We start from the raw sequence: 144,179 nt of genomic DNA on the forward strand, positions 1-144,179 counted from the left end.
GGAAAGGGGATTGCAGTTACGACATAAGGAACAAATCTGATATCATCTGTATAACGAATATTCCATAACGGTCAACCAACTCGTAATATTTACGAAGTGATGATAGCAACTTCACCATTTTTTAGAAATGAAAAGGTCACAATTGGGAAGCTGAAATCATCTCTCTTGTTGTAAAGTTTTGTTTTCAACCGACCCTCATAGTCAATTTCTAGATATAAGTCGTAATCAAATGGCACAGTCAAAAGCTCAAACGAATGGATAACAACTGTCATATTCCTGACTTGGTTCAGGCATTTTCTTATGTAGAAAATGATGGATTGAACCTGGTTTTATAGCGCTAAACCTTTCACTTATACGACAGTCGCATCAAAATCCGTGATATTACAACGACGCGTGAACAAAATAGACATAATAAATAAAAGTAAAAATATGGGCACAGCAGTCATCGCTATGTTGCAATCTCAAAACAAACAATCATTTAGGCAGCAACCATTTGATTTTCTGATGGGGGGGGGGGGGCTATGGTTTTTTTTTCTGGACAAATTTCGAAGTCGAAAACAATTTTTTTCTTTCAATTTTAGCATTACATATAGCATGTATAGTGGCAGCTGAGGGTGAAACAAACATTTTTTTTTCTCAGAATCAAAAACAAATTATTTTTTTCTCCAAAAACTGGAAACAAACTTTTTTTTCCAAAAAAAACCATAGCCCCCCCCCCCCCCCCCCCCCCAGAAAATCAAATGGTTGCTGCCTTACCAAAAAAGCATAAAAGCATCTATCAAATTATAAAATACATTCATTGCTTCGCGTGTCTGACGTCAGAAAATGTATACGTCACATAGAAAGAAATTTTGTCGTTCAATGTTTATTCAAAACAATTATAATTTCACATAGGGAATGGTGGTATATAGGGTTAAAAAAACAAAAGTTATGTTAGAATTAATTTCAGAAATATACCAAGATTTAAAATTGTCAAGCAGTTCTTTAGAATTTTAAGAATCCACATATGATTAATACCATTACGCGAGTAAAATAATTTTGTCGCTCAAAGTATTTTCAAATTTCTAATAGAACAATAACCTAATGACATATAATAGAACAATAACATACTGACGGGATCTTTTAAAGTACAGAGTCATATTATAAGAACCAAATAAACAAAACAAAAAAAAGTCACATAAACAAAACACACCAGCAAAAATGAAATATAATACATACACATTGACGGAATGTATTAGTACCGAGCCACGTCAAATGGATATCACAGAGAACAATTCAAACAGTAAAAGTAATATTAATAATAGAAAAAAAAACAAATGAATGAACAATATAACACGTTGTTAAGATGATAAGAAACGTCAGTATGCAGAATCTATAGACCAAGACCATCATGTATTATTTGTTAAGTTGATACGGAATATTTATCATCAAGGTCTTGGTTTCTTCCGATGAACTTTTTTAGAAAAAGGACGAGATGTTCTTTGACATACCACTGGTTCATCAACTTTCTGCTCAGACACTGGTGACGTTTTACAAAGTCTGAGTACAAGCTGCAAGTTCTTGAATATCAAATAAGTTGGGAAATGTATATCCCATGTGCAGGTGAAGTTGGTATATTGCTGCTAAGGTGGGGGAAATTTATAATTTCAAAATTAAAATCGTCTCGTTTGTCATATATTCTGGTACTGAGATGACTGTGTATGTCAAATTCGAGATATAAGTATAAAAATGCGGCGGAGGATGCCGTGTCTGTTGTTTCTTTAATGTCTAGTTCTGGGGGATATATTAATCGAAAAAACCTGATTGTTAATGGAAAGGACATCATCAATAATATATCTGAAAGTGAAATTAAATAATCTGGCTTCTTTGATCTTCTTGTTTTTGACAAGTGTCTGAAGGAACTCCGATTCATATGAAAATAAAAAGAGGTCGACAAGGACAGGCGCGCAGTTCGTTCTCATAGGAATGCCGACAATTTGTTGAAAAATTCAACAAATACGTGGTCGATAAGAAACTCCAGCATACTGATCACTTGTTGTTCTGTGTAGCATGGTTTACCCTTTTGTTCACTATTAACAAAATATGCATTATGATATCCCAAAGTAATAAATTTATAGCGTATGCTACCATGTTTATGTTGAAAGGCATTGTTGATTATTTCTTTCAGGTGATTTTTCAATTTCATATAGGGAATGGTGGTATACAGGGTTGAAAAATCAAAAGTTTTGATAGAACTAATTTCAGAAAAGACCGAGATTAAATATTATCTAGAAAATTTTTAGAATTTTTAAAAATCCACATATGGTTAATACCACTACGCGAGTAAAAAGTTCCAAAATATTTCTGAAGACCCTCTTTCACTGAGAACAGAATTTTAGTCAATCTAATGGACAATTCTTTAGTGGAAGATGCAACTGAGCCGGCAATACTAGTATACCGTTGTTTGTACGAAATTTTGTGAAGCTTAGGTATCCAATACAAACAAGGTAAGTCCTCCGATTTGGTGTTCAATGTAATGTTCATTGAAGCCACGAAGGACTTATGATTTGCTAATATCTCATCCTTGTCAAATGATATGTCTTTATGTGTGGGATTACCTGAGTGCTCATTTATTCCTTATTCTTTTATAAGACATTCGTTGTAACACAATTTACATACAAAGACAATATTATTTGAAGCAAGTTCAATTGATGACTTCAACTTTACCATTTTGAACCCTCTGTTTCAATAATCTTCCTTGTAAGCAATTATATCCTTTTATTGCGGTAATCGTAGAATAAAATGCAAGCAATTGGGACGGTACAATTAAGTATCGTATTAAGTGGGAGCTATATACTCCAAATGCAGACAATGCTGAAATGTTGCTACGAAAAAATAGAAAGTTCAGATACCTGCATCTCCTCCGTCATAAAGTTTGGCTTGTACCTGACCCACATTATCAAATTTCTATATAATAATAGTGAAGTCAGAATATAACTGACTAGTAACTGTATGACTATCTGTGATATCCCTTATTTCAAATTCAAAGGGATATATCCGATCCCCAGGGTAAACAAACTTTGAATTTAATTTTATTAAGTTCAATGGAAGGACATAAACTAAAGGTGAACGCCCGTTTGTTTCCTTTATCTCTCGAAGCTCCAGGAATTCGACAAACGTACAGTTGGTTCCCATAGGAATGCCGATTGTTTGTTGATACAAACTCGTATTCCAAACATTAATATATGTTGATAGAAATTCAAGTGTCTTCATGCATGAAGTCCATAGACTTTTTTATTTGAATTAATTTGGTTTTACAACCTATGACTTTTTCCTTCCAAAACAAAATATGTGTATCTACTTTGCCCTTTCTTTTTTATTGAATCAAAGTTCAACTAATTTTTTCAGAATGAGGAATAGTTGTTTTACTGAAAGAGAAGACGCCTTTTTATGCTATTTCACGAAATGAGGGACTTTTTTTTTGTACTACTTAGTATAACAGATGTTTAGAATTTGTTTTTATTCCGTTGACATTTGTAATCATGTTGATTTATTATAGCATGAACATTTTTACTTTGTGTTGCTATTTTTCTATGCATTATTAACTTTAACGTTTATCAAGCTTTTAAACTCCGAGTCACTAAAAATAATTAACAAAAATTGTAGCATTGATGAAATCAAGATACGAAATGTTATAAAACAAGTAATTAATTTGTTTTCACGTATATTTCCCCTTGATGATCATATATTTTATATTTAATTTCATTCCGATTAAAAATCATATTTTATGTGTTAAACAAGATCAACATTAGAATTAGAGCTAATTTTCTAATGCTTGTAGGGTAAAACTTTGGTTGGCTTCAGCATGCTTTCTTTGTATAAACGTTTACCAAAGTTTTGCAATAAAGGCTAAAATCTTCAAACAATATATAAAGGCATAGTTAAACCTGCATAAATTATATTTACATTTGATTGGAAGTAACATTCCAATTACAATTGTACAATATACAAACAAAGCAAGCAAACTTATCAAAGTCTTGCTCTACATGCATTAGGAAATTAGCTCTAAAAAGGTTCAACACACGCAAATATGACGAATCATCATAGCATATGTTTATGTAGAAGACTCGAATGTAAAGGTATAAGAAATCATAACATATAACATATAATACATTGCAGCTAGAAAAACATGTATGGAGAGTTGTTTCATTGACACTCATACCACATCTTCTTTTTTTCTATATATGCTGGGTTTCTTTACCATAATATCTTAAAGAACATTATTTAATGTCAAATGGTGTTGCCTTCTAAAATAGCGTTTAGCATATTATAATAGTATAGGCTTTACAAATAGCATAATCATTTACAACTTTAACGAACATTATAAATTCAATCTGAAACATTGTGTTTGTACGCGTAAAGTTCTCCATCTTAAAAATATTTGTGGACACCTCGAATTCATGTTTGCTTCAAAATCTTTTTATGGTATCTTGTCTTTGCGTGTAAAGGATTGAAATTGTAAATGAGTTATAATAATATGCCGGTGAAAACAAATGTTCTGTCACCCTTTAGCGTGCACTCCCTGTGTCCTTATATGTGTCGTCTGTTCCTAGTGGTTTTGAAGATTTAGAGAGTTTTGGTCTCGTGCATTCCTGATGGGTTTATTTTTCAACAAACACGTGTCGTGTGCAACCATACCTTTATTTAGAATTGAGATTTCTCGGCTACATTTTTTAAATTTTCATATTCATTATCAACTAAATTAAATATTTATTATTTTGTAGTTTTATTCTTATGGGCGGAAAAGAAGTGACAAAAATATAAATTAATTTCAGTTCAAGTTGCAATTTATAAATACGCAAAAATATAAGTGGTCCTTTTTTTACATTTTCAGGTATCCCCTTAATCCCACTTATTCCTTTTGATCAACCTCAAAATTATATTTTATTAATAAAACGTAACGTTATCTAAAGATAATTTGCAGCCCCAAATGGATTATAATTGTTCATAAATTTTCTGGTTTTTCTTCAAACCTCGCTGATGAAGGTGAATTTTAATTGTCCTTTTATCAGTGTATTACATGCTAATAATGCCAAAGCTTAAGTGTTACACGGTTCCTTGAAAGTGGAAAAAAACCTACTGATGACACATGCTTACAATCTCCCATGCAGAGTTATCGGTCCTTGTTCTCTCTCAACCCCATTGATTTATTGCCCTTAAAAGTTGTTTTTTACATTTTTGTTAAAGTCTAATTACTTTTTAAAAAATCTTCTCCTCTGAAACTAACTGACCAAATACTTTAAAACTTTAATGGAATATTCCTTGTGATATCTAGTTAAGAAAGCAAGGACCGATAACTCACTCTACATGGCTGCATGTTAGATTGATTGATTGGTTGATTGATATTTGGTGTTTTAACGCCACTTTTAAGCACCGCAATTAGGCTATTTCGTGGCAGCCAGTTTTTATTGGTGGAGGAAGCCGGACTGCCCGAAGAAAACCACTGACCCTCGATAGCAAAACTGACAATCCTAACCAGTTAAGATTGGAGTCCAGTGCACCCACACGAGTGGGGTTAGAACTCACAACCTCAGAGTTGACTGGCTAGTGATTACAGTAGGAACTACTTAGACCACTCGGCCACCGAGGCCCCAATGGGATATTGACGTTCTTACTGTGATGTTATGTAAAAGTACATTAGAGAACAAAACAATGAAAGGCTGTTTGTTACCTATATCAATATAATATTTTCATGGTATTAATTATATTTTCTTTAATTTTTAAATTTCATCAATAGAATACGTTAGAATTATGAGAAATGGTAAAATAGTAGTGTTTTGTTTAAATATAATCGTTTTAAAATCACAATGCCAAGACGGTTATATGTTTTACTAGAAAAGATAACCAAAAAAAAGAAAAAAAGATTAACACGCAATTCAAAATGTTTTAATTGATGTAAAAGTAAGGTAAAGGAAAAGGGGTGGAGGGTAATTAGTTTAAATGAAAAAAGTATTTTTCATTAACTTTATTATTAGAGAACACATGTAAAATTTTAAAATTGAAAATCCTCAAATTTATAACAGTTGATGCATGCTAAATATGAGATGCCTATCTGGTGGAAGGACTTTGTCTCTATCCTTTTAGAGTTTAGACACTGTAAGTATCTGGTTCTTTGGATTTTTAATTTACTGATTTCATATTAAGAATAATTTATTCCACTTAGAAATGCTCGAAAGTTCCATTATAATATTATATATGCTTTCTCTAAGTTATACCACAACACATGGAATGCGTAATGTTAAGGAATAACAAAACACTACTATATGTACTGTTATGTTTTTTCCAGAACATGTGTCATGCTATTCATAATGTTATTCAGTACTTGTGTCTTGTAAACTGTAATGTTATTCCAGATCACTGTTTTGCGAACTGTGATATTATTCCAGAACCCTATCATGCGTACTGTGATGTTATTCATGAACACGTGTCATGCGAACTGTCATGTTATTCCAGAACACTGTCATGCGTACTGTAATGTTATTCCAGAACACGTGTCATGCGCACTGTAATATAATGTTAGTCAGTAAACTCGTGTCTTGAGAACTGTCATGTTATTTCAGAACACTGTCATGCCGGTACTGTATTATTATTTCAGAACACGATAAATGCTTACTTTAATGATATTCAGTACTCGTGAATTGCACATTTTTGCGTTATTCTAGAATGACTGGAATGTGCAATGTTATGTTATTCAAGAACACATGGCATGCGTATTGCAATGATATTACATGCAGAACACTGTCATGCGTACTGTAATGTTATTCCAGAACACGTGTTATGCGTATTGTGATGGCATTTCAGAACACCTGTCATGTATACGGTAATATTATTCCAGAACATGTTTCATGCGTACAATAATGGTATACAATAATCACAATAATGCGCACTTTAATGTTATTCCAGAACATATTTCATGCGTACAATAATGATATAAAATGATCGCAATAATGCGCACTTTAATGTTATTCCAGAACATGTTTCGTGCGTACCATAATGGTATTCAATAATCGCAATACTTCCCACTTTAATGTTATTCCAGAACATATTTCATGCGTACAATAATGGTATACAATAATCGCAATAATGTGCACTTTAATGTTATTCCAGAACATATTTCATGTGTACAATAATGGTATACAATACTCGCAATAATGCGCACTCTAATGTTATTCCAGAACATATTTCATGCGTACAATAATATTATACAATAATATTATACAATAATCGTAACATTGAGCACTTTAATGTTATTCCAGAACGTGTTTCATGCGTACAATAATGGTATACAATAATCGCAATAATGCGCACTTTAATGTTATTACAGAACATATTTCATGTGTACAATAATGGTATACAATAATCGCAATAATGCGCACTTTAAGGTTATTCCAGAACATATTTCATGCGTACAATAATGGTATACTATAATCGCAATAATGCGCACTTTAATGTTATTACAGAACATGTTTCATGCGTACAATAATGGTATACAATAATCGTAACAATGAGCACTTTAATGTTATTCCAGAACATATTTTATTCGTACAATAATGGTATACAATAATCGCAATAATGCGCACTTTAATGTTATTACAGAACATATTTCATGTGTACAATAATGGTATACAATAATCGCAATAATGCGCACTTTAAGGTTATTCCAGAACATATTTCATGCGTACAATAATGATATAAAATAATCGCAATAATGCGCACTTTAATGCTATTCCAGAACATGTTTCATTCGTACAATAATGGTATACAATAATCGCAATACTGCGCACTTCAATGTTTTTCCAGAACATATTTCATGCGTACAATAATGGTATACAATAATCGCAATTATGTGCACTTTAATGTTATTCCAGAACATATTTCATGTGTACAATAATGGTATACAATACTCGCAATAATGCGCACTCTAATGTTATTCCAGAACATATTTCATGCGTACAATAATATTATACAATAATATTATACAATAATCGTAACATTGAGCACTTTAATGTTATTCCAGAACGTGTTTCATGCGTACAATAATGGTATACAATAATCGCAATAATGCGCACTTTAATGTTATTACAGAACATATTTCATGTGTACAATAATGGTATACAATAATCGCAATAATGCGCACTTTAAGGTTATTCCAGAACATATTTCATGCGTACAATAATGGTATACTATAATCGCAATAATGCGCACTTTAATGTTATTACAGAACATGTTTCATGCGTACAATAATGGTATACAATAATCGTAACAATGAGCACTTTAATGTTATTCCAGAACATATTTTATTCGTACAATAATGGTATACAATAATCGCAATAATGCGCACTTTAATGTTATTACAGAACATATTTCATGTGTACAATAATGGTATACAATAATCGCAATAATGCGCACTTTAAGGTTATTCCAGAACATATTTCATGCGTACAATAATGGTATACAATATAATCGCAATAATGCGCACTTTAATGTTATTACAGAACATGTTTCATGCGTACAATAATGGTATACAATAATCGTAACAATGAGCACTTTAATGTTATTCCAGAACATATTTTATGCGTACAATAATGGTATACAATAATCGCAATAATGAGCATTTTAATGTTATTCCAGAACATGTTTCATTCGTACAATAATGGTATACAATAATCGCAATAATGCGCACTCTAATGTTATTCCAGAACACGTGCCATATGTATTGTAGTGTAAATCCAAAAATGTTATGCGACCTGTGTTCGGTAGAATACGTTGATAATATTTTTCCTGGTATTCTGATGGTTGGCTATTATTTTCAGAGGATATCACACTCACAGTAGCTATATCTTTTGGCTCTTTCATGTTGTAAAAAAAACTATTGTTGGGCTTGACAGACAGTGCACTATTTATTTCACTTTTGAAATTGAAGTGAATCTTTGACTATAAATGTATTTTAACGTCTAAATAAAAAAAAATCTACTTTACATCTAGATTTCAACAGTTTAAGCCCTTGAGTTATTGTTTATGTGGCTTTGTTAATTTCATAAACAAGTTTTTCACTTGATATTTATTGCAGATAATTCAATTTTTATTACCATTTGAGTTCTGTTTTAAAGGTTCGGTTTTAACTATTTCGAAAAGTTTGAGATAACGCACAAAGGGAAATAATTCAATGAAATTTACAATGAAAAATATTTTTTGTATCTTTTAAATCGTAACGATTTTAATTTATTTAAAAAATAACATGATGGTATGTTGTAAGAAAATTTATTGCACGGAGTTGCCTTGCGTCGTATCGACATCAAAGCTATTTCAAACCGTGCCGAAGTAGGTAAAGCACGGTGGTAATATCTGATAAAATTATATCAGGCTTAAAAAGTCTTTCATGCTAAGTCAAAATCCACATGAAAATACATATTTCAGTCATAAATTTGTCGGTAAAATATCAATCAAATTTAGAACAGACTTAAAGAGCCCATAAGATAAATCTTTGCAGACTGTTTCGTATCCTATTGGCTCCGCTGGTATCCCAAAGAGAAAAGATCCGAATGATTAGGTAACAGTAAATCAGTTAAATAGCTCGTCAGTTAATGTTTTACACGTGAAATTTATTTAACTTTATTGCAAAGATTACATTAATATGAACACAAAACAATGTAAAAGCTCTGTTATGTGTTCTATAGCACATAAGTCGGCTGGAGAAGTGCGTGCCTTTACAGATGCATATATAGATTAGCAATTTATGTAATGTTCAGACACCCACACCTCTTGTGAATTTAATTTCTTGAAATTTTACTTAATGTTGTTACACCTAGTGCACAAAAATCTTAATTATCATTTGTTTTCAACTAATATATAAAATTATGTATCATTTAAGTAAATAATCTTAGATTTCGAATTTTAGAAAAAGTATGTTGGTGTTTGAAAAAAAAATCGTCATTAAAGCGCAATAAATACAAGGAGACCTCAGACAATTTCCTCTATAATGTCTTAAATGAAGATCTTTTCCTGCTGATTATTTTTGCCAATTTTAAAAGTTTCTATCTATCTAGTATATTTTTGACAATATGAACTTATTTGTAGCATTTGTTTTGCTGATCATTTTTACAAATGTATGTTTCTCTGTATCTATTATTAAGATAAAAGGCAAAAATGAAAATAAAAATGGTAAAATTTAACTCAACAGTGCCAGGCGGAATCATTGGCCATATTCTTTAATAGATAAACCAATAATGATATTTGCCAAGTTTTGTTAAATTTGACCTAGACTAGTGGTTTCAGAGGAGAATATTTTTGTAAAAGTTAACAGACGAACAGGACGGACGTCGACGACTACCAAAGAACGCCAAGAGATGGGAAAAGCTCACCTGTCCCAATAAAAAAATGTATTATTTGGGTCTCAAACTGGAAGAAAAGAAATCTAGAATCTGCTTTAATTTTGGTAAATAACCTTTCATGAGCTAGTATGAGTCTTATATGAAAAGAAAAATGTTTAGGGGGTAAATATTTTTCCCTTTTTTGTAAAGGGAAAAACAAAGAGTACGAACATCTGTCAAAAATTCCTAAGCCTGAACTAAATACATCGTCATACAATGCTCGAGTGCGTATATTTCTTTCTCAGGGTTTTCACCTCACATACGTTAGCAGACTTAAGCGCGGTGGCCGAAGTTCTAATATGCGGTAAAAATATCGGCGAAATTAGTGTACAAAATTCAATAGTAATATATTGATGAAGTTTTGAATAATATATAAAAGATTTTATCGTAAAATTTAGCCATTCAAGTACCAGTATACAAAACATACATAGATATAGGAAGATGTGGTGTGAGTGCCAATGAGACACTTGAACTCTCCATCCTAATAACAATTTAAAAAAGTAAACCATTATAGGTCAATGTACGGCCTTCAACACGGAGCCTTGGCTCACACCGAACAACAAGCTATAACTTTTTTTTTTAAATTGAAGTTGCTTTTTACTTTAATCTTTTTTTATAAATCATAAATACAAATAATAACTCTTCCTCCAAAATTTAGTCCCGTAATATTTGCACTATTTAGACTGGTCCTCTCCCTTGCAACATACGGGTATCACAAAGCCAAACACATTAAAGGCGGGGAACCAGTCTATGCACTATTTGAACTTCATGGGTAACCATGTGGGTAAAGCATTTTCTGTTAACTCTTCAGATTAAGTAGAAACTAATCATTAGCTATAGGCATTATATTATTCAACATTCAACATAATTATATAGTATACTATCATATGTCAGAAAGTCAATCCATCTTATACAATTTATTCCAAGTAAATACTCCAAATACATATGTATGGCAGGTTTTATAGGAAGTATCTATTGTGTTAATGTTCAGGTCAATGTTGCTTTGAGTGTTCCGTTATTTACTCCCACATGAGAGACCACATAACACTGTCAACAATAGAAATATGCAGGAAAAAACACTAAAAGTGCCAAAAAACAACTTTTTGACATGAACATTTTCATAGTTATTTTGTCGATTATGAAGTTAATCTTGTATTGTATTCATGTTGTTTACACGTGTATTTGAAAGCCTTGTGCCCGTGAAACTGTTCAGATGTCGATCTTTACTTTTTGTCTAAGAATTATGTTCTGAGAATTGCATCTTCCAATTCAAATAGCTGTTTTCTAGCCAAAAATGAAAGAAACCATAACAAGCGAACCCACATTACAAGACAAACAAACAAATAATAATACACAAAACACAACATAGAAAACTAAATATTGAGCAACACGAACCCCACCAAACACTGGGGTGATCTTATGTTCTCCAGTAGAATAGCCGAGATACTGATCCTCATGTGGCACCCGTCAGGTTGATGTTAGTCAAACCCGGTAATAAATCTTTTTGGTAGGTCACATTCCTGGAAAAGGGACTTGATTGTAGTTAACTTAAGGAAAGTAGCCGTTATTATCAGTGAAATATACAATATGAGAGGCTCTAAATGTCACGAAGTAATAACTTGTAAAACATTAAGATATGACCGATATATTTTGTACGTCAACAATTCACAATGATCTTGACTTTGAGCAAACACATGAAAATATGGGACGGATAAGTCATTTTTGTTTTTGTTTTATCTTGTAATTTGTTATAATATCCAAATACTAGTATTTGAAAGTAACATGCAGAGGTTCAAATAAACTAAGATATTATACACAGCTACTTTTGCATATGTCCTTTGTAAGACTATAAATTTGAAGTACTGAAAACGTATCGAAATAGTGTAGTAGCATTATTTCATAGTACTGGATTTGTACTTCAAGTTTAAAGTAACACTTTTGATCTTTTGATTTTTATTACATTTTCGGTTAAACATTTTTCGCAGACAGGTTCTTTTATATTGTTACATTTTCGGTTAAGCATTTTTCGCAGACAGGTTCTTTTATATTATTACACTTTCAGTAAAATTTTTCATCAAGTTGGTGCTAAATATTTATTTTACTTTCATAGTACTACTATACGGAGGTACAAAAGGGGAGTTCAAATTTGGAGTAAAAATCTAGTACTGTAAAATTATGGTACTAAAATATAGTAAAAAAGTTTGAAAATACAAAATCACATCTATATACATTTTAATTGAACTTAAAGTACTAAAAACGTACACATGCAAAACACTGTATATGCTGATATAAAATTATTTAATAATCATAATAGATTTCAGAATCGACGACAAGATCAAGTACATTAAGCAACATACTTCAACATTGCAATATGTTTTAAAGTATTATGAGATAGATAGATAAGAGCAATAATTTATCTGTGTTGGAGGTACGTACTTATAAATCGACATTTTAATCATCAATTCCATTAGAAATCATCTTATAACAAGTACAAGCTCTTACAGTTGTCAGCGAATCATAATATGTATTAACATATTTCAATGTTTTGTAAGGGTTATTGTATGTAATTTTGGACCTTTTTGACATTAGTATTATTGTATAGTGAAATATGTTTATACTTATCTATAATAATTATCAAGTCTTCTTGTTCATATTTTTATCTTCTTCTGTGTAATTTTTTTTCTTTCATTTGTTGACTCTTTGACATCATTAAAATAACAATTATTAATGTGTCTCATATTTGTCCCAGCATATATTTTACACGTGTAATTATGATCTTTTAATTATTTTCTTATTATCATACAATATTATCAAATATGTTTATACTTATCTATTGTTGAGTCTCTTGTTTTCCTTTTTTATTTTCCTCTTGTAATTCTTTTTTTTATTTGTTGACTTTTTGACATTATTATAATTGCATAATATTATTATGTCTCATATTTGTCCTTTCTCATATTTTCCACGTGTAATTCTGATCTTTTGATTATTTACTTATTATCATAGAATATTATCAAATATGTTTATACTTATTTCTTTTTATTAGTCTTCTTTTTTTCTTTTTCTTTTTATATTTGTCGTCTTGCAATAGTTGACCTTTTGATAAAATTATCATTATATATCATAATTATGTCTCATTTTTGTCCTTTCTTATATTTTCCATGTGTAATCCGAATCTTTAATCATTTTCTTGTATTATAATAGAACATTATGAAATATGTTTATACTTGTCTCTTATTCAAACTCTCCTTTTTCCTTTTTTATATTCATCTTCTTGTAATAGTTATTATCATAATTATATTTTTATCATGTCTCATATTATTCTTACTTATATTTTCCACATGTAATACTGGGGTGGTGTTCTCGAAGCAATCTTAGGATTAGGACGTGTCCTAAGACCATCTTATGACAAGTCTTTGTCCTAAGTCGTGTTCTCGAAGCTCTCTTAAAGAAACGAGTGACCGGTGAAAAATAATGTTCTTCCAATTCTTGAACCAAATGCATACAAACATCATAAACTTAGTCTTCTGTGTACGAATTTATCATTTTTTTCGTGTAAATTTCGTATAACCGTCATTTTTTTTCAATCGGTCTGTGTTGTTGTGAAAATATGGCAGGTAATTAAAGTTCGTGTTTTGAAGCCGAAGTTTAACGATTGTCACCTGTTTGTCAACAATCGACAAAACATCAACAAAAAAGCATGGAAATTGAGCACGTGTTTAACATGTAAATTCAGATAATAGTTTATTTTAAGGACATCCATGCGTATTGCGATCACCGGATTTTTACGAGATGGGTCACACTGAGGTCACTTTGCATCGGGGGAATTGCTTCCTAGAAGGAAGCAATTAAAATAAAGTAAACTTCTTCTAAATATGAATAAATTAAAGAATTTTCTTCAGAAAAAAGTATATGTACATAAGTTTTATAATGAAAACTATCCAATGAGATAAAAAAAAACATATGTATTATTTTTTTTAATTTGAGGTTTCTTATGACTTTGACTTAGTATATATCACATTTTTCGTCCTAACTTTAGGACACCTAATTAGGTGTCTTAAGATCATCATATCTTCATCCTAACTTTGTGCATGCTTTTTACTCATATTTTTACGTGAAGATGAACGGAGAAAGAGACGCACCATCGGTTATTAACTCGTTTAAAGAAATTGTGCATGATTTTAAACTTTGAACTTCGTGATGACGCTACGAATTCAATATTCTCATTTCAAAACAAATTATTTGACAGTTTATATCTAGGTCCTATTTTGATATTTTTTTATAATTACATTTGAAATCATGCATTTCATTAAATACTTGTTATTACAAAATTTTGTAAACAATTTAATCATAAATTGGTTTCGTCCCTTATAAATGTTTTATCAAACAATTACTTTTAACTATACACATGGAAAAAAGTATTGCAACACCTTGATTTTTTAAAACTTGAAAAATCAGCCTCTTTGTTTGGATGAAATATAATAAAATATGTGTATAACATTATTGAAACATAGTTTATGATAACATTGGCATTGAAACGAACAAAAAATGTTTGGAAAAAAAAATGATTTATATAACCACAATTTTAATAACAAAATGAAGTGTTTTTTTAACAAAAAAATGCATTTTACAACTTTTACTGTAGTCAAACTTTACAATGTCAGACATTTCAAAATTAATCTTCAGATGACTGTTCACATCATGGTTGATCGTTATACGCCACAGAATTAGTACTTTGTGCGCAGCCTCCATTCAAACGGATAACCGCATCTAAACGTCTTCTGATTCCTGCCATAAATCGACTAATTTGTTGCTAAGGTAGCAGCAACCATTTCTGATAAAGGGCATTGTTTATTTCATGATGTGTTTGAACTGGGGTGTCCTTTCGCGCACTTTCCGCCCAATAGTGTCCCAAATATGCTCGATGGTGTTCAAATCCGGGCTTCGATCGGGCCAAGGAAGATGAACCGAATTCCATTTGAACATTGGATCTTCCTCCACGATGCTAATTTCCAACTTTGGCGAGCTCTGCACTACATTGGATACGGAAAACTGTGTGTCTGTTCGTTAGCAAAGGTCTCCGAAATGGTCTTATCACACGATAACCAGTAGCGATAAGTCGATCTCGAACAGTTCTTGTTAAAAGGCTCCTGTATGGTCACCACTCTCTTTTTAGGATTGTCTTGTATGCAATGGGTTTCTTTCTGACCAACCTTCATTATGCTTGATTTTCCCTAGCAAATGGTATAGGGGGTCTTCATTAACTCGAAAGGTCTTTAACAGCGTTTACTGCCTGATTTTTATTCTCAAAACGACTTATAGTGGAATGGTGATGACCAACAATACGTGCATGCAGTTGTTACAGCGACATCCCTGCTTCTCTTATGCTGATAATCTGCCTTCTTGCTGCAGTTAAGAGTTGTCAAGGACCCATTACAAGGTGTCAATCACATAACTTTAAAAACTTGGTTATTTAAAGTGTTGAAAACAATGAGGATAAAAACATATGTTTTGCTGTTTACGGGTACAGTAGCTGCATGCGCAGATAAAAACTTATCGAGTCGACATTTATTGATTAAACTCAGGTGATACTTAAATAATGTTTAACTAGTTCTATTTTACCAAATTATATCACAAAAAAATAAAGAGTTTTTTTTTAATTTCAATATCAATTTGGTGTTTCAATACTTTTTTCCATGTGTATATTTAGGATTTCGCACATAGGATATGTTTAGGACGTCCTAACATAAGATGCATTTGAGATAGCTTCGAGACGCAACTTAAGAGTGTCCTAAGTCGATCCTATGTCCATCCTAAAATCGGTCTTATCTATGACTTACGACGAATCTTAGGATACTTTCGAGAACACCACCCTTGATCTTTTAATTATTTTAGTCTTATTACAATAGGACATTATGAAATATGTTTATACTTATTAATAATAAAGTACATATTTTCTTTTCCCTTTTTATATTTTCTTCATTCTTTTGTTTGCTTTCATGTTTTGTGTATTTATTTGTTTATTCATTACTTGACCACATTTTTGTCCCTGTAATTCCAAAGTAGGACAATGATGCAGCAGAACAACACAAGAACACACTACACTTAAGAATTGCATGCTTCTTTTTGTAACTTCATTGGGGTGTAAAAGCGTTGACCGAAGTACATTTTGTATGAAGCGCGGAAGCGCTTCATATTAAAAAGGTGCGCACGGTCAACGCTTTTACAACCCTATGAAGTTACAAAAAGAAGCATTCAATACTTATAATTACATTTTTTAGCAATGATATTGAAAACACGAATTTAATTATTGTTTTATTTAATTCACCTGTGCACTTTATTGTGGGACCACGTGTTAAATTATCATGAATGAAAAGTTTTATTGAGCAATGCAATTGCTTACGGAATAGCACGTGATGTGCAGTTATCCAATCAGAATAAAGTATCATAATGGAACATACATCTAATGTAATTATAAAACAATAAACAAAAGCACATATGAAAAACAGCAATAAACGACAACCACGCAATTGAATGCATGGTCCTGACTTTGGAAATGCACATTTAGAATGTGGTGGGGTTCAACCAGTTTTTTGGGCGCAAAATCCTTCCCTAGGATAGTGGTGTATCAGTACAATATAAGGTTACATAAGAACAAGCTTTCAAGATATCATACCCTGTCGTATATTTTTTTTTTTTTTGTAAATTTACAACAACAGCTGCCACGATTGTTAGTAAGTTGCTTCCTTAAAAATGCTTAAATAAGCATTTTTATCGTACACTGTGAAAAATATCGAAATGGGAAATCAGTTTTGATTTAATCAACAACCTTATTTTAGTTCTCGTCCTAATTTCTCGATCTGATATAGTTATAATTAAATTTATCAAGCTTGAAATATATGCTGGTCGGGTCCAGCGTCTTATCATTACCATTCCCTACATTGAAGATGCCCCTCTTCATCCAAGTAATTTGACGGTTAGAATTTCATGTCCTGTATTATCATCCTGAACATGCATGATATATTTTGCTACTGGACGTTAAGCAATTAGCAATAAGTAATAAAGCGATGATTTCAAGTTCAAAAGATTTTCGCCTGATTTTCCCCCCTTTATATTTTTACATAAAGTCGGCAGGGGCTAAAGGGAGATAATTGGTTTATAATTTGAATTTCTTCTCTGGAATCACAAAATATCAAAATATTGTCTTAAGGCTAAAAGTAGTATACACTATCCTCAAGACAATGAAACTGTTATAATTATATACTAAATGAATCAAATGATTAACGAGCAATATGAGAAGTAGCCGACACCTTTTTATTAAAATAAAAACGGGCTTCAAATAATAAACTAAATTTCATTCAGTACAACAAATTCTAATTATCTTTTTAAATATCTCGAGAAAATCTTGCATTAATCAAAATGCAAAACATAAACAAACAAAATATAATCGTCTAAACTGGAAACAGTAAAGCACAAGCTAATGATAAACATACCCAAAACAGTCGTACTAACAATAATGTTTATATGTCCCCTGCACAACGAGTAAATTGCGGGGGACATCTAAATACTATGCGTCCGTTCGCTCGTATACATGTGCGTCTGTCTGTCTGTCCGGTCTTGTTAATACTCTCACGTGTACAACACTTGCCAATTTTTTTTTTATAAAATAATTTCATAGGCTTCTATGAGCAATGTATCAGACAAGTTCAAATCAGTACCGAACAAATATTTTCAAAAGGGCCCTTTGGAAATATTAATTAAAAGTAAAATTGCATTGATAGTGTTCTCATGTGTGCAATTTTTGTCAGACTTTTATCAAACGTTTATATTAGCAATTTATTAGACAAATTAAAAATCATTGCCGATCATCATTTTAAAAGAGATCTGTCCTTGGAAATATGAGTTTTATAGGAAATTGCATTGTATTTGATCTCAAGCCTTCATTTCTCTAAGATGTTGGTAAAAAGTTTTAAAGAACATGGATAGATACAATATTTGCAATGCATGCGGGGGACATTGGAACTAGGTTCTCTTATTGATATTAAAGTTCGATGTCAAAGTTTACAATCATATACATGTATCAACAAACTAAAAAAGCAAAGATAATTGAAACTAAAAGCAAATGAATAAAAAAACTGATTTTAGAAAAATGGGGAAGGGTGCTAAACAAAGTTTCCGGCCATAATGTTGACATGACTAATGAAAAGGGAGGTAAGTTTAAAATTATGCCCGTTTTTCCTCTCCATAAACACAATATATTTTTATTGTTTTACAACTAAAAAGATTTAGTTTGTTCCTAGGATTATAAATCGGCGAAAATTTATGTTATAAATAAATCAAAATCGCTAACGAGCAATATTCAGAAAATTGAATACCTTTCTATCAAAATAACTGCAGGTTTTTAATTACTCATCACGCCATAGTGTCTATACAACAATTTTATATATCTTTTTAAATCTCTCGAGTAACATTGCATTGACCAATGCAAAATATAATCAATCATACATGTATCAGCAGTAATAAAGTACATCAGTGTCTTAGATTTTTTTCATCACTGAAGGTTTGTTGCACTGTATAGTATATCATCCGTATATAAAATTGAGAATGGAAACGTGGAATGTGTCAAAGAGACAACAACCCAACCAAAGAGCAGAAAAGAGCCGAAGGCCACCAATGGGTCTTTAATACAGAGAGGCATGCTTCAGCTGGCCCCTAAAGCAAAAATGTGAACTAGTTAATTGAAAATGGACTCCGAAATAAATAAATGAACGACTAGTATCTATTATGGAAAGACAGGAAATACTACATATTCAGATTTTTCGATTAGCACCATCTATATACAGTCACAAGTATCAAGCTTTTTATACATTATTTAACAGTTTAAAATATTGAAACACAATTTACATACAAAATGCTGCAGTCATTTTAAACAAATAAGGGCTTAACAGGTCGATCTTATAGTATTGTTTTAGAAAATAAGAATTGGTTGTATAAATATTCCAACGAATGCCAAAAAAAATATCCGGATCCAAGCAAGAGTTAAGTTTTTTGATTCTTTGAAACGAAATTTTAGTACATATTTACAATATGTTATGTTGACCCTTCCAGAGTAGCTGCTAATATCTCGGTTTCATAATAGGGTTTGTGTTGCTCCATTTTATATGTTGTCAATAATGGACTTTTCGTCGTTTTTTCGTTTGGTCATGTTGTTGTCTTATGAATTTCGGTCTGTGCGTCCGTCCGTCCGTCTGTCCCGCTTCAGATTAAAGTTTTTGGTCAAGGTAGTTTTTGATAAAGTTGAAGACAAAACGACGTGAAACTAAGTACACATGTTCCCTATGATATGATCTTGATAATTGTAATGCCAAATTAGAGTTTTGGTCCCAATTTTATGGTCCACTGAACATAGAAAATGATTGTGCGAGTAGGGCATCCATGTACATTCTTGTTGATTGTCTTCTCTCCTTATTGTGTGCATTTATTAATTCAATTTTTGAAGAATGGACATTCAAAATGTGAAATGCATTATTGCTGTTTCAGGAAATCTGCATACAGACATATTGCAATACTAGTCCAAGTCAGTCGCGGTATTTGCATTAATAAAAACGTAATTTCTGAATTACAGTAATCTGAAAACATTTTTTTTTGTTACCAATATCGAAAAATGTTGTACAAGATTAAAGAAGAAATGCAAAACAAAGTCAAGTTAAAGATCTCACCTTGTGTGTTGCATCAGAACAATTTCATCTAGAAGGGTAAATTTTACTGCTTTAAAACATGTTGAATGATTCTAGTGAATCCAAGATGCAAATATCCTGTCCAAAAATACGAATTGCAGTTGAAGATCTATTTGAACAAAAAAGTCCTGCTTGCTTACGTAACGCCCTGTATCCCATTGAACTGAGATATTTGTGCTTTTCTGGATCTACCATTATGAAGAACGACCACAGACGAATAATTGAAAGCAAAGGATGTATAAGAACCGAAACAGTTGGAGAGCTATACATGTATAACCAAAAAAGACATAAAACGATAGCCAAATCCATCCAAGGCCAACTTTGCTTGAGAGAGACGAAACCTAGTTTCTTTAAAATTTCAAAATTCATAAACAGACAATTTTTAAAAGCTTTGTTATAAATCATGTCAGTACCGAAGTACTTTGTACCGAGCTGATGATACTCTGGCGGACTTGTCACACCAACTGCAATCATAGCCCCATGGCGACAAAAAAAAAAATAAAACACTTTATGAATTTTAAGTTCCAAATAGCTTTTCTGTATTAACCTTCATCACGAACGCCCAAAGCAGAATATTTACCTCCTGAAAATAACCTCTTTCTTTTACTAGAAAAAATAACAGCTCTTCTTTCTCGTATTTCATGTAAGCCAAAAAAAAAATCACTAAAGAGTTTGAACAACATGTATTTTTATAATGTTCCTTTATACAAAGATTTGTTTAAAACAGTACACCACGAAACTGCCAGCAGTGAAAAAGGGGCATTCAACAACAATCAATTAATAATTTAAACTCTTAATAAAATGATGTCAGTCTGAATGAGCATTTAATATTTGCCACTGGAAGCTAAGACAGTCTCAATAACATGTCAGGTTGAATGAACATTTGAAATTAGCCACTGGAAGTTAAGAAACTCCAAATTACATGTTCAATGTTAGTCTGAATGTGTTTTTGATATTTGCCACTAGAAATTAAGACACTCTCAATTAAATGAATTCAGTCTGAATGCGCATTTGATATTTTCCGCTGGAAGTTAAGACATTATCAATAACATATTGACAGTCTGAAAGTGAATTTGATATTTGCTACAAGAAGTAATGACACTCCAATCATAAATTGTCAGTCTGAGTGTGCATGTAATATTTGCAACTAAAGAGAATCTTGATGAAAAGTTGTTGGCCCAAATTGGCATTTGATGTCAGTCAAGAAATTTTCAATAACATGTTGTAGTCTGAATGTGCATTTTTAGAATATTTGCCACTGAAGTAAAGAAACTCTTTATAGCAGGTTGTAAGTCTGAATGAGCTTTTCATTTTTGTCAATGGAGGTTAAGACATTATCAATAATATGTTGTCAGTCTTGAAAGTACATTTGATATTTGCCACTAGAAGTAAAGACACTCCAATAACATGTCGTCAGTGTGAATGGGCATGTACTTTTTGCCACTGGAATGCAATATATTATTATTAACATGTGGTCAGTATGAATGTGCTTCTGATATTTGCCACTGAAAGTTGACATTCTTAATAACATTTTTCTCTCTAATGTATGTTATATTTGCCATTGGAAGTTAGACACTCCCAATACCATGTTATTAGTGTGAATGGGCATGTTATTTTTGCCACTGGAAGCTAAACATTATCAAAACATGTAATAAGTCTAAATGGGCATGTTATATTTGCCACTGGAAATTAATACATTATTAATACAGATCATTCAAATATTTCACCTTCGAGTTTTAGAATTAACTCTTGATCTGATTAAATAAACTCATCATAGATATCAGGATTAAAATTTTATATTTACGCCAGACGAACATTTCGTCTACATAAGACTCATCAGTGACGTTCGAATCAAAAAATGTTTAAAAGTCCAAATAAAGAACAAAGTTGAAGAGCATTGAGGACCAAAATTCCTAAAAGTTTTACCAAATACAGCTAAAGTAATCTATTCCTGAAGTAGAAAAGCCTTAGTTTTTCAATATGAACACATCAATGTACAGCAGTGACAAATGGCTGTAGATCAACTAAAACATGACACATTTTGTTATTTACCGGAATTTTTTTTTTTTCAAACTGGTTTATGCATTGATTGCCACAAAGTTGTGGCATGTGGCAAAGTGGCAATAGTTTAACAAACATACAAACAAATGAAACTTTATTTCATATAATCATCAAACAATTTTCACTGAGTAGCAACTACATCATTTCAAAACAATAAATTGTACATTATCAATAACAATCAGGGTTAAGTTATGAAGGAACATTAGTGACGTCATGGCTATGCTACAAAAATTTGTAAAACAATTTGATTAAATATATAAGCTTTATCTCAAATTCATATTACAGTTTGGATGATTAAATGAAAAATGGCATACCCAAATACCATAGTACATTAGTTATTGACTTGCATATGAAAATGTGCATGTTTTCTGTTGGTCTGTAGGTTTTTTAGTTGTTGTTTTTTTTTTGTGTCTGGTGGCAACTAATAAAAATGAAGAACTCTTCTCAAATCATCTATACTACTAAAGGCAGAGACCATTTTTATTGAGCTGAGTCTCATCTGAAACCATACAAAGTCATATTTGTGATATGACGTATACTTTAGTGGTTTTTTTTCCTTCCTAATTTTGTCTTTGAAACAATCTTTTTTCCACAGAAAACGTCAATTTTTGAGAAAATAACTGAATTCGGAGACTGTTATCAATCTGTATCTTCTAGACCCATGCTCAGACAACTTGCTGCCCATGAAATTAAAAAAAAAATATCCTTGTTTCAACCCTTGCAGTGATTTCTTATGCATCTTGTAGTAATATTTATAAAGGAAAGAGTCCTCATTGCAGTAAGAAATTCAAAAAAAAGAAAATCAATACTTATTAATCCATTAAAAACCATTGACTTTTTTGGCATCAGTTGCACTTATGCATTTGTGCTTTTGAGGGTGACTGCAATGTTGTATAGCACACAATTTCCAGTATATATCTGATTACTGAAAAGTATCAATAAAATAATAAGCCTTTTACAGGTAGCACCTGCCTCATATTATAAAATTAAAATCATAAAAATCAATTCAAACATTATTTGATTATATCATAATATGAACCAAACTTAACAAAAACATTTTTTAAAATTAATACAGAATTATGTTTAATTAATTATGTAACAAAACTATAGACATTTCAATTATTGACAAAAATGTGCATATACATTAACATAGTACAAATGTAATAATTCCCTGATGTATAAAAATATATTTGCATATATAAATACTATTATCTTATTCTTGCAACCATTCAAGTGTATATATTATTATTTTTTTAATTATTAGTGAGAAATGAAGCTGTAACTGTTAAATGTTAAATTATAGATTTTAAGTTGGTTTGTACAAATTCAAATAACCACCCAAAGCTCAACTAACAAGCCTACCCTCCCATTCATAAATACTAGTATGAAGAATATGTATTTTTTTCCTTTTATTTGTATACTGACTGTACCAGTTTGCAGATTTTCAACATGGTAGCCCCTAGTGCAGATATCATTTGTGACAGACTATTTTGTTAAATAAATCTAATAAAGTGTGCTGCACACCTGGCAAGCTGAACCAATAATAATAGGGTGTTTTTGTTTTTTATGTACTAGCTTAAGTGTTGTTGATTAAGGATTCTTTACATTGTGTTTGGTTGAGGAACGAAAAAAACATAAAAAATATTAATTTACTTTTTGTTGGGTTGAGGAATCATTGAGAACATAAAAAATATTAATTTCTCTTCTCACAATTAAACATGCTTCCACTTCTCATTAAACCAATAATAAAAAAAACGTATTTTGATAATGCATATAGACCACTTTCGAGTAATGTCCTTCACCGGAAAAGTTTGTGCCTTTATGACATTATGTACCAGATAGAGGGGTCAGTCATCATCATCACCAGTATGCCTGCACTGTTATAGTACATCAAGCGTCTTTGTGATCGGCATTATGCAGGATTAAGTAGAAATAATGTTTGTTTCGTAGGTACTTCTAAAATCATAATTCCCTAATGACAACAGTGCTGCATATCAAATATAAGAATTCAATTTGAGGAATGATTCATGCAAAATAGCATCATATTTTTTCTACTGCTCACCGCTCGCTCAACATGGGAAGTAATTGACGATGCTCCTAATTCACAAATGATGTTCACTAAAACCAAAGTTTTTTTTACAGAAATGAAACGAACTCGAAACTGGTCTATTAAAGTTTTAAAAAAGAACACAATTAACAGTATAAAAATATAAATATAGTAAGTAAAACTTTCATCTATTCAACTATGTTGATAATGCAACCTCTCTAAAAAGAGGTAGAAAGTTGTTCGTAGACTTGAATATTTGAATGATAATTATCTTCTATATGCCTTCATCTTAATACCAGTCTGTGACCTCATAACCAATGTTTCATATTTCTCCACCTTGTGGGTAGGGTCTAATTCTAATGAGAATCTGCAAATATAAAAATATCATTCTCTAATTTTTGAGTTTTTTTCAAATTTCTTGATCGGTGTGAGAGAAATATTTATCCTCGCTAGTGAAATATCTGTTCTCTGCAAATGATTGGTCGAAATTTAATTATGATGTCGTATTTTTTTAGTTTCTTCTGAGTTTCCTATTGTGATGTCATTAAACTAAAGGCTCTCAAGAGCCTGTGTCGCTCACCTTGGTCTATGTGCATATTAACAATAAACACAGATAAATTCATGAAAAAAGTTTTGGTGATGGTGATGTGTTTGTAGATCTTTCTTTACTGAATATTCTTGTTGCTACAATTATCTCTATCTATAATGAACTTGGCCCAGTAATTACAGTGGAAAATATTTCCTAAAAATTTACAAAAATTAACAAAAATTTATGAAAATTGTTAACAATTGACTATAAAGAGCAATAACTCCTTAAGGGGTCAATTGACAATTTTGGTCTTGTTGACTTATTTGTAGATCTTATTTTGCTGAACATTATTGCTGTTTACAGTTTATCTCTATCTATAATAATATTCAAGATAACCAAAATCTGCAAATTTTCCTTAAAATTACTAATTCGGGGGCAGCAACCCAACAACAGGTTGTCCGATTTGTCTGAAAATTTCAGGGCAGATAGATCTTGACCTGATAATTAATTTAATTCCGTCAGATTTGCTCTAAATGCTTTGGTTTCAGAGATATAAGTCAAAATCTACATTTCACCACTATGTTCTATTTTTAGCCATGGCAGCCATCTTGGTTGGTTGGCCGGGTCACGCCACACATTTTTTAAACTAGATACCCAAAAGATGATTGTGGCCAAGTTTGGATTAATTTGGCCCAGTAGTTTCAGAGGAGAAGATTTTTGTAATAGATTACTAAGATTTACGAAAAATGGTTAAAAATTGACTATAAAGGGCAATAACTCCTAAAGGGGTCAACTGACCATTTCGGTCATGTTGACTTATTTGTAAATCTTACTTTTTTGAACATTATTGCTGTTTACAGTTTATCTCTATCTGTAATAACATTCAAGATAATAACCAAAAACAGCAAAATTTCCTTAAAATTACCAATTCAGGGGCAGCAACCCAATAACCGGTTGTCCGATTCATCTGAAAATTTCAGGGCAGAGAGATCTTGACCTGATAAACAATTTTATCCCATGTCAGATTTGCTCTAAATGCTTTTGGATTTTGAGTTATAACCCAAAAACTGCATTTTACCACTATGTTCTATTTTTAGCCATGGCAGCCATCTTGGTTGGTTGGCGGGGTCACGCCACACATTAAACTAGATACCCCAATGATGATTGTGGCCAAGTTTGGTTAAATTTGGCCTAGTAGTTTCAGAGGAGAAGATTTTTGTAAAAGTTAATGACGACGGACGACGACGACGGACACCGGACGCCAAGTGATGGGGAAAAGCTCACTTGGCCCTTTGGGCCAGGTGAGCTAAAAAGGCAACCATGCCTGATGATGTCACATATAAAGATCACAACTGTCTACAAATCTTTGAAAAAGGAAGAATAAAAATCATTAAAGAAACATATTCCAATACTATAACTCCTATGTTACCATATTTCTCCACCCTTAACAGTTAAATTTTAATTATTTAAAAAGCTTGGCAAGCCTCCCTATTTGAACATTAAAACTTAACTTTCTCAAATGGAGAAATATTGTAAAACACTTGCTGCAGTGTTGGAATCTATATCTCTCTTCTTAAAATACCAAAATTTAAAACTACATCCTATAAATGACTTTGCTCTATATATATATATATATATATATATATATATATATATATATATATATATATATATATATATATATATATATATATATATTGTTTAAAAGAAGACCAGGATGAAAGACAATAATTTTTGCAGTGTTGAGATCTTTCTTACAACAATTTCAGTAGTTGAAAACATAATCTCTCTTCAGTGTTAAGTATTTTAATTCCATAAGTCTGAACAATAACTCCTGTATTAAAATTACATATAAATTCTTCAAATAAATTTCAATTAATTTTTAATCATAATTAATTATGGCGTATATTTGGTATTTTTCAAGAAAAACAATGTTACCAATGATTCCTGCAAATAACATTTAAAATTCTTCAAATAAATTACAATTACTTATTATACTCATAAGCAATTATGGCGTATATTTTGTATTTTTTAAGATAAAACAGCCAGATACCACAATGGTATAAGGTGGTCCGGTACAATGTTAAGATGCATCTAGAAATTAGTGTTATGGTATGGTTAAGTATTGGAGGCACGTTAATATGAACATTACAATAAGTGGACACTTCTCACAGTTCAGCACATGACGATAAATATAAGTTGTTGGTACTTGTAATGTGCAAAAGGGAGATAATCAAACATTTATCCCGTTCATTTCAAGATAACATTGTTGTATGTCATTCTTTACGATCTATTTATTCAAATTATCTCCCATCAGTAGTTAAATATTTCTAAAATTAATAATCAGTTAAGCAATAGCGGTACTCATTTTTAATTTGAAGCACATCGTTATAATTTTATCACTTGCAAATCATTGCTATCTACAAAACAACTTAGTATTTTACAATTAAAGGGGCAGGATTTTACAAGTCTGAACATCTGTATATCATATATTTCTACTTTATTACCTTATAAATTATAAAAATGTGCCTGATTTATGTTCAGATATCGTCAGATTTAACCATAAGAATTCAACGTAATGTTCTATAAATTTGTAAACACCTTTTTTTAACACATTTTTTTCTCAGTTATTTGGCAAGGTTTACTAGTGCATTTAGTTAAAAACCTGATTTTTTTTTAACTTAAACAAAGTATCTAAAATGCAGAGACCAAAACATATTGTTGACTAACCTTCTAAATATTTTGGCAAGAACTGTTTTCATTTCATGTAGAGCAAACTGTTGTCCAATACAGTTTCTGAAAAAGAAAAAGAAAAAAAACGTAAAGCAATAATCATTTGTTAAAAAGAAGTACTGTGTTCCTCAGCTGGTATAACAAGATTGAATGCCTTGCCATGCCAGAACAAAGGGACAAATCTCAACAAGCACTAGGCTATTTTCTATAACGAGTTGCAATTGAATAACTTCGTGGTTTACTTACCAAAAAGATAAACCCATATAATTTTTTAAGGGGTCAAAAGGATTTGAAAATCAATTTTATCAAATATTGAGTACATGTAAACATTGTTTTTACGAGTGACAATCATTTTAAAAAAAACAAATGTGGCATAAAAAGTGTAAACTAGAGGCTCTCAAGAGCCTGTGTCGCTCACCTGTTACCTTATTTACTGATGTCAGCCATCTTGGTTGGTAGGTGGGGTCATTAGACACTTTTTTAAAATAGATACCCTAGAAATGATTGTGGCCAAGTTTGTTCAATTTGGCCTATAGTTTTAGAAAAGAACATTTTTTTACAAGTTACAAAAATGACGAAAAGTTGTTCAATATTGACTATAAGGGACAATAACTCCTTAAGGGGTTCTCTGACAATTTTGGTCATTCTGACTTATTTGTAGATCTTACTTTGCTGAACATTATTGCTGTTTACAATTTATCTCTATCTATGATAGTATTCAAGATAAGAACCAAAAACTGCAAAATTTCCTTAAAATTACCAACAACGGGTTGTAGTATTCATCAGAAAATTTGTGAGGGGATAGATCTTATTCTGATGGACATTTAAATCTTGAAAAATTTGTCCTAAATGTCTTAGTTTCAAAGATATAAAGCAAAAACTGCATTTTTCCACTATGTTCTAATTTTAGCCATGCCGGCCATTCTGTTTGGTAGGCAGGGTCATCGGACATATTTTTTAAACTATATATCACAATTATGATTGTGGCCAAGTAAGTTCAAATTTGGCCCAGTAGTTTCAGAGAAGAAGACTTTTGTACAAGTTACAAAAAATGACGATAAAGTTGTTAAAATTGACTATAAAGGGCAATTACTCCTTAAGGGGTTGACTGACAATTTTGGTCATGTTGACTTATTTGTAGGTCTAATTTTGCTGAACATTATTGCTGTTTACAGTTTATCTCTATCTTTAATATTATTCAAGATAATTACCAAAAACTGCAAAATTTCCTTAAAATTACCAATTCAGGTGCAGCAACCCAACAACAGGTTGTCCGATTCGTCTGAAAATTTCAGGGCAGATAGATCTTGACCTGATCAACAATTTAACCCCCATGACAGATTTGCTCTAAATGCTTTGGTTTTAAAGATATAAGCCAAAATATACATTTTACCCCTGTGTTCTATTTTTAGCCATGACGGCCATCTTGGTTTGATGGCCAGGTCATCGGACACATTTTTTAAACTATATACTCCAAAGATGATTGTGGCCAAGTTTGGTTAATTTGGCACAGTAGTTTCAGAGGAGAAGATTTTTGTAAAAGTTTACGGACGACGGACACCGGACGACGGACGACAAGTGATGAGAAAAGCTCACTTGACCTTTCAGGTCAGGTGAGCTAAAAAGTGAAAAAAACAAGTGTCACATATTTAATTCAATAGAATACATGATTAAATCAACTTTAAATCCAAAACTCAGGCAAATGAATTTAGTCCCTGACTTTTTTTTTTAAATTGTCTCATAATGGACCTTATATTCAAGAAGCAAAAGCTATACAAGGAATGTAACTTATAAAAGCATTTGAGGTTCTATGGTTGCTTTCTAAAAATCAGATATGCAATTAATACAAGTTCAAGCATTTGAAGGTTTCAAGTTGGTTCAACTAAATACTGTAAAAGCAGAAATTTTCGTGGAGGATTTAATTTCGTTTATTTCGTGGAAAGAATATATCCACGAAATTAAAACCCCCACGAAAATTTAACTTCCATATAAAACCACTTCCAGTTTAAGGAAACCACGAAATTAAATCCCCATGAAATCTTACAGAGAGACATAACCACGAAATTTTAACCCCACGAAAATTAATGTTTCTACAGTACCCATCTTTTACCTGAGACAAGGAGTCTAAGAACTATACAAAGACCGTATATTCCCTGACTTTTCATTTACACCGAAAGACTTATGATTTTTATACCATTTTTACACCACCCAGAGTAAAATGTACATTTCCTGATAAACTTAAATATTTGAAGACCATTTTCATTTGAAGTCAATCTTAAAATGTTCTCCAAATGCTGTTATTAATTACTTAAGCTGTAAGCGATGGTAACCTCAAAATCCTTGAAGCCACCATAAAATGATTTATGGATTAATACATAATAAATTTGTGGGTTAATAAGTTGTAACTGGTGTTAAAATGTTATATAAAACACATTTATATGCCATACTTCAAACTAATTTTCAACTTTTGATGAGCAAAGGTGTAAAAAATAGCAAATATTTCTTGTTGAAAACACACTTTGTTGAAGAATTGTAGAAAATAAAAGAATTAAAACCAAGCATGCCATATGTTTTAAAGTATTAAAATTGTGAAGATATGTTAGTTATAAAATTTAAGTAGTTTAAACAACTGGTACCTAATTTGTCTAATTTTATTACCCGAAAGCAATTCCAACTTAATTAACTGCTAAAAAGTTATGATTTGTCAGGTGCAAGCTCTATTAAAAGGTTAAAAGATACATTTTGCTTAAGCTGAAAAGAGATACACCATATTCTATACTGTAAATTCAGAAATTATTGAGATGTTTTCATAGCTGCGAAAAATGCCACAGAATTGAAATCGCAATAATTTAAACTTGCAAATTGAAATTTAAAATGATTTTTTATAAGTTTTAAACATGATTTTTCTCATTAAATGTATTGGAGATCTAAAGTGACAAAATCACAATAATAAAGTGGGTGTCATTGGGGTCTAAGCGTGACGCGGGATTGCCGATTTTTTGTAAGTGTGACACGTGAAAGTCAAATTATTGTGTCGGGAAAACGGGAAATGAGGTCTAGCAGGACCCGGGAAATGACAAAAAAAATGAGAATTGCTTACGTACATAGTGTAAGCGGGATACGGGAATCTGACAAAACAGTAAGCGGGATCCGGGATCAGAACCCCCACCCCCCAATGAGACCCCTAATAAATGCACGTAATTCTGTCAGGAGTAACCTCTATCAAAAGGTTAAAAGATACGTTTTGCTTAAGCTGAAAGGAAATACAGCATATTGTAAATTCAGAAATTATTGAGTGGCTTTTATTATAGGGAATAATGTGACTTGGTTAGTATCACAATAATAAGAACTCACATTCTGATACATAAAAAGTATATCGGAATGAAAAATAATTAGATTTTCCTAAATTGGCAATGATTAATTACCCATTTTCACTCAAAAAAATCATTAAGGAAGCTGGCTTGTCATCTTTAAGATTTTCTGTCATATTTTCAGAATCCTCTGGTTTTATCCATTTGAATGCCTTGAACAAATTTGCCCGATAACCCCCATTTTTCTCTTTGTAAATCTTTTACATGTATAATGATAAGCCATCTGTAAAAGTCTTATAAAATTTTAATTACTTTTTAACAGTTTTTGAGAACTTCAACTTGTCAATGATAAAGCTATGAAAAGTCAAGAGAGAATATTTTCCTGCCAAAATTTCAATGGCTTATATTTCGAAAACAAGCACGGTGACCTATGTATTTTTTTGCCCTTTGGACACCTTTATTAATCCCCTAACTATATTAACTAGTGTTTTGAAAAGTTAATTACTTTGAAACTGAGAAGCGAACTCCCTTAATAAGGGCTCACTCTGAATTTACAGTATTCTATGATGCTTAGAAACACACACATACATATAGGTAATGACATTCTTGTCAAAAAATCTGTTAATATACCATATAGCGGGTTATTTTAGCGGGTGTAAAATTTCGCGATTTTCATTGAATAAAGTATAGGAAATATTTTTGCGGTTATTATTTTGACGGATTCGAAACTTTTATCAACTCCTTTGCATGTGCCATTAAAATTGGCAGAATTTATTTTGGCGATTTTGTTCTATTCGCAAAAATAACGAAAATATGCGAAAATAACCCACTATACGGTACTTTGTCATTGAATATTTATTATCTGAGGGGAACTTTAATAGATGACCTAGTAGTCTTAATTGTTCGTCTGCAGTGACCAATAGCCTGTCAACTATAAAGTTGTGAGTTTAAACCCTGTTCATGGCCAGGTGTGTTTGACTAAAATCTTTATTGACAAGATTGACAAGTTTCTACCTAAGATTGGTTGTCCACTTCTGCTGCAACCACTTATATAAACAAGAATGTTTCCCAAATACACGAATGCCCCATCCGCACTATCATTTTCTATGTTCAGTGAACCGTGAAAATGGGATAAAATCTCCAATTTGGCATTAAAATTAGAAAGATCATATCAAACAGAACATGTGTACTAACTTTCAAGTTGATAGGACTTCAGGGGCATACAAATGGCAAAAATAGCCAAGGTAGCTTAAAGTGGTGTTAAACACCAGCAATCTATCTATAATCTGTACCAACAAAAACAATCTATCTTTAATCTGTACCAACAAAAACAATCTATCTTTAATCTGTACCAACAAAAACAATCTATCTTTAATCTGTACCTACAAAAACAATCTATCTTTAATCTGTACCAACAAAAACAATCTATCTTTAATCTGTACCAACAAAAACAATCTATCTTTAATCTGTACCTACAAAAACAATCTATCTTTAATCTGTACCTACAAAAACAATCTATCTTTAATCTGTACCAACAAAAACAATCTATCTTTAATCTGTACCAACAAAAACAATCTATCTTTAATCTGTACCAACAAAAACAATCTATCTGTAATCTGTACCAACAAAAACAATCTATCTGTAATCTGTACCAACAAAAACAATCTATCTTTAATCTGCACCAACAAAAACAATCTATCTTTAATCTGCACCAACAAAAACAATCTATCTTTAATCTGTACCAACAAAAACAATCTATCTTTAATCTGTACCAACAAAAACAATCTATCTATAATCTGCACCAACAAAAACAATCTATCTTTAATCTGTACCAACAAAAACAATCTATCTATAATCTGTACCAACAAAAACAATCTATCTATAATCTGTACCAACAGAAACAACAATCTATCTTTAATCTGTACCAACAAAAACAATCTATCTTTAATCTGTACCAACAAAAACAATCTATCTTTAATCTGTACCAACAAAAACAATCTATCTTTAATCTGTACCAACAAAAACAATCAATCTATCTTTAATCTGTACCTACAAAAACAATCTATCTATAATCTGTACCTACAAAAACAATCTATCTATAATCTGTACCAACAAAAACAATCTATCTATAATCTGTACCAACAAAAACAATCTATCTTTAATCTGTACCAACAAAAACAATCTATCTTTAATCTGTACCAACAAAACAATCTATCTATAATCTGTACCAACAAAAACAATCTATCTATAATCTGTACCAACAAAAACAATCTATCTTTAATCTGCACCAACAAAAACAATCTATCTTTAATCTGTACCAACAAAAACAATCTATCTATAATCTGTACCAACAAAAACAATCTATCTTTAATCTGTACCAACAGAAACAATCTATCTATAATCTGCACCAACAGAAACAATCTATCTATAATCTGTACCAACAAAAACAATCTATCTATAATCTGTACCAACAAAAACAATCTATCTTTAATCTGTACCAACAAAAACAATCTATCTATAATCCGTACCAACAAAAACAATCTATCTATAATCTGTACCAACAAAAACAATCTATCTTTAATCTGCACCAACAAAAACAATCTATCTTTAATCTTTACCAACAAAAAGGTCAATGAAACTCTTTTAAAAAAGTATCTTCTGTATGCTTCTAGTGGTAAAGTATATCTCTTGTCTTTAATTGCATTGGTAACCTCTTGCTTGTATGTTAATAAATGTATTACTTTTATTAAGATATTGTGGATGTTTTTGACCGAAAAAAACATATAATTCATGCAATTCATGCAATTCTAAACAATGTAAATATGTTGGTGTATTAAAGCATCCTACATAAAACATCTCTACATTGAAGAGACAACAACCTTACCAAAAAGCCTGCATTAAATAAACCTCTAACAAGTAACTTTACAAAAACTAAAAAAAAAAAAAAAAAAAAAAGGAAAGCAGATATAGGGCATACAAATATCAATGAGACAGCAATCCCATGACTATAAAATGACATTGTTAAATTTAATAAGACCGTCAATTGCTTATATATAAACATTAATGACAGGATCTGACATTGAGTTTTTTTTTTTAGTTTTATATTGAATGCAAGAAGTTGAAAGACCTAAAAAAAAATTTATAAGACTGATTTAAAAAATGTTAGTTATACTATCTAACATTTTAATGAATAGTGACCATTTGAACAATTTGAAATACTTTTTTTTTCAAAATGAAAAGGACTCAAATATTGGCCTACCATTACCCTCACCTTTGTAATTAAAATCTCAGTACTCAAATGTCAATGCTTTGATATGACCATGACCCATCAACACTTGTACACAGGAGTGCAAACATCTGGCTGCATATTCCTAATGTTGTTTAAAACAATAATGTGAAACTAAATCATTTTTAATGTATCCTATATACAGTGGCAGGTGTTTGTATTTTGAGATTTATATCCATTTAAGATTAAACTATTTTAAATTCAAACCTTTTCCAATTGTTATGTTATGGTGAGAAAATTTCAACAGGATTTGTGGCTAACCAAAAATAAAGAATTTAGATTTTGAAATTAATTTTATATGCAGTATTTCTCCAAAAATATGTTTCATTCTGTAATTTGCAAAGTTATACATGGAGATTATAAATTTTGTGATTTTTTTGGCCTTACCAGTATTTGGGGTTTAATTTTCATGCTTTTCTAGTCCCTATTTTCTGATCTCTCCCTAGAGATTTGTTAATGCAAGGGAACATTTTTGCAATTTAATCTTAATAACGAAAAATAGCAAACATAAATCCACCTTGAAAATTTCCATCTGTATCAAAGATTGTACACCATTTTAACAATCCTTGACCCTAATAGATCCTTCTGTTTTATAGGTTCAACACTGCACAGTTAACGACCTGCTTTACATCAAGAATCCATGGGTCAGGCTCTAAACCTTTGAGTTGACAGGCTATGGAGCTCTGTAGTAGATGAACTATTTTTATCACCTGACAGACACAGCCCCCCTTTTTTGGTAATTTTTGAAAATAAATATACAAATGTTACCTTGGACCTGCTGAGAATGGTATAAAGGCATATGCATCTCTTTTCTCTACATTCTCTGGTGAAAATCTTTCTGGTATATAGTCCTGAAAAATTTGATGTAAAATACTTTGTAAAATGGACAAAATATTATCTAAGCTAGTGTCATGTCTTTGTCTTTTTTTCTTAGTATTAGCTGCCTCTAATAGATACACCCCTCTTTTCAGGGTAATATAGTCTAAAAGTCTTTTTAAGTAAGTAGCACTCCGTAAATAAATATACAGTTGATAAATTTTAAAATAAACTTAAGTTTCTTAAAATGTCAGAGTGATAATTGTCAACAGTCTAACATGTACATATCTTGATAATTCACTATTACTTTTTTTATTGCTATCCATTTATTACCATAGAACACAGTAAAACATTAATTGAAATTGAGAATGGAAATGGGGAGTGTGTCAAAGAGACAACAGTCTGAACAAAGAGCAGACAACAGTACAAGGCCACCAATGTGCAAATGTGACTAAGAAAACATCTTTTTATTATTTAAATGTACTGGTTAATAATTTCGACTATTAAAAATGAAAAGTACTTTACTTCTAAGTTAATATTTCAGGGTGCAACTCAGTCCAAAGTGAAAACATTGTGCATTACATGGTAAATGAATGTCTGTACACATATGTTGTAAGGGAGGTAACTCAAACATTCTATGTGTTAAATATTATTTTTTTCCCAAAAAATGAAGTTAACTAATAAATTCATGCTTTCATATGTTAAAATATAATGGACACCACCATGAGATGTCTGAGCCTAAATTATTTTCCAATTTTGTCCTCGAATGTGACATACCAATAAAACTTGACTTGTACTTACATGAGCATGATGAGCAACATATAGTAACAAGTGTCCCATTTGAAAGAGCATCTGCTTGCCATTCCCGAGAAACTGGGGTCACCTCTGGTGTTTGGTGGGGTTTGTGTTGATCAATCTTTACTTTTTTATGTTGTTTTTGTTTGTCTTTTGGTCATTTTCTTTTGCTTTTTGCCATGGCATTGTTTGTTTTTGATAATGCCTTTAGTATAATGTTAGCTATTTTTTACCATGTCAAAGTAAAATTGAGAATTTGTTTTCAAGTTCTAATTTTATGAATTATTTTTACTTACCAGTCAAGGAATATACATAAGGATTATCTCCCTTACAACGTTCTCATAACTCGCAACACCTGGATGATTTCAAACATCTATCTAACATTGATCATCCGGGTGAAGGCCTCCTCAGTTTATCGGCGGGAACAAAATATTCCCTATACCGAAAATTATTTATAACTGGGGAGGTGGTGGGAGCCTTGACTGGTAAGTAAAAATAATTCATAAAATTAGAACTTGAAAACAAATTCTCAATTTTATATCATATATATTTTTACTTACCAGTCAAGGAATATACATAAGGATTACTACTGATTTCAAAGCAGTCTGAACCTTAGGAGGAGTGTTATAAATAAATTATCTCACCTGAAGAGACTTTCTACAACACATCTAATAACAGAAAAACTTCTCTGTGATTCTTTGTCATTTCAACTTCATCATAAGTTCAAATGCAGTTCATAGTTAAAAACATATAAAATACTTCCACCATTTAAAATGCTTCCACAAATAACATTTTAATGAATAACCAAAAACATGCTGTGCAACTCGCCGAAAATATCAACTTAGTCTATTTTCTGTAACACATTTACATCTAATTCACGCAAATAAAATCTACTAAAAGTAGATTCTGAACTCCAATCTGCAGATTCTAAGATCGAATTGATAGATGCTCCTTTAAAGAATGCCCAAGTCGGACCAATAGCTCTTGTAGAATGTGCATGTATTTTCCCTTTCCCTGAAGATTCAGAGTCAGAATAAGCCTGTTTAATAATCTGAACAATCCAATGTGAAATTGTCTGAGAGGTAACTGGCTTGTGAGGTTCACATAAAGCTAAAAATAATTTCCCTCTTTGGTCCTGCTGTAATTTTTTTCGCAACGGTTTTGTTTTATCTAAATATTGTAACAAACTTTTCCGTGGATCTAAAGAGGTATTCTCAGTGTATGTAGGTACGAAAATTTTTGCTCCAAAATGTTTCTCCCTATCCTGTTTGGCTAGGCCATGTCTTATAAACGTAATTCCTTTAGTCTGTATTCTCATGGAGCCTTCATCCGTTCTTAGTGCCTGCAGATCGCTACATCTCCTGAAAGTAGTAATGGCAGTTAAGAATACAGTTTTTAAAGTCAAATCTTTTAAACTCATTTGTTCAACATTGTCAAAAGGACTATTTTCTAACATTCTTAATACTATGTGCAAATCCCATTCAGGTAATAGTTTTGCAACTGGAGGTCTTGTATTGAAAACACCTTTAATCAATCTAATTATTTTAGGATGTTGTCCAATTTGGAAATTATCTATAGGAGGTAATACTGTGGACAACATTGAGCGATATCCTGCAATCGTTCTGTATTGCAAACCACTATCAAATAAATATGATAAAAAATCAGCTATCTGACTTAAAGATATTTTATAGGGATCAATTTTCCTTGTACTACACCAGCTATTGAACCTTTTGAATTTTGAGCAGTAATCTTTTTGAGTCCCTTTCCGCCATGAGGCGGAGAGTAACTCTCTAACCCCTTTAGAAAAGCCTTCTGTTGTAAACCGTTCGTTGATAGAAGCCATGCAGTCAAATTGAAAACTTGTGGATTGGGATGATAAATCCGAGTTTTCGGTTGACATAACAATTCCGGAATAACTGGTATCCTGATGGGAACTGCTATCAATAATTGAAGCAGCTCCAGGTACCAATGTCTCCGTGGCCATTGGGGAGCTATCAACAAAATCTGACACTGGTACTGCCTCATATATTGCAAGACTTTTGGGATCAGACAGATTGGGGGATAAGCATAGGCATACATTCTCTCCCATGAAATTGTCAAAGCATCCAGAGCTAAAGCTTTCTGATGTGGGATCCATGAACAAAAAATTTCTGTCTGACGATTGTCTATTGAGGCAAATAAATCTATGAGAGGAGTCCCCCAAATTTGAAATAGATTTTGAACCACCAGTTTGTTCAGAGACCATTCCGTGTGTTGAATTTTGGTTCGACTGAGTTGGTCTGCTAAAATGTTCAATTTTCCCGTTATATGAGCAGCCTTCAATCGAATATTGTTTTGAATTGCTAGATTCCATAAATCCCATGTTTGGTAGCAAAGAGTGGGCGATTTCGTCCCCCCTTGTTTGTTTATATATTGGACCACTGTGGTATTGTCCGATCTTATCAGAACATATTGACCTTTCAACTGATTTAGGAAGTGTTTCAGCGTTAAAAACACTGCTTCCAATTCTAGGGAATTTATATGTTTCTTGCTCTGCATTTCTGACCATTCCCCTTGAAAAATTTGATTGTTCATAAAACCCCCATACCCGGTTTTGGAAGCATCTGTCGTTATTGTGACAGAAGTCTGAGCCAGTTGAAAATATTGGCCTCTCAGCGTGTTTGCTGAATTTTTCCACCAACTGAGATGTGATTTCAGATGTGGTGTAACTGGGATCTTTATGGACAGATCCTGACAACTTGGTCTCCAAAATGAGAGAAGATGTAGTTGAATAGGTCTCATGAACAAGCGTGCATTCGGAATTAACTCTATGCAAGATGCCATTATGCCTAGTAATTGTAGGAAGTGAAATGCTGACACTGCATTCCCTGATGAAAGAATTAATATTGCCATATTCAGTTTGTCTATTCTTTCCTGAGTTGGGCAAACAAGTCCCTTGTCCAAATGAAACTGCCCCCCTAGGTATATCAAGTTTTGAGTTGGTACTAGACTTGACTTTTCTCTGTTGATAAGAAAACCTAGTGACATTAGGAGATCGAGACATTTCTTCCGATCTTGATATAATTGATCCTTGTTTTGATTGACTACTAACCAGTCGTCTAGATAGACTGCTAGTCTGACATTTTGAGTTCTCAGAAAAGCCGCTACTACCGAAACCATTTTTGTAAAGACTCTCGGAGCAGAAGTTGGTCCGAAACAAAGAACTTTCCACTGATAACACTGGTTCTGAACAGAAAATCTGAGAAATTTGCGATGTTTCTGAAATATTGGAATGTGTAAATAAGCATCGCTTAGATCTAGAGAAATGGCCCAATCTCCTATTTTTACTAGATTTAATACTTTTGTGAGAGTGTCCATTTTGAAATGTATTTTCTTGAGATACCTGTTGAGGGGTCTGAGATTTATTACTGGTCTCATTGTCCCATTCTTTTTGGGGACTAGAAAAAATGTACTGTAGAAACCTGTTGCTGCATCTTGCTGGCGAACAGGTTCTATAGCGTCTTTTTCTATAAGAGTATTTATTTCTTGGATTAAAATATCCGAGTCTTTTAAAGACACAGAGGTTTTCCGTATGCCTGTCCAAAATGGCATTTCTAGAAACTCTAGTTTGTAACCCTCTGTTATTACTGACAAGACCCATTGATCGTCTGTTATTTTTTCCCAATTGTCCCGAAAAAATCTTAGACGACCCCCAACTGGTATCTCGGCCTGATTCTGATAACTTATTACCTTCAACTCTGAGTCAGCTACTGTTTTTCTTTGGGATCCGAAAAGAATTCCAATTGCCACCTGCTTTCTTTTCTTTATCCTTTTTCCCAAAGTCATCAGCTTTATTGTCTTTCTGGAACTTCCTGGGAACAGATCTCACAGAAGATTTGTTATAATTAAAACCTGAGCGTTTATCAGCTGAATTAGCATTGTTATAATTAACATGAGTAGAACTATTATTAGAACTATATCTAGGAGCTTTATTTTGCCAATCTTGACGCACCTGAGTTGATTCAAACTTTCTCTTATTATTGTTTTTATACTCTGGTAAGAGATCGTCTAGTTGCTCACGTTGTTCTTTACGTTTCTCAAGTTTGTCTTCCAAACCTTTACCAAATACACCCTCATTCGAAAGAGGTAAATACAACACTTTAGCCTGTATATCTTTCAAGTTATTTAAACCAGACTCAGTAGCTGCAGCTTTCCTGCGTATCATATGGTTAAACGCCCCTGTGCGTCCTACCTGATCAAGAGACTTTGTCGAAATTGCAAACAAGTCCTTCACCATTTGACAAGTTTCATCACTTACATTTTCATTCTCAACTCTCTCTAATAAGGTTCCTAATGTTTGTTGCATATACAACACTGATATAATACCCATACGTGAAGCCACCTGCCCTTGATAGGCTAGATTTTCTATCTGTTTTAAAGGTTGAGTAACCAATTGCTTGTGTTTGTCCCATGACTTAACACTATTTGTACCATGAACAGTTCTTATCATTGGTTCTAATAAATCATCCAAACTGGGTACTTGTAAAAAGCTTTTAGATTTATCATTAACCGGAAAACAACTACGGTATTCATCTTTAAAAGCAGTAAGTTTCTCTGGATTTTTAGTTCTCCAGGAACGTTCTAGAATTCTAACCTGCGCTTCATCAATGATCAAGCCACCTGAATTATCAGAAGATTCTGAAGGAATATCTTCCTTGAAAAGCTTAGACAATAAATTTAAATTATCTTACTGCTTGTCTACAGTTTTATTGTTATTATTATCAATGTTACTTGTTTGTCTCTGATTTGACTGACTTTCAACATTGTTATTAAATATAGTAGGTTGAGTTTGTAGATATTGGCTAAATCTTTCAACATTTCTAGATTTATTGCCAGCCTGAGAATAAACACTAACAGGACTACCAAGGCCACGAGAATATTCATCCTCTGATGAACATAGACCAAGTAAATCAGCCTTTTCACGACTGTCTATATGAAGAGAAATTTCTGACCTATTGTCAAAATCAATATTTCTAATAATTCTAGGACTTCCCAAGTCCTCATCAAGATTTGCATTCAAAGAAATTACCGGTCTACGCTCCCCTGTACTTGGGACGTTATCCGAACTTTGTTCTCTCTGCGTGGCTAAACCACCAGATTGAGAATTCTCTGCAACAGTCGAACTACCTGTAGTAGCACATGACTTGTTCAAAACTGCAAATAGCATATCTATTTTCTTATCAAACCTGTCCTCCATGCTGGTTAACTTATTCTCAAGTTCAGCCGTCTTTGACACACGTTTCTTTTTCTTTGAAGAAGAGTCTTTTGTTGTCCTCGCCATTTTTTTCACGAGAAAATCACCCGTTGGCGTTTCACCTGCACTATCTGAATCTAAATTTTCAGCATTTGCGTCAGCAAGTGAGTGTCTATACTCTTCCGCCATCGTCCAATATGAACGGACGATAATATCAAACGTACATAAATAAAAATTTCAACGACGAGACTATAGTAGGAAGTCTCAAAGTGAGAACGTCTTATTTTGTTGCCGCCGAAAGATAAACTGAGGAGGCCTTCACCCGGATGATCAATGTTAGATAGATGTTTGAAATCATCCAGGTGTTGCGAGTTATGAGAACGTTGTAAGGGAGATAATCCTTATGTATATTCCTTGACTGGTAAGTAAAAATATATATGATATAAAATCAAATGTCTTACAAAAGTTTTATAACCATTTATATTTTTCTGACAGATTTTTGAAATTGGCCTCAATTTTTTAATCTACTTTTTGAGACCTTCCTCATAACAATTTTTTTTTCTTCATCTAGCAAGAAACAAAATCAGGATGTAAGCAACTTTAGGGCACTATACTACCTTCAACAATGAGAAGAAGAAAAATTAATACCATATAGTAAGCTATAACAGACCATTGCATGACAAAATCCAACTAGTCTGTGATCTACAGAAGTTTCAAGCACTAACCAAAACCTACCATAGAGTTTGGCCAGATGGGTGGATTATGGTGACAATTATATAACATAATACTGATCTGTGTCCCTGCAGGAACCTTTCTTACCAAAACCTACCATAGAGTTTGGCCAGACGAGTGGATTATGGTGACAATTATATAACATAATACTGATTTGTGTCCCTGCAGGTGCTTCATGTCCATCTAACTCCATCGGTTCTGTCAATTCTCTCTGGATAAAAGGTACAGGGGTGTGTAACCTCATGGCTTCCTTCAAGCACATAGTAGTGTATTGCAGCTTTGGTAGGTCTTCCCTGTAAATAAATTAACAAATTGTCCATAACTTGTTGTGAATTTGCTAGCACTTGTCATTTTTGCCAAATTGTGAAATAAAATTTCAAAATTACTTTAGAGTATGTCTGATAATTTTTTTATGAATATTAGATTTATCGAATACAGTTAGAGAAAAAAACTATAAAATTCAACAAATTCTAATTGCATACAGATCTCATAAGAATCCAAACTTTGGTAAAATAATGAAAGTTCCCCTTTACTAGAAGATTTTATGTTCACCATATAAGACCTATTGTAGTGACATCAGCAATTCTGCATTTCAGTGCTTGATATTTTTCATGACTAAGTCTTGTCAGAGGGGGCATTAAGAGTTACCATTGTCCATTCAAAATTTAGTTTCGGATCTCTAACTTTAGTTTGCCTCAACCAATTATTATGAAACTTATACACAAGGCTAATCAAGGAGGGGCATCATCTGTCCCATGAACGCATTTTACATTTATTCATGTCTTATCCTTTAACTAATCCAGATAATTATATCCCAAAATAGTTAATGTTATATATTGACTTAAGTTGTCTCATTGCCAATCATACTACATCTTCTTTTTTTACGTCTAAATAATTAGCTGGAAATGCCCATTTTAACTAACCATAGAATTTCATCTGAATCCCTTCCCTTTAGAACCTCATCTACTTCAGCCTGTAATTTCTTCTGTATCTCTGGATGTTCTGCCAGGGAATATAAGGCCCATGACAGAGCACTAGCTGTTGTGTCATGCCCTGTTTCAAAGAATGATATTAGATGATACATGCTGTATAGAAATATAAATAGATTCAAATGGAATAAAGACTCTCTCAAATAAGTGCAATCAACTTTAAAAATAAAGAAAAATGAAATCTGCTTTATAATCTAAAATTATACTATCTACTAAGGATGAAATAGCCTGATGCAAACTTTTAGTTGGCACAAGCTATTTCTGTTACATAAATAAATTTTAAAAACTTTCACATTCTTTTCTGTGGATTGGTAAAAAATATGTTCTTTCTGTGGGTGTGCTTTGAAGAGAAGCAACAAATACAGTTTTAATGTTTTTGGAATGACTGTGACATGGATCAGAAACAATGCCTCTAACACACCGTGTTACCATGAGATGATCATGATGATTAAGGTGGAATACAACACTTTCACTAAAATTAATTTGGCTCGTTTAATTTTCATAAAATTTTGTCAAAGTATTTACTTTGACACTTTAACGAAAAAATAAAATTTAAAAAATTTTGAACCAACCGTTTTGTCAGAAAATTTACACTGGTTATATAGCAATTTGACAACCACCAATTTTGATCATTGAGAAGCTTAATATTCCTTTTACAACACAATGTAATTAAAACGTTTAGCTAACTTTACAGAATTATCTCCCTGTAGTGTTAGGTACCACCTTAATAGAACAAAGATATCTTCCTGACCCAATGCAAAGTAAATATCAATACAAATATAAGTACTGAATAAACTTAGAATCAGTTTTGTTTATTGCAATGCTTGCTGATAAAAATATCCTTGTTTGATTTCAAAATTACAAATATTTCAATTCTTGAATATTTAAAAAAATAGTATAGCAAGTAACAACCATCAAAGTTTTTACTGATTACATTTTTTAAGCTGATTACTGTAAATAAAAGTTAACTTTAACCATAAAATGAATAGATACTTCTATGTTTAATTTTTAAACTAAAACCTGTATTAGATAAACCTTGAGAGAGTTAGCCTGAAAGGGTGTACCGGTATTTCTAATGCAATTATTTTGTATCAATGGTTCTGATTGGATGACAGTTAGCGTAAAATTCTCTATCTCCTTGTCTGTAACTAAGGAAGCCGACATTTTGAATTGCTGAATGTATTGACATGTAATTTCTACAATAATAAGCCAAAAAACTCACTTGTTGTAGCTAAAAATCTTCTTTTTATCAAATTTTTTTACATAGTGAAGCGGCACAAAAGCCAGCAAAGGCCCGGTGTTTATGTTTGACGCCGGAAGCATACCTATGACGTCACCTAGTGTAGGGACCAAATAAGATAACATATTTTCGCGGAATTTTCTTTAATGAAGATTTTACACTAAAATAATGATTGAAATTTAATTATGAACTTGTTTTGCATTATAATAGAGATAACTGTATTGTATTTGAAGCTTTGCAGACGTCCATCGGTAATTTTACTGTCGCAAATACCCATTTACCTGTCTCCGCTCCGCGTTGCCAGGTAAACTAAATTTGTGACAGTAAAACTACCGATGGACGTTCTTAAAGTTTCAAATACAATACAGTTATCTCTTAACTAATTTACACCAAGATATTCTGTCAATGCAGAACAATATATAGAGAATATCATATGGCTTTTTCAATATCCCATCCGTATCAACCCGAGAGCTCTTGGGATTATATTGGTTGAGGGTTGATGTGGTGTGTGATATTGAAAAGCCATATCATATACACTTTATTATATACATATACCTCAAGTAGATGTTTTTTATGTAACATGACGTCATACAGATAAGGAGGTTTGAAATGACGCCATACAGATTGTAGGTTTGACATGACGTCATACAGATTATGGATTTGATAAATGCTTTGCAACAGTGACTGCAAACAATGACGTGATGTCATACAGATTAAAGGTGTGATAAAGCTTTTGCAACCATGCTGATATCGATATCATCACGGGTGGCTGATACAGCACGCTTGCCATTGATTGTATTACACATACAATTTATCTGTATTTACTACTAAGTATATAATAAATTCTAATAATTTAGCTAGTTTATTATATGTTACTGATTGATATTGAAAAGCATGATAAATATAGAATATTCAATTTCAATCAACGTCCAAATTTTAAAATAATACCTTCAAACAGAAATGTATCAGCTTCATTTCTGATTTCTAAATCTGTCAATCCTTGATTATTTTCATCTCTAGCTGATAAAAGTATGTCCAAAAAATCTAAGCTCTTCTTCTGAGAATATCCTTTAGCTTCTTTTTTCTGAAAAAAAAAGATAAAAAGTTCATGACATTGTTCATATATTAGTTGGTGTTGACCGTAACTTTCATCAATCTTGGCTTTTTCTTATATTGCCGGAAAAAAATAAGACAGCCCTGACAAAAACACTGACTTTCGGCGGTAAAATGACATTATTTGTTAATTAAAATCGAAAAACAAAATGGCGTGGGTTCAAGCTCATAGTTGACAGACTGAAGATGACATACTTTAACCAGTGGACCACCAACAATCTCTAGAATTTGCTATTGATAAACATGTATAAACAACAGGCAAATCACAATTAAATATTATAGAATTGTAAACAATTATCACCTTTGTTAACATATAAAATTTGGTAATCCTTAGCAAATACAAATGTCGATTCAGGTTTCACAATTTAAAATGAACGCAGGAATCTGTATACCAGGGAGCAATAACACAAGACCACAAAACAGTGGGTGAGTAAAATTTAGATCTGAGTCCCATGGTGCATAATTCCTTCTTGTGGATATGATTTAAATTCCGTTGAACAAAGTATAGCTGTGTCTCAGGATTCAGTTCCATCTACAGATTTCAGATCAGGATGCAGGTACATTGTAGTGATTGTAATTACTCAAAGTGTAGTTAGTTATTTTTCAGTACCAGAGTAAACAAACATTTTGATATTTTTCTAGCCTATGAATCTTTATTTAGTTCCATATTTTTCGTATAATGAATCATTTCTAATCTAGATTAAGAATAACAAAATCATTTCTTTTTAAAGGAGTAGGTTCAGTAAGACCCCTTTTTGGCCCCAAAATATAGCAGTTTTACAAAATTGTTAAAATGTAAACCTTTAGTTATTTATTGGACAGTAAAATGCTTCTGCTACATAAATATGGGCTGTTTTTGACAATACAATGCACATATATCTTGTACTAGCACCATTAAGTCATACTAAATTTCTGAAATCCTCATAATTCTAGCATTTTAGTTAAATTTTAGACGGTTTTCGTGTAAAACGAAAGTGGCCGCATTCGTGTTCATCCTTAATATTGAAATGTAAGTTGTATTTTATGATAATACATAACATATATAAAGGTTGAGGATTAACACGGATGCGGCCACTTTCATTTTTACCAAAAACCATCTGAAAAGTGACATTTTTCGGCATATTAGGTAGATTTTTCATATTTGAGCTTGAATCGGATCGTTTTTAATGACTAAATCTGTTAAAATCTTTCACATACACTTATTAATTCAAATAAAATAGACACTTAAGTGTTTAAAAAGTGGTCAAAATCTTTCGTCAGATAAACCTGAAATTTGAGGCCAAAATTGGTCCTTACCAGACCTACTCCTTTCATTTCCACAGTAAATAATTAAGACATACCTAGGCCTTTCTTCGGCTGTATTCACTACAGATCAGAGAATCAGAAACAGTAAACTAACTTTCAAAAATAAAATTAAGTTTATTTTGGAAATATTTTTGCAGTAATTTTAAGACATACTTGCTATTTATAGGAATGAAATACATACTATAGCTTTTCTTCTTTTTGATATTATATCCTCTGCCACTTTATGAACAAAGTCACAATGTTTCTTAAACTTTCTACCATCTGTGGTCAACAGATATATAAGGTCATTGTGTAACCATGGTTTCCTGCAATAAGATAGAATATTTATTAATCATCATCTCTACTTTGTCATCCAGACTAGACTGCCTTTAATTTATCACTTTGACTTTAACAAAAATCAAAATGAGGTACTGGGTACTGTTAATTCAGAAATTATTTTAAAGTTTTTATTAATGCTACAAATGCCATTTCATTTGATGAGTATAAAATTTTGATATCTGATACAAATATCTGTATGCAGCTTTTCCTGAAAGCACAATGATTTATATTATCGCTATTTTGTGCATTTTTTCTTTGATCTTTTTTTGTGATAATTTTTCATATCATGCTACTCGCTACTTAACAACTAAGCAGGCACGTGACGTTGATAACGAAATTGACATGAAATTGACAACGTCATCATAGGTAAAATAGCAATAAACAGATTATCATTGGTCATCTCAACTCGATTGCCTTCCTTGCATTCGCTGTCCCGGCTCAAGCGAGAAATAAATCTCGTTGAGATGATCAATGATAATCTATAACTATATTTTTTTCATTCTTCAAAAATTACGATTATTTCTGAATTTTTAGTATCTAATATGAGTTGCACTGTTGATTATTTACTGGATATAAAATAAATTGAAACAAAGTCACAAAGGATGATTGATGTAAGTATGGTCCATATTTTGATGTAAGAAATAAGAAATATTCTACAAGTACTTACAAAAATCTTTCTGTGACCAGTTCTACAAGTTCATGTACAGCTACAACATAAGGATGGTTTTCCCTGTAATGTAACAAGTGTAAAGAAAACAACATTGTAATAGATAATAAAAGTAAAAGGTACAACAGTAAAATTATGGATGATAAAAGCAATCACTGATCTGTCATCAAAACCCAGTTCTCAAAATAACAAAAAAAAAAACCCATTAAAATTGGACATGCTATTGATTTATTCTTATTCATGGGATACCAATTTTTATGGATTTCCTTATTACAGGTGAACCACAAATCTAAATGTTCAACAAAGTACACATTTGATTTTGAGTTGAATACAGACTTTAACAAAACCACAAAAGAAGATGCAAGTTTTCCTCAATCCAAGAAAATCGGTTTCCAAGAAAAATAAATGAATCAATAGTACAATAACTACTGATGAAGTTTCTAACTTGAGAGAAGCACGCGAAAATGTTACAGAATAAAAAAAAAATTGAGATCTCAATCATCCGCCTTCTGCTTAATCTCAATCAGTAAATTAACAAACTTAATTCCATTTATTTCATATTTTAACACTGAAACATATTTCAAATTTTACTGCTCATTTTTTGCTTAAAGAATGTTATACATTATAAAATCTCAAAAAAAATCATTGCTGACATAAATATTTGTTATAAATTACAAATTAAAATGCATCCAATACTCAGTAACGCTATCTTGTTAATGCTTAGAAATCAAGCCAACGTACACCAACCAAAAAATATTGGTAACATATTCTGCTTAAATCATAAAGATCTATAAAGATGTTACCCTCTAAACAGATAACAATAATGATATAAAAATAAAGCAGTCTTCACAAGAGACCAAATGATTCATAAATTAACAACTATAGGCCTTCAACAATGAGCAAAGCCCATACTGCATAGTCAGTTGTTAAAGACCGCAAAATGACAAATGTAAAACAATTCAGTGTTTTTATCTTGCTACGTGGTATAAACATTACCCTATTATAACTCACCCTGTAGTCTGACAATCAATTTCATAAGCAAAAGCTGACTGAAGCATGGTATCTAATGTAAACATACTGATGTTGGAAAACACCTCAAATATCTCACCAGTCTCAGCATAATTCTCAAGTTTTGTCTGAAATACAAAAATGATTATCAGTACAGCAGATATGGTAACCCTTCCAGCGAACCTAACATCACTCTCAAATTGGTTGTTTATATGGAATAAAACTTAATTAAGATATTAAATTTTGTGTTTGCTGTTCACATATATCTGTTTTGTGTCCATTAAACGGTATTGCACCTTTTAATTTGTTTCAATTGTGTATAACCTTATGTTCTGAGCTTCTTATTTCCCTTGTATAACATAACATACATGGCACAGATGCCATACAGTCACATTACTGTTTGAAGTTCTTGTAATATCTTTCAGATTTCTCTTTTTATAGGTATATTCTAATTGGATTTAAGAGTTTAAAACACGGGTAAACTTCTGTTGCCTTTTTATACAGCAGTTTCTATTTGGTACCAATAATGTATGTATGGCATATATTTCTAGACAAACAGAGTTTCAATAGTTGAAGAATTTGATTTTTGTTATATCTTGGTTGATGTTGCTATATTTATTACTTTGCCAATTTTTCAGTTCTTGAATATACATGACCTAATTTAACAATATTAGCATAAAATGTATTCCCATAATTCTGAAGCTCTTTTTTTATGGAATATTTGGTCAATATAGTATTCTTTTTAATATGCATAATATGTCAGCAATAACACATATATGATAACAAAAAAATGGAAATCTAATTTTTTAAATACCAGCAATATATCTGATGTCTTGTTCATTATCAATTGGTAATTTTTAAGAACATCAAAGTGGAAAGCTGGTGTAAGCAGACGACGATTCCTCTTCCATTTGCCTCCATTAGCAACCAATAACCCTGTCCCAATCCATGGCTCTATCAGTCTGTAAGCATTATGGGACTTTGGCTCTGTAAACATATATGACAAAATAAAAGTTACTATCATAGTCCAATATAAAGGATTTAGAGTAAATTGTGTTTATTAATTTAGAACTTAAAAAAACATATGGTATTTTTTGTTAATTACTTTACTTAACAAACATAAACAGGCATCTGTGATTGCATGCTTGCTGTCACCTTGACGTTTGACCCCAATATTTTTGTTCATGCATCACATGATCCCTAACTGCAATTGGTAACAGGTAAATCATTTTTATTCAAGGACAGAACTTTTACCAATACCATATCTTTTGCTGATGTGTGTTGTTAATATGTTAAAGTGTTTCATGAGTAACATTGATTGAATTATTGTTTGTCCAGTGGCAAATATTACATGCATGTATACATGGTATAAGCAAGAACAAATGATCAATAAATATAATAAATAAAGGAAGTTAACACTGCTAGATGTTGTTGTCTTTTTATAGTTTGTAATTAACACGATAAGGTTGTAAAAGTATGGGTTTGGGTAGACAGTGGAAAAAGGCAGTGAAATTGGACAGCCACTGGGAATTTATTCACTGGAAGGATTGAAACATACCTGATGATTTCAAGACAATTTTGGTAGTTTCTGGATGGTAGACAAATAGCATTGGCAAAAAGGGTCCTAACCAACCACGAGTCACTTTTGGAAATAATCTAGTCTCTTCTCTCTGGAACTTGAGCCCTTCATCGTTAATACCTGGGAACTATAAACAGATAGTAAATTTAGTAATATTTACCCGAGGATTTTAGAACTAATTTAGTTGTATCAGGATGATATATACAGATCAGTGGAATAAATGGTCCAAGCCAAAATCTAGATGCCCATGGAAATTCTGCCACCCATTCTTTAGTCCACTGCAAACCTGCCTCGTTTGGACCTGGATACTAAAATATTTAAATTTAAGCTCAATAGAATATATATGTGCATGTACTTAATGTTTGTACGACATACATGTAGTTGAATCAAATAATTATTCAGGCACATGTTCAGTTGAATATGGTGACAATTTACTATAAACTTGTACTATCATTGGAAAAGAAAAAAAATGACTTCAGATGATTTTAACATGTTCATGAGAATCATGTTTACAATCGCAATTTTAATCATCCATATTGTAAGTTTGTTCTTTTTCATCGATTGGTTTAAAGTCCAGTGGCCAATTTTTCATGCACTATTGAATGAGAACATGTTGATAAAATATGAGCTGTGCTAGGCTGACACACATGTGATGAACAAAATTATTATCGTACTAGTTTACAAGGTTACAGCTGGCAGGAAGACATATCACTCTACTAGGACAAATATAGAATTCTGACTCCACGACCAACAAGACTTGCTATCAATCATTGATTCCAAATGCTTGTCAAAAGAGAAGAAAATACTAATTTTCAAGTCTTTGATCTAATCATGCTAATCAGGTCATGGAACAAACCAAAATCTCACAGTAAACCAGACAGACAATCCATTGGCATGTTGATGTGGTATCCTATGAGGTACAATGTATACCAATGTTTGGTATGAAGTATTTTCAGGGTGTACTTTTTTAGTACATGTACAGCATATTTAGTGTTGGTTTGTTCATCTTGTTCATCTTTCAAATTTACAAGTAAATTGATTAATGAAGAGGTTGGAGATTGCTGTTTTAGAAAAACATCTCTCTATTTAAGAAAGATACACATGATATACATTGATATATGATTATCTCTGTTAAATTCATTTATAATCTTTCATCAATATTCTTAAGAACAATATGTTGCCCATGAAATAATTTTTGTTCAACTTTCTCTGAAGATTGTACTGATCATGATGCTGCTGATATCTCTTCAATTTTGTGGTTTTGTAGGTAATTTTTAATAATTTAAGAGGTAATGGTGTGACAAAAAACATCCTCACAAAATTAAATCCCATATTCCACTTAAGGGTATACAATAGTTTTGATCAAATATTGAAATTTTGCTGAAAATTTGCATATCAGCTATTTTTTGCCTGATTAAATCAAATATGTAATAAAAAATATACCTGAAGTTCATGTGCTACTTTTTGAGTAAAATGAGGTCTAAATTTTATATATTTGCTCAAAAGGATTTGTGAACGTATTTTTCCTTTGACAGAAATACATAACTTTTTTGTTTTAAAAGATAAACACAAGCTGTTTTTTGTCAAATTATCTTATATAAACATCCTTTAAATTTGTGCAATTTGTTTTTTTCAAGTCACTCATATTTATCAAATGTTCACAAATGTAGAAAAAAACATAATTTTTTGCTGTATATTTATCAAATTTAAAATAATTGCACTATTGACGAAAATTGGCACACCCAATCTTCTTACGTAATCAAACCAAATGGTATTTTAAAAAAGAGGGGTCCATGCGTCAACTCGTTTTCAAGTTAAATAAGTTTGAATGATAAAAATCAGTCAAAAACAGAATCTTTTCCCGATATGTCATAGTTTGACGTCGCAAAAATAACAATTTACATTACCTCCCCTGTAACTGAATCGTATGCCCTTAAATAATGTGTCCTTTCCCACATCAAGATATAATTAAATTCTAAATTCTGTACGATTTAAATTGCTATTCCAGAATTCTTGCAAAATAAAATGGCTCAATTCCCATGTCTTTACAAAGGTCCTTCATTTGTTACGCAGCGGAGGTAACTTACGCCAGGAACATATATATTAGATATACTGTTCCCAGCTTACGCCCCTCTGCCTAGTGTAAAAATGCTAAAGACTAGGAATAAGTATAAATTAATGTATAGATATAGGTATCTGATCAGAAAAATCATTGCAATGGCAAATTTTCATCAAGTTTATTACTACTTAATAAGTTACAAACTTCTTTCAGGTTTCCCCAAATCAAATGAGCCGGTCTTCCTGGAAAACTTTCTATCATTTTGTTTCTTTTTGATGTCCACAAAAACCATTCTGAAAACTTAGTAGCCAAGTAGTAAATAGAAAACAAAATGACGGATGACACTATCAACGTGAAAACTATCGCCATTTTGACTGTCAATTAATAGTTTGGGTCATCAATCCATTTCTTTCTAATCTGCTATCAACAGTGATCAAAAAGTAAACAAACAGCACATGAGTGCTTTCGGATAGCTCAGGAACGAGGAGTTCCGATCACCACTTCCGGTCATTTTGTAAACACATGAAAGAATAAAAATTAGGGCCTCGAAAACCAGAAAATGCCGTTAAAATGTAGATGAATTGATAAAAAACGAGAAGACAAATGGAATTTATGGTATGAGATCAGTAAAGTATAACAGACGGTACACGTTTTTTTTTTCAGTTCAATAAATAATATTCAAACAGGAAAAAGTTCTAAAAAGAGACAAAATGCACACAAAACATGGATTTCTACTGTTTTAGTCACTTCGGCTCATAGTCAAATCGGCACCAGTCATAGTCAGTTCTGCACCTAGTCAAATTGGGACCTAGTTAATTCGGTACCTGTAGTTGTATTTTTGTTGTGTACAGGGAGTGGTTCTGGATATCATACAGTGTATGGGGTACTTCAAATAAAACTCCAGACAGAAAAACGATTAACAATCATATATATGTAAGACTCAGATCGACGTCCAGTCTCTAATCAATGTCCATTCCTCAAATCGACGTCCAAATCTTACGTCACAATAAAATAACATTCCAAATCGACGGCCAATGCTATGTCTGCCTAATTGACGTCCATGTTTTGGCTTCTCTAATCGACGTCCAATTTGTAAGTCCTCTAATCAACGTCCGTTTTGGACACAGAATACAAAATTGACCAGAACCGACAGCAGATGAAATCTTTAGACCTTTGAACATATTATGTGTGACAAATGAATCTATTTTCAAAAAATGTTTTTTAAAGATTTATATAAATATTGTCATACTAGACTTAATATGTTAACAGGATGTGATATCATTTTTGTTATTTTAGAGGTTACATAAAAATAAGGAGATGTGAATAATGTAAACAATTCAAATTATAAAATTGACGGTCTTATCTATAAAAAAAAAATTAAAAAAAATATGACAGACACAAACCATCGAAAACCACTTCACTACAGGACCATAAAGAATATGTCGGGGTTAAAAATTTGTGTGAGTACTTTACCTTAAACAGTTGTGTAACAGCACAACATAAAACTGAATGCCAATTTCTTGCGAATATGAGAACAGTTGTGTAACAGCACTACATAAAACATAATGCCAATTTATTGCGTATAAGTTACACTACAGGTGAAGAACAGAAATGTGTTGAAAAATATCCGAATTATAATGCTAAAAAAATATTTGGCTGTACTTCTTTATATTGTCTATTGGTTAAAGATTGAATAATGCCCTCTAGATGTCGTTCGGGTTTCTTTATCGTTAGGTTGTTTTCTCCTTGACATACATTTCCATGGATGTCATTTTAACATGATTAAGAATGACACACTACTATGTATATCGATTCGATAAAGTTTAATATGCATGATACCTGTTTCGGGTTGAAAAAAAACTATATGTAAATATGTATAAATGTTTAAACCATACAAACATGTACATGTATAAGTGTAAGCAATTGTTTCCAGTACTTTTAATTATTAATTATTGATATTGGACATTGATTAAAAACGACTAAAACCAATCGGACGTAGTTTTGTCAATACATGCCGTCACATTGGACGTCGATTAGAGTATCAAAATAATGTAACGTCAGACTTGGACGTCTATTTGAGAAACGGCCGTCGATTTGAGGAACGGACGTTGATTAGAGGCCGGACGTAGATCTGAGTCTAACATATATAAAGAAAGTAAATATGTATTCAATACAATTATCAATATTTAATATGAGTGTAACAGAGGGGGTCGGTGACGACACCTCCCGGGACGTGTAGTGGCCTGTACTTTGCCCCTATTCGACCAGCGAGATACCTGATATCAGATAATGGCTGAACAGCAGACTAGAAATCAAATGAAACTATAGTTTATTTACAAATGTACAATAATTGCATGTATTAAACAAAGTCGGAAATAAACAGGAGTCAGAAAACTTTCTTAAATGGAGTTCAAAAATAGAGTAATATCAAATGTAAAATGAAAATAAAGTGTTCCCAGAGTTAGTCTTAAAAGTAAATTAAAATAGCTTCGTGTTGTGTATTTAAAGTAGTGAAATTGCACCAAAAAGGGGTGATTAACTCTGGTGAGCTGCACCGAAGTGGTGACTAACTCTAGACTCAAGTAGACTGATACAGTCCTTCTAGTATTTGGAGGCCTGTGTAAGGCAGACTCCGACTGAATATCAAATGATATTCTTAACTTGTCATTAATCAGGCTAACTTTAACAGAAAAGGTACTGAAGAAAAGTTGAATAAATAAATATTCTTAAAACATTATGTTAAATACTAAAACAGTTAAATTAACATTCTTTACTTTTATCATACTATTTTTAAATCAAATTTAACTTAAAATAAACATTTAAATACTAAATAATTAATCTGTCCAAATTAAGGAAATTAATCAGGCACATCAAAGCAATGAAAGCACATCTATTACAATGAGGCAGACATAACCTGTGAATGGGGAAGAAGTCTGTATGCATTATTTTTTTTATTCAAACATATTGATAAAAGAAACGGAAATACTGTAACATTCCCGATTTTGGTTCTGTTGTTAGGGATTCAGCCGTGACATTCTTTAAGTTATGACATCATATTCAAAGTAGACAAAAGAAACGCTTTCATCAAGTAACGTTTTTTTCATATCAAACAATTATTAAAAATGAATTTGTATTGAGTTCCAATCTTATATTTTACTAGACCATGTACATGTAGACTGATAAATATATATTTTATTCAAAGTCTCATGCAAACAAGACCTGAAAAGGAAGCAGATTTCTGTGTGAATGTGGGGAAAACCGGAACAGGAAGTATATCTGAAAAAAAAAGATAACGATTTTGAGTTCATTAGTAGAATGAAAAATTCTTTTTTTTTAATTTTTTTTATTTTATTTTTATTTTTCTACCATTATTGGGGACTTCGTCCCCATATCACATCTAAACATCCTTACAACATTTAGACAGATCAAAATCCTTTTCATACATTACTGCAAAACTGTCAACATGTCGTGACAGTTACTCTAAAACACTTGAAACAATTCACATGAAACTTTGGTGAATCGTTTATATCTATTAATGAGGGGCGTAAAGAGGTGGTTTCATGGAAGAACGCGAAACAAAATTTGCCATTTCACTTTGAAAGAACAATTAAAAATTTCTTGCACAATGATCTTTTTACCGATTTCAGTGAACAAAGAACCTTTTTCACGGCTGCAAGTGAAATAATAATGGGGAAACACATTGCACGAAAATAACCCTTTACCACCGTCATTGATGTTAGCTCCCTTACGTTTTTTTTTGTAAATTATGAATTTGAAGTTTTTTGGGTTTTTTTCATTATAAAAGGGGGAGATTCCAGTTTTCAGACAATAAGTATAAAATATGAATTTAAGATTTTCCATTTTTGAGTTATGGGGTTTTATTCATTAAAAAACGGGAATTTATGACATTAACTTTAAAAATGCTTCAGCAGTTTTTCTGAAACTTTGGTGAATAGTTTATATCTATTGACAGAACTCTGATGCTCCCTTTCGTTTTTTAATAAATTTTAGATTATACGTTACAGAGTTGTGTTTTTTTTTACAAAAAAAAAATTGTAAGGGTTCCGCAGAACCCAGTGTCTCGCCTACTTTTGCTGTTAATTGCAGGCTCAACAAAAATGAGGAAAAAATTAATTAAATATTCCACTTGATACTACATGTATCTTTAGATTGTGAGTATATATAGGTAGCTTCTGTCCAAGTTTGGTAAACATCCAGGATTTTTTTTTTTACAAAATTTACTTCTGGATACTATCTTAAATGTATAATCATAAACAAGCTTTTGTCCAAGTTTGGTAGAAATCCAGGCTACTTTAAGAAAGTTATTAAAATTTCATAAACTTTAACCACAGAGTGAATATTTGTGGACGCTGACGAAGACGGAATGTAGAATCCCTAAATCTTTCTTTTTCAACAAAAGTTGAAGGCTCGACTAAAAGGGTGAATATTGCAGTTTTCTGACAATGCTTTCAGCAGTTATCATGACACTTTGGTGACTGGTTTATATCTACAAAGATATACATGTATGTAATAACCTCTCTCCAGTTTTTCATGAATTTCTGACAAGAAATTAGGAAAGTAATTGAACTTTATTCTGTGAAAAAGCGAAGGGCGTATCATGCGCTCATGGCTCAGCCTGTTATTAAAGTAACAGTGTTTGCCACTTGAGATGGATTGGGTTCATATATGTGCTACGGTCTATAAAAGCAAGAAGTGTTCCTAACTTCAAACTATTCTTACAAACTATTGGTTTCTGCCATGACTAACAAAATCCTGAAATTCCCACCTCAATAAACTCCCTATATCCAATATATCATGTATATACAAAATATCTAGATGGAGACTAAAAATCCAAACAATTGAGTAAAAGCCATGAAAGTATCACAATTCATTCTTATTAAAACAAACAAAATGCAGCCACACACTTTCATTTGACTTACAAAATGTATGAAATAACATCATTAAAACCTGTGTCTTTTTTTCAGAAAAATGAAGCATTGAACAATTGAAGAAAATTAGCCAATGGCAGTGGCTAATACACCTGGTTTAGATTTAGACCATTCTTGTTGGCCAGAAAATACAGAAGGTCTTACATTAGACTTTGGGCCATTTGAAACTGTACACAGATGGACACGTATGCCAGAATGTGATGAATTTGTTGGAGCCAGGTATACTCACTGCATCTATTGGCTTGATAATGAAAATCTACATATCATATTTATTAAATACATATCATATTTATTAAATACATATCATATTTATTAAATATGATAACTTCCAATAATGTATAATTTTACTCAAAAATAACACCCATAAGGGTCAAGCAATAACAAAAGAAATACATACAACACATGAACAGTTAATTAAAGATGTAATATATGTCAAAAAATTCAGGAGTGAGACAAGGAATATCTTTATATTTTATTAATTAATTAGTAATAAGTTGCAATATCCAAATCTTTCACGGACTGTCTCAAAATCATTTGATAAGCTCCCCCCCCCCCCCCCCCCCCCATTTCAAATTGGATTTAAAAAGCTTAAACAATGATTTTTATATATTTTGAGAGTGTCCAAAATTTTATATTTATCATTTATTTTCAGGAGAAGTAAACATACAGTAGTAGCTTATAAAGATGCCATCTATGTATTTGGGGGAGACAATGGGTAAGTCTGGCTTGTGGAGGATCATAAACGATCTGTGAATATGGATAATATGAGATGTATGATTAAATTGTATTCCCAAAACATGCGTTAATCAAATGCTAAACATTCAAGAAATTAGGATGATTGCCAATGAGACAAATATCACCTAGGTTCAAATGAAGTGGATGTAAGCAAATATAGGCCACAGCCTTCAACATGAAGTAAAACCTATACCCTATAGTCAGGCTCAGCTATAAAAAAAAAAAGCCTCAAAATGAAAAATATGAAGAAAAGTTATGGTCTCACTTATAGAGGCGGTGTTAAACATGTTGTAAGGGTCAACAGTTGTGTTACAGTACAATATACATGTAAGAGCAATTATAGAAATCAGTTGTAAAAGGCTTAACTCATCAGATCAAAGCAGAAAAAAAAATCTAACAAACAGACCCGACATGGCAGAGAATTTATATACATTATTCACAACAAAAAAGACACCAAGTACAATATGAGAGATACCTTTATTTACAATACTACCACTAAGGGTCACTTATGCATGGTCCCACAAAATTTGAGGTCATTACATTCTAGAATAAGATTACCTGCATCATATCTAAATTTCTGGGTTCAGTAAACAACATAACTGTTGACTCTGCAATTCTATTTGCAATAAGTTTTCTACAAGTGAGGCCCTCATGGGGGGGGGGGGGGGGTCCTAGTAATCACATAATCACCATTTTTTTGCCAATATAATCACATAATCATTAAATATTTGCTTATCTTTAGTAATCAAATAATCATAAACTAAAAATACAGTCCTAAGTAATCAAATAATCATGAAATATTTGGCTTAATAATCAAATAATCATTAAAAAATCGGCCAAGTAATCACATAATCAAAAACCCCATGAGGGCCCTCACAAGTGCAGCTTAATTTCCAAACCAAATTAGATTGATTGATTAATTGTTAATTCATAGTGACATGTAAATATATGTGTTCTTGTGCATTTTATATTTTATGTTGGACATAATTTTATTACCCTTTCCTGCTCACAGGTAACAAAATATGTGTCAGATATTCTTTACTATTTTATCAGATTCACTATAAGCATGACAATGTAAAAATTACATGAGATTTTACACATGAACTGCACCATGTAGTTTTATAATTATATTGTATTTGATACATGAACGTTACAATGTAATTGTATAGTTACATAAAATTTAACACATTAACTACACAGGGTAATTTTATGATTACACCAAATTTGATGCAAGACATGTACAATGTAATTTCATAAATACTTTTGACTAAACACATTAAATACACAATGTATTTTATAATTACAGACATACCATGCTCAATGATCTCCTGATCTTCAACATCAAAGATAAATCATGGGGAAGGTAAGATATTCCATCATAGCAGTATTATTTTTCTTTTGTGAAAAAAAGTAATGAGATTGAGACTAAGACAATGAAGGCATGCTGCTTCAAGCGATGATGTTGTTTGTTTCTACAATTTGTGAAAGATTGTAACCTCATACAAAAGTTAATGGTTGTATCTGACAGTATAATCACTTCTCATTTTCATATAGACTTTTGCATAGCTTACAGGTTTAAGGTTTTGATTTGGTCAGTTTAATGGATGCCACATTTGGTAAGTATAGGGTTTTGTATGCAGTTGTATTTGCATACCCTCATCTCATTACTGTGTTAGTTCCCCTCCCTTCATGATTCATGATTCATTTATAGTTTAGAATTTAAACCATTTCAGAGGCAGATTTAGGGGGATGGCCCAGGGGTCCCTTGCCCCTGTTTTATGGGAAAATTTTGGTTGATTATATAGGGAATCACTGAAGAGTGACGCAAGCGGGCCCCCTCTTAGGCAGTTATTGGGCCCAAACTTATTAAAATGTCTTGATCCGCCACTGCATTTTACATACAGATGATGTCTGTCAACAATTAATTTATATACATATTAAGAAAAATTGGAGATAGCTTGAATGGAATTAAAAATGTATTATTTTCCTTATAGGGCGTTTACAACAGGATCCCCACCAGCACAAAGATATCACCATTCTGCTGTCGTTCACGAAGGGAGCATGTTTGTTTTTGGTTAGTACATATATGTAACAGTTTTATGCTCATAAAAGAGATTCCAAATACACACAATTCTACAAACATTTCAACAATAATCCCATGCTCTTAAGGTGGTACCCAACACTTTAACTAAAATTAATTTGGCTCGTTTAATTTTCATAAAATTTTGACAAAGTATTTACTATGACCCTTTGACAAAAATACAAAAATTTCAAAAAATTTGAACCAACCGTTTAATCAGAAAAATTACACTGGTTATATAACAGTTTGACAAACACTTATTTTGATCATAGAGAAGCTTAATATTCCCTTTACAACACAACGTAATTAAAACGTTTAGCTGATTTTACAGAGTTATCTCCCTGTAGTGTTAGGTACCACCTTAAGCTTTCCTTTATATATTCAGCAAACTCCTTTGTAAAAAAAAAAATAGTGAAATTTCTACATGAGTAGTATTGAGAACCTCTGTGAAAGACTTTATATTTACTTTGAAACCCCAAAGCCTCCAATACATTAAAACATGTTTTAAAGATAGATTTCTTTCATTATGGTTTTAATTGAATCTCATGTTTAAATGTATTTCTCTCTGTAGGTGGTTACACAGGAGATATACATTCAAATTCTAACCTGACCAATAAAAATGATTTGTTTGAGTACAATTTTGATAAATGTCAGTGGTTAGAATGGAGGTTTGAAGGAAGGTAGGTTGATTTATTTCATACATGCATACTATAATCCTTGTTTAAAAAATCCATGTCACAATCAAAAATCAAAAGTCAAAGGAACTCCTATATAAATTAACTATCAAGCTAGGATTGTCAGTTTTCTTACCGCAGGATGGTTTTTCTCCAGACACTCCGGCTTCCTCCACCAATAAAAACTGACAGCCACAAAACAGCATTATAGTGTTATAGTGGTATTAAACACCAATTAATCATAAGCCAAAAGGGCAGACTACACAACTGCCAACAGAAACAGGCCATGAATCATTAATCAAAATTTTCCCAAAGAAAAGCTGTGAAGAAATTGAGTGTCCTAGAAGACAGGGTTCTCACTAAAGATTTTTAAGAGCGAGTCCAGGGACTTGTCATTTTTGGCGATGGTGAGTCCAACAGCAAAAAGAAGATATTTTATTGCAATATAATGTAAATATTTTATTCTCCATGGCCTAATAGAGCAATAAAATGACATTAAATTCAGAGGACTTTTAAACTTTTGCTATAAAATGATGATATTTAATATTTTTGTTTAACTGCGTTCAGTTTATACAAAATATTTTAATCTTGATGCATCTGTGGACTCACCAGTTTTGAAAATGGTGAGTCCAGACAGATTTTGATGAGTCCAGGACTCATGGACTCGCCTTAGCGAGAACCCTGAGAAGAGTTAGAAAATCCTGACTATCTAGTTTTAACTAGTGTTACAAATAAAAAAATCTTTATATGTATCAATTTACAAATTTGATCAAACATTCATGGAAAAAGGCTGAAGTCTTGGGAACAGGACTATGGCTCACTCTATGAAATATATCTGTGTTCTCCAAGAAAAATACACGTTTAAAAGAGATTGAAACAGATAGATTAAATTCAAATTCATATAAAAGATAAAAATTAAATGATTGTTCAAAATGTCTTTAGTAATTATTTCTAAACTTTAAAAGACATAATTTTTTACCAGGAAACCAGTAGCTAGAGCTGCCCATGGAGCTGCTGTCTATGGATGTAAGCTATGGATATTTGCAGGATATGATGGGAATGCTAGACTGAATGATATGTGGACTGTGTCCCTGTCTGAAACTCCTTTTTGGGAAAAAGTAAGCACATAGCTGATATCATGTATCATTTTAATATTGAATTTAAACACTTAAATTTTTTATACTTTTTCAGTGAAAAAATCACATTAATTGATTGGAAGAGAGTGTTGGTTTTTTTTCAGGTGGGTGTACCTTAAGAATTTGATCACATTGAATGATTATAAATTATGGAATATCAAAGTGTTTGCTTCTGACTACCTAGATATTGCTAGGGGTTCTTCAGTAATTAGTTAGTTTTTAGTAATTTTTACATTAAAATAAAGATTGCCTATAGCATAGGCAAAAATCAATCACTCTGATTTTCATCATTGAGTGCTATATTTAAACATAATATGTGAAAAGTGTTTTTTTTGGTGATGGTGATAAGAGACAGTTGGAATACAAGTCTAAGTCTTCGAAGTATGTGTTTGATTTGTAGACTCATTTCTTTAGTTTAAACCATTTCCTGACAACTGGGTTCCTGCTTAGCGTTAGAGCCAGGTAGATGACAGCAATACAACACTCAAACAATATTGGCTGTGAATTGTACAAATACTTAGACACACCCTGTAAATGTAAATGATATATCATTGAATTCATTGGTAAACCAATTTCTGCATCCTTTGTTTGTAAACTTACCTCATTTGCAGGTAGTGAATGCTCATTTAGTATTATTGTAATGTTATTCGTAGGTAAATCAGAAAGGGCATATACCACCAACCTGTTGCAACTTTGCTTTAGCTGTGGCTAGGGATTCCATGTTTGTGTTCTCTGGACAGAGTGGTGCTAAAATTACTAATAACCTATTCCAGTTCAGATTTAATCAAAATGAGTAAGTGATATATATGCATAAAGTATATTGGATGTCCTTTGAAGACTACACATGCATGGCAGTACCATCAGACATTTATAGGACATAAATCTGTAACCGGAGTTTGGATATACATGTATGAATTTATTTCAGTTCATTGACCTATATTCTCTTTTTCTATATTGACTTAATAGATTTTCTTATAAGTAGTTGCTGTATTTTTACAAATACTTTAGAAATGTGTATAAAATTTGAAGGATAGCTCTTTTGTAGCCTTCTTTAAAAAAAAATTACATAAGTGCTTTGGAAATGGAATACATTTATTTAAGTAAGACTGGGGCTATTCAGAAATTTAGAGAATTCATAATTGAAGATGACAACACTGACCAGAGGTTTAGAGTTTAAAATCCGCCATTTCTTTTAATCAACCAATGCTTGATTTGTTGCAACTAATTATTTTGTTATGTAGATGGACAAGAATCTCAACAGAGCACATATTACATGGTGCCCCACCCCCACCAGAGAAGAGATATGGTCATACAGTAGTGGCCTTTGACAGAAATCTGTATGTTTTTGGTGGTGCGACAGGGCAGACACTACCTAATGATTTACATTGGTAGGTACAAATTGGAAAAAATATTCAATTTGGGTTTATTGTATTAAATATATTCATTATTTATAAATTTTCACATATTTTATAATCATGTATTTTCATATCTCAAATTGTTGTCAGAATTATACTTTCTTTAAATAGCTATTATTTTATTGTCAACATGTACCAGTTCCTGTATTTCAGTTATTCTAAGTTTCAAATTACTTATTGTCAATAATAGCATAAAACCACCAAGAGGAACATCAAGATATCAGTTAGATAACATGATAAAATTAATGTAAAACCCAGAAGAGAAATTATCTTAAGGATGTCTGCTTGTCATGTTTTGGAATTTTTGTCAGATTTTCAGAATCCTCTGGTTTTATCCATTTGAATGCCTTAAAAAAAATCCCCATGAACCCCCATTGTTCTTTTTATAAATCTTTTACATGTATAATTATAAGTCATTTGTAAAAGTCTTATAAATTTTATTTATTTTTTAATAGTATTTGAGAACTTTAACTGGTCAATGATAAAGCAATGAAAAATCAAGAGAGAATGTTTTCCCGCCAAAATTCCAATGGCTAATATCTCGAAAACAAGCACATTGACCCCTATATTTTTTTTGCTTTTTTCATTCCTCAATTTATTCCCTATCATTACATACTAGTTTTATGAAAAGTTTTTTATTTCGATACTGAGCAGCGAACATCCTTAAGAACAAAAGAACCAACTGTTCAAATATGAAAGCATCATCCTTTCCATATACTAGGAAAGATTTAATATTAGCAAAATAACAAAACTAAAACAAAGATAATTACAGGGAGTAAACTTTCTCTGATCTTAAGCAGATATTGATTATACTATTATCTATATGTTTTATTTATAATTTCAGTTTTGATTTAGATTCTCAGACTTGGTCTGTTATTTACCCGTCCTCTAATAGTCAGGTATGGTATATAAGAATATATTAAAACAAATCTACTACTGTATTTGCTTTTTTTATTGTATAGATTTCAAGATTTAGTAAAAGTTTAATCTAAGAAGACTTAAAGATGATTCATTTAACATCAGAATCTGACTGACGAAGGATATCTGTTATCCGAAATATTTATAAATAATTACATTTATAGTTCCTTTTTATATCATTGGTGTTGTTATGTACACTTTTTAGGCGTTTATATATATATACAGCTCTTAAATCCTTAGCAAAATAAAAGAAAATGTAAAAGTAATAGAGAGGTTATGATTTGAATACCTTATGAAACTAGAATTAAACTGAACAATATGGACAACAAATGGGTAAACTGAATATCTTGAAATCAAGACATATAAAGTAAAGTTAAGTATATTTATATGATGTAATGAATAAATACTTATAGAATAACTAATCGAAGAATTCAAATAGAGAAAAATATTCAACGCGTGACCGAACAACACATTTTAAATTCACGAATGCGCGTAGCGCATGAGTTAATTATCAGTGTTGTTCGGTCACGAGTTGAATATTTTTCGAAATTTGAATTCTTTAATTAGTTATTCTTTTTATTACATTGGCAAATGGCTTTTTTTTTTAAAGAAATTAATGTAAAACATGTAAGGAACTATATCTTTTTTCTACGCAAGCCATTCACAATTTGTTTTGATCCGCCGTTATTGACGTCTTGACAACGCCTATTGTTGTATGACGTCAGAGAGTGAAATAACCACGTTTATTTCTCATGTGAAATTATCGGTTTTTATTTAAACTGGGAAATCAATGTAATTTATTGCAACCAATGTAATACTATGTATTCATTATAATACATTGGGCACTAATTTTCATAAATTTGTTAGTTATAAGTTAGCCACAAATATAAATGATCAATAAAGTACCATTTATCAAAGTCTTGTGTACTGAATTTGTCAAAACCATGAAATTAAGAATCCACAAATATTCAGATTTAGCTAAATCCATGATATTGGTACTCACAAAAAAAATATGTATCCAAAGTATAATAATTGCTGTATTTATTGCAGGTTCCTACTGGTCGACTGTTCCATGCTGCCTCAGTAGTGGGTGATGCCATGTATATATTTGGTGGGACAGTAGACAATATTGTCAGAAGTGGAGAGATGTATAGATTCCAAGTATGAAATTGTACTTGCAGAGAATAATTTTCTGTAAAAAAAACTTAGTTGAAACAATGTTGAAAAATTAGAGATAAAATTGCATTCTCATGGTTGAAGGTTGTACTGTGACCTACAACTACTTTATCTTTGTCATTAACCTCTGGTTGATATTTCTCTCATTTGCAATCATACCACATCTACATATTTTTATAATGAGAAAAAACTTCTCCAAAAAAATGTATGTCAGAGCAATTTTTTCTACACTGACATTTTAATATGTTTTTGATATATAATATTCTGCAAACCTCTTTTTAAAGTTGCTTCATATATAATTGTATTGTTTCATAATAAGAAATTATAAATGCATATTTTACAATACATAAATACACCACTTGGAGACAACTCTTTCAAATTTAAAGAAATGGGAGACAACTCATGTAAAATAAAAGAAATAGGAGATAACTCATGCTAAATTGAAGAAACTAGAGACAACTCATGCAAAATTATTGAAATTAGAGACAACTCGTGCAAAGGAGTAGGTCTGGTAAGGGCCGATTTTGGCCTCAAATTTCAGGTTCATCTAACGAAAGTTTTTGGACACTTTTTAAACACTTAAGTGTCTATTTCAATTGATAAGATTAGTTTATGTGAAAGATTTTAACTGATTTACTCTTTAAAAACGCTCTGATTCCAGCTTAAATATGAAAAATCTATCAAATATGCAAAAAAACATCACTTTTCAGATGTTTTTGTCAAAAATGAAAGTGGCCGCATCCGTGTTCATCCTCAACCTTTATATATGTTTTGTATTATCATCAAATACAACTTACATTTCAATATTACGAATGAACACAAATGCGGCCACTTTCATTTCAGTTGGAAACCATCTAAAAATTAACAAAAATGTTAATTTTGAAGATTTCAGTAATTTAGCATAACTTAATGATGCTAGAACGCTATATTTGTGCATTGTATTGTCAAAAACAGCTCATGTTTATGTAGCAGAAGCATTTTACTTTCCAAAATATAGCTTAAAGAGTACATTTTCACAATTTTCTAAAACTGCTATATTTTGGGGCCAAAAAGGAGTGTTACTGAACCTACTCCTTTCAAATAATGGGAAACAACTCATGCAAAATGAAAGAAATGGGTGACAACTCATGCAAAATTAAAGGACATAGGAGAAATGCAATTTTTTGGATTCTCAGTATAGGGAATTTCCCCAAAGATTGTTTTTCATCTTATTTGATTCTCATGCAGAGGATTTTTGTCTGAAATTTTACAATTATTAGTCACAAAAACTTAAGCACTTTTCAGGAAATCATTGAACCTGTAAAAATGCCATTAAGTGATATTGTATCTAGTTGTTATTCTCTATGCCATGAAATAATTAATGAATAGTAATTAATTTAATGAACTTAAAAAGCACCAAATAAAATCTACAAAATACCAGGTAATTCCAACAGATAAACTTCATTCAAGTTCAGTTTTCATTAATTGTTTTTGTAGGTATCTTTAAAACCAAACCTATATTCAATGTTATATTTTTCTTTATTCAGTTTTCTAGATATCCCAAATGCACATTGCACGAAGATTATGGAAAGTTGTTGAAGAATCAACAATTCTGTGACCTAATATTCATGGTTGGCAAGGTAACCCTTTTCATATGTTATATTTACTTTAAATTAAATTTCATATTACAAAAAATATCATGTACCATTGCATTTAAATAGTTTGTTGAACATTTTTGGTTTGTATTTAGAAAAGTTTAAACAAAACAATCTCATGATTAGTTGTTGAACGTTTTAAAACTTTTAGGAAAATACATGAATCAGAATAATTTATGTATTCAAAGCTTACACATTTTATTGTTGAATATAGATAGTTGATACTATAAACGTTAAAGTTCACATTTTTCTGATTGATTATTTTTGTATTGTATAAAGATGAAATCATATGTTGTCTTGGTTATATATTTTTAGGATAATGTGGAGATCAAAGCCCACATTTCTGTGGTGGCAGCCAGGTCATCATGGCTGGAAGAGAAAATCAGGAATGCCAAAGAACAGGTAATTGATGAAAGCTACAAAATTGTACTGATTGGAAAAAAGAGGAGAACGAAACATTTTAGTATTCATGCTTTTAAGTATAAAGATATAATTAAGACTGAATTTACAACAGTCTGTGTTTCTTATAAAACATTGTTTCTGCTATAGATACAAGTAGTGGTATTAGTCATGATGTTGCACCATATCGCTCACTAATTTTTAGTGATCAAATGGTTAGTTATGCTGGTCTTTTTAGTGATCACATGGTTAGTTATGCTGGTCTTTTTAGTGATCACATGGTTAGTTATGCTGGTCTTTTTAGTGATCACATGGTTAGTTATGCTGGTCTTTTTAGTGATCACATGGTTAGTTATGCTGGTCTTTTTAGTGATCACATGGTTAGTTATGCTGGTCTTTTTAGTGATCACATGGTTAGTTATGCTGGTCTTTTTAGTGATCACATGGTTAGTTATGCTGGTCTTTTTAGTGATCACATGGTTAGTTATGCTGGTCTTTTTAGTAATCACATGGTTAGTTATGCTGGTCTTTTTTTAGTAATCACATGGTTAGTAATGCAGTATATTTAGTAATCACATGGTTAGTAATGCAGTATATTTAGTGATCACATGGTTAGTTATGCTGGTCTTTTTAGTGATCACATGGTTAGTTATGCTGGTCTTTTCAGTGATCACATGGTTAGTTATGCTGGTCTTTTTGGTGATCACATGGTTAGTTATGCTGGTCTTTTCAGTGATCACATGGTGAGTTATGCTGGTCTTTTTAGTGATCACACGGTTAGTTATGCTGGTCTTTTCAGTGATCACATGGTGAGTTATGCTGGTCTTTTTAGTGATCACATGGTTAGTTATGCTGGTCTTTTTGGTGATCACATGGTTAGTTATGCTGTCTTTTTAGTGATCACATGGTTAGTTATGCTGTCTTTTTGGTGATCACATGGTTAGTTATGCTGGTCTTTTAGTGATCACATGGTTAGTTATTCTGTCTTTTTGGTGATCACATGGTTAGTTATGCTGGTCTTTTTAGTGATCACATGGTTAGTTATGCTGTCTTTTTGGTGATCACATGGTTAGTTATGCTGGTCTTTTAGTGATCACATGGTTAGTTATGCTGTCTTTTTGGTGATCACATGGTTAGTTATGCTGGTCTTTTAGTGATCACATGGTTAGTTATGCTGATTTTTATGCCCCACCTACGATAGTAGAGGGGCATTATGTTTTCTGGTCTGTGCGTCCGTCCGTCCGTCCGTCTGTCCCGCTTCAGGTTAAAGTTTTTGGTCAAGGTAGTTTTTGATGAAGTTTAAGTCCAATCGACTTCAAACTTAGTACACATGTCCCCTATGATATGATCTTTCTAATTTTAATGCCAAATTAGAGTTTTTACCCCAATTTCACGGTCCACTGAACATGGAAAATGATAGTGCGAGTGGGGCATTCGTGTACTGAGGACACATTCTTGTTTGGTGATCACATGGTTAGTTATGCTGGTCTTTTAGTGATCACATGGTTAGTTATGCTGTCTTTTTGGTGATCACATGGTTAGTTATGCTGGTCTTTTAGTGATCACATGGTAATTGATGCTGTAAATTCTTAATTCCACATCCAAATCTAACACCTGAAAGTACATGTATTACATTTTTGTCTCAAACTTATAGAATTTCGTTTACGATTAATTTCAATTTTAATATTTCAGAGAAGTCAAGAAGACATCCAGTCTACCGAGCCAATCACAATCTACCTCCCAGATGCTGATCATATAGCTTTACAGATGGTCCTGTCTTACATATATACTGATAGAATACTCCCTACACAAGATGGTAAATAATAAACCTGTGGTATTATATACATTTGATACTCTTGATGAATCAAATATGTTGTTTAATTTACATTTAAAAAAACAAATTATTCCCAGAGGCCAATTACCAAGGTTTATGTTGTTTTAAAAGACAACAATATATCCTACTGTAGTCTAAAATCGGTTGTCTTGTTAGTTCGTTAGGTATTTGTGTTTGAACTTAACACACAGGGCAACTACACATTGACGTCACTACGCTACTCCAAGCGTAGAAAATAAGTGCAGAATACGTTTTTATGCTCCACCTACGATAGTAGAGGGGCATTATGTTTTCTGGTCTGTGTGTCCGTGTGTTCATTCGTTATTCCGTCTGTGCATTGGTTCGTCTGTCCCGCTTCAGGTTAAAGTTTTTGGTCAAGGTAGTTTATGATGAAGCTGCAGTCCAATCAACTTTAAACTTAGTACACACGTTCCTTATTATATGATCTTTCTAATGTTAAAGCCAAATTAGAATTTTGACCCCAATTTCACGGACCACTGAACATAGAAAATGGAAGTGCCAGTTTCAGGTTAAAGTTTTTGGTCAAGGTAGTTTTTAATGAAGTTGGAAGTCCAATCCACTTGAAAACTTAGTACACATTTTCCCTATGGTATGATCTTTCTAATTTTAATGCCAAAGTTGGATTTTTTACCAATTTCACGGTCCATTGAACATTTTTGCCAGATTTCCCCGCAAAAAAAAGCCCAACCAAAATGAAAGGAAAACTAAATGAAAAAACAATGTCCATGCCATAATTTTCTGCAGAAATATAGAGTAGGTTAATAAAAAACAATTTACATTTATTTTTCAAAGAAAAAAAAATGATTCATTATAAAAAGGTCGATATTCTGACCATCATGACTGTAGTTAAATATTCATACAAAATTCCATTGATGTCGAAAGGGCTGGAAAAAAATGAGGTTTCCTGTTGAATAAAACCCCAAATTATTGCAAACTATTTTAAAGAAATATCCCACATATTGCCGTAGACTGAAAAGTCACCTAATTGACAATAGAGCAATTTGATTGGGTAGAACGATTTTACATCACGTGATTTTGACGCCATTGGAATTTGAATGTAAACAAAACAAGGTCAGTAGATTCAGTATGGGACAGCATCGTACATTGAGTTACTGAGAAACAATTATGAGTTACCAAGCTTGACAATGCATGGTAATATTTAATCAAAGATAAGTCTACAGAAAAAATCAGAAAAAAATGTCCTTAGGTGAACGACTTATCAACTTAGCCGGATACTAAAACCAATTGTACATCAATCATTGGACCATGTTTGTTCATGAGGTTAGTGTGTTGATTACCTATCTTTAACCCTTTTGTGTGCTGTTTTGAATGACTATTGGTAATACATATAGTATGCTTAACACAACACAAAGTGCTTTCCTATTAAAAATCTAGCATACTTTGGATTTATTGTTAAATGTGAGATATATAGATTCCATCACATCAATAAGTATGTTACAATATTTCTTCACTCAAGACGGTAAGATTTAATATTTAAAGCGTGAGTCATAGTGGTGGAATCTTTTTCTCTAATGTATTTTATCCTTCCTTTTCAAGGATTTACAGAGAGTTATGTTCTTTATATGTGAAGTCAGCAAGCATGGTTGACTTTTTTCATGACGTCACAATAGGAAATGCAGAAGAAACAAAGAAAACTTGCTGTCATAATAACAATATTGACCAATCATTTGCCGATAACAGATATTTCACTAGTGATGAGAAATATTTTTCACAAATGATCAAGAAATGTTACAAAAGCACAAAAATTAAAGAAACCAATTTTTGTTGATTTTGTCGGATAGGGAACCACAAATTGAAATGTTCAGTGAATTACAAATGCTCTATAGGAATATATACTGACAAAACACAAAAATAAAATATCAATGAATTAACAAGTGTTTTCAATCCACAAAAATTAGTATCATTTAAACACAACTAAAGAATCAATGGTAGTATGTCATTACAGTACAAACCATGTTTGACATGCTTCCAACATCTCATTCTAACTTTAGCTGAACAGTTGTCTGCTGAATGTTTGACTAAAACACAAAATAATGTTCAGAACCAATATCTCTGTTTATTATTACAGGCCAAGAACATAATAGTAATGAAGTGATATTAATGATGATGGATGTGTATAGATTATCTATTAAGGTAAGTGGGGGCAATACATTGTCAGAATTCTTGAGAACTCTACTGATATTATATGGAAAGCAGAATAGACTATCTAGCTTTTACCCCTATACACACATGATACATGCTTTTTAGAATGCAAAGACAGGGAGCTTGAACAGTAGACTTATGCAAATCATATACCCAAAATGTCAGATAAATATATATCCCATTTCTTGATATATTCATTTAGACGATGACATATTAACATCTCATTGATCTGCGCTTTGAAGCATAATTTTCCTAAAACATTTTGTACTTTTATAAATGGAAAAGAAAACATTTGGGACATCCATCCTTGACACAAAATCAGTATATGCACTGGAAAACACACAAAATGAAAAGGAACATCATTTTGTTCATACCTGTATAAAGTATGTAGACTTTGGAGGTCTACCCAAATGTTCACAAAAGTTAAGGATGTCTGCTTGTCATGTTTGGGAATATTTGTCAGATTTTCAGAATTGAATGCCCAAAAAATCCCCATGAACCCCCATTTTTCTTTTTATAAATCTTTTACATGTATAATAATAAGTCATTTGTAAAAGTCTTATAAAATTTTATTTATTTTTTCATAGTATTTGAGGACTTTGACTGGTCAATGATAAAGCTAAGAATTCAAGAGAGAACATTGTCCCACCAAATTTCTAATGGCTAATATCTCGAAAACAAACTTCATGAAAAGAAATCAGTTTCTGTGTTAATAATAAAGCATCAAATATTTCCCGTGAATATTTTTGTAAAAAGTCCATGTAATATTTTCTACTTATCACAATATTTAGCTCTTACAATATAACATGCTGCTTTTGTATTCCTTGTATTCAAACAAAAATCAAATAACAGGTAAACCTATAAGTTATTTGTATGTCCCCCTGATCGTGAAGTGGGGAATTAAGTTTTACCCTTGTCCGTCTAAAAGTTGTTTCACTCTCTATCTTTAGTTTGCACCAACCAAATGTTATGAAACTGATACACAATGCTTATTACCACAAACACAGATCAAGTTTGAATTTGGGTGGCTCCACATTTTCCTTTACAAACGTAAAAATTTATCTATTTTTTCATTTCCTTTCTTTAACTAATATGTTCTTGATTATATTTGTATGCCTAAACTTTTTAATATATTTGTTATATCTTTTCAGTTTCAAATGGGAAGATTAGAACAACTTTGTATACAGTATTTAGAATCTTGTATCAACCATAAAAATGTCTTAGTTGCTCTCCATAATGCTGCAAAACTGAGTCTGGACTCAATTAAGGTTTGTACATTAATGATTTAGTTTCATGACTACCAATTTTCATTTGAGATCTACAAGTCTGTTACAGAGTAATTAAAAATGTTATGATCCTTACAGTGTAGGAATTATAACTTACCTATAACATGTGCCCAATGGGTGAAATGTCTTTAAAAAAAGTTTATATACTAAAACAATGTTACATATGAAAAAGATCATTGGCTGTCTTTGATTTTATAGCTCATTTTTCTTGGTGTTTACATTTTAATACTTTTGTTCTGAGATGAAATTATATCCCTTGATAGTGCTTTTTTTTTTTATCTCAGGTGTAAAGAAGGTGGGGTTCATGGTTTAAAACTTGTTAAACCTTATGTCTGTATGTCCATCCATCTGTCCATTTGTACATCTTGGTAAATTTCTGTCAAACTTTTCTAAGGAACTACAAATAATAGCTTCCTCAACTTTGTTATCAGGCTCCATGTAACACATTTCCAATTCATTGCTCATTGACTATCTGTTTCATAAAAACATTGAAATAGCTTCCTGATATTTACTATCAGGCTACATGTCAGCTTGCCATACTATGTGATAGGGTTTCAGATTTTTACTCTTTTGTTAACTGTATATTTATGTATTGTTCTTTCACATACTGGCCATTAATGAAATTTTCATTACATTTACAGGAATACTGTTTGAAATTTATAGTAAAGGAGAGTAACTGTAACCAGATTGTAAATAGTATGGAGTTTGAATCTCTAGATAAACCATTGATGGTAGAAATTATCAGGAGAAAGTTATCTCCCCCTCATTCTGTCAGAATATTACCAGAACCACTGCAGGATCAGGTCATGGGTAAGAGTTATTTCTGTGATTATCTCCCTTGTCCTTTGGTACATAATTACCAGAGCAGGTAATAGGATCAGGTAATGAGTAAGTGCCAGAAGCATCAATTAAGATTATCTCTCCTGTTTTTGGTAACAGTATTACTAGAACCACTACAGAACTAAGTGTAGTATCTACTGTGGGTTCATTCATTTTCATGCATATCAGTTTTCATTGATTAAGGAAAACTTACATGTTCGTGGATATTTAATTTCATGGTTTTGCGGAAGTCTGCATACAAGCCTTTATAAAATTTGATGTTTATTGAACATTTAATTTTGTAGTTCACCTTAACACCCGAAATTTATGAAAATTGGTATCCAACGAATAAAAAAGTATACAGAGTATATAAATGTATGACTATGTAATGATGTAATGTTTATGTTTGTTCCCGGATTGAATTACATGGCTCATATTTTATAAAAACCACTTACCACCAAAAATGAAGAATCTGCCATAATGAAATATTCATGTTTAAGTATTTTTGAAAATTTCATTGATTTTTGGTAAATCTACTGTCCTGTATAAAACCAACTTATTTTCGCTTATAATTTATTTCGCATGTACCCTGATAACCCTTTCTGAACCACTCTGCAGCAATTTAATTTTACAATTTCCAAATTAACTTGATGTATTTAAGGAAGGATTTAGTTTTACATATATATTCATGACAATTTATATTCACAATTTTTATCTACTCTCATAGGTTGTGAAAATAAACAGCTGCTGATATTTTTATGCCCCACCTACAATAGTAGAGGGGCATTATGTTTTCTGGTCTGTGTGTTCGGTCGTCCGTTCGTTTGTCCGTTCATCCTTCCGTCTGTCCGTCCGTTCGTTCGTCCGTCTGTCCCGCTTCAGGTTAAAGTTTTTGGTCAAGGTAGTTTTTGATGAAGTTGAAGTCTAATCGACTTCAAACTTAGTATACATGTTCCCTATGATATGATCTTTTTAATTTTAATGCCAAATTAGAGGGTTTACCCCAATTTCACGGTCCACTGAACATAGAAAATGATAGTGCGAGTGGGGCATTCGTGTACTGGGGACACATTCTTGTTAAATATTTTTTTTTCTTCAATAGTCAGCACTTTTACCATTTTATATAGAAATATTGGATGTGTATCTTTTCCATTTCTAAAATCGAAGCTTATATTTGAATGGCATGTTAATAGTTCAGACCTTGAAGAAACATATGAATTATTTATTAAGAAATTCATATAACATTGTATTGTATATAATAAATAAGGTTCATTGTCACTAATACAGTTTCCTAAGAATCCATTATCTGAGGCTATTGATATTTTTTTTTTAAATTTACCATTTCAGGGCGATCACTTGAGAAAGACCTTGAGACATTTCTACAGTCTGCAGGAAGAGATTTGTGTGATGTAACATTAGTATTAGATGGTGTAGAGATACCAGCACACAAAGCTATTCTATCTGCCAGATGTAGTTACTTTGAAGCATTGTTTAGATGGTCCATGCCAGAGAATAATAAAGTTACTGTAAGTATTACATGGTGTAGAGATACCAGCACACAAAGCTATTCTATCTGCCAGATGTAGTTACTTTGAAGCATTGTTTAGATGGTCCATGCCAGAGAATAATAAAGTTACTGTAAGTATTACATGGTGTAGAGATACCAGCACACAAAGCTATCCTATCTGCCAGATGTAGTTACTTTGAAGCATTGTTTAGATTGTCCATGCCAGAGAATAATAAAGTTACTGTAAGTATTACATGGTGTAGAGATACCAGCACACAAAGCTATTCTATCTGCCAGATGTAGTTACTTTGAAGCATTGTTTAGATGGTCCATGCCAGAGAATAATAAAGTTACTGTAAGTATTACATGGTGCAGAGATACCAGCACACAAAGCTATCCTATCTGCCAGATGTAGTTACTTTGAAGCATTGTTTAGATGGTCCATGCCAGAGAATAATAAAGTTACTGTAAGTATTACATGGTGTAGAGATACCAGCACACAAAGCTATCCTATCTGCCAGATGTAGTTACTTTGAGGCATTGTTCAGATGGTCCATGCCAGAGAATAATAAAGTTACTGTAAGTATTAGATGGTGTAGAGATACCAGCACACAAAGCTATCCTATCTGCCAGATGTAGTTACTTTGAGGCATTGTTTAGATGGTCCATGCCAGAGAATAATAAAGTTACTGTAAGTATTAGATGGTGTAGAGATACCAGCACACAGTGAGATACCAGGGAGTTCTCTTATCATAACAAGTTACAAATCAAGTTTGTAAAATACTCACAGAATGATTGTTTATGTACCTTATATGATAACCTAAATAAATCAGTTCCTCCTAGGGATCGACTCTTCGCTTGCTAAGGCCTGAATACTTTTCTTTGCTCAGTCTCTCTAGTTTTAGATTGATTATAAAGAGATGACCATTCTATTAATTTATTCACAATTGCATATATGGCTGTTTGAACACATTTTGTGGAGTTGAGCTGTAAACATTTAGAATTTATTACGTGAATTTGTTATTGGGATTTTTGAAGAATAAATAGAAATGTGAGTTTAGTTATTGCGAATATAGGAAAAACTTCATGTGTAGTTATACATATCAGATATAAGAATGGGAGTTCTAATTTTTTGGATATTCAAGGAGTCACATGTTTCGCATTAATAAAAACCTGGCAATAATTTCTGAATTTACAGTAATATTTAGTATTGTGTGCAAAGGATTCTTCTTCATAGAAAATGTAACAATACAACAAAATATATTAAACAGATTGCTATTGGAGAGATGATTCCCTCCAGACAGGCATTTGACAGTTTGTTACGGTACATATATTACAGTGATACCACAATGCCACCAGAAGATTCCCTGTATCTGTTCCCGGCACCACATTTCTATGGCTTTACCAATAACAGACTACAGGTAAAATCTACATCCAAATCTAGAACAATTTGACAGAATACATTAAAAAAAAAATGGAAGATATCCTGGCTCTCTGATATTAAAATTTCTCAAACATTTTATTTATCAATTCCAACAAATAGATATAAGAAGATTTGGTATGAGTGCCAATGAGACAACTCTCCATTGTCAATTCAATTTGTAAAAGTAAACCATTATAGGCCAAAGCACGACCTCCAACACAAGAGCCTTGGCTCATACCAAACAGCTTGCTGTAAAGGGCTCCAAAAATGATAAGTGTTAAACCTATGGTATAATCTATATAAAAACGAGAAACTAATGAACCACACCAACAAAGAACAACAATGGCCATTTACTGTTTACACCTGCTTTCTTTTTTTTATACTTTGAATACCAATGAGAGGTATATTGAGCTTTGATCACATTTTTGTTTTAACTTCTTTGTCTAATGTAAATTGTGTATTTTTGTTGTAGGCATACTGTAAACATAATTTGGAAAAGAATGTATCCGTACAGAATGTAGTTCAGGTATGTAGAGCATTAATTTACCATGTTTATTTTGTAAAAATCTCATTGATAACAAGATGGTAAAAGACTGTATACTAAAAAAATCTGTATAAGAAGTAAAGCAATGTCGAAACAAATATACTCTTTAACAATTGTTACAAGTAATTTTGTGAAAGTATATAACATTGTCATGACAACAAAACCAGACAACAGAAAACAACATGGCTAAAAGAAAAAAAAAACCCAGACATAACCATAACTTAAACACAAAAAAAGCAGACAACACCATGTATAAAAGACAATGAAAACACAAAAACCATGGCTGAATAAATAAAAAAAAACATTTACATGACAAAAAGACAATGAAAGCAGACAACACTGTGGCTAAAAAGACAATGTAAAAAAACACAACACATGGCTAGTAAAAAAAAAAAAAAAACCCAGGGAAAATAAATTGGACAATAGCTAAATAAAATCAGACAACTCTATGGTTCTAAGACAAAAAAATCAGACAACATCATGGCTTTAAGACAAAAAATCAGAAATCATGGCTGAAAGACAAAACATCATGGCTATACGACAAAAAAATCAGACAACATCATGGCTATAATACAAAAAAATCCGACAACATTATAGCTAAAAGCCAAAAAATCAGACAACATCATGGCTCTAAGACAAAAAGTCAGACAACATCATGGCTAAAAAACAAAAATCAGACAACATCATGGCTATAAGAAAATTAATCGAACAACATCATGGCTAAAAAACTAAAAATCAGACAACATCATGGCTAAAAAACTGAAAATCAGACAACATCATTGCTAAAAGACAAAAAGTCAGACAACATCATGGCTAAAAAACAAATAATCAGACAACATCATGGCTAAAAGACAAACAATCAGACAACATCATGGCTATAAGACAAAAAATTAGACAACATCATTGCTATAAGACAAAAAATCAAACAACATCATGGCTATAAGACAAAAAAATTAGACAACATCATGGCTAAAAAACAAAAAATTAGACAACATCATGGCTATAAGACAAAAAATTAGACAACATCATGGCTTTTAGACAAAATAATCAGACAACATCATGGCTAAAAGACAAAAAAATTAGACAACATCATGGCTAAAAAACAAAAAATTAGACAACATCATGGCTATAAGACAAAAAATTAGACAACATCATGGCTTTTAGACAAAGTAATCAGACAACATCATGGCTAAAAGACAAAAAATCAGACAACATCATGGCTATAATACAAAATGTCAGACAACATCATGGCTAAAAAACAAAAAATCAGACAACATCATGGCTATAAGACAAAAAATCAGACAACATCATGGCTTTTAGACAAAATAATCAGACAACATCATGTATCTAAGAAAAAAAATCGGACAACATCATGGCTATAAGAAAAATAATCGGACAACATCATGGCTATCAGACAAAATATCAGACAACATCATGTATCTAAGACAAAAAGTCAGACATTATCATGGCTAAAAGACAAAAAAAAGACAGACAACACCATGGCTTAAAGACAAATAAATACTGAAAACATCATGGCTAAAAAAAACAGAGAATTTCATATATAGCTAAAAGTCTCAAAAACAATCAACGCCCTGGCTAAGAGATAAAACAAAACAGACAACACCATCATCCAGAAAACACTATACACTGAGCAACACAAATCCTATCATTCCAAGAACTATGGCTTCAATTTTTTTAGATTCTTATTTATCTTTTGTGTGATAGGATTTTTTCCATGAACATCCCTCTTTTTTAATTTTGACAAATTGTACTATTATAATGTGTTCCCCACCATTTTCAGGGAGAATTAGGCCAATATAAATCAAACATGGGTTGTAGCAGAACATAAGTAATTGATGGGGCGGATGTATTATTTTACATTTCTGATACATTTTGAATTATAGTATTGTTGATAGACTCAATTAAGATGTTTGTTGTAAGCCTATAGTATAATCAGTAATTTGTAAGATATATTGATTTCTTTTTTATTCAGATTTTAGAAGCAGCTGATAAGATCCAGGCTTTAGATATGAAGAAGCATGCTCTTAGAATAATGGTTCATAATTTCCAGAATGTAAGTATGATATTGTTGGTTAATATTATTTTGAAATAATTTAATTTGGGATGAAAATGTCTTCTGATTGGCTGAGAGAATTTTGTTTATCAGCTCATAGACCTAATTTTGTCATGTAACCATGACGTCATAAATGTTTAAGTTCATGATTTACTCCTTGAAAATGGAATTTAGAAATGAATTATAAGGAATTATTGTAATATTTTTTCCATGTCTATTCGATATATAAACATTAAAAAAATGTAGTGCACACTGTTAAATAACAGGCTACATGCATTATTCAGTGTGCACCAAATTTTTTTTATGTTATTTCTTCATAGACAGAATTTTTTTTTACAGTCATTCCTTTAAACTATTTAATTCTGAGAATAGCAAAGCTTGATACAACCAATATTTAGTGTCTACAGAATTTTTAATTACTCAAACACCATTATTTATAGATTCTACCAAACCCCCAAACTGATAAATGGATTGTTTGAGTCTGAAATAAAGATTATCTTATCTTAATACCTTATCTTATAATCATTGACCTGAAGAACCTCCCCCCCTAACTATTGAGAACCCCCTATAGAAGTAGTGTTGAATCACCTTTTCACTATCTAAAGGAGTATTGGTAATCTCATGGTTCCTACACCAAAATGAAAATAATGTTAGGTTCTTGGTTGAATTTCCCATATTTAGTATCTTTTTAAATAATTGTAAAGTTTTGGTGTAAGATTTTCAAAATATTACCCAGAATGCATTAGATTCTGAAACCACAAATTAAAGACAGTACCAAGACCTGGAAGATAGTTGTCAAATTTGCAATCATACATCGATTTATTTTATGCAAATTATTTAACTTAATTTTATTCCATAGGTTGCACATTTACCAGAGTTAAACAGACTTAACAAAGATCTCTTACTGGAAATAATTAAGGCAAAGGCAGATGATGAAGGGGAGGTAAATCTGTCAAAAGATTGGTCACTGTCAAATATTAGTGATATTTGAATTTTACTGTGAAAATGTTAAAGTTTGTGATTACAGAATCTAAAAACATCATGATATGTATTTTCATTGTATGTATTACAAATATAGATGTCTTTACAGCATTGGCTGTTTTTTTTCATTGTTTGAGCATGATGAATCATTTACAATGATTGATGTATACTTTTGATAGTGAATTCTTTGAACATTTTTATATAAAAATATCAGTTATCTATTAGGTTTCAAGTTTCATTAGTAAATACATCAAAGTTTTAAAAAAAATTTGAACACAATTTTTATTTTCATCAGAATTAAAAAAAATTGTAATTTTTATGTGTAAAGAAAAACTTTATTTTGTATGGATTATACAGGAAAAAAACATAATTATGTGACTAGAAGCTAAACTAAATGATAGAATTATAAGATAAAATACGAGAAGATAGCTTTTAGAAAATGATTTGAGATTATCATTTTTTCAGCTAAAATATATAATAGCAAAATTTTAGGTAGATGCCTTCAAAAAATGCACTATTTCAGAGTTACTTCCCTTAAATTGGCATTTCAATAACATTTGAAAATCAAGCAAAAATAATCTATACTTGTTGAAATATTAATATTTATAATTTTGTTTAGATTTTTGTTTGTGCTGTTAAGTTACTGTCTAATTGACTTATATCCTCCGTATTTTTGTTCATAAATACTATAATGCTTTTTGTCAATCAAAATTGTACAAGAAAGACATGTAGAGTTATTATTAGTTAATTATAGATAGTGCTATTGTCAGTCTTTCATTACATGTTGTTGAATAGATTTTAGAATATAAGAATGTAAAGAGTGCATTTGTATTTGCTGTGAAATATTATGATCATGAAATAAATCCAGTTTTTGTGCATGATAATTTATTTCACTTATGTTAGGTTGTGAGTTAAAATCCTGCTCACAAGGTGTTTAACCCCTTAATCTTAATTGACTAGAGTTTAGTTTTGATGCCAAGTTTAGGGGTTTTCTCAAGGTATTCAGGCTTCTGCAAATAAAATGAAACTTATACATTCAATCAATGTAGTTTTGACAATTGCAATTATTTTTTGGATCCTGAAAAATAAATAAATATTCCTTGATACAGATGCATTGTAAGTGTAAATCTTGATTATAAACAAAAATAAAGGCCCAATCCAGAGGCCATCAAAAAAGAGGTCTAGTTGTCCTTCATTTAATAGTTTGGGTATGATTGAAAGCATGCATTCTTGTTTTTACCAGAATCCATGGTATAGGGTAGATACTCATTAGTCCAAATAGGGAAAATATAGCTAGACAAAACAATAGCAATAAATGCACTACTGCATCATTCATTTCCATTGATTAATGTGCTATTTGGTCCCTGATTTTGCATTTTTTCCATCCTCATATTCTGCTAAATACATATGTAGTTATTCTATAATCATTTTACAATTTTAGAATAAATATTTTATATTGTCATACGAATCATGTTATTGCCAAAAAAAGTTTAGAAATATTGTTATACTGCTTTGTTAATGTTGACGGTAGATGTTTGCATGTATAAAAAGTGTAGAATTTCATTGTTATTTCGACATGCAATAAAGAGTAAAATTTTGTCTTAAAATTATTTTTACTCTAAGCTAAATTGTTTTGTTGACAAGAGTGTGCTATACACACACACAATCAAACACACAGTAATGTCGAGGCACTGATATTTTACGATATCTATACGAAGAAAACTTGATTATCTGTTTATCGTTCTAATACTGGTCTTTTCCCCTTGGTCTTGGAGCCTCTAGTTTTAGTTTACAGGAACTACTATTGGTACAGTAATTGGACAATGAAACAATGAACAGTAACTTGGTCACTTTTGACATATAATTCATGCTTATCTGTTTATGTAGTTCATACGTGTTTCTTGTTTTTATATAGATTAGACCGTTGGTTTTCCCGTTTGAATGTTTTTTTCACTAGTAATTATTTTTGGCCCTTTATAGCTTGTTGTTCGGTGTGAGCAAAAGCTCCATGTTGAAGGCCATACCTTGACCTATAATGATTTACTTTTATAAATTGTTACTTAGATGGAGAGTTGTCTCATTGGCACTCATACCACATCTTCCTATATCTATTGTATGACTGATTTAGTACAAAACTCACAAGCACATTTGGATCAAACATGAGATTCTTTTTCATAAGTTAATTGCAATTTATAAACTCCTGTATTTTTAAACCAGATGCTCTGCAGGGCACAGCTTTATACGACCGCAGAGCTTGAACCCTGAATGGTTGGGGCAAGTATGGACACAACATTCAAGCTGGATTCAGCTCTAAATTTGGATTGTGATTAAATAGTTGACACAGCATAGGTTTCTGACACAGAATGAATGTGGTCGAATGAACTTAAAAATATTTTTGCCTTTGAGCAATTCACTGTGGTGTTGAATATTAATCCTCTCAAAAAAATGTTTGAAGAAATTTTCTTTTTATTTATGAAATCTGAAATGAGAAAAATTGCAATTGAAAATTTCTTGCTATTGCACAATACTGTGCAATTGAAGATTTCTTGCTATTGCTGAATGCTGTGCAATTAAAAATTTCTTGCTATTGCACAATACTTAATACAATAATTTTGGATCCTGATTTGGACCAACTTGAAAACTGGGCCCATAATCAAAAATCTAAGTACATGTTTAGATTCAGCATATCAAAGAAGCCCAAGAATTCAATTTTTGTTAAAATCAAACTTAGTTTAATTTTGGACCCTTTGGACTTTAATGTAGACCAATTTGAAAACGGGACCAAAAATTAAGAATCTACATATAAGTTAGATTTGACATATCAAAGAACCCCAATTATTCAATTTTTTATGAAATCAAACAAAGTTTAATTTTGGACCCCAATTTGGACCAACTTGAAAACTGGGCCAATAATCAAAAATCTAAGTACATGTTTAGATTCAGCATATCAAAGAACCCCAAGGATTCAATTTTTGTTAAAATCAAACTTAGTTTTATTTTGGACCCTTTGAAATTTAATGTAGACCAATTTGAAAACGGAACCAAAAATTAAGAATCTACACACAGTTAGATTTGGCATATCAAAGAACCCCAATTATTCAATTTTTGATGAAATCAAACAAAGTTTAATTTTGGACCCTTTGGGTCCCTTATTCCTAAACTGTTGTGACCAAAACTCCCAAAATCAATCCCAACCTTCCTTTTATGGTCATAAACCTTGTGTTTAAATTTCATAGATTTCTATTTACTTATATTAAAGTTATAGTGCAAAAACCAAAAAAATGCTTATTTGGGCCCCTTTTTGGCCCCCAATTCCTAAACTGTTGGGACCTCAACTCCCAAAATCAATCCCAACCTTCCTTTTGTGGTCATAAACCTTGTGTTTAAATTTCATTGATTTCTGTTTACTTATACTAAAGTTATTGTGCGAAAACCAAGAATAATACTTATTTGGACCCTTTTTTGGCCCCTAATTCCTAAACTGTTGGAACCAAAACTCCCAAAATCAATCCCAACATTCCTTTTGTGGTCATAAACCTTGTGTCAAAATTTCATAGATTTCTATTTACTTAAACTAAAGTTATAATGCGAAAACCAAGAAAATGCTTATTTGGGCCCTTTTTGGCCCCTAATTCCTAAACTGTTGGGACTAAAACTCCCAAAATCAATCCCAACCTTCCTTTTGTGGTCATAAACCTTGTGATAAAATTTCATAGATTTCTATTTACTTATACTTAAGTTATAGTGCGAATACCAAATGTCTTTGAACGACGATGATGAGGCCAACGCGATACCAATAATATATGACAAAAAAATTTTATAAAAATGGAAAATGTTATTTTGATGTTTTATTTTGTTTAAGACTAGATACAAGAAGTAGCAAATACAAGTATACTACTGCTGAATCATTTGTTTTAGTGGTTCCCATTTTGTTGATTTGGGCTAGAAAAACTTACATACTTGCTCATTGTTGAAGGCCATACGGTGACCTATAGTTGTTAATGTCTGTGTCATTTTGGTCTTTTGTGGATAGTTGTCTCATTGGCAATCATATCACATCTTCTTTTTTATATTAAATTAATTTCATAACATTACATTTACAGAAAAAAAAAATTACTATATCAATAAAATTACTTTCAACATTTGAATGATGACCACTTGGCTAGTGATACCCTTAAGAACGAAAACTCAACAAGAAGTGGCATCTACCCAATAGACGTATTATCAAATTTGGGTATTTAGCTGAATTTTGTCTCTGAATGAACCTAGATCTGTCTGTGAATAACCTTCTGAGGTCATACAACAAGCACTTTTCAACTATCCCATCAATTCTTTTAATTGTAGAGCAATTTTTTACGAAAAAACTTGTATATTTTTAGTAATGGCTGACAAATTTGCATACAATTGTAACTACATTTACGAACTGTTATTCAAAGGAAGGTACTTCCCCCAGCTTTTAAGTACTCCACCAATAAAAACTGACAACCAAGATATAGCTAATAGTTCTGAAAATGCCATTAAAACTCCAACAAACAATTAATCCTACTGTTATTCAACAAATGCCTTGATGTGCCACATGGTTGTTTTGTTTCTGAGCATTATAAAAAGAGACTGTCAGGAAATAATTACAGAATTTGTTACATTTCTTTGTGTGTTCAAGTCTGTATTGTATTTATATTACTCAGTATCTGTCTACTCAAATGCACAGAATAGCATGAATTTGTCTTTTTCTATGCAAGGAGTGTCTTGAACTTGCCATGAGATTTTGATCTGTTTAAAAAAAAAAAAAGAGATTTTGATCTGTGTTGAAGTCCTGGGTTTGTCATTGGAGTGGGGATTTTATATCATGAACTAATGCACCATATCTCCCCTTTACCATGTTTTTCCTGATCAGTGTTCTCCCGTAGCTGTTTTAGCGCTGCAGTATTTAGTGCTATCACATTTTAATACTGTGCAATTGGGCAGAGCACAGGGGTATCCAATCAAATATCAGTGCTAATGTTTTTTTCAATTTTCAAATTTCCAGTGCATAATTTCAGTTTACTGTAATCAACTCTCTCAGTTTTCAACAAAGATCCCTGAAACTTCACATGAAGATTGCACATTTGTTAAACATGATGAAGTCTTGCACATTTATAATGCTACAGTAAAGGTGTGGGATTTTCCCGGGTGAGTTGAAGACCCATTGGTGGCCTTTGGCTGTTGTCTTCTCTTTGGAAAAGTTGTTGTCTCTTTGACATATTACCCATTTCCATTCTCAATTTTACCTATGTTGTATCAAGAATTAAGAACATAAAGAATAAGGTTTAAATTTTTTTATTCAAAAGTAGCATGTTTATCATTAACAACTGATGATAATATCTACTGTGGATTCAGTCTATTTTTCGTTGTCATCAATTTTCATTGTTGGAGAAAGAATAGTTATTTTGATGGTACATAGTATCATCGTATCATTTTACTAAGAATCACAAATAAACAGATGTGCCATGAGCGCATGATATGCCCATCGTGTTTTCAAAGAATAAAGTTCAACCAGTTCTCAATGTCATATCAGAAATTTATGAAAATTGAAGAGGTTATTTTAATAGATATAAATCAGTCACCAAAGTTTTAATGAAAACTGCTTAAAGCATTTTTAAGGATATTGTCTGAAAACTGGAAAATGGGCATATAAAAAGGAATTAAGGTGGTACCCAACACTTTCACTAAAATTTATTTGGCTCGTTTAATTTTCATAAAATTTTGACAAAGTATTTACTTTGACCCTTTGACAAAAATATAAAAATTTCAAAAAATTTGAACCAACCATTTTATCAGAATAATTACACTGATTATATAGCAGTTTGACAGACACTAATTTTGATCATTGAGAAGCTTAATATTTCCTTAACAACACAACATAATTAAAACGTTTAGCTGATTTTACAGAGTTATCTCCCTGTAGTGTTAGGTACCACCTAAAATTCCCCCTTTCCTCTTTCCCACAAAATCCATGAAAATTGGTATCCCATAAATATCAATAAATCCACAGTGTAACACAACATTTATACAACAGACAGACACACTCATAATAACAACTCAGGAAAACTTTAACTTTCACATAATGATGATAAAAATAAATAAGATTAATGAAAAGCTATATACATGGAAATGTGAAAATGGGGACAAGCTCAACAGATTAAAAGGGTAAAACAATTTTGAGACATTTAACTTTTAAAAACTCCCTCTTATACTACAAATAAGGATTAGAAAAATATAGTTTTATTGAGTAATTAAATTTATGCAAAGAAGAAATTAATAAATTTAAAAAAAATACCATAAATTTTGGCAGCAAGTTCCATTGCATGTATTAAATTCAAAATCCAAGAATCATTTAGAAAAAAAAATGTTAAAATTTCAAAGTTTATACTTTTCTTCAACAAATAATTAACTAAAACATCTGAGCACATTTGTTTTTTAAGCAATACCTTTTACATGTACAGTCTATTGACACGAGCAGACAGCTTTGAGCATTTCAAGTGTTGAGCCAAAAGAGTATGAAGTTTTTCTTAAATGTAAATCTATTTGAACATCTTGAACAATTCAACACTAACAAAAAATAAATAATAATATGAGCAGAAATTGCATAAAGAAACAGTTTAATAGTTTTAACTATTGCCCTATTTGTATTGCTACAAAAATTTATTAACTAAATAATAAGCTTAGGAAAAAGGAAGATGCATTCAAAATACTTTCCAAAAGATTCATTTTCAGTGGCCCTGAATAATGTATACAGCAGTTATATTCTTGTTATAAGTTCAACTTTGTAAATCATTTTATAAACATAAATGTGACCAACATTTTAAGTCAGAACAGGCCATTAACAAATATCATACTTTTCATTTCTCTTCCTTACAGGTTTTTCAGTTTATGTAGATGTATGACAAACATGGTACAAAAAAAAAACCAACCATTTTAAATCATCATTATAACTCTTGTAGAGGCTATTCAGTGGCAGATCCAAGGGGGGGGAGGTCCGGGGGTTGGAACCCCCCCCCTTTTTTTTTTTGGAAGATCAATGCATTTGAATGGGAGCATATAGTTGGAACCCCCCTTTTTAAAATGGCTGGATCCGCCACTGCTATTTTCCAAACTTGCCAACTTCCTTTATTAAAATGTGTTTTGTTTTTCTCATTTGATAAGAACCCCATGATGATTGGTATACTGTAGACCAAATTATTTTCATGAACTATTTATTTTTGCAACTTTTGCATTTAGAAATATATTTAGAATATGTAAAACTTGGATCTTTCCTTATTTAACAACATCAAGTAAATTAGAAAATCACAAAAATTAGACGCGAAATGGAATAAAAAGAGTAAAACGTGAAATATAAAGTATCCCCAAAAATAAGTAGGTTAACAGTATATTAACCTCGACTCTAGGGATCATTCATTATAAACTCTGAATACCTTAAATCTTTAGTACTGTAACAATGATACCATTTATACCATAAAGAAAAAAAATACTGTATTTCTATCATATTCAGGACTAATTCTAATACTTTTCAAACCAGTTAACAGCACTGTTAAAACATAGAAAAAAAAACTTAACCAAATATAAGTTAAAAAACAAAATCACAATCAAGTAATAGAAAAATCTTTATATGATTTCCCCATTGGTCACAAAGACAAAATCAAATAATTGCATTGAACACTTGTTTAGCACTGTTTCTGTTTCATGGATAAAAGTTGAATATTTCTTTGCCATTTTATAATTTTCCAACTTATCACCAGAAAATGTTTAAATAGCATTTAATTCTCCATTTCCTTCAATTCAAATACAACTGTTCCCTTAAATGTAAACAAGGTGCCACTTTGACTGTGTATAGAAAACTGAATTACTAGATAAATCTTGCACTGACGGCTGAGGATGTAAAATATACCCGCCAATCTGTTGAGATTTGAGTATAAAATGTTGATATACCTAAAAACAGGTACTTTTAATCATAAATCGGATTTAATCTCCATCAATTGTGTCTTTGTGTTCAAGCTCACATTTTTCCAATCGTCTCTTGGCGAATGCTCGAATAATGCTGCACGATTTTGATTATCTCCCCTCTTTACCCAATGTCCGTACATTTTAAACGCACATGCATCAATATGTTTTCGAATCATTTTGACACTATATGGATTAGATTTAATTACTTCTCTTGAAATGGGAGGTGGATTGTTGAAATAAAATCTTAGTCTATAGAAAAAGTTCACACATATAACGGCAGCCTGAAATGATAAAATAAACAATTTTTCAATAGGTAGCAACAATGATTGTTAAATGAATATTAAACAATTTCACAATCTTGTCAAATTTAGACAATTAGTTTTTCGTTTATAAATTTTATATGTGCATCTTTAATCTGTTCATGGGCAAAAACTGAAGAAAAAAAAAAATTTCATACAGGTCTATAATAAATGAAGGCATGAGATCACTAACACTGTTATGTTTTGGTGTGAGCCAAGTCTCCGTGTTGAAGACCATACTTTGACCAATGATTTTTTTTTTATTTATTCAAATTGTGACTTGGATGGAGAGTTGTCTCATACCACTTCTTAAAGCTTATATCTATTTAGAAGATCACTAACAATGTTATTTTCCATAAATATAATGAATATGTCAAATTGCTTAATCAATACATGTATCTGCCCTGATAATAATTAAACAAATAACTTCAAATTCATTTGATGATGGCAAATGCTGTACTATTGTATCTCAATAAGAGGTCACCTTGATAATTTGTATAGCTCAATGAAAACATCATTTACACATTTTTATATAACGTGTGAATATGATGTGTGACAGATGTTTTTACAACAACTTGTTTCACTCACCTTGAACACTTTTCTGGGGTAAAATTGCTTCTCTGGTTTCAACTGAAAATACAAGAAAACAATTGAATTAATAGAGCGACAACCAGTTAGCACACTTTTAATTTAATTACAGTAATAAACTAGGTAAAATAGATTTGCAACAATAACTTTAAATTTTTTTTTTTTATTATACTTCTAAATAGAAAAGAAAATAAACCCTTATGTGCAATGTTTACTAATCGAAAAGTTATTTTTCAAAGATACAGCCAGAACTTTTGAAAATTCAAAGTTTTGTTATGTAATGGTATTTGTTGCTAAAACGTTTTTTACTTAGTATACTTTTACATATTATATATATATAAAAAAGATATGGTATGATTGCCAATAAGACAACTCTTCACTAGAGACCAAATGACACAGAAATTTCTATTCTCAGACTAAAAGAAATGTCTACCTCCTTGACCTCTCCCATTTCATCTTCACAAGTCTTTTTATGGCTAAACTCTTCTATTCAACCTGTCATATTTGTTTACTGGCTGGACACATACAACTACTGGTCAATTATTACCTTTTATTATCTAATCATACTTTTGATCACTTTCTCAGGTGTAATAAATACTCAGGTGAGAAATTATGTCATATAAGTATTACTTTATTACAAACTCTTACTCAATTGACTAGAAAAACAAGTGTATAAATAGATTTATGAGAAAAGCCTGATACAATTACAATTAAATCAAATTTAATTCTAATTTAAACATGAATAAATACTCTAATCTTTATTATATAAAGCAAATTGGTTATATCAATTTATTTTTTAAGTAAAGTCAAAATTTAAACCTCATACAATGCTTATCAAAAATAAATGAACTTTACAAAAGGAAAAATTTTCCCAGGACAAACTGACTTTTTCTTTTTTCTCAACATAGAAACTGCTACATTTTCATGAACATAAATGAGTTTTTTAAATTTAATAAAGGAATTCTGTTAAATATTATGTTAATCTGTATTTTAATTTTAAAATAACTTTTCAATTTTGAAGACCCTGTAGAGATTTATTTTTTTTCATATCTCATTTTAAATCAACTATTCCAAATATGCAATAAAATTAATGAATTCTTTGAATTTAACACCCTCGCATCAAATAGCAGATGCATAACAAACTTTTAGATCCTGTTTCATATACTTTAAATGGATCTCTTTTCAGAGTTACAAATTTAAAGAGTAACTTTAAACTTAACCTTGAAATTATTTTTTCATCAAATTCAAATTACTCATTCTTTTATTATAGTTGCACATGATGTGAACATCGTGTATTTTGATTATTTGAATGTGTAAATTGTGTGCATTCTTTATTATTGCATGTGTTGTGTGCAGGAAATTCTTCTCATTTATTTTTTAACAATATTTTTTTATTTGTATGTCATTTTTTTTTGCTCATTGTCCTTTAATAAGTTTTAACAAATTATATATTCATTAAACTCTTGACCAGTGATCTTTATTTTGGATTGTTTATCTAAACAGTTATTGAAGTCTTTTAACAGAACTCTTGTATGATATGTATAAAATAATAAGAGACAATACACAATGAATCAATCAGTAACTCCTCTACTTTTTTTGCCACTGTCATACAAGTGAGAGGTTTAGCTAGCTATAACACCAGGCTTAATCCACCATTTTCTACATAAGAAAATACATGTATCAAGTCAGAAATATGACAGTTTTTATCCATTCTTTTGATGTGTTAGCTTTTGATTTTGCCATTTGATTATGGACTTTCCATTTAGAATTTTCCTCAGGGTTCGGTATTTAGTTATTATCTTACTTTTTTTTCTCCTTAGCTTTTTTTTCCTCTAATGTCAGAATTCAGTATCAATTCCTAATCAGAATTAAAAAATTAAAAAAATTATAAACTACTCCATATTATGACACTTACCTCCCGTTTAAAGAATGGATGTTGAAGAGCTTGGGTGGCAGTTAATCTATTTTTGGCTTCTTTGACTAGTAATTTAGATATCTGAAAAACAACACATGTTACATTGTAGTACATTCAAAACACAATCATTGCTCATGGTTCAAACACAAATCGTTCAATTATTCTAAAGCTATTATTTATCCAGGATAGATTTGTTAAATTTTTCATTCAGTTTCATAATACATGTAATACTTACATTTTTTAAAATTTTTTACACATTCAAATATTTCCTAAATTGAATACTTCAGCTTTGAAACTATTTAAATCATAAATATTCCATCAATTTACCAAACTTTGGTTTTTTTTTTCCTTTTTCTATCAACTTTGTGTCAACTATTAATTTATAAAAGTATGACCTGGAAAATTCAGGCTATCCCGCGTGATCAGCTATCCTATTCATGAGAGCCTGCACTCTTTAAACGATAAAACTAAGTTTTGATCATGAATTTTGAATGGCGCTCTCTAGATGAAAGAGACGTATAATATTTTCGAGATAGGTAAATTCAGAGCTAGATCAGAATTATTATTTTAAGAATTTTCATTTACTAGGCCTTCAGGCATTAATTATTGCAATCATAGAGCAGCGGGATATAATGACTGAATTATTCAGATAAATAAAAGTATGAATGATTTATACATACCAGATCTTTTGGAGGCTGTGATATATCATCCCATTCAGGAGTACCAAAGGAATATTTAGCCTCCATAATCATCCTTAACATTTGCATCTGTTTACGGTGCCAGAAAGGTGGTGCTCCACATAGGAGTGTGTACATTATTACACCAATAGCCCACATGTCTACTTCAAGTCTGTACCCTGGGACATTTTCATACATAGACACAGCTAAGACTTCTGGAGCTAGGTAACCTGGTGTACCACATAATTCTGAAAGTATAAGGTTAATCTTAAATTTTAACCATCTGAAATCTTATTTAATAACTTCACTTGTTGATATACCTTCATCTTAGCATGTCTTTTTTACTACTGTGGATTTGGCGTTGAAAGTAAAACATTTTACATCCTTGCAAATACCTAACCTTTTCATTTTCTATGTACATAGTTTTTGATGTTTTTTTTTTTAATTTCATTAAAAGTTGTCTCCCTTATTTACCCAAACTACAAGAAACACTAAGGATAAAATGTTGTAAATTTATGACGGACTCTGATGACTACGTACCAATGTTATCATAAAATGACTATATTCAATATCTCAGAAGTCATTTATTTCACTTACTGACTTTACAAATTGAAACTTCTTATAGTGTAATTTGACTATCATTACACATATTCCCCGTCTAAACTTAATTGCAGCAAAATCTTAGTCCAACAGATGTTTAATTTAGACAGGTTTCTCTAGTCTATAATTTGTTACCTGTCAGTTCTTCTTCTGGCCCTAATACTGTAGCAAATCCAAAGTCCGATAACTTTATATTTAAATTGTCATCTAATAAAATGTTTTCTGGCTGAAATAAAAAAAAGGTACATCTATGAGAACTAAACTAGGAAAAAAAATGTCTTATGCTTTTTGTTGTTTTTATCTTTTTCTTTTTAATGTTACATTAACAAACAATCTTATTAACTTCTCCTCATACATTGTGATGTTGCTGATGCCTGCTCTCGTCTCAAAGCTGTGATACAAAAATTATGGAGCGATTGAGCAGGTAGGAAAGGACAATAATGTTAAATATTGTATGTATAGGTTGCATTTCTGTAAATATTGACAATGCAATTTCCCATAGGAACTCCTTTTACGGCTAAAACTGTACCACTTTTACTATGAAGTTTTGAAAAAAATCTTATCCTAGAATTGAAAGTTCATATGCACCACAATTTTTTTCAAAGGTCAAAATATAGGGCTGTGCAGCATATTTTCAACGTTTATATGCCCTGAACTTCTCAGAGTTTAAACTTACACTAATTTTCTTAACTACTCCTACCTCGAATGAAAGGTTACCACAGATTTCAATGTAAACAATATGCACATGTTTATTTACTGGTAACATTCCCAAGTTCTGTCTCTGCGATATGGAACACAGAGAGCATAACTGGGAACCAGTATGTAAACAAAATTAATTTTCTATGAATATTCAATTACTCCCCAAAAGAGGCGTGTTTTGAGAAACAGCTGTATTTACAAAGTGCAACCTATAGTTTCATTAATGTTCATTTGAACATAAATTAGTGAAATTTGTTTATAATTTGGCCCTTTTTCTTTTGTTAGTTTGAATTTAAGTTCTAATTACCTTTAAATCTCGATGTACTATATTTTTGTTGTGTATAAACTCTACTGCTTCTAATAACTGTTTCATTATTATTCTGTAATAAAAATCAATATATTAACAATGGGTCTCATTGGGGTCTAAGCGTGATGCGGGATTGCCGATTTTTTGTAAGCGGGACACGTGAAAGTCAAAATTATTGTGTCGTGAAAACGGGAAATGAGGTCTAGTGGGACCCGGGAAATGACAAAAAAAATGAGAATTGCTTACGTACATAGTGTAAGCGGGATACGGGAATCTGACAAAACAGTAAGCAGGATCCGGGATCAGAACCCCAATGAGACCCCCTTAACATGAAGAAGAAACAACTATAAAACTTGTCAAATTTTACAAATGTACAAAAAAAAGAACCAATGTTTTTTTTCAACAATTTATATCTGAATAGACCAATAGAATTTTTAAAACTACATCAAGTGAGTTTTGATACTTCTCAATGTGAGGCAGTTAAATTTCAAAATATAAAACTTGCTAATGGTTTTAAATATATAGTTTTTGAAGGAGAATGGTCAAAGATTTGATGTAATCGTTATGTAAGACACATGTTGTATTAGGCTCTGATCCTGTCCATAACATTATAGTATGGTATTAGGTTTCTGTTTTGCTTTTTTCCAATCACATTGTGCATAATATTGTTGTAAAATGATGCCCTTTATGGGTTCTTGATTAGATCAATACAATTCTTATTTGAAATCTATTCTTTGGAATGAGAGAAATTGGTAGAATTTGTACTTCATTCTGGTAATATGCAAGTTCTCTCTGCATGGTCATGACAAATATACTTTGCCTGTTAGGGAAATTGTTTAATTTACTTATTACAATAAATTACCATAGATCATCTATTTATAGAAGTGACGTAACATTATATATAATTGTCCAGTACTGTAGCTATCTTCTAATGAAAAAAGTAAGAGTTTGAAGTACAAACAGTTTATCGTCTATTTTTGTTGTTATGTAACTAAAAACAATTTCGCCAATTATTTTGCCTCTTTCTCATGAAAAGTTTTAAGTACAGTCATCATCTGTTTTTTATTGGGAAATTTGTTGAGTACTATTGCTTTTTCACATAAAATAGTTTTAAGAAAAAGTATCATCTATTTTTGTTGACATAACCCAATAACAATTTGCATAGCAACAGACTTAAGGAATTGTATTCCCTTTGTTCGTCAAGTAAGGTGACTCAATGCAAACACTACTTATAATGTTATTGTAAAATTGCACATTTATAATTCTAACCACAAATAGAAACATAAAAGGAAATGTATAATGACCTTTGAAGGATTTCCTGAAGGGCGTAATGTGATTTTATGTGGTTACCTTTACATCATATCAGATGTCGTCAATTAGAGAAGGAAAAAACAATGAATTTAATTTGTTGAAATCGGTAGTAATAAAAAGGAATTGATGTAATTTTGCAGACGTTGAACTTTATGTCAAAGAAAGCTAATATATCATTTGAAGTTACAATTTTTGAAATAAATCTATGCAAATTGGATATCCTTTTTTCATTATGCTGCTAAAAAATTGGCTTTGGCAAGAAATAACTGTTTTCTTTTACTTCTATTTGATAGTTATCATCTAAAAGTAACTTGTGGCACAAAAATCAAATTTAAAAAGGAATGAAGCTTTTAAAATTCTTATCAATGAATAATTGTTGTATGAAATTTTAGAGAATGAAAGATTTTCAACTGATCGAATATAAAAGACCATGAATCAAAAATGAAAAGTTGTTGAACAGTATTTATAGTAAATGAAAACATTCTACCAAGATGTTGCATGGCAGCAAATGTCAAGGCCAGAAATCAGATCAGATATAAATGAAAGTAGAATACTCTGTGGATTCATTTATTTTTTCGTGGGTACCAATTTTCGTGGTTTGAAGAAAAATTGTATTCATGTCGATATTTGATTTTGTGGTGTTAGCATAATCTGAAAACAAGCAAATAGAAAATTTGTTATTCGTTTAACATTAAAATTTGTGATCCCTATAACTATGAAATCCACGATAATTGGTATGCCATGAATATGAATTCACAGTATTGTGCAATGGGGTAGTGAAAAATCTTTTCCACTCTAAATTGTAAACATACCTAGTTCTCTTCTCTGACAATGTTACAACCTGTGTCAGATAGTCAAATAATTCACCCTGTTTACATCTAGAAAGAAAAACAAACATTTTCATACATAACATGCTTGCTCACAAGTTGAATAATTCAAAGTAATTCATAATTCTAACATGACGTCCTTCAAACGCTTTGAGTACACACTCGTGGTAAAATATGAATATATTGCCTAGGTTGTTCGGATCGTACTCCCACGTCATATGCTTTTTAATGAATAAGCTTACCGCTTTATAGAACAATGACGTAAGAATATAAGCATTTTACGGGAAAATGCACGCTTGTGAAACCGAAAATCATCACAACAAGGAAACGTAAACAACGATGCTAAAATGAGAAATAAGCAATTTTTTTTTATTCATATAAAACATATAAGTAAATTCTCATTTAAATTGATCCAAAACTATCTAAAAATGTTATTGTCAATAGTTTAAGCATGTCAATAATTCAGTTTGCTCCGTTCTTTTACGCCAATTTAATAGTGCGTTTATTTATGGGAACGGCAAATATTTGCCTCCACCTAGAACACTTCGATCCAAAAGAATTCTTGTATTTGTCCTATTAGAATCGAAATAATTCATATGTAATATATATAGCTGCCACCACTGAAACAATTACCATTTCAATGTTTTAGCTTAATTAAGTAAAACATGTAGACTTTATCATCAAAAGACAAGAGTATGGGTATTTCTCATTGTTGAAGGTCATGTGGTGACCTATAGCTGTTAATTTATGTGTCATTTGGTCTCTTGTGGCAAGTTGTCTCATTGGAAATCATACCACATCTTCTTCTTTTTAAGACAATATTGTAAGTCTAATAAGGGTTCTGTGACATCATTTGAGTTGCATTGCAATCTCAATACAACACTGGAGGTAAACTTTTGACCTCAATCATCAAAACATTGATTCTGATCACTGACAATATTATCAAATCTTCCTCCTAATTTTTCCATGTTTAATAATGACAAATCGTCAACATAACAGATATGACCATATAACCATGACTGTCTTACATTGTTTACACTTAACTGACCACAGTCATCTGGTCAGTAATATTATAATCATTATCATGTGATACTGTTTGTTTACATTTACAAAGCAACAACATGTTTACACCTTTCCTCTGACCAGAGGTCAACACCTACTACATGTATATATATAATATATATAGACAGTTATTCAATTTAAGAAATCTAGAAATCTATATAGAAGAAGAAGAAGAAGAAGAAGATATATATAAATAAGTGTTTATCAACAATTTGTTAACCTAATACAGATTTATTTTAATTCATTACTGAAAGATAAATTAAATAATTTTAATCTGCAATAATCAAGAAAATAACTGCATGATTTCACATCAATATAGTCATGATAGTTTCCTTTATCATACTAAAATATGATGACAATAATTTTAGAAATGGATGTAGAATATCATCAGTATTTATTAATAGATATGTCGGTAAGGGGTTAACCCACAGTACATGATTTTTAATGTAAAGTTTTATTTATGGTTAATGCGAATCGATAGTTTCAATATGTAGGAAAGGGTTTTCAGCAATTTAGCAACATGACCTTGGTAAAGTATGATACATGTATAAGCAGGATATGCAATAACATTTACTGACATCTTGGTGTAAAAGATTATATCACTAAAATATCCTCAGACTCTAATCATTTGTCTAATAAGAGATAAACAAAATTAACTCAGAAAAAAAAAGCTATTGGAAAACCATGTGACCAGAAATTAAAACCAAGGTGATTTGACATGTTACCCAATTCACATGCCTACTTGCAAAAAACGTGTTTACTTATTCACGTGTCTGTACTGATTCATATGACTATGTTACAAAAGTTATTACCAAGAGATCTTCTGATGCCTTTGGTTCATGGCCAAACTCTTATATATACAAGCAAGTTCATTGCCAAAACTGTTTTCACTTCAAAATGACTAACTGATAAGTGGAACTTCTGCTATAATGCCGATTCAAAGGTAAACGTTTGTCACATGTAAAAAGTATTAATGAGTAGACCCCATCTATAAGATTAAAGATGCTCTTCAAAATAAAATTGAAAAGTCTTTAAGTTTAAGAGTCCCCATACTTAAGAGTTATAATTATCAAAGGTACCAGGATTATACTTTAGTACGCCAGACACACGTTTCGTCTACAAAAGACTCATCAGTGATGCTCATATCAAAATATTTCTAAAGCCAAACAAGTTCAAAGTTGAAGAGCATTGAGGATCCAAAATTCCAAAATGTTGTGCCAAATTTGTCTAAAGTAATCTATTCCTGTGATAAGAAATTCTTAGATTTTTGAAAAATTTTATGTTTTGTAACCAGGAAATTGTTAAAAATGACCACATCATTGATATTTGTATCAACACTGAAGTGTTGACTACTGGGCTGGTGATACCCTCGTGGATGAAACATCCACCAGCAGTGGCATTGACCCAGTGGTGTTAATAATTATCAAAGGTACCAGGATTATACTTTAGTATGCCAGACATGCGTTTCGTCTACAAAAGAATCGTCAGTGAGGCTCATATCAAAATATTTATAAAGCCAAACAAGTACAAAGTTGAAGAGCATTGAGGATCCAAAATTCCAAAAAAGTTGTGCCAAATACGACTAAGGTAATCTATGCCTGGGATAAGAAATTCCTTAGTTATTCGAAAAATTTTAAGTTTTGTAAACAGGAAATTGATAAAAATGACCACATTATCGATATTCATGTCAACACCAAAGTGTTCACTACTGGGTTGGGGATACCCTCGAGGAGGAAACGTCCACCAGCAGTGGCATCGACCCAGTGGTGTTAATAATTATCAAAGGTACCAGGGTTATACTTAAGTATGCCAGACACGTGTTTCGTCTACAAAAAAAAGTAAGAGTTCATTCATGGTTAGGTTAAGAGATGTTTTAGGTTAGGGTTTGGTTTTAGGGTTAGAGCTAGTGTTAGGTTTAGGTATTGGTTAGGGTAAGGTTTGTGGTTGGGGATAGTTAAGTATAGCTCTATATGGGTTGGGACCCCTAAAGTAAAAGAAGACAGACACTAACATTTTAAGCAGTTTAAACTGTGGTTCATTGAATAATTGAGCTGAACATCCAGTGGCAAATATTTCATGTATTTTCAGGATGAAAAAAAAACTAAATGATTTTGACACCTATGCATGGCTTAAGGCTTATTTTCAGAAACCTAAAGGAACTTGAAGAAATCTTTCGTACAACTAATGTTGTACATGTTTTCTTATTGAACTCCAAAAGGAGCGAAACTGGAATATTTAATTTATAGGGAGATTTAACGACTGGTCTATCACCATTTACAGAGAGGCTAAACCAAAATGTATAGAGTTAATTGACACCTATATGTATTCCCCCTCCACTTCAATTAAACACTTTTGAAGAAAATTTAAGTAATTCAAATAGCAATAGAACAGTATTAACCTCATCTATTTAATACACAAAGAGAAACTTTTCCCAGAAGCAGAACAATAATGAAATCTGTAAATTATTGTTTGTACTATCAAAATTCTATTAGCTAGTGAAGTAAACTAAACTGGATGATTTTCAAGTTACTTTAATTACTTTAATCATAAGGGAGATAAATGTTTCCTTTCCTAGAGGATTGAAGAAGGAAATTTCATCATAAAGTGAAAAAAAACAATCAAAACAATGATTTAACCATGTCCATTAACCAGTTCACTTGACCTACTCGGGACTATTCCAAACTGTAAGTTGGTTATGAATTCTACAATGGATTTTACTAATAAGGAAAACTGGGTGACCTGATTTACTTCTTAACCAATCAGAGCTAAGGTGTAACGTGATGTAATCTTTGTTAATAATATGGCATGAGATACAAGATCAGGTCGTTGAACTAATTGCACTAAACTATGTACTTTCTCATGTTTGGAAAAATCTCCAATATTGTCATTTCAAAACAAGTTGTAATTGATCTGAGTTTTTTTTTTTTTTTGAAGAATTTGGATAGATGGTAGATCATGATTATATATCTGTCTAGTTTGTTCACTTTTTGAAAATAGTTTAATTTATAGGTTTACATACTGTACATAAACAAGTCTTTTAGTAATTTGTGTTGTATGGTTGCTGTCTCATTGACATGTATTCAACATCCACTTTAAATCATACAAGTCATAACATTTACCAATGTATACCACAGGAATTAGATATCATGCGTCACTGATGAGTCTTTTGTAGATGAAAGGCGCGTCTGGCGTATATACAAAATTTAGTCCTGGTATCTTTGATGAGTTTATTTATCATGCTTTACAATTAAATTAAATCATATTGTTGCATATATATTGTTAAAAGACCCCCCCCCCCCCCCCCCCCAAAGTCTTTAAATTTATCCTTTGGCGTTTACCATAATATTCTGGTGTATCTAATACATGTACATAGATACATAGTTAGAAGACTTCTATAAAAAGCCAAAAAGAAAAATGTTTAATCTTGAATTCATATTTCGACAGAATTCTTATTTAGGACAATCCAGCACTGGTGATATGTTGAAAAAATTTCAATATTAAATACTTACAATTCAAATACTAGGAAAATGAATGTAGGAGTCTGGAATGAGTCATGGAGATTGACTGAAAATAGAAATTATACAATGTGAAAATGTGGAATGTCCCTTGATAAATGCTAGAACCTGATAAAATATATTCCAACTTAAAGGAAACTAACTTGTAAATTACCTTTGCAAAATTTTATGTAATTAGGCTGTATTATGGGTAATATTTCACACAATTCAAAAATAATACAAAAAGGACTTCTTCCAATGATGTAAAATATATTTCATAAAATTGAGAATGGAAATGGGGAATGTGCCAAAGAGACAACAACCCGACCATTGAAAAAAACAACAGCAGAAGGTCACCAACAGGTCTTCAATGTAGCGAGAAATTCCTGCACCCGGAGGCGTCCTTCAGCTGGCCCTTAAACAAATATATACTAGTTCAGTGATAATGAACGCCATACTAATTTCCAAATTGTACACAAGAAACTAAAATTAAAATAATACAAGACTAACAAAGGCCAGAGGCTCCTGACTTGGGACAGGCACAAAAATGCGGTGGGGTTAAACATGTTTGTGAGATCTCAACCCTCCCCCTATACGGTACCTCTAGCCAATGTAGAAAAGTATTCATGTTTGTACAAATACTGAAATTATTCATAATCATATAGATATGAAAATGGCAAATTATCTTATGATATTGGTCAATCTGATTCTAATTTAGAAGTATTATTGTATGCATAATTTAACAATGTTAAATACTTCCTGATCACAAAAGTTCAAGAACAGGTCAATAAAGTTTATGTCCTGTAGACAATCTAAGCTGATGGCTACTAGATACCTAGAATATATCATCTTCACTTTATAAATATAGTCCACATTACATAATTTACATGGACAGGTTTCCAAATAAAGAATACACATATGTCAGACATGTCTACAATTGAGGAAATCAATGAGAAATAAATTTCCTATAAGACATTTTTATGGTGTTGTAAAAATTCTCTACATAGAAGAAATTAGTGGTCTTCCAGTGGCCAGTGACCACCAGATATTAATTTAGTGAGATCTGACATGAAGTTAACCATTCCCGTTAATTCAGCTCTTCATTAACTAAATGGAAAGTGAATTTCATTGAGGAAAATTCACTTTTAAGAAGAGAGAAATTCACTTTTAAGAGTGGTTTTGGCTGCTTGGCTGGCAAACTTCTGAGTGACTACTTCTAATAATGTTGAAATTTCCTCGTAATCTGCTTCAGAACTTTGTTGAATTTCTTCAAATTTCTTCAGGAGTTTCGTTACTGCACTCTTGTGACCGGCTCTGACGGCTTTCATCTTCATATCCATTTTCCATCCTGGTCACGGCATCATAATATCATAAAGTGGATGATAGAAATAAAAGACATCTTGACTATTTGATAAATGTATTAGACATCAAGGTGACGTAACATTACATAAAGCGCGGTACATAGTAAACGTCAAGTGTGTGGTATTTACGATAAACATCTTATTAGTACCCATGCCACAAACCTCCCCTTAAAAACATTTTTTTTCCTTGCTTTTTTATACATCTCTTCCTCTTTTATGAAAACATCAAAGAGGGCTATATAAAAATGTGTAACAAATAAATGATATTTACTGATATTAGTATGGCCATCACACATCTTGAGGATATTAATTTCCCTGATGGTTTCTCGTTTGGTTTGATCGGCATGGAAGTCTTCCGCCTTTTCTCCGCTGATGTCGATGATTTTGACAGCATATTCCTGCCCTGTATCTTTACTAACACATCGTCTAACAATACTACTGATACCTCTGTAAAATAAATTAGTCTGGAATTAAATTGTCTGTTTATATAACATGCAGAAGTTGTCTAAGAATATTGTTTTTGTCTCGTGTTATTGTAAAATAATTAACTGTTTCAGTTTTATGTAACTGAATAAATGAATGGCATATACATTTTTGTGAAAATCATACCAAAACATTTTACAAGGATTATAAGGAAAAGAAATCTCTCTCTGGGCAGTTGCTACAATAATGTATGCATGGCCTAAAAAAATACCCTGACTGTATGACCAGTTGTTCTTATAAGATATGCCCATTTGGGCATCCACACCAGACAACCATTTGTGAGCTAAAAAAACTAAGATTTGTGTACAAAAAGCCCCATTATAAATTAGCAAACTTAACCTTAATTTGACAAAATTTGGAAACCATATCTTTTATACATTATTTATCATCTTTAAGGCTAACATCCAAAATTCAGGATACCCATAATAATTAAAATAAATAATATTAAAATAAATGTCTGAAATGAAAATTTAACAGGTTAAGTTAAATATATAGATAAAGCATGCATGTTGTAAAGGAAGAAATAAATATTACATAATTTTCAGTCCCACCATACTAAATATGTATAGATAGCATTATAGATTGCATATCGAGATGACAGTAAAGCATTTAAATTTATCTTTAAAACGTAATTTACATAACTTCTCGAAAGCCTGGGCAAACAAATTGCAGTTAAATTAAGGATATGCAAATACTGCATATATAACAACCCATGTGAGTGGGCTTATGTAAGGAATGTCTTGCTTGTATAATGAATTATATATATATAGGTATGAGATCACAAAAGTGACAAATGTACCTCCCTCAGGTTTGATGAAGCTTACATCAAAGTTATTATAAGTAAAAATTGTCAATAAAGATTTTATCTTTGTATTTATTTTCAAATGCTTAAGGTAGGTATTGTAATTTTTTGAAAAGGTCACATAACTTTGAAAAATATCTATATATATAACACAGTTTTTCAATCTATTCAATACTTTCCTGTAGAAAGTGACAATTTGAGGAGTAAGTAAAAAGTATTGTAATGTATTGAAAAGGTCATATATATAACCTTGAAAAATATTTATATCCAAATTGTCATTTTTTAAATCTATTCAGTACTTTCCTGTAGAAAGCAACAATTTGAGGAGTGAGACCTGTATAAAAGTACAATCCTAGGATGTTTACATGGAAATAAGATATAGATTTACATATCCTGTACAATTTTATTTAATTGTCAAGAAATTCACTCAAATCTGCAGTGTTATCAATTATATTTTCACAATGATACAAAAGACACATACACCTTTTAAAATGATTGCTATTTGTCTGCCCTTTACTCAGGATATCACAAAGGTTCATGTAAAATGTTGACGTCATAATACAAAATATCTGACACATCAATGGAAAAGTGATTGTAATGTATGACCTCAATGAGTTAGTTCATTTTGTGACGAGGCACAGATTACCAAATAGTGATAAGGTGTATTGTGACAATAAAGAACACCATGTTGTACCGGTATATATAGTAAATTTTCCTTAATGAAAGGAGATGAGAGGGCATCATGTCAATAAGTCAACAACCCATCACCTTCACCAGTTCCTTAATTTAAAGGTATTGCAATCTCAAATCTTGCACTAAGCTCCAAGAGTCTGATCTAGGTTATTTGTGAATAAATTCCAACGATAATAACAACTACATGAACTCCAAATTTTCAATAGATGAATTCAGATACACAAAAATCTTATTGTAGGATACATATTAACAATTTGATAACATTTTGTTCAAGATCTTGTAATATATTTATACAGATGAATCATATTTACATTTATCAATGGAAATTTACTGAATTTCTTGCTTAAAATAGCCCAGTCTGATTTCTAGAAGGGTTCCATGTATATTTAGCATGGTTTGAAGCAAGTAATATAAAAGTGTCTCTATATTTTCTCTACTGAACACCATATATATGACATAAATGTAGCAATACATCATGTTATATGTAAGGTCACATGTATATACAGTTCTTAAAATACCATTGCAATAAAAAGTTTTCCTACAGCAATCTTAATTTATCACAACCATAATAAAGTGGTGAATAACCTTCATTCAGTTTTTTGGGGTTTTTTTTAGCAGGAAACTGATAATCAAAATTGGATTAATATATTTTTTTTTTAACAAGATTTTACTCTCATTCCCTGATCATTAATTATTAATTGAGTTTAAGAGTTTATTCTGTTATCACTACTATAAGGCAATATTACTTAATTGTTAGGAGTCATCATCATGATCCAGGCCTGTAGCCAGGAATTTCCAAAGGGGGGTTATTCGGCCTCAAAAACTCGTCTTTAACAGTCACAATTCCCCCTGGCTACAGGTGTGTGATCATCTATACAACATATATTTTTACCTTCAAATTTGTTTGTTTATTTACAACACAGATGAATGTTTACATGTTAAATGATGTAAAGGTGTAATGGTTTTAAAATTATTTATTTAATGTAAAATATCATACAAAGAATTATTCCATTAATATCAATTAAGCCTCAACAGTGTAAATAATAACAACAATTGTGGCAACTAATCCTACAGAATCTGTGGAGGTGTGGTGAAATTGACCAATCAGAATGAAGGAAAATTCCACATGTTGGTATGTAAACATGAAGGACTTGATTGACCCATAAACTACTGGTAACCCTTGTGTACTAAACATATAACTTGTTATGTTATTTATTCTATGACCCCTATGTTGTTTTTCTTCTTCATCAATTATCTAATTGAACAACAATATAGACTGTTTGTTATGAGTAACACTCATTCTAAGTATTTGCAAACATTGATAATAACATATATATTAAAATCTATAATAAATCTAGCTTCTTTAGCTGAAATTTTAATCACTGTGAAGCATAATTTTGTTGAAAGTTTTCTTTCTTCTATGGTTGCACTGTCTTTATTGAAATTGAGATAATTTCCAATTAAGAATCATATACAAATTTAATTTATGTCTCGTTCTATCCCCATAGTCTATCACATGTACCACTGAATAGAAATATCTTAAACTCTTAAATTTTTGTGGCTCAGTTTGTGGGGTAGCCTAAATTTTTATAAGTTTTGTTGGACAAGGTTTAACCACATTTTTAAGTGTTCAACTAAATAAAAATTATCTGAAGGCATATATCATGTATATTACCGTAATGAAATAGATTTAAACCACAAATCAAGAACACAAGAAAATACATTTTTAACTCAATCTCAGGAAATTACCAAAATTTACAACTCAGCAATATACCAGAGTGCATGATTTCCTTTAGTAATGAGAAAAACAAAACACAAGAACTAATAACTGTACATTTACCTTAAAACATGACCTTTTAAGACCAATTGGTGACTAAAAATCTGTCCTCCTCAAAGTGAGACTTTCTTCACAAATCTAATAAATGGAAAATTTAGGGGGAAAAAAATTGATTAAAAAACTTTACTTACACGCCACATATTTCTTCAAGCCTAAACTGACTGGTCCCTTTAGAAGTAGTAAATTCCTTAGAATATTGGTCATACACTTTATCCTTGGTCTCCAATAATTGTCTTAATTCCTTTGGCACACTAATGTGGCCATTAGAGAGTTTGTGTGCTTTTAGAGAATCCGTTGCTTTCACACTTTGTTTACCCATTGAATGCAAGATACTAACTGCCCACAACAGATACAGATTAATCCTATACCTATGTACTACCACATGGTTTAGTCAATAATCAAATACAATGTTTACATGTCATGGTCTGTTGGGTCTTGTACACTTCAATGAATGTCCTCACCTCAACAATAAAGGTCAAATCAGTATCTAAATTCAAAGTCACAAACTTTAAAGATCACCAGTAAAAATTGGTGCTTTTAAAAAGTGACTAATTACAAAGATGAATTTAAATCCAAATTATTCAATAAAATCAATTTTCTAAAACTTTTGTTTTGTTAAATTACACAGTCAAATACAATTACTTAATTAAAATTTTCACTTTCCGTTTTGATTTTTTGTTATTTCACTTGAGTCAAATATATCCAAGTGACTAAGATCCTCTGAGCTAAGATCCTTTAGTTAGAAACAAAACTAAACTGAAAGTAGCTTGGGAAATCTTACAAGTAGACAACATGTATCATCGATTAAGTATTATAAAATGAATCAGTTACTAACTTAGTCCCATAATTATGTAACCACTGCACAATTTTAAAAGCTACCAACCGGCATAAAACCACATGGTTACACTTCTGTATATCTAAACTAGGTTAAATCAGGTCACTATGTCAAAGTCCTCACATGTACTCCCATGTGCTCCTATATACAGGATGAAATATCTTACTGAAGTTATCACAATGTTTGAGTACAGTGTATAGATATAAGATATAAATATAATATTAGCTAATTTCCGTATCCGATTGTATACTTTTTTGCTGTTGTGACAACTTTACTAATAAAAAATTTCCAAGTAAATACACATGCACTGTTGTCAATCTATATTTAGAACAACAAGTACTAAACAGTGTTACACCCACACAAAAAACTGCAGGATTACATCATAGTGCAGTTGTATGTCTCTCTTGAAAAGACTGACAATTTCTCTGTATTGGAATTTTTTTCACACTTTTAATATAAAACAATCCCTTAGGGACATTTGCACTGACATAAATTGTTGGAATAAGTAATATGTTGACTGGAGGTTGCACTAGGCTGGACTTAACTGGTCTGAACTGGACTATAAAACTCTACTAAAATGCTTTACCAGTTTGGACTGGAACTATATAAACTTAATTGCTTAGAAAGCTTTTACTTTTTAATAATTTAAAATAGGATCAACCATAATTTTTCCATTGATTGCAGTAACCAACTGACATAAATATTTACAGTAAGTTTTGTCCTCAATTAAAGACAGGATAAATTAATAAAATTGACCAATAGCTAAGCATGATAACAACATTTGACCTCAAACATGTGTGTTATTAACCACAGTACAGAAAGGTGAAATTCCAATGAAAAAAAAACAGGTTTATATACACTGGAATTGTTTGAAGATAGTTTAGTTTAAACATATTTTATTGATCCAAAAAGAGACAAAGGGATTAGACACAAGTTTTTCAACTTAGTAAGTCTTCTCCACAGTACAGAAAGGTGAAATTCTTCTTTGAAGATAGAAATATACACACAAAAATTTATACATTTAGAAAAAAGTTATTGGAAACAATATAATATATGCTCTAGGTTAAATAGAGAATTTAATTATTATTATTAGGTCAATTCTATCAAATTTGAAATTTATTGGTCCTGTAAAGATGTTTTTGACCACATCACAAGTACATTTAGTTCTGATTTTGGACTCCTTAAGGGGATGCAATAAACTTTTTCAGTAAAATTTTCACAGTAAACTTTGATAGGAAAAGGGGGTTCCTAACCCAGGATAAAAGGGGGAGGTGGTTCCAACTATATGTCCCCATTCAAATGCCTTGGACGTCATACTGAACTTCAAAATTTATATATAAATGAACTAAAATTCAAATAATGTTTTTAATAAAAAAAAAAATTAATGTTTTTTGTTGATACTGAAGTCAATGACCTCCCTTGGTTGTAATTTGCATATCTAATTGTAGGGAAATTTAACCTTGTGAACGAATTAAACATTCTTCAGAATGAGTTTACTATGTCAAATTTAAAAGGGTGCTTTATCTAGGGTCACCGATATTCCATATATATTCAGTTGTGAGTAGGTAAATTTTGTTGCTGCATCTAAATTACAAAATATTTCATAGGTTGTTTGTGGTTGTTGTTGATATTGATTTATTTTTATAAGATCTGATGAAATAATATTTTAAACTTGCATTTTGTAGTTCCTCAAATTGAAACTAAGAAATGAATAATAACAAAAGCTATGGACAGACAAACAGACAAAAGGATAGAGAACAGTTAAACAACTCTGTGACCCAGGGAGTATAACAAAACCGACCAATACCCCATTATCAGGCTTTAGTAAGAACGCTATTCATAATAGCATCTAATGTTTGAATCTCTATAGGGTTGAAAGAAAATTGCAAGGAGGAAATATTTTTCATGATGAACTCTGATGAAGGATTTTTTTTTGGATGAGTTATTAGGGATGAATTTTTCTCCGGTCCATTCACAAAAGAACACACGATTATACATGGAATTCAAAATTGAGTATTTTTAAAGATTTCTATTAAAGGACCAACCCTACACTTGTATATAAGCTCTGGAATAAAGATTTTATGAGTGAACAACTTGGTATACTTATTTAAACATTATTCTTCAATCATACAACTGGCAATCAACTTCAACCTCATACAAATATGTTTTATTGAACAGAATGTTCTGATTTGGACTTCAATGTCAGTGCAACCTCATACAAATATGTTTTATTGAACAGAATGTTCTAATTTGGACTTCAATGTCAGTGCAACCTCATATAAATATATTTTATTGATCAAAATGTTCTGATTTGGACTTCAATCAATACAAACTTCTTAGGTTAACAACCTCTACTTAAAACCTTGTTGGAATGTTATCAACTGTTACACTAGTTTAAAATGTAGAACAATGGTACATGTATTGCTATATTGCTTTCAACTGTTTTAGTGCATTAACCTTAAATAATTTTTAAACTCCACATGAAAATATGTTACAGTAGCCAGTACATACAACAAGTCTTAATTTTTATGGATTACACCTGGATCGTATCCTGAAGGTTTATTTTTTCTTGTTCCAATAATCATTTTGTTATTTCTACCTCTAAGAATTGTTTCTTAAAAATTTTATATACATAATTGTATTATCAGGTACATGTATATATAAACGCTTAAATGATCAAATCCCTTTTCTATAAAATATTACCTATAATTAGCCTCTAAATACTAGGTTTACATGTCCGTAAGCTGTTAAGGTCATAATCAAATATGTAAGAAACTTGATACTAGACATATCTTTTACATCCCTATAAATGACCTAAAGACAAGAAATTTCTTTTAAGAATGGGTTGTCTGGGGAAAAAATTCTACTACCAAACAACTTTGATTTCATAGGGTTTCATACCACTGCAACAAAATGAGATCATGATTTATTAAGGTCCAAAATATCTGTGTCAAAGATATTCAATGACATCAACCTATGATAACTATATTAACAGGATAGATAACAATCTAATAACCCTGATATACATTGATATAGTATGATAAAACTGACCCTGTAATCAATTTTTACATCTGCCACATAAATAGTAAGGTTAGTTTTCATCATAAATTTTTTATGAGATTTTTCCAGATTCCAATAGTCCCTTGTTTTTTTTAAACAATTTTGTTGGACCGCAGAATTTTTTAAAAAGTTTTATCATTTCAAGTATGTACATTTTGTCAGTGTTTACCATATAATGTAAAAGAGGCTTATACTACAATATATACATATACCTTCATAGCCAAAAAACAGACAGACAGACAGACAGACAAGACAGACAGACAGACAGACAGACAGACAGACAGACAGACAGACAGACAGACAGACAGACAGACACTCATCAAAAACTTTCGAAATTGCACAGCTTCTTTGGGAGAGGATTACTTACTGGGGAATGCTGCAGTTTGTTTAAACAGGATACATTCTTGGCATTATAAAGGTGTTAAAAGATACACTATCACTGGGTAAGTAATACAGTTGTATGTTATCAAATTCTAGGTGTATTTAGCAAACAAGTATGAACTCCTACCCATACAACTGATTTTACAACTGGAATGTGTTAGTTATCTAAACATGTACTTTAAGCATGTCTTTTGAACAAACATACATGTACGTGTCCTTTAAGTTTGACTTTTGAACAAATGTGAGCACATACTTATAGCATGACCATTTGAACAAATATGCACACATTCTTAAAGCATGGCTTTTTGAGCAAACATACACATTTGTAAAGCATTTTTATGAAATTCATGTAAAATATATTGTAAGGAATTACATATACTAGTATACTATTTTTTAAATTGGTCATGTCACTGTAACAATTTAAGCAACATATAGCTGTCATGCTATTGCAACAACTAGTCTTGCCAGTCAAGATAGTACATGCATTAAAGAACCTTAGTGAGCACGCTCACATACCCCACGTCCCCACATTGTCATTGGAGAAATTAAATAAGTATAAGAAAAAAAAATTGTATAAGAAAAAATATTGAATAATAATTTCCTGTCATATACATAGTATGTCCTTATTATCTACAAAATTTCATGAAATTCTGTTGTGTGTTTTCAGAGGAGTTGAGATGACAAACTGTTGCAGAAGCACATTGAAGCAAATAAGTTCAAAGGGGCATAACTCCTAGAAAAAAAATTGAACCGTAATTTCCTGTTGATATGCACATCTACATAGTATGTCCTTATTATCTACAAAGTTTAATGAAATTCTGTTGTGTGGTTTGAGAGGAATTGCGATGACAAACTGTTGCAGTAGTACATTAAAGTAAATAAGTTCAAAGGGGCGTAACTCCTAGAAAAAAAATTGAATCGCAATTTCCCGTCGATATGCACAACTACATAGTATGTCCTTATTATCTGAAAAGGTTTTGTGAAATTCTGTTGTGTGGTTTGAGAGGAGTTGCGATGACAAACTGTTGCAGTAGTACATTAAAGTAAATAAGTTCAAAGGGGCGTAACTCCTAGAAAAAAAATTGAATCGCAATTTCCCGTCGATATGCACAACTACATAGTATGTCCTTATTATCTGAAAAGGTTTCGTGAAATTCTGTTGTGTGGTTTGAGAGGAGTTGCGATGACAAACTGTTGCAGTAGTACATTAAAGTAAATAAGTTCAAAGGGGCGTAACTCCTAGAAAAAAAATTAAATCGCAATTTCCCGTCGATATGCACAACTACATAGTATGTCCTTATTATCTGAAAAGGTTTCGTGAAATTCTGTTGTGTGGTTTGAGAGGAGTTGCGATGACAAACTGTTGCAGTAGTACATTAAAGTAAATAAGTTCAAAGGGGCGTAACTCCTAGAAAAAAAATTGAATCGCAATTTCCCGACGATATGCACAACTACATAGTATGTCCTTATTATCTGAAAAGGTTTCGTGAAATCCTGTTGTGTGGTTTGAGAGAAGTTGCGATGACAAGAAACAGGACTGACGGACTGACGGACGGACTGACGGACGGACGGACGGGTCAAAAACATTATACCCTCCGCAACTTCGTTGCGTGGGGTATAAAAATACATGGCAACACCTTTCTTGCTTTCTTTTCTCAAGAATCTCTAGCAAAACTTTGAAAATGTCAAATATATATTTTTTTATTCTGATCTATGCAGTATTACATGTATTAAATTATTTAACATTTTTTGCAACTGGCCATGTTATCTCAATTTTTATTTCAACTAGAACTATGCCTACTTTAATATTCTTAGGTGCTGAAGACAATAAAGCACATGTGAATTAATTTAGACTGCCTATACTACACCAGTTTGATATGTGCAATTATGCTTCAGCACTTTTTTTTTTCGTAAACAGTTTTTCATTTCAGTATATTAAAATAGAATTACAGCCACTGCAGTTGCAGGAAAATCTGTTAGCACCTGTATAAAACTTCTATGAGTGCAATTGTCTGCAGTACAGTCAGCAGAACATTTTATTTTTAAATGTTACAAATTTTAAGGTAACTCTTAGAAGTGACCAACAAACTTTTTTCACACTTATTCTGACATATTTAGAAACATGGCCGCAGTTTTACAACATGATGATTTTTTTCCTAGTTTTTTTTTTCCTGATCTATTGAATTATCAAATTATTGAATTTCACTTAAAATAAATTGAGACTTACTTTCCTAAGGCTTCTTTTGGTTCATATTTGGCATAGAATTCTTTGGCCTCATCCTGATCAGGGAGAGCTGAATCCACCAAATCATCCCTGGCCATAGTCTATGAGATTCGTTGAGTGTTCCTCCTCCAATCTACATAATACTGCCTGCCAACAATAACAACTTCTAGAGAATAGGTATCAGTTCTTTACATTGTCATCACTAACCTAAAATAAATAATGAATGAAATAATGTATTTAATTGTTAGAAAGTAGATATCTAGGAGATGAACTGATTTCCCTGATGTTATAGTATACTTACAAGTCATATCATAATTATCCATGATCTGGTAATGATAAAGTAAGTTTTCTTTTATCATTTCATGGTTCTGAGGCTAATATAATCAAAATAAAACCAATATAGAAATTAACTTAATTACCAGACATCTTCATTTACTTTTCTTGAAAGTTGACTGTTACCCTGATGTTTATAATTAACATTGTACAACCAGTCTAATTGTTCAGTTGAACTGTATACAAGCATGTTCTGGCTCTTTTAATTTTGCAATTGTGACATCATGGAAAAAGGTGACCTTTTCCTGACTGAATATTTATGGAAGGAATGAACATATTCCTGTGCATGGTTGTGGCATATTGAGGTGCTTTACATATATATATGCTAAAATTTCTGAAAAAAAAACTCAAAAACTTTATTATCTTAGTCTGTTTGGATAAACAAATGATCAAAAATACATGTATGACACTGTTCAACTGGTAGCTGTATACTGGAACAGTTTATCTTTGGTTCAAACAATGACCATATTTTAAATCTCGCAATGCTAAAATCATTTCAATGTAAACATGCAGACATTTCTTTCTGGCAGATGTGTTTATCAAATACAAAATTGCATTACCAGAATTAAGATTGATCAGAAAAACAAAGCTTTGCATTCACAGACAAAATCGACAGCATGCGTTTAACTTGTATCAATAAACTCAAAAAATCTTAGATCACATATACAATAAAATGCTAAAAGCTAATTTTTCTGATAGAATTATATCCAATCCTTCATTTTTCATTCTGAGTTAACAAACACCACAATATAACGTAACTCATGATCAATCATTTACATGAAAAAAGATGGTATAAAATTAACTTATCTATATCCATAAAATATGGAGTTCAACAAAAAAAACTGACCACTTACTTTTTCAACAGGAGTATCAGTATATATGTGTCAGTTAACAGTTGCAAATTTTGAAATTAACATAAAAATTCACATATGGGTGATTTCGTGAGAGTCTTCTAGTTCACACAAATCTTTTTATTTCTCATAAGTACTTATTGTCAATGTGATCCTTTACTATGTATCTTATATATATACAATAAGATAAAGAATGTATTAGAAGTCATATGAATAATATTTCAGTTTCAAATGTCATGCTTGGTAGTAATGAAGCAATTCTTCATTGATTTCTACATAAAAAAGAATTCCTCTCATTTGAATTGAATTTCACATGTGAAACTTTAGAATCTTGAATAAAATAAAGATTTAAATTTCTCTAGGGGATACAATGAATGATGTTTTAATCAAAGATTTATAGGCTTAAAACTTTCAGTTTATTCCAATTTTTACTTGCTGTGTATAAATGTATTCATATATATCAAACCTCTGGCATTTGCATAAGTATAGATCTGGTAAATCAAGGAACTTCTGGCTCTTCATATATATATTTAAGAAAACAAACCTTTCAAAGTACAAATTTTCAAACATTAAATCAAACTCATCAGCAGCCTTTTCGAAAAACCTAACTATTTTAATTTAAAGTCAAATTTGCAACTAACTATATATTTTATACTGTAAATTCATTTATTTTCTTGGGTACTAGTTTTCGTGGATAAAGAGATACTTGCATGTTCGTGGATATTTAATTTCATGGTTTTGCTAAAATCTGCTTACAAGCCTATAGAAAATTTGCTATTCGTTGAAAATTTAATTTCATGGTTTACCTGTTCCCACGAAATCCACGAAAATTGATATCCAACGAATAATAATGAATCCACAGTATACTTTCAAATCAAATACTTTCTTGACTTTAATTCAATCAAACATGTCAAATGCATGGCCACTTCATGACTTAATATAACTTTTATTTACTGAACATCATATGTTTTAAACTTGCTATAAACATTTGAAAAAGAATTCATAACTCAAGTTCAAAATCCAATTGAAGGTCCAATAAAAAAGTACTGTATCTCCATATATTTTTGTATCTTCTATACATGTATGTATCAGCAGTGTCAACGTGATGATCGTAACTGCAATTAGGATCATCCCAATATGACGGACGCAAATTTAGGTAAATTTTATATTGCTAATTTCTCCACTTTAACAACTTACTTTGGATACTTATTGTGTCAATCAAATTGTTTGATTGCAGTTACGATCATAAGTTGACACCAGTGATATATATAACAGGATTATGTGTTGACAACTTTATCCAGGCGCGGATTTAGCCATTTTAAAAAGGGGGGGTTCCCAACCCAGAGTAAAGGGGGGGGTTCCAACTATATGTTCCCATTCAAATGCATTGATCGGCCAAAAAAAAGGGGGGTTCCAACCCCCGGAACCCCCCCCCTGGATCCGCCACTGTTTATCAAACATGTGAAGTACTTATGATTGATTTTGTCATAGATGCAATTCTTCTCACATTTAAATCAATTCTGCATAACTGGTGTTTAATCTATTCAAGTCCTATGCATATTTTCACAAGGGGGGCTCACTGACTGTCAAAGAGGGGGGCCATTGCAGCAATGCTTAAGTGATTCCCTAAATAATCAACAAAATTTTTCACACAAATAAAGGGTCCCATGCCCCCTGGGCAACCCTCAATCCACCTCTGCATAATAAGGGCAAAGCATGTGCATCCTGGAGAAAATACAGATTGGTAATTTTCTCAAATTCATTCCTGCCCACAATACCAATTTAGTCTGTACCTTCACAATATCAATTCAGTCTGTACTTCCACAAGATCAATAATAGACGAAGAAGTTTTAGTTATTTATAGAAAAACTAGTTCATCTAGTGACATGGAACTTAATGCACTGAGTACTTTTGCACTTATTACACAATTAGAAAGTAATCATTACCCATTGCCAACAATATTAAATGTAGAACATTTTTTCATAAATTAGTAAGTAGCTGGAAACTTTTGATTTTACATTTGGTCAACAGTCACATAATGAGTGCCCTAGGAAGCATTTACATGTGATATAGGCATCTTTAAAGCTGCACAAATTTCCAAGTATATTAATTACTTTTGCAAAATTTTAAACACTGTACTATATAGATTTGTTCATTTTATTTACAGTCCAAGAAGATTTTTGAGTGAAAATATGTTAATTCTATGAGGAAATTGAGTTAACTACATCTAAAAATCAAGCATTTTCAAATTATTGTGTTTTTTAATGAGTTTAAAAGTACTCTTCATTTTGGTCATTTAGCTCTACCCATGTGGTTTACTTCCCCAAATTAAATGCAACTCAACCCATTTAACCTTATTCCTGAACATGTACCACCATGACTTAATGTGAAAATAAATTTTAAATAAGTCTCAACCTTTAATACATTATATATTAAAAACCCTAGAAAAAACTATAAAAATTCAATTTTGGTATTGATGACTCAATCAAAACTCAGATTGATCAATACATGTATAATGCTCTTTGATTTTTTTTTACAATATTCTATACAAAGTATTGTTCCTAAAAACATCTATCATCTACTCTAAACAAGGAAATTTAAATGTTACGTTAAAAGTTACTGCACTAGTAGCTAGCTAATATTAAAATAACGAAAATAGCAACCAATAAAAATATCAATATTATAATCCTTTTTTCTAAAAAAAAGAAAATAGAAAACAATATTCTGATACAAACCATTAGCAGACAGTTTAAAGTGTTCTCAATTTCAACCAGATAATCCTCAGAGAATTCTAGAGATCCAGTTCCTTGGAATGTTATTTATTGTATTTTTCCGATTATGTCATCGCAAACATTGGCATCAATTCCAGACAAAGTTAACGATAAATTACATATGTCTATAAAAGGTATTTCCCAGATGAGATTAACTTTTCAGTTATATGGTATGGAAACCTTTTATGTGAAATCAATCTCAACCTTTTAACATGATGATTCCTTATATAACCATGTTCATTTCTGCGTTTTTCATACATGTCTCATAAAATATCTAGTAGTCTGATCATCTACTTCAACAACAATGAGTTATATCCATGGAGAATACAGATTAGCCATTTAAGATTCAAATATGTTGTTTAACAGGATATAATCAATGCAGTTTTGAAAATTTATACCCAAACCTGTGCAATACAAATATCCTTATGTATTTTAAGAAAGCAAATTCATTTTCTGAGACTGGTGTTTTGGATTAGATATATGTGACTGTATATTACATTAATTTGTAGGATCCTTTACTATTGATAATTAAGCTGATCTGTAACAATAACATCTTCATGCCTTATATATCATGTACTGTAGAACGCCGCTAGATTATAACTGACAAGGAAAGGTAACACACGGCCAGCGAAAGCTCTTTTTTTGAGAGCCCAGGTGGTCGTGTGGTCTAGCGGGACGGCTGCAGTGCAGGCGATTTGGTGTCACGATATCACAGTAGCATGGGTTCGAATCCCGGCGAGGGAAGAACCAAAAATTTGCAAAAGCAAATTTACAGATCTAACATTGTTGGGTTGATATTTAGACGAGTTATATATATATAAATATATATATACATGTCTCATAAAATATCTAGTAGTCTGATCATATATATATATATGCAGTTTCATATATGTTGTTCAAAACTTTTGATTGATTGATTGATAAATAGTTGGTTGGTTGGTTGCTTGATTGATTGATTGAAATTCTACAATGTTACTGCGATGAACTTCTGTAAAAAAAAATTGAAATTGCACCATGAATATATATATTATAATTTATCCATGTATATATAAACAAGGCTAAATTGAAAACAACGTTCAGACCTATGATTGCGATGGATAAAAACCACAATTTTGATTTGTGTGCACACAAAATAAATTTCTTGGTAGAGGGGTATAATTACAGCACATACAAACAAACGATACATGTATATGTATATCTTATTGAGAAAAAAAAACTGATTAAAACATTCATTATTGGAATACGAAGTTTAAAATAATGAGTATAAATATACCTTTTGGAATATATATCCCAATATCGATATCAGATTGCCTCATTATAAAAATAGTATTTTTAAAAAATCACCTAACTTACTTCCTGTTATATAAGCACGTTCTAGAACCAAGCAGAATTTAAATAAATATATCATAATATGCAAAACGGCAGGAAATTATATGTACAGCTACAAATTTCAAATTTTAAGATATTGCAAAGGATGATGGGAATGGAAGTCCTACAGCAGAAATAATAAGTTTAATTCATATAGCTTAAAAATACAAGTTCAATGTATTTCTTTTCCCTCAGAGACTTTCTCAAAACTTTATTTTAATATAATTTACATTAATGTAATGTATGTTCCCTATTAGAATTTTTAGAACATAGATTATAGTTTACTGATATTTTGCATTGACTGACAATGTGATTCTAAATTGTTTTGCCATCTTCCAGTTTAGGGATGACACATTAACACTAGAGTAGAATAATATATCACAATTTTACAATGACTGACATTACCAAAAATTCATTCCAAAACATTCCAATGACAGTCCTCTTCTAAATTTCCAAATACTCACAGATGAGCCCCATATATATATCCTTCAGAAGCGGGGTAGGGGTGGGGGAAGGGAACGAAGTCTGGGTCCCCCCTTTTGTGGAAATTTTTTTTTTAGGGAATCACAATAGCAGGCCCACTCTTAAAGCAGTCAGTAGCCCAATCCCTCATGAAAATTTCTGGAACCGGCACAGATTCAGGACCCCATTCTTTCAGTCAATCTCCCATCCTTCAATAAAATTCTAAGGAAAAAACTGGGACTACAAAACTAATTTTATACATAAACATGTAGCAAAACTAAAATTTACATACCTTAGAATTAAACTACAAGGAATGTATAACAGGGGCAGATCCAGCCATTTTAAAAAGGGGGGGGGGGGGGTCCTAACCCAGAGTAAAAGGGGGGGTTCCAACTATATGCTCCCATTCAAATGCATTGATCGTCCCCCAAAAAAGGGGGGGTTCAACCACCGGAACCAACCCCCCCTGGATCCGACAATGGTAAAATCTTCTCTCAGTAGACTACAAGTATTAGCCTACATACAATAGAATCATCCAGATAGAATCAGATCAATATGTCTGATATGATATGGCTAATTACATGTACTGAGGTACATGTATATTAATAATATTAATCAGGATATTATAAGATGATGGTGCTGACATGGAAGCTTGGTTAATTGATTTCTTAGATATTTGCTGTTTGAATGAAACTTTCAGAGCAATTAGCTTAATTTTCATGGCATTCATTTTTATTGGGGGATGAAGCTGAGGAGTGCTTGTTGTCAACGTTACATAAGAGGAAAAATATTTAAAGAAACGTCCTACCAATCTTTTTTAGGATTTTCGCTAGCCAAAATTAATTTTGTCTAGTCACATGCTTAGGGCTAGTGGTGTTTGGCTTAGACTGGAGTCATAGAAAAACACAACATTCTATTGAAATTGTATAAATTTAAAATAATTGACATATAAATATGCTAATCCATTCACCATGTTCAATGTTTCACTTTAAAAATCTAATAATCATATACATTGATATATACATTGTAGCCTGTTATTTTCCTAGGAATAAGAAACTTAGTATAACTAGTCTGTAAATACAATGTATTATGTAAACATAATACTCAAGGTGAAATCTAAAAAATATAGTAATGATCCCCTGATTACATCATGACCAGCTCAATGACCAAGTTATGTATTGATTCTGATACGGGATCTTTTAACATGTTTAAATCAATCCATTTGTTCTTTAGCAATTGCTCTTGCAATTGAATATTCTTATAGTTACTTTAGTAATTGCTTTAGCAATTGAACGCTTAAAACAAGGAATTATTTGAATCTGGAATAACTTTGAATTCTAGAAAATTGTTAAGAAATGTAGATGAAAACTAACTCAATTATGGAGGGTTAGCTATGCATGCATGGCTAAAGGGGGTTAGTTAGTTCATACTAAAATATCAGTGACAGTAACATGATTCTGAGCCATGCATCATGACATGAACCCTGCATGGTTAACCCACTAATTTTTTTTTCAATTTTCCAGAAAATCAAAATTATTCTAGATTCAAATAATTATATTTCCTTATTTTAAGTATATTTCTGCAGTAATTAATTATCATGATATGGATATATTTAATAGGGCACTTATAGCATACATGCACATCATGTTTGGCCCCCATTTTATAGAACAAAATTTGGTTGATTATTTAGGGAATCACTGGAGCGGCCCCCCTCTAATGGCAGTCAGTGGGCCACCAGGCTCCAGCCTTATGAAAATTTCTGGATCTGCCACTGGTTCAGGACCCCCATCCTTTCAGTCAATCTCCCATCCTTCAATAAAATTCTAAGGAAAACACTTGGACTACAAATAAATTGAGAATAGAAATGGGAAATATGACAAAGAGACAACAACCCGCCCAAAGAGCAGATAACAGCAAAAGACCAATGGGTCTTCAACACATCGAGAAAATCCTACACTCAGAGGTGGTAATTTTGTACATATTTATATGAGCCAGTCCATGCGAAAAGGTACAAAAACGAAAAATTTACGAAATTCGAAAAAGTGTGCATAATTATTGGTAGTAGACTTGTGATTTATAAAACACATTTACTTTCCCTCATATCATCAAGCTGTGAGCTACACGCACCTATGAGTGTTGAGACCCCCCCCCCCTTAGTTTTATCAAGATTTTTAGTGAATTATTTCATATATTTCAATCATTTTCAAAGTACAGTTTAAATGGCTTGATTTGCCAATTGATAATGTTAACCCCGGTAGCAGTGGGGATAAGGCTCTCGCTTACGATGCGGATATCAATGCAATCAAACCGGGCAACGGTTCGAAATCCCGTGCAACTAAGGTTGATTTATATAATATTAAATAACTTAACGGTTCGAATCCCGTGCAACTAAGGTTGATTTATATAATATTAAATAACTTAACTTAACTTAAATTTCAATTTCTAAAACACAAGATGTCACAGTTTTTGTATTTTCCCTCATGTTTTAATGTTGTCTTACTTTCTTTAAACCTGTAGAACTGACGGAAATTATTGACTTTTGTCTCTGTAGTGTCATAAATTTTTATAGTTTCTGGTCGGTATAGCATTAGTCCGGGGAACAAATGATTTTACACTTGCTCAAATACCAAAAATTCAGATATTTCTACGTCTTTTTCTGCTTTAGTTGACAAATTCGGGATAAAATTGACAATCTTATGAATGTTTACATTAATGTAATTTTTTTCGGATAAAATCGTTTTTCAAAAATACTATAACAAACTTTGATAACGTGTCCTGTAAAGTTTACCAAAAGGACTTTTTGTACCTTTTTCGCATGGAAGTCGAGTGGCTCATATCATTTTCAAAATCACAAAAAAACAAAAAAATCGAAATTGCCAAAAAGCAATGAAATATCAAAATACTTATAATACTTCATATCCAACGTTATAATCTAATGCAAATATTGACATATAATTATCCCTAGCAACTAAAATTCTTCCCTTAGCAACCATACACCAATCAGCAAAAAGTCCATATTCCAAATATTTTAGCAACGATTTGATGTTTCAAATGGATTTGGCATCTATCAAAACATCTAGTTTGCAAAAAACACATCTAAAATATGTTGATTTTTTAAAAAGTTAGGACGAAATCACTCTTTTACTATACATAGGCTTTGCTTGGTACTTTCGCCGATATCACCTATATGAGCCAGTCCATGCGAAAAGGTACAAAAACGAAAAATTTACGAAATTCGAAAAAGTGTGCATACTTATTGGTAGTAGACTTGTGATTTATAAAACACATTTACTTTCCCTCATATCATCAAGCTGTGAGCTACACGCACCTGCGAGTGTTGAGACCCCCCCCCCCCCCCCTTAGTTTTATCAAGATTTTTAGTGAATTATTTCATATATTTCAATCATTTTCAAAGTACAGTTTAAATGGCTTGATTTGCCAATTGATAATGTTAACCCCGGTAGCAGTGGGGATAAGGCTCTCGCTTACGATGCGGATATCAATGCAATCAAACCGGGCAACGGTTCGAATCCCGTGCAACTAAGGTTGATTTATATAATATTAAATAACTTAACTTAACTTAACTGATATCAATGCAATCAAACCGGGCAACGGTTCGAATCCCGTGCAACTAAGGTTGATTTATATAATATTAAATAACTTAACTTAACTTAACTTAAATTTCAATTTCTAAAACACAAGATGTCATAGTTTTTGTATTTTCCCTCATGTTTTAATGTTGTCTTACTTTCTTTAAACCTGTAGAACTGACGGAAATTATTGACTTTTGTCTCTGTAGTGTCATAAATTTTTATAGTTTCTGGTCGGTATAGCATTAGTCCGGGGAACAAATGATTTTACACTTGCTCAAATACCAAAAATTCAGATATTTCTACGTCTTTTTCTGCTTTAGTTGACAAATTCGGGATAAAATTGACAATCTTATGAATGTTTACATTAATGTAATTTTTTTCGGATAAAATCGTTTTTCAAAAATACTATAACAAACTTTGATAACGTGTCCTGTAAAGTTTACCAAAAGGACTTTTTGTACCTTTTCGCATGGACTGGCTCATATAGAATATCTAAAATTTACATACCTTACAATTAAATTACAGTGTGTGAAAATATCTCTTCCTGTACTATATATATGTATAAGCCTACATACCATGTAGAACATGTAGAATCATCCTGATAGAAGTAGGATCAATATGTCTAATATAATCTGGTTAATTACATGTACATGTATATTAATATTATTTATTAGGATATTATAAGATGGTGGTGCTGACACTAAAGCTTGATTGATTGATTCTTACATATTTGATGCTTAATGCTACTTTTAGCACAATAAGTTTTTCGTGGTAGTCACTTTTTATTGGTGGAAGATTGATTAGTTGTTGGTTGCTTAACGTCCTGTGACAAATATTTCATGCATATTCAGGACGATTTTGGTGGAGGAAGTTAGAGTGCTCAGTCTCAACATGGGAGAACAAAAATTTCCACAATTATTTTTTCTTTTTTCGCTAGCCCTAATTAATTTTGTCAAGTTGCATGCTTAGGACTAGCGGTTTTTGCACAGGAACTTGTCTCGAAAAAAAAATCCTATATACCTTGTTATATTAAGGTATATAGGAATTTTTTTTCTGAGACAAGTGCCTGTGGGTTTTTGGCTTCAGACTACTCAGTCCTGGGGAAAAAAACATTCCATTAAAATTAAATGAAATTAAAATAATTGACGAAATAAATTTACCAATCAAATCAACATGTTCAATGATTCACTTTAAAAATCTAATAACCATATATCATGTTATCATGTTATATTCCTAAGAAGAAGACACTTAGTATAACTAGTCTGTATTCATAATGTATTATGTAATACTCAAGGTCAAATCCAGACAATATAATAATGATTTCCTGATTAGTCATGACCAACACAATGACAAAGTTATGTATTGATTTTCATGCTATATCTTTTAAAACTTGGATGCTTTAGATATTGCTTTTGCAATTGAATATTTCAATTGTTGATTTAAAAGTAAAATTTGCTTTTGCAAAATGAATGGCTAACTATATTTCTGCAGTAATTTATTTTTATGATACAGAGGATATATTTTATAGCATACATGTACACAATGCTAATAAATCATAAAGTCAAGTTGTAAATGACATTTTTTTTTTAATTAACAAATCATTTAATACTTCAACAATTTCAGCATTCTGTTACTAGTTAAAAATGATCATGACTGTCCAGAAAAAATAACTCAATTTTAAAAACCTGTATATCTATATAAGGGATATCAATATATACATTGTATGTTCTTAAACTCCCAATGACGTATTTAACAACTGCCAAATTTCAGAACCAGTATTGAAGTATACGACAACATGATCATCATGATTCTGTTATAAATCCTCATCTCCTTTGGCACCATTCAAAAAGTTGCAATATAACAACTTCATTTTCTTAAATCTAAAATGTGGGCATTAGATAATTTATAATTGATTGGATGTTGTTCTTGAACACCATTTTCATCACTATTGGCTATATCATGGGGGTAAGTTGTTATTGGTAGAGGGAGCAGGAGTGTTCAGAGAAACACAACCTTCAACTGGAAAACAGACAATCCTAGTCAATTAAATTTGTTCAACACACCTATCTTATATACAAAAAGAAAGATGTGGTATAATTGCCAATGAGACAACTGTCCACAAGAGACCAAAATGAAACAGACATTAACAACTTTAGGTCACTGTACGGCCTTCAACAATGAGCAAAGCCCATTATGTAGGGTTCAAACTCACAAGCTCAGTGTTGACAGGCTAGTGAAACATTAGATGAACTACTTCACCACTTGGCCACTGAGGCCAAACAAATGATTTTAATCTATTCATGTTTCACCTATAACAGGCAATTATTTGAACTTGGAATTATTTTTAATTATGGAATTTGCATAATTTCTTGTGTTTAAAATTTTTGATAAATTCCATGTAATATTTGGTATTATGATCTTTTGAGCGGTTAATAACACTTTCCATACAATGTATTTTGGTTAGATAGTGTTGTGCGTGGCACAGTACATTCTATTGCAAAATACTATTTTCTTTGTAATAGAAAGTGTTGTGCGCAGCACAGAACATTTCAGTACAGAATAAACGTGGAATTTATTGAAAATTTCAATAACAAGAAATCAAGCAAATTCCATAATTAAAAATAATTCCAAGTTCAAATAATAGCCTGTTTTATGTTGTTAAAAATGCTGATCATGACTTAAGGCAGTAATAAAATCTGTTTTATGTTACACCTGACTAATACAGTCATAAACTTTATATACCCCTACAAGCATACTTAGTTATTCCTACTTAGGATCAAAGAATTCATAGTATTTAACTGTCAGTTTATTGTCTCTTCAACTTATATATTAACCAAAAATTTAACGTTTTCTTCCTACATGTATTTTTTATGGGGCTCAGTTCTGGGCAAGCATTTCCTGATTTATGTAAACTTTGCACACTTGACTTTGATATGAAAAGGGATAAAATATGACAAAACTAATGCAAAATTTTGAAAGCCTCCAAATCTTTGTGACTGTGTAAATGTCCTGTTAAAAAGAATCTGGTCCAGTTAATCAGAATGGTTTACTGGCCTAACTATTCAGTTGAGTTATCAAAGCCTTTGGAACTACTGCCTTACAATAGAGCTGACCTTTGAACTGAGGTTCAAAATATAGGTATATTGTACATATAATATATATATTCATAACATCAAATTGCAAAACGCAAAATTGCATTATGTTCTTACGTGTGGAACTTGCAAAATACAATATGTTGGCGAAACAGAAACACCATTTAACATCCGACTAAATAACCATCGGTCATTTTATACAAAAGAAAGGAACTGCCCAATTACAAGACACCTTTTAAGAGCAGGACATGATTTTGAAAACGTCACATTTCAAATCATTGAGAAAAATCAAAATTGGGATACACAAGGAAGACAAAAAAGAGAGAGATTTTGGATGCACCAGTTACGAACTCTTGAACCTGATGGACTCAATGAGAGAGACGAAAAAAAGATTGAAAAACAAATCAAAACCATAATTATCTTGAAATCATACAAATTAATTTATAGAAATTCATACAATTAATTGAACATCTATAAATGTGTTAAACTTTTATTCCAAGTTCATGTAGTTGTAGCTACAAACATATTTTATGCAACATCAATCAATATGTTACACTTTTCCTCAACTCTTGTATAGATTAAGCTACAAAAATATTTTTTTGTCATGCATCCGATTTCACCTTGAGAGATGCACACGTCTGATGAAGCTAATTTGTTTAGCGAAATATTGCGTATTTCTATTTAACATCTAATAGAACTTTTTAATATATTAAGTTATATTCTTAGACATTTATATAATTTTAATTCAGTAACTGTATCAGTTTATTTTCACAAACTGATCCACGCTTAAATAGATTGAATGTTGATTGTTGCTATTTTTAGACATTATATATATATATATATTTTCTGTGACTGTATATATACATTAATTTGTAGGATCCTTTACTATAGATAATTTAGCTGATCTGTAACAATAACATCTTCATGCCTTATATATCCATGTACTGTAGTACGCCGCTAGATTAAAATTGATGAGGAAAGGTAACACACGGCCAGCAAAAGCTCTTTTTTTGAGAGCCCAGGTGGTTGTGTGGTCTAGCGGGACGGCTGCAGTGCAGGTGATTTGGTGTCACGATATCACAGTAGCATGGGTTTCGAATCACGACGAGGGAAGAACCAAAAATTTGCGAAAGCAAATTTACAGATCTAACATTGTTGGGTTGATGTTTAGACCAGTTATATATATATATATATATATATATATACGTCTGAGTCAGTGACAACTCTACAACAGATTTATCCATCGGATCACCAGCAAATTTACAGATCTAACATTTTTGGGTTGATGTTTAGACGAGTTGTCTGAGTCAGTGACAACCCTACAACAGATGTATCCATCGGATCGCCATCAATGATGGTGATACATGGCTGTGTACATAATGTATATACAACTCGTCTAAACATATTTATGTATATAACTACAGTGGGACAAGAAAAGGATGACCAGACAAGACAGGTTTTTTAGTTTAGTTTAAACATATTTATTTATAGTGGATTGGGAAACAAGTTTTGCAACTTATATTAATCCCTTTCCACTTTGCAGGTGCGAGTGCTGCCTTGTAGCGGCTTTAGCCTACTATTTTTCGAAATCTACAAGGGCGTCTTTAACGTGCAAGAGATATGGCTCTCTCTTAACACAGGTCAGCCATTTATCGTCCCCTTCCCATGGACTATCATCGTTTCTTCAAGACCATACTCGCTGATGGTGTCAAGGGAGAGCCGAAAATTTAGTCCCTGAAATTTTCATCCCGGAACAGGAATCCAACCAGGAACCTTTGTGTTAGTAGTCCAATGCACTTACCACTATACCACGGCCCTTTTTTTTTGCAGAGGTGACCTTTATAGCAGGCTTGACAGCAATGACTCAAACAACCGAATGACATCTAGATGTCTATATGCAGTCTTTGACAATAGACAGATGTCTATATATTAACATGTCAAGCTCTAAAAATAAGTTTTGAATAAATCAAACAGAAATTATAAAGAAGTGCCATCATAAACCAAAACTTAACTCTTTAATCAGTAATCAGTTACCCAGTGTGGTAGGTCAGCAACAAACTGATTTTTGTCTTATTGATATGTTGTAATCAAAGAAAAAGAGAAAAGAGAGAGAAAAAATGGTAAAAAAGATATAAATATGTAGGTCTGATTGGTTTAAGACATGACATTTTCCTCATCACCCAGAGTTTTAAAAGTAAAATTGAGTTTCTTATTTAATACACAAAATAGCATTTATTATTTGATTTATATCATTCTACATACATGTACATGTACATTTAAACCAATGTCAGTGTTTTGTAAAAACTTTCATCTATAAAATGTCTATCAAGACTCATGGTGAATGTGTCAGACTTAACTATCAATCTATTATGCAGTTAATTAGAAACCATAAACTAATTACCAATATATCACTAGAGAAAATAGATATTCTCTGTCTTACTGTCATACAAAACACATATCTACATGCATGACATACATTTGACATTTCAATGTTATTAATAAGATAAGTCAATGTTGTCCTTAACACATTTATGTTTGGTATAAATGTACTAACTTACAGAGAAATATGATATGAATTAAATGTAGGGTATATATATATTTCAATAAGACAGCAACCTAAGGCCAATTAAAATTAATTGATAGATTTTCATCCCTGCCCGCCCCTCTGAAATCTTCCCGCCCCGATTTTTTTTATTTTATGAAAAATAACTATTCCCGGATTTTGTTCATTTCCGTTACCGGTAACCGTCGATAATTTCGTTTCATGTAAAACTTCCTGTTTCCAATTTCGGTTTTCGTATTTCTTAGAGAGAGTATTCTTATCATTTACCGAGAATAGAAATTGATTACGAGAAGGGCATGAAATATTCGGGTAACGAGTAAAACGCTGTGTCCAAGAACGCAAATCGCCGTATGTCACAACTTAATGACACAAATGTTTGTGAGTAAAACACCTTGGATTTATTTTATTTATACAATGACTGACATGACTTTGTGTCAAGAAATTTGGACTGTGAATGAAACCCAAAAGCGTAAGAATCGTGGAACACATTTGACTGGAATAAAGAAATTGACACAAGCATGATCTTTTTAGAATGGTGACCGTATATTGAGTTTAGAAAATGGACAAACATAAGCATTTTTAATTTATTAATTTATAGCAAGCTCTTAGATTTAGATTTAGCCGTGGCGCCTTTAGTTTTTTGTAGAAAAAAACAGCAAACATCCTCTGTCCCAATACCCACGATAGAGTCACTAAACAACTTTATGTTCTACATTCAATTTGTAATTATATTTGCATCTTGCATAATTATATTAAGGACCAACTTTATATTTCAACACTGAGTTTTTTCATTTTATTCTGTACTCATCGTACTCGTGTTGCATATCATTGCATTTGCTTCATTTTATTAGGATAACAAAACATTGCCCGGATTCAAAAGCAAAATACATTTGATGTAGGTTGTCCAACTGAAAAGAGCATTTGTTCACATTTCTGCTGTTTACTATAAGATAGGTTTCTACAGCGGCAATTACATGTAGAACAGTGGTTGCCAATCAGATATATATTTATGAATTTGAAAAAGCGGCATCAGCATATGGAGTATATATGTGTGTGTCTCAATTGATACGTTACTCTAGAGCTAGCTCAAAGTATGTTGATTTTGTTGAACGAGGTATACTTCTTTCTCAAAAATTTCAAAGACAGGGCTATGAATCAATCAAATTAAAGTGATCACTCAAACAATTTTATGGCCACCATCATAAGCTGATATGCCATAATGACAAAAGTGTGTTAGAAATCATATCTCAGTGATATTCTTCCTCAGTCATAACAACCTTCCATCATTACCGAACTGAACAAAAATATAACATGACGGGTACCGTATACGGTGCAGGAAATGCTTACCCTTCCGGAGCACCTGATTTCACTCCTGGTTTTAGTGGAGTTCGTGATTTTTCCTACTTATTATTTGTAGCTGTTGATGTAAATGTCTTTTGGTTTTATGAGTCTTTGGTTACTCCTTGGTTTTGATTGTTATTGTCTTATACACTATACCTTATGGATGTATTTACATGATAAAGGCTTGTTATTACACTTGCATATATGAAAAACACGTGACAAGAAGGTTTCATATGAAATAAAATTTAAAAAATAAAATCCTCCCACCCGCCCCATTTTTTTCAAAAATTTGGATGAAAATCTACTTATTAATTTTAGTTGGCCTAACAAGTTAAAACAAATCAAGTTGTATTTGTTAGATTTTTTTTTACTGTAATTATGAATATTATAATCATTGGTCATCTCAACAAGATTGATTTTCTTGCTTGAGCCGGTATGGCAAAAGTGAGAAAAGCAATTGAGTTGAGATGACCAAGGATTATCTGTTTATCGCTATTTTACACATATGGACCATAATTTGGTATTCAGCCTTTGGTTTCTTTTTGTATCCTTTTTTAATAAGTTCTAAAACTTTAACTTTTATTCTGTGGTTTGTGTTGGTGTTAGAATAGTATTAATGGAACAATTGAGTTTTCCAAGAAAAAATTAATACATTTTGATTCACTGTTTACGTGACAGGAAACCAAACAGGAAACCAATCTTTATTTTCTTTATTTTGCACAATATATTTCAAAAGACATAAATGAACACCATTACTGGTGTTACTTGCTTCATGTTAATATTTAAAATCTATTTTCAATGTTAAAGTTAAAGTATTTTTTAAACGCAACAGGAAACCATAAGAAACCGAAAGCATTTTTTTAGTTTTATTTTATTGCAAAATCTGCTTTAAATAATCTGAACAGTATACTTTTTCTTAAAATCCATCTTAAATGTAACAGTATTATAAAACTCCTAAATATGTGCTTGTTTTGAAAACAATAAGTACAATTTATTCAGAAATTTCCATATTTTCTTCATTGATACAGGATACCATAATCGTTGTATCTTGATGTTTTGCCCAAAAAAATGTATTTATATTTGGTTTTGAAATTCCAGTTATATACAATTTATTCAAAATCATTAAAGCAATGAAAAATTCTTTAAATCCAGTAAAGAAAAAAACTTTTAACTTGGAATTAAAATCTTTAAAATAGGCACCATGTGATATTTGTGACCTGTACACCATCTACATGGTTTCCACATTTTAACCTACTTTAGTGGGCTAAAATCAATAAAGTACTTCCTTTCAAGTCATGCATAGTAAAAATTTACTTCTCCTTTGACAAGTTTATTGCGTTTCTGAAAAGTGTTTGCAGAACATGAATAAAAAAAAATAATTAAAAATTGTGACAAAGATACCAACTTTGTACATTCCAAGTGTAACGGTATATTAACATGAATTTTTTATTAAATTATCTTTATTAACCTAAAATATCCAGTAATATTTACTGCTGAAGCAAAATCAATCCAACGAGCATCGGCACAATGATAAGAGACGTAATGTCGATTGAATTTTCCAAGGACCCTTTACATCGTTATCCGGAAACGAAGTGTGTTATAACGTCTGTCAAATCTGAAATCGATTTTGTCAAGTCATTGGGCATTTATTTTCACACAAGATCGTATGTAACATTATGCACATAGGAAAAATAATAGACCCCCGGCGCAATCTCTTTGAAAATTGTATTTTCCTTTTTTAAACAAGACGAAACAAGTCTACAGATTATGTTTGCTAACATCCCGTTGGAAACAAAAACAATGTTTAGACCTAGTATTTCATATATCCGGCGTAAGGGCATGATCACATGTTAGTCACATGTTTTACGTATGACCGGAAATGATTAGAACTTAACGACAAAAACGATTTTAATAACAAAAAAGGAAATAACTGGACTTCTGTTTCGTGTGAAATGTAACGCATAACGATAACATCATTTTCTAACTTAATTATTACGAAGAACAAAACTAGATTGTAAATCATCTCTGATTTACCTGTTTGAACATCTCACGAGAGTTCAGAAACGATTATCTATAAATCAGTCAGCGTTATGCACTTCGGAAGCGAAAAGTAAGCGAGAAACGACACAAAAATACGGTCGTATAATCTTTGAAATTTGTTAATTTAAATTTTTTTTCTATGGAAGAGTAGCATACACTTGTATGTTGATAAAAATAAAGGCATCTTTAGATGTTGTTACAACTTTTCTTACAGTAATACAAATTTTTATCACTTTTCTATCGTTATAGGAAACCAGCCCAATAGCAAATTATGATCCATAATTATATGATAGATACAAAGAGTGAGCAGCTAAAAAATTAACATTTTAAAAAAGAGGGTCTATTAAATGTACTTTAAACAAGGGGTTGAGCAAGATGGGGACACAAATTTGCTCCGCAGCAAATCACATAGAGAGTACAGACCTGGGGCACTTGTTACGATATATATATAAAAAAATCTTATGTTTTTTTTTTGTGCTCAATCATTAATGAAATGCAAATAGTGAAATAATAATTCGCTTTTAGAAGCCAGTATGGTTCAATTTTGTCAAAATAAGCAAAAAAACATTGATTATGAATTGTTCACTTGCAAGTGAATAATTCCACCTCATTAAATTGGTATTCATGTGAACTTCAATTTAACTCCTTAGCTTGAGATGGAGAACACATGAATTGTATATGTAAAGTTATTTAAAGGAAAAGAATGTCAACATTGAAAGTGAAACAAAGGTAAATCATTTGATTGACTTAATATTCAATCCACAAAAATCATTCTTGTACTGGTAAGAATGATGATAAACATTTATTTTTCATCTATAATAAGAAATTAAATAGACCTAGAAAAATCCAACAGCACAAGTCTGCTTCATTTATTTATATCTATATTTATGTTTACATCGCTTATATGTTCATCGGATGACTTTAGAAGTCAACTCGATAGTTAATTAGATGGTGTCTAGACTAAAATACACACGAAATGAAGCTACATATTTTCATGCCAGTAACCTGTAAATAGTTTACTTTAGACTTTTAACATGTTTAATAGTTTGGATAAATGTTTTACATTATTATAAATAAAATATGAGAATTTGATGAAAATCGGTGAACATGCATTTGACAGCTAGTGACCCTTTAACATATATGCATGGTTTAATATTTAAACTGTATACATTGCAAAGTTTTTAAAATTTATTGCTTCAATGTAGTTGGTCAAATCTTACATTTTGGTGATGTAAATCCTGGGACAGATGCATATATTCACGTTTCAGGAAGACGTTAAAACTACTAGACAGCCTCACCACTTTAAGGACTCTTACTGAAAACAGTACATAGTGGGAAATATCTTGGGCTTACCATCAGCAAAGACCTCACCTGGACAAACCACACCAACCAGGTAAGGTAGGTATAGCAACAAATACCACAGCATATTTGACATTAGTAAGACCTACTCTAGAATACGCTTCTCCAGTATATATAGGATCTACAACACATCACTAACATATATTCGACATGGAGCAAGTAGAGAGGCTAGCAGCTGACTTTGACTATAATTGCTACCAGGACAAATCTCCAAGATATATAACAAAGTTACTGGATGAACTTTAATGGGAATTATACAGCACAGATGTTGGTCATGTGTTGGTGACAAGAGTCTTGTGCTGTGTTAAATACAACCAAACATCAGTTGATTGCCATTGATCTAGTCAAATTGTTTATGACATCTGGCAAAATAGCCTTGCCAGATGTCAGTCATAATTATTTGGACTACCATTGATTCAGCTAAGCACATGTATTACAAACCAGGTGACAGTAGCTATAGGACCAGGTGCAACAACAAAATAGACAATCTAGAGTGAAGACTGAAGAGGGACATCTACTATCATTCATTCTTTAAAACAAACTAGATGTTTCCACATCCTCCTCACTATCATCTGTTTTCAAGAGGTCATTTATCAGAGTGACCTCAGTTTTGTGTTTATTTATATAACAGATGAGCACATGTTTCTTTTAAAACTAAAAATAATTCAGCATATATAGTGCTAGAATGAGCACACTGAAACTACGTGCTATTGGATCAGACAGGCATGAAAATAAATGTATCCTTGACAAGTGAGTTTGGACCATCAACAGATCAATGGCATCATTTCCCTCTTCTTGTAGCTTTGTTTCAATGATCAATCCTCATCCACTCATCATTATGATTATCATACAATAAACCAAAACAACAAATATATTCATGTTTGGTGATGAAATTTATTCCTGAAGTAATTTTGAACTTATTAAATGTGGATATTTTGATTAATTGTGTTAAAAAAACAAATGACTTACACATTGACATACAATCTATGCAGAAAAACGTCTGGAAAGTTGTCAAAATAAATTGTAAGGTAGACAACTCTAATGAAACAAGGGGGATAAATCTGTAAAAAAAAAAAATTACCGTCTTTTATCTAGTGTACGTCCGCCGTAATGACATCCGTTTAAAAAATCTGACATGATCAGAATTTTCGACACAATCAAATATATATATGATGCTGGCCAAAGTGGATGGTCAAAATGCTAGGGGTCAAGGTTTTTTCTATATGTGGAAAAGGGGGGTTCAGATTTTTTTCAAGTTATAAATTCAAACAGGGACTTTCTATCGATTCAAAGTGGGGGAATCAATATTCTTTGCACATGGAAAAAAAGAGTTTACACTTTAATTAATTAAAACCCTTATACTGCCAGCGGGCCGATCTGGGCCGATCAATGACGTTACCTTTAACTGCCAATGGGCCGATATGGCCGATGGTTAAGGTTAATAAAATAAATATTGATTTTAGCAATAAAAGCATAATTTAATGATGTTCTGTCAATAGACAACTTTCGAGTTCGATGCATTTCCGTCAAAAACTCTGGTTTTAGTGAACGTCATTTGTGCGTTTAGGGGCCTCGTCACTTCCATTCCAATGTTGAGCGAGTGGTTGGAAAACTATAATTCTATATTGTACGAATTATTCGGCAAATTGAATTCTCAAAATTGACAATCAGCATTGCTGTCATAAGGGAATTGTCATTAAGTACCTACAGAACAACCATTATTTCTAGTTTATCCTGCACAATGACGATCACTAAGACGCTTGATGAACGTTAATAGTGCAGGGATACAGGCGACCCCCTGTATCTGGTAAATGACGTCATAAAGGCGCGTATAATTGACGAGTTTTTTCCGGTGACGGATGAACTCGAAAGAGGTCTATACCATTTCATTCTCGTTTCATTTTTTCATGACGTCATTTAGCCATTTTTATGACGTTACAATGATGTCATGTATATTTAGCTATCATATCTGAATTTTGCTGTTCGTTAATCAATCCGTTGGATTTTTTTTTTTTTTTTTTTAAATGTTTCACACTTTGTCATTTCGGATCTTTACTGTACGATATGGGTTTTGCTCGTCATTGTTGAAGGTCTTGAAGGCCGTGCGGTGGTTTACGATTTCATTCATCACGTCAAATGGTCTCAAAGAAGATGTGTGGTACTTGCTACATTGGTAATCATACCATATCTTTGACACATTCCCCATTTCCATTCTCAATTTTACTTCTTATGTTTATATTGCTGATAATTTCCAAAAGACATATTAAGTTGACCGAAGACAGATTGGCCTTTTTTATCATTTGGTTCATAAGAATTCGTAACTTGTAATCTTTCAATTTATATATCATATATAGCTACGTTTTTTTCAAAATAATGTTTTGGAGTAATTTCTAGTTGAATAATAAGCAATTTGGTGCCAAATTTTCACAAGTTTATTTCTTCAATTAGTTATATTTTTGTTGTGGAGCTTTGTTATTTTCTATTGGGTCAAAAAAAAAAAATTTGAGAAAAAAGTTGTTTATACATGAAATAAATATATGGCCAAAAAAAATAGAGTTGCCGAAAACTTTTGATCATGTACTGTCTTCACATGTTTCGCTTCTTAAACATTCTTTGCTTTTAAATATTTAATTTTAAGCATTTTTGGATGAAAGTAAATCCAGGAAAGGGCTACGGAAGAATGAAATTTATCAAGCGTTTTACTTAAAACAGACATATTTATAATTTATTTATGACATAAAGGACCCATTTTTCTTGTTATTTTTATTTCCCGCTTTTAACATATATTCTGAAAGTATTTCTTTATCTTTTTTTGTAAACTTATGCAACAGTAAGGTGCGGCCATAGCCATTACAAAGTCATGAATACCGTTGACGGTCAACGAAATCCAGTCTTTAGAGGATGACAATTTAAAATTCTTAGGATTGGAGAATGGGGGTGGTAGGAATGTGAAAATGAATATTATGGCATTATGAATAACGAGGCCCAAGTCGTTGTGAAAATGAATAATTTTGTCAAACAAAATGCATTACAATAAAGGGAATAAGTATGAATGAAAACAATTTGTACTAGCAAAAAATGAAAAAAGAATATCAATCCGGAAAACTGTCTCCCCTCTTCCTCAGAAGATCAAATAATCGCCTCTATACATATTTAACAAAATCCGCTTGGTAATGTACTTAGCCGTGACCAATAAGGATGAGCACCAAGTCTTGGTAAAGGGTCATGTCCTGAAGTCGTTTTGATTTTTTCATGTTTCTGACTATTCAAGAAACATCCCGAGACAGGAACGGACATTATGTAAAATATATTAAACGAAAAACAGAACAATCTTGTGATGCATTGATAAAAAGTTTTGCTAATTTGTTTGCTTTTGATAAAGATGTAGCTCGTGCAAGAATACATGTATAGTAATATCATGCCGATAAATCAACTGTATTTACAATTATATGATGCTTCCCGGTATTTCAATCCGTCCGGAGTCCGCTCATTGGACTTAAAGGCACACGAAATTGCCGGACTTGAACTATATATACAAGCTAAGATTTTGGTCACCTCACACAAATACATGTACAAGAGCCACTCAAATATAATATTTTACCAGTTTACAAGTAACTTTGCATACAATATTCTAAACATGATTAGATCAAAGTATTCTCCATCAAATGGTTCCATTTTGTTATACCTATGTCAAGAAGATACCCTAGAATGGCTGTCTAAAATTTCTTATCCATTTCTGACATCAATTTAAGTCTTTTATCACTCACTCCAACAGACTAAACGTTTTTCTTTTTTTTTTCAAATCGGCATGCAGTGTTAATTGTATACCCGAAGAAATTGACAAAAAGTTAAGTTCCCGAAAAAATGTAACTTAAAAGTATTTTTTAAAAATTTCCTCTGTTGTAATTAGTTATAACAGTATACATATAAATATGTATAGTTGCCGTCAGGTAAAATTGATACCTTCGTTTTGGTCGAAATTTTTTAAACTACCAACCGCATTCATTCGAAATTACGTGTTTCAATTAGCGGAATCAAAAATCTTTCCAAAATACCAGTACTGTCCTACCTTTTGTTGTGATTGCACTGTATAATCCTGACCTTCACATTATCGAAGATTATTTTCCATTGTGAATCTGCCATCGTGGTTTCTATGAGGATCATTTATTTGCATAACATTCGTTACTCTCAAAAGGGCTGCATTCGTTTGCATGATTATTATTCCTTTCGAACGTGTCCCAATTTATAAAAATTTCATAAATAAATTTGACCTGATAACGAATACTTTTTTTAAGGCAAATAATGCGTAATTGGACAATATTTTCTTGATATATTTTTGAAATTAAACGCAACATTCAACACTCCTGTCTTTTTTGTGATGCACAGTTTTTATAAGAACATGAAGCAACAGTTCCATGAGAAAAAACACAAGACTCGGCAAAAAAAGAAAAACCTGACTATCCAAGTAAATTAACTGAGACTACTATATAACACATAGTAGTCTCAGCTTTCAAGCAAGATATTTCAGATTTTGTTGAAAATTAATACGCATTTATATAATTCGTTGGAATCGTCAGAATGTTAAAAAAAATATATTAAATAAGAAGATTTTATAATTTCCAAGTTTATGCCGATTACATGCAAAGGGTTACTGAAAGAAAACGAGTCAGAGAATATGCTTTTCCCACTTTAAATTGAAATTTTCCGAAAATCTGTCCACAGAAGTCTATTCAAAAATAATATTCTGTTTCTGTAAACATTTTCATTTTAACGATAGGAATATATAAGGGGGTCACCGGATTCATATCTTCATCATTTATGTATGAGTGATAGAATTTTACGACGTTAAAATTATATTTTTTACCTTTTCCACGATACGAGAGTGATACTGATTATTTTCAACTGAAAAAAAAGGAATCCGGTGACCCCCTTATATTTTCACATAATTTTAATAGCAACAACCCATAGGTTTTAATCAAAATGCTGTATACGGATTCTCAGAAGGCATCAAGGTTAAATGCAAATCTCTTTCACTAATATTCGTAATCGTTACATTTCACACATATTCAGGATATTGTAACCTATAACTATAAAAATCTTATTCACTTTTCAATATTAAGAATTAAGTAGTTTGTACATTAGTATATGCCAAACAAAATTTGCATCAATTCAGTATATTTTGAACTTGATTTATTGAAGATGACAGATGTGTGCAGCGTAACGTTTACATTGCATTTGTACAAGGTTTTCAATGGCATTCGTCGACGTTGTAGTAAAATTTAGCAACGTCATAGGTGTACAACGTTATTTTGGATTTTGAAAAATTTTGGCAGCGAAAAAAGAACATTATCAAATATATTTTAGGGGGAGGGTTGGGATCCCGCTAACATGTTTAACCCCGCAACATTATTTATGTATATGTGCCTGTCCCAAGTCAGGAGCCTGTAATTCAGTGGTTGTCGTTTGTTTATGTGTTAGGCCTACATATTTGTTTTCGGTCATTTTATTTACATAAATAAGTCCGTTAGTTTTCTCGTTTGAATTGTTTATATTGTCTTATCTGGGCCTTTTATAGCTGACTATGCGGTATGGGCTTTGTTCATTGTTGAAGGACGTACGGTGACCTATAGTTGCTAATGTCTGTGTCATTTTGGTCTTTTGTGGATAGTTGTCTTATTGGCAATCATACCACATCTTCTTTTTTATATTACCACCAATCATATACAATTAAGTATAAGACATTGTACATTAGTATATGACAAACAAAATTTGCATCAATTCAGTATATTTTGAACTTGATTTATTGAAGATGACAGATGTGTGCAGCGTAACGTTTACACTGCATTTGTACTAGGTTTTCAATGGCATTCGTCGACGTTGTAGTAAAATTTAGCAACGTCATAGGTGTAATGTTATTTTGAATTTTGAAAAATTTTGGCAGCGAAAAAAGAACATTATAACAGACAAATAGAAATATATTTTAGGGGGAGGGTTGGGATCCCGCTAACATGTTTAACCCCGCAACATTATTTATGTATATGTGCCTGTCCCAAGTCAGGAGCCTGTAATTCAGTGGTTGTCGTTTGTTTATGTGTTACATATTTGTTATTCGGTCATTTTTTTTTACATAAATAAGTCCGTTAGTTTTCTCGTTTGAATTGTTTATATTGTCTTATCGGGGCCTTTTATAGCTGACTATGCGGTATGGGCTTTGTTCATTGTTGAAGGACGTACGGTGACCTATAGTTGCTAATGTCTGTGTCATTTTGGTCTTTTGTGGATAGTTAATTTGTCTTATTGGCAATCATACCACATCTTCTTTTTTTTTCCAATCATATACAATTAAGTATAAGACATCACGTTCATGAAGCTGTCATATTGTGTCATTTTGTCCATAAAGCATGCATTTGGTTTTCTCGTTTGAATGGTTTTACACTAGTAATTTTGGGGCCCTTTATAGCTTGTTGTTCGGTGTGAGCCATACCTATAATGGTTTACTTTTATAAATTGTTATTTGGATGGATAGTTGTCTCATTGGCACTTATCATACCACATATGGTCCCGGAACCTCTTCCTATATCTATTGGTGCTTCATAACCGCTCAAATAATCCAGTCAGTACGATCACTACATTACTGAACACGCATTAATCAGCTTGGTAGTTTCAAAGAAATTAAATATAAATCAAAATGACTTCTACACCGATTTGTGCAGATTTTGTCAAAAAATTTAAATCACGCCGTATCATTAAAGAATTTAGTGTAGACAGAGACATATAATACGTATTATATGTATCTGGTGTAAAGACATAAATTCTCCAATGTATAAAAGTGATCAAATTATTTATCAAGCTCATCTTAATACAATATTCTATAATTACAAATGATTAACTACACCTATAAAAAAGTTCCTTAAAACTGAAACACCAAAATAACTTAAATGTAATCTATCTTTACAAAAACATTTACTTTTATAAATTGATCCTGGTTGATGAAATAGCTTATAAGTTTTGACAAATAAAATATTTTTCTTCAAAGATAACTTAGCCAAAGCTTTATTACAGTCTATTACAGTTTGTTTTGTGTCATCAAAATCTATGGGTCTTGGCAAAATTGCTGAAACTATTATTTTTAAAGAAGGAAAAACATTGCAAATAAAATCAATTAAATTATTATAATATTGAATAATCAATTTACTAGATAAACCATTCCCAACATCGTTTGTGCCTACATGCAATAGTAGTAGGGAGTGTGGAGTTTTAGTCCCCCCAAAAACGCAAGGCGCTAAGGCGCTGACGTCATATGAACAGTATGACTCACGTAGATCTTTGCCAATTCTAGTACGAAGGGCTATATATCAAAACGGAAGCACCAGATGTCGGATTATGACTCTTGGACCACCATATGATGAATTCCATGTATGGAAAGCGACCACAATACCCTATGACCATATATGGAAATCATGACCAAATTTGGTGAAAACCTTATTTCCGTTGAAAAATCAAAATAAAATACATGACCATATATGGAAACCGACCAGATACTCTATGATCATATATGGAAATGATGATCAAATTTGGAAAAAAAACTTTTATTTTCACTCAAAAATCAAAATAAACATATATGACCATATATGGACAGCAGGTCACGTGATCGTATCGAGGAACGTTAACTCTGGTACAAAACAAGAGAAGCAACTCTGTATATATATCTCTCGTGGAGTGACAATTCAACGAGGCAAGGTCACGTGATCGTATCGAGGAACTCTGATACAAAAAAGGGAAGCAACTCTTCATGATGTGAACATCAATCACCGATTAATCGTATCGTGTTCGGGGCAAATAGAAAAAATACCAACGCAGATGTCAGTTTCATATATATTTATTACATTCATTCGTACAATGCAAGCAGTTTGTCGTCGCTACTCATCAAGTCTCTAGACGAAAAATCTTTCACAATGTCTTCCATGCTAATGTTTCTATATCTCATCTTCACGAAATGTACACAATAGAGTCCGCACGTATCGAATGATCCCGGTTGCACTTGAGTCGTACTGAATCTGTATTGAGGTCCATTGGCGATGAGCACGTTCCTGAAGCGACGAAGGTAATACTCCGGAGAACGTCCGAACGAATCGAAAAATTCGACGGGTCCCTCTCGCGGGAAGTGGAATGCCACCCAGTGAATGCCCTTGCCGTCGCAGTCCTCCGTGTTGACGACGAAACTGCGGGGCCTGTTCGAGACTTCATCCGGCAGTTCATCGACACAACACACGGTCGCCGGCAGGTCTTCGAGATAACACTCCAGTTCGTATCCGTAGGTTCCCTCCACGCCGTGGTCTTCCGTTCTGCATCGTTTGGCGGCGGATGGTTCGTCGCCACAGTCCCTCTCTTGATGGATCTCGAGTCCCCGGGCGTGCGCAAATACCAGTCCGCATGCGCGGCAAGCCATCAGGTCCGATTCGCTTCCGACGTCTTCTTCCCCGAGTTCCATGGTGTTCGATTCGCTTCCGGTGGAATCGACGTCTTCGTCCTCGGCTTCGGCGTCGTCCTCGCCTCCGCCCAAGACGTCGCTACGTAATCTCAAGTGTTCGGGTGTAGCGGCCTTCAGATCCACCAGAAGGTATCCGAAGGGTCTCCTCGTGGCCTCTCGGAACGTTTACATCAAGAGGTGTCTCTGACTCGGATACATCTGTCTACCTAGCGTGGCGACGGGCTGGCGATCGACTGGATTGTCGAAGAGGACCAGGTAGTGACAGTTTCTCCTCTAAGTCGGATCCTTCCCGAAATACAGGTTCTGATTCACAGCCACCACCGACAGGTTCCGATGATGCGATCCTTCCGTGAACAAGTCGTTGATGCGACGGTCTTTGGCCGAGGTCGACATAAGGTCGTCCAGCACGAGTAAGTTTCTGGTCCGTGCATCGAAGAAGTGATCGGCTTCAACAGAGCACACTCCCACGTTCCTTTCATTAAGTGTGATCTAGGTAAACGTATTCTGAACTGTCCTCCCCTATTCTGGGGAAAAAGTTGGAGCGAGTCTCCACTATTGACGAATAAGTAAAACTCGTCCATGGTTTTGATTCAGCATTCGATCCTCTTCCTCTTATAACCACCGCTGCCGCCGCCGCAAAATGCGACGCAAGAAAGTTTTCGTTTTCAACACCCGTTCACCATGATCGTCTCCGGTCCGACCTCCTGCGGCAAGACGTTTTTCGTGAAGGAAGCATTGCGAAGATCCACGTGCAACCCGGTGCCGGAGAGGATCGTCTGGCTGTACCGACGATTGCAACCCTCTACGACGAGATTCGAAAGACGGTGGTGCCCACCGTGGAATTCGTTCGCGGTATCCCGACCGAGTTGGAAGCCGATCACTTCTTCGATGCACGGACCAGAAACTTACTCGTGCTGGACGACCTGATGTCGATCTCGGCCAAAGACCGTCGCATCAACGACTTGTTCACGAAAGGATCGCTTCATCGTAACCTGTCGGTGGTGGCTGTGAATCAGAACCAGTATTTCGGGAAGGATCCGACTCAGAGGAGAAACTGTCACTACCTGGTCCTCTTCGACAATCTAGTCGATCGCCAGCCCGTCGCCACGCTAGGTAGACAGATGTATCCGAGTCAGTGACACCTCTTGATGCAAACGTTCCGAGAGGCCACGAGGAGACCCTTCGGATACCTTCTGGTGGATCTGAAGGCCGCTACACCCGAACACTTGAGATTACGTAGCGACGTCTTGGGCGGAGACGAGGACGACGCCGAAGCCGAGGACAAAGACGTCGATTCCACCGGAAGCGAATCGAACACCATGGAATTCGGGGAAGAAGACGTCGGAAGCGAATCGGACCTGATGGCTTGCCGCGCATGCGGACTGGTATTTGCGCACGCCCGGGGACTCGAGATCCATCAAGAGAGGGACTGTGGCGACGAACCATCCGCCAAACGATGCAGAACGGAAGACTACGGCGTGGAGGGAACCTACGGATACGAACTGGAGTGTTATCTCGAAGACCTGTCGGCGACCGTGTGTTGTGTCGATGAATTGCCGGATGAAGTCTCGAACAGGCCCCGCAGTTTCGTCGTCAACACGGAGGACTGCGACGGCAAGGGCATTCACTGGGTGGCATTCCACTTCCCGCGAGAGGGACCCGTCGAATTTTTCGATTCGTTCGGACGTTCTCCGGAGTATTACCTTCGTCGCTTCAGGAACGTGCTCATCGCCAATGGACCTCAATACAGATTCAGTACGACTCAAGTGCAACCGGGATCATCCGATACGTGCGACCTCTATTGTGTACATTTCGTGAAGATGAGATATAGAAACATTAGCATGGAAGACATTGTGAAAGATTTTTAGTCTAGAGACTTGATGAGTAACGACGACAAACTACTTGCATTGTACGAATGAATGTAATAAATATATATGAAACTGACATCTGCGTTGGTATTTTTTTCTATTTGCCCCGAACACGATACGATTAATCGGTGATTGATGTTCACATCATGAAGAGTTGCTTCCCTTTTTTGTATCAGATTTCCTCGATACGATCACGTGAACTTGCCTCGTTGAATTGTCACTCCACGAGAGATATATATACAGAGTTGCTTCTCTTGTTTTGTACCAGAGTTAACGTTCCTCGATCCGATCACGTGACCTGCTGTCCATATATGGTCATATATGTTTATTTTGATTTTTGAGTGAAAATAAAAGTTTTTTTTCCAAATTTGATCATCATTTCCATATATGATCATAGAGTATCTGGTCGGTTTCCATATATGGTCATGTATTTTATTTAGATTTTTCAACGGAAATAAGGTTTTTACCAAATTTGGTCATGATTTCCATATATGGTCATAGGTTGTTTTGTCGATTTCCATATATGGTCATGTATGTTTATTTTGAGTGAAAATAAGGTTCTTACCAAATTTGGTCATAATTTCCATATATGGTCATAGGGTATTGTGGTCGCTTTCCATATATGGAATTCATCATATGGTGGTCCAAGAGTCATAATCCGACATCTGGTGCTTCCATTTTGATATATAGCCCTTCGTACTAGAATTGGCAAAGATCTACGTGAGTCATACTGTTCATATGACGTCAGCGCCTTAGCGCCTTGCGTTTTTGGGGGGACTAAAACTCCACACTCCCTACTACTTGCAATAACAAATGTGTATATTTTCTTAAAAGTGATTTGTTGTCTTTTACAAATTGTTGAAGAGTGTATATATTAGCACCAGATAAAGCATTGCAATCCAGCCAGTTAATATTATTGACATATTTACAAGTGGAATCTGACAGCAACAAAACCTTATTTTTTGACACAAAGTCTACAAAAAATAAAATAAGATAAGGTAAACAAACAATATTAATTCAGAATTTCATCAGCCATAGCTCGTGAAATAGACAATTTGTCATGTAAGTCAAACTCTAAATAAACGTTATATGCATCACTACGCCAATCCCCGTGAAATTGTATCAACTCGGAAGGAACTTTACTGTGAAAAGCCCATGTAGCCCCTCCTCTGCGAAAAGAATGAGAGGAAAATTTGGAAGAATTTAAACCACACATTTCTAAAATGTCCCTTAGTCTTTTCTGAAAAAAATGAATAACATAAAGTTTTATATCCTTTAGATTGTGGAATTTAAAAGGCGGGTTTATCACCATCGGCTGGTATTAGAGTGCACATACGATATATTGTACGCATTGTACGGACAAAGCGGAGACTCTTTTATCTTGACCAATGGTAACTCAGTTTCCTATTACCAAATTGAATGGTTTTTGACCATTCCATTCTAACCAACAAATAATCACTAAAAACAATAACGTTATTTCTGCATAATTGTTTGTGCGGATCAAAATTCTTTGCCGAAGTTGGAACTAAATTTGGCTTTCTAACCATAAGAAAAAAAGCAAACAGAAAACAGCAACCGAGATAGTGACATCTGTCGGATTAGACATATCTAAAAATTCATACATTTTAAAAAGAATCTGTGGAGTAATAGGCAGAGCTCTGCGAGGCATATGATGATTTTGACGAGACAAACCTCTAAACAATAACTTTATGGAAATTAAACCAATCTTCCGTTGGAAACTCAACTCCTAATAGCAAATGTAAAGTCTTGACACCACTAATATAATTTTGAATAGAAGCTACACTCTTAAAACTCCTACTCAAAAATTTCCCATATAGACAAAGAGTATTTACAGAAGTAGGCAAAGGCGACATATTAAATTATATGTAAAAAATACAAAATAAGAAACAAATTGCACTTTCAAATTCTTGTAAGTTCCTTCTGCAAAAGCAGATTTTTTACACAACTCCGTGTCTTTCTGTAACTTACATAGCTCAGTATCTACAATAAACAATATCAAAGAAAAATTCACCAAGGTGACGTAAAATGAAACAAATCATCATCCAATTCAATTTCTTTCCACGCATTGACACGAGCCAGCTTTAAAAACTCTGTGCTCACACTGGGACCCATATCCCACCTAGAAAGCATGTCAGCAATTCTATTTGCTTCACCACTCAAATGCCGTCCTTTTACTTTAAACTCATGACTAGCTGTCAGAAAACAGATTTCTCTGAGACAAGATTGCATGAACGTGTTTCTGCAAGCACCAGAATTTAGTACAGTGACAGAAGAAGAATTATCACAATAAATAACAATCCTAGAACCTTTAAGTACACTTGCCCAAACTTTCAGACACACCATAACACAAAGTAGTTCCAGAGCATTTATATGCAACTGTTGCCTGCGAATAAATGCTGGAAAGACTGTATGAAAATACCTCCCATTACAAATACCTCCACAACCAATCAAAGTTGAATCGCAAGAAAGCACACAATCTGGACTAGACCAGTCAATAAGAAACATCATAGAAACCACATTATATATGTCTAGAAACTTGCTCCACTAAACTAAATCCAACTTAATATACTTGGGTACACGTTTTGTAATATTTTGACCACCGAAAGTCCGCAACCAAACCAATAACCTTGAAACAAAAAGTCGCCCAGGGCGAACACATGAACTCACGAAATGAAGTTTACCGAGTAAAGATTGTAAATCTCTTAAAGAGCATCTCTCCTTTTGCAACCAACTTTTAACCAAATAAAATATTTCCTCCAACCTATCCTTAGTAATAGATAGAGTACAACTTACTGTATCAAAGAGTATACCAAGAAAAACCATAGATGTAGAAGGAGGAGCGGCCTTTTCTATCGATTC

General features: G+C 32.0%; 3 protein-coding genes across 5 annotated transcripts; 1 reads left to right on the forward strand and 2 right to left on the reverse strand.

Annotated features, from left to right (window-relative positions):
• Positions 1-22,283: 22,283 nt before the first annotated feature.
• LOC143075493 (ultra-long-chain fatty acid omega-hydroxylase-like) lies at positions 22,284-52,439 on the reverse strand. 2 transcript variants are annotated; one of them, XM_076250922.1, is made up of 12 exons: positions 52,169-52,439; positions 49,885-50,032; positions 49,141-49,313; positions 48,330-48,454; positions 47,319-47,381; positions 46,515-46,638; positions 44,864-44,999; positions 42,610-42,739; positions 41,784-41,979; positions 34,879-34,961; positions 27,511-27,576; positions 22,284-24,618 (listed from the first exon to the last, which is right to left on the reverse strand). In XM_076250922.1, exons 1-12 carry the CDS (start codon positions 52,331-52,333, stop codon positions 24,519-24,521), a joined length of 1,509 nt encoding a protein of 502 aa, XP_076107037.1. In that variant the 5' UTR covers positions 52,334-52,439; the 3' UTR covers positions 22,284-24,518. The 2 variants fall into 2 exon arrangements, with proteins under 2 accessions (XP_076107037.1, XP_076107038.1); XM_076250923.1 differs by lacking the exon at positions 49,885-50,032 and adding an exon at positions 50,066-50,213 and having other exon boundaries at positions 52,169-52,333.
• LOC143075494 (leucine-zipper-like transcriptional regulator 1) lies at positions 52,436-81,331 on the forward strand. The gene is made up of 22 exons (XM_076250924.1): positions 52,436-52,579; positions 56,950-57,132; positions 57,566-57,628; positions 58,955-59,011; positions 59,643-59,722; positions 60,300-60,408; positions 61,385-61,520; positions 62,192-62,331; positions 62,780-62,926; positions 63,798-63,852; positions 64,922-65,032; positions 66,574-66,666; positions 66,997-67,083; positions 68,773-68,896; positions 71,025-71,089; positions 72,250-72,366; positions 73,026-73,194; positions 74,551-74,729; positions 75,982-76,131; positions 76,606-76,659; positions 78,671-78,751; positions 79,611-81,331. Exons 2-22 carry the CDS (start codon positions 56,987-56,989, stop codon positions 79,740-79,742), a joined length of 2,295 nt encoding a protein of 764 aa, XP_076107039.1. The 5' UTR covers positions 52,436-52,579; positions 56,950-56,986; the 3' UTR covers positions 79,743-81,331.
• Positions 81,332-85,032: 3,701 nt separating this feature from the next.
• Positions 85,033-111,327, reverse strand: LOC143075500 (phosphorylase b kinase gamma catalytic chain, skeletal muscle/heart isoform-like). 2 transcript variants are annotated; one of them, XM_076250933.1, is made up of 10 exons: positions 111,171-111,327; positions 101,124-101,299; positions 99,507-99,561; positions 94,921-94,986; positions 92,798-92,870; positions 91,927-92,017; positions 91,195-91,439; positions 90,515-90,595; positions 88,600-88,641; positions 85,033-87,993 (listed from the first exon to the last, which is right to left on the reverse strand). In XM_076250933.1, exons 1-10 carry the CDS (start codon positions 111,263-111,265, stop codon positions 87,718-87,720), a joined length of 1,200 nt encoding a protein of 399 aa, XP_076107048.1. In that variant the 5' UTR covers positions 111,266-111,327; the 3' UTR covers positions 85,033-87,717. The 2 variants fall into 2 exon arrangements, with proteins under 2 accessions (XP_076107048.1, XP_076107047.1); XM_076250932.1 differs by lacking the exon at positions 111,171-111,327 and adding an exon at positions 104,799-105,475.
• Positions 111,328-144,179: the final 32,852 nt, after the last annotated feature.

This window comes from Mytilus galloprovincialis, chromosome 5, assembly GCF_965363235.1.
Source record: "Mytilus galloprovincialis chromosome 5, xbMytGall1.hap1.1, whole genome shotgun sequence".
NCBI lineage: Eukaryota > Metazoa > Mollusca > Bivalvia > Mytilida > Mytilidae > Mytilus > Mytilus galloprovincialis.

Coding starts and splice junctions, on each gene's coding strand:
- LOC143075493 (XM_076250922.1), bottom strand. CDS start 52,333: ATGGCGATAGTTTTCACGTTGATAGTGTCATCCGTCATTTTGTTTTCT. Junction 50,033..52,168: donor TTTGGGGAAACCTGAAAGAA/GTTTGTAACTTA, acceptor ATCTGTTTATAG/TTCCCAGGTATTAACGATGA. Junction 27,577..34,878: donor CCATTCTCAGCAGGTCCAAG/GTAACATTTGTA, acceptor TTTCTTTTTCAG/AAACTGTATTGGACAACAGT.
- LOC143075494 (XM_076250924.1), top strand. CDS start 56,987: ATGGCAGTGGCTAATACACCTGGTTTAGATTTAGACCATTCTTGTTGG. Junction 65,033..66,573: donor GAGAGATGTATAGATTCCAA/GTATGAAATTGT, acceptor TTCTTTATTCAG/TTTTCTAGATATCCCAAATG. Junction 67,084..68,772: donor TCAGGAATGCCAAAGAACAG/GTAATTGATGAA, acceptor TTAATATTTCAG/AGAAGTCAAGAAGACATCCA.
- LOC143075500 (XM_076250932.1), bottom strand. CDS start 104,986: ATGGGTAAACAAAGTGTGAAAGCAACGGATTCTCTAAAAGCACACAAA. Junction 94,987..99,506: donor ATTTTCCTAGTATTTGAATT/GTAAGTATTTAA, acceptor TTTTCTTTCTAG/ATGTAAACAGGGTGAATTAT. Junction 91,440..91,926: donor GCCAGAAGAAGAACTGACAG/GTAACAAATTAT, acceptor TTATACTTTCAG/AATTATGTGGTACACCAGGT.